The sequence below is a fragment of the Pleurodeles waltl genome, chromosome 5, assembly GCF_031143425.1.
Source record: "Pleurodeles waltl isolate 20211129_DDA chromosome 5, aPleWal1.hap1.20221129, whole genome shotgun sequence".
Classification (NCBI taxonomy): Eukaryota; Metazoa; Chordata; class Amphibia; order Caudata; family Salamandridae; genus Pleurodeles; species Pleurodeles waltl.
The window spans coordinates 714,243,796-714,387,974 of NC_090444.1; positions in this window are offsets into that span (position 1 = coordinate 714,243,796).

Consider the following 144,179-nt stretch of genomic DNA (forward strand, 5'->3'; position numbering starts at 1 on the left):
CCGTTTGTGCACAGTAAAACACTGGCAAGGGCACACCGACTACTTCAGGCCACTTCCCAACACCACATGGACCCTTTGAAAGTCTTCAAATGGACTTCATTGAGATGCCCCGGTGCTGCAGGCCCTGCCCGAAGAAGGAACACCACCAGAGCACGGACTAAAGCCGGGCAACTGGGTATGGGTCAAGGCCCACACTAGACGACATTGTCTTCAACCACAGTGGAAGGGACCCTACCAGGTCCTGTTGACAACAGCCACAGTGGTCAAGTGTGAGGGTCTCACATCCTGGACACACAGCTCACACACCAAGAGGGCCGTGGGACCTGAGGACATCCAGTCACCACCTGCAGTGCCCATGAAGATTTTACCTACACCGCAGATGTACAACCTTTGATCAACAAGGAACATCAGACAACACTGACATGACTGCTCGTGCTGCACCCCTACAGGAGTCAAGAGATGCAAGCGGATCCTGCAGTGAGAATACATGGGACTGCTCATGCTGCACTCCTACAGGAGTCAGGAGGTGTAAGCGGGTCCATTCTTCATAGACTGCTCGTGCTGCACACCTCAGAAGGAAGAAGGGTGCAAGCGGGTCTCATCTGGATATACTCATATATACCAAGTGGTTTCAAGTGCTAGTAACCTCTGACACCACTCTGTGAAGTACCAACAAGGGAACACAAGAGCATAAGGCCAACAGACAGAGGACAAAGGAACTATTTGGGACCCCGGGTATACCAGGAGTTTATCAATGCCTGGAAGAAAGCGAGAGGAGAAAAAGTGACCTGTGGTACTAACGGACATATGCACCCCGGTGCCAGCGATAATTAACACAACAATATTAATAAAATATTGAAAAGAAATACAAGTACCATTTCTAGACCAAGAACATTATATGAATGAGAGTGGACATGAAAAGGAGATTGTGAAAATTGAAGAAGTAGAGAGCACCAGCCTGGTGGGACGGGGGGGGAATAAGACAGAGTGGATAAAATACACAAAATGGGAGGAGGATGGGGAAAATTATAAGGTTAATGCATTTGTGCAGATGGTGACATTTTATAAAGAGCTAGTAAATTTATCAGACTGCTATATTTGTACACATCTACCCACCACTACCCAGGGGAGAACAAATTATACCCAAATTCCCCTTCCAGAGTACATTGCATGTAACCTGTTAGACAGCATGTTTAGAAAGGAGATGAAAGGGACAATAAAGAGAAGACCACCAAAGAGGAAGAGAAAGGCAAAGAAAAGAACATTGAAAAAGAGGAAAGGAAGGGGAAGAAGGTAAATTGGAAGGGAGGAAACAGAGGATGGTAGGATAAACACATGTGGTAACCTAATACCGAAAAAAGGGGAAAAAGAGCTGCTGGAAGTATTAAACATAGAAAGGGATAAGGGTTATACTCAGGGTGGGACTCACCTAGATATTCCAACGGCAACCCTTTCCCTTCATAAGGCAGAAAAAGCACTGTGGTGCTTTCAATACTACAAAGGCAGCATTCCAACACCCAACGCATTTTATAATAACACATGTGTAATAGTAACACTGAGAAAATGCCCCAGCCTAAACGTCCCTGACGGTAGCAGCATAAAGGTAGGACTTAGCGCTTGTTTTAAATACTCCAGCCTGGATAATATACGGAATGGTTCAAAGGGTCTGTCCATAGGTCTCACAGCCCCAAGAGGGGTATTTTTCAAATGCGGAACATCAGCATGGTTCAAATTGCCAGCAGGATGGCAGGGAACCTGTTATCTAGCATTAATACTACCTCGAATAGTACATGTGACGGATTTGGCCAAAGCAACAAAAGGGGCACCCAGAAGGGCACGAAGAAAAAGGACACCTACCTGGCTAGATAGGTTTATAGCAGTGGAAGGGGTATTCGTGATGCCATTAGGGATAGCACATTCAGAATATCAAATACACGAATTGTCAGAGTTGGTGGAGAAATTAGCAAGTTCTACACTGGCAGCCCTAGGCAACATTACTGAGGAACCTACAGACATGCGAGCTGTGGTAATACAGAATAGACTTGCGTTAGACATCATCCTAGCTAAGGATGGTAGTGTGTGTCACGTGATCCACTAGGAATGCTGCGTATATATCCCGGACAATAGTGAGAATATAAGGAAGGCGATAGAGGAAGTGAAGAAGGTAGAAGAGGGTGCAAAGAAAGTGTCCAATTTGACGGACGTAGGAGGAGTACTAAGTACCATAGCGGCATGGTTCCGCGGTTGGGGAGCATGGCAGCTAGAAGTACTGGTTGTGGGAATAGTGGGATTAATAACACTGTGTGTGCTGGTGAGGGTCTGTCCTTCCTGTGTGACTATGTTGATAAAGAATATCTGTCACAAGGGCACTACGCATACCAGCAAAGGACGGTGTGAGGAGGAGGACAGGGAGGGTACCTCCGTTGAAATGACACCCATCCATCATGATACTTAGGTTGTCATTGGGTATCAGAGGGCGGAATGTGGAATCACATTTATCCTCGGTGCCAACTTAGGCCTAGGGGGCCCTGTGATACACAATGACAATTGGGCCTGTTTCTGTTGAACACCATGTAATGCTAGATTAGTTAAGCCTTTGAGATGTGTTTATCTCTCCTGGAACGCATCATACTGCAAGGCTTGCTAACGTTACAGTCATCACGAGACACCACTGCATGCTATCTTGAGAAATCGTCACTTTCAAAAGTACTAACATATGTACTTATTGTTCCGATTTCTCTTAATATAGATGTATCACGTGCTATTAGATTCATAGGATGCATTGTGTAAGTTCCTGGTTTATGATTCCAACCCTTACATGGGGCTTTATAAAGGATAAATGATAAATCACGTGTGGTGTATTGCATAATTGATCATACGTCAATATCAAGAACCAATTAAATGTATTGATGTGTTTGCTGTTTAATTGTATAAAAGATCATGTATTACTTCTCTTGGCAGACTGCCCATTCTTGGCTTAGGCTGTTCAGCCTCCGTGTACACGTATCATTAAAATCCTATGTTATCTAAAAGAGCAGGCTGGTTTGTGGTATTGCATCCTGGTTCCCCGTGGTCAGAACTGAGCTTCTACACCATTCCCTTTTTTCCCTTCTTTCCTCCAAAGCTCTATCTTTCTAATGTCTTCTTTCTCCCTTTCACACTTCTTTCCTGCCCCCTTGCTCTGTTTCTCTCTCCCTGTCTTCTATTTCTCATTCTTCTTTGGCTTCTTTTCCTTTCTCTCCGGACCGCATAATTTCTGAACCCTTACTTCCAATTACTCCATTCTCCTTCTCTCTGATCCTTTACTACTTCTGATTAAGCTTACCTCATTTGTCTTTCTCTCTGATCATTAACTCCTTCCTCAGTCCTGATATGTTTTCCTCTCCTCCTCTTCTTTCTATCTTCCCCCTTCTATTTTCTTTCATACTTTTTCTCTCCTCCATTTCTCGCTTATTTTCTACTCTCATAACATTACTTACCATCCAGAGTGTAATACTATGGAACTACATCTCGTTTGAAATCCACGCCATCCTGCTTGGAATCCAAGCTATTACACAGTTCTTGAAGTTTAGAGAAGCGCTCTCAATTTGGCTGTTTAAACAATAGCACTGTCTTATTGGGCTCCTCTAGAAGGAGGCCAGCATGAAAAGTCTCCTCTGGTGTGGTAGTTGCCCTGTATAAATCTTCTACAGTAAAAGAAAAAGTAAATACAAAGTCAGGTCTCAGCCAGGCTTTCTGAAAAATTATGAAAGGGAGCCTCTACAACAGCTGTAGCAGGTGCAGGGCAGACTGGACCCCCTCTGAATTGTGAGCACCAGTGACACTGCACCACTGAGCCAATGTATTTGACCCCCATTGTCTCACATGCTCTGCCTGCCTACCATCTAATCAGTAGCACAGCATAAGGAGGACAGAAAAAGAGTAGCATCTAAACAAAGCTACTGGTGTGTGTGTAAGGGAATGTGTGTTTATGCCTGCAAGCATGCTCTCCTCCTAATGCACCTGTCATAATCCTCCCTGTTAGTTGATAACTTTACATATTATATTTATAAATATATATATGTGTATTCACTGCCAAAACCTAAGGTTAAAGGGGCCTTATAGCTAGGTTAAAATGTCATTAAAACATATGTTTTAAACCAACAAAACCACTGAAATTCACAAGTTATGGTTATCAAGTAATCAATTGTGTCCTAATGTAACTATAACTTGCACCTCCACCACTCACAGTGTTTTCATCAATGATGTCATTTCTGGTGTTGCAAGGATGTTATCAAAGATGTCATAGAACGTCATGAGTGATGTAATTTGTGAGGTAATTAGCAGTCCTTCACATGCAGTTGGTTGTAAGGACAAGCCTGCAGCCAGCCAATTCACCCAAACCCTCACTGGCACTCAAACCTTCACCATGCACAACCTTCGGCCAGGCGGGTTTCTGCACCCGACCTCGGCAGATGTGCACGACTGACTATGTTATGCTACAATGTAAACGGTGTTATTTTAAAAAAAGCAGGCTCACTGACTTTGTAAAAGGGCCAGAAAATATTTTTAAAATGGCTATATTGAAATTATCAAGGGATCAGCATTTCAACATATATAGACAGACCTATAGTCTTTGTCAAAAATCAGCATCAAATATAATAAAATGTATATTTCATTAAATCACTTATTGCAATGTTTAGTAAAAGTGATTGTTAGATATTTTTTAATAAAGTCTTATTAAAAATAAAATCATCAAAATGTCTTTGAGTTCTTCTTTTAACATTTTTCAGACCACAAAATGCAGCCATGGAAACAACCACACATTATCTTCGCACTCCAGCTGAAAAGCAAAGAACTCCTGCTCAGAGGGTTTTAAAAAAATATGGTAAGCTCCCCAACATTAGAAAAATGTTTGAATGTACCCTGCCTCTTCTGGGGCAACGCCAATGTAAATAAAAGGGGCACCACAAATGTAAATAAAAGATTGTGCATTATGGAATAACCCATGTCAGAGCTTGAAAAATAAATGACTGGCTTCCACCACTCAGTTATTATTCTTTTGTTTTTTTAATTTAATTTTTTAGGTATCCTGGTGTCCACTAGAGGTGTACACATTTCTATGCTTTGATGGTGGGTACATGGGGGAGCCTAGGGAGGGACCCATGGCCTTTCCAGTTCTCTGTAAGCAGCCCCCTGTACTGCGCATGAGCCAGCCACATATTTTTCTTTATATAAGCTAGGGGCCCCTGATGCCCACCAGGAGCACACTACATCATTTATTATGTTTATTATGTTGGTGCTGCAGGGCTCCTGTGGCCTGAGCGGCTCTGTGTAAGCACAGGAGTCAGCATTTTTTTTTTTTTTCTAAATAGCCCACCAGGGCACTCCAGAGCACTGCTAATGTTGGAAGCAGTGGGGGAGCCCCAAGGCACCCACAGCCCTTCCAGCCCCCTGCCAGCAGCCATCCCGGGTGTGATGAGAGCCGGCATTCCTCCCACCCAGCTGTAGCAGCTTCTCTTTTTCTCCTGTCAGTGGGAGCAATTCTGTATTTCCGTGCTCTTAACCGTCAGGAGCAGCTTTCTGATTCCACTGGGTGGGATTATATTAGACCTCCCTGACCCAGCTCAAGTGGGCAGGGAAACCACAGTGTCCCATGAAGTGGGGTTTTCAGGACACCATCCTAAAGCTCGCCTCCAAATTTCAGCTGGTCTAGAACATAGCTCAGGGAGGGAAAGGTGCATACTTCCCCCTTTTTTTAGTCAATCAGCGCTGGAGGATGGGGTCACCGGGCCCAAAAAAGGGCCGGGGGCGGGAAGCTGCCCATTTCCTACTTTTTTTTTAGTAAGTCAGCCCCTGGGGATCCCATCCTCGGGCCGGAAAATGGCCAGGGGAGGAGGGCTGCACACTCCTCTCCCCTTTTTTTTATTAAATGTGCTTCAGTGCCTATTTGAGACCAAGGGAGGTGGGCCTCAAGCCCTCCTACCCTTTTTATGAAAATGGTCCCAGGTGATGGGGTCCACAAGGCTGAAATCAGTTCCAGGAGAGAGCCTCATAGATGCCTCTCTTCCCATTAATAAAGAAAGAATGAAGTTTGACCCTAAGGTCCTAGCCAACCCAATTCACAGGAAAAATGAACCGGAGAGCATTTGATTTTTTTTACTGTAATTTCACTGGAGAACAGTGGGATTGTAGCAAAAAACATCATTTCTTCCCACCTTTCAGCACTGGGGGGTTTCCTTCTTCGATCCCCCAACAAGAGCTTATGCTCTTTTTTGAACTTTTTCAGACCAGGTACTCAGTTACCTAATCATGTAGTGCCACTGCAACATATTTTTTCATGCTGCGACCAACCAACCTGAGTGTTCTTTGTGAACAAATGAACTCAGCCAATCAGAAATCCTATTATTTTTTTAATCTTGCCCTACAGTCCAGATATGGAAAGTTTCTGAATCTTAATTTCCCAAAAACTACTGAACAAATTTACAACAAATCAAAAAAGCACACTTTTTTTATAAGCCATGATCTAGTTTGCTGTCAAACTTGGTGTAATTGTTTTGTTCAATGTCCTATGGAAAAATGAATGGGGAAATCACATTTTGTGCCCCCTCTTTTTTGTGGCCTCCACTTGAGCGATCACCCTGAAACCTTCCAAGAAAGAGCTGAGGTGGATTCATTTTTTTGGGAAAGTTTCATGAAGATTTGTCTAACGGCACCAAATTATTATCAAACTAAAAAACATTCTCTCTATGTTAACTACATCTTAACTATAACTATAACATGGCGACTGCTTTTCTGTAAATATATAAAAATATGTACATACAATACATGAACTATAACTCACCACTCTACCATGCCCTGTACTTATAAATAACGATATTTGTGATGTCATAAGTGTTTTTTCATGCTATGATTTCACATGGAATAAGTGATGCAATATGCAAGGGTATAACCAATGCATGGGGAAGGTGCAAGTAGTAACAAATGTAGTATGGCGAGTGAGATCACAACACTGTATGGCAGTGAATGACATATTAATTTGAAGGTGTTGCGTAAATTATAAATATACGTTTAAGTTTAGAATGTCTAAAACTTATGTGGTTTCAGTTTTGTTTGTATAGAAAGAATAGATAAAGTTACAGTAATTCAAAGGTAGTAAATAAATTATAAATGCAAGATATAACTAGGGGCCGGATGTATCATGCATTTTTGCGATCTCAAAAATGCATTTTGGTATATATGAATCCCAATTTGCAATTTGGTAACTTATTACGAATCGCAAATTGGAATTGCGACTACATACTGATTCGGTATTAGGAAGGCGCGTGTCAAGGGCGTCCCTTCCTAATACCGAATCGCAGCAGTATGTAGGAATGTTTTGTGACACAAATGCAGTCGCAAAAAATTCACATTTTACCACCTACTTAAAGTAGGTGGTAACCCATTCGCAAATGGGAATGGGTCCCCAAGAGACCCCTTTCTCTTTGTTAATGCATGCAAAAACATTCTTTAAGAACAGGCATATATATATTTATACATATCAACACAGTTCATTATTGTTTTGGGGTAAAAGGTTTGCAGCTGCTGCTGCTGGTGGGGGGAGATGCTTTTAAGCCCTAATGGAGGAGCCGCCCCTAGTTACAGGGACGTTATAGTTAGGCTAACATTTTAATCTACCATGGCATGGCAAGGGGGCAAGTTATAGTTACCTGACGGTACAAGTTATACTTACTTTAGATAACTCTAACTAAAAAAGGTGAATTTATATTTTTTGGTACATTCAAAATGTGAGCCTAACTATTACATCCCTTTAACCTTTGGTTTTTAAAGTGAATTTCTATGTTTTTTTATTAATTCTAATTCCTAACTATGACATCCCTGTACCCTTTGGTGTTTTCAGTGAATTTCTGTTTTTTTTAAGATAAAGTAATTTTGATTACTATACATTAATCCAAACAACACCACGCACGGCCTTCAACAGTGCGCTGCGGCGGTTGGACACAAGTCATGGTCTGGGGTTAAACCCTGAAGTCAATCCCATTCTAACCACCGGACCCTATGCTGTGTGTGGCCCTTTGGCTGTGAGTGGCGGGAGTTGGCTGCAGACTGTCTCTCTGGGTGTGAGAACAGGTATGAGATGGGTTATCTGGGGGTGAGAGTAGGTGCATTAGTGTCTTAGTTGGTGTGTCAGTCTATGAGTGCGTGTGTGAAGGTTTCAGTGAGTCTGTGAGTGGGTGTGTGAGTCTGAGTGGGTCTGTGGATGGTTCTGTGAGTGGGTGTGTTAGGGTTTGAGCGGGTTGTGAGTAGATGCAGGAGGTTCTGAGTGGGTTTGTGAGTGGGTGCATAAGGGTCTGAGTGGGTGTGTGAGTAGATGAAAGAGATTGAAAAAGAAAAATTGAGAAAGAGAGAAAGAGTGAGAGGGAGAGCGATAGATAATTTTTTAGGCTTTGGTGGATGATATACTTAGAATGAGATAGTTTTGGACAAATTGAAAACATTGCCCTGTAGAATGTGTGCCCTGGGGAAGTGGAGGTCCCCTCCCTGGGGCAGCAGGGCCTGCCGCATGCCCCCCAACATTGAAATAGAATTTGTGTCCCTGGAAGGTGGCAGTCCCCGGGGCTGCTTGGGGGGCTGAGCGGCCACCTATTTTTGTTTTGAATGTGTGCCCTGGGAGGTGGTAGTCCCCAGGTCCCCCGCATTCAAAATATAAATGACATTGGGAACTGGCCCACCCAGGGCTGCAGTTAAGGCAAGTTTAGCAGATACGCCACAACTCCGGCCAAATGTTGTTTTTTTAATGTTATTTTGCTCAGGGGGAGGGGTTCCTCTGGGACCCCAAACCCAGAGCTAAGCAGTCAGGATGACTCTACCCAGGCCCTTTTTCATATTTTATCACTTTTTGGGGGGACTCTTCAGAAGCCAAGTCCCAACATGGCTGTCAGCATTTCCTTATTGAAGTCTTGGCAGCCAATCAGATCTCAGCACAAGATAGGGAGGGTTCACAGAGCATTCACATCCCTATAAATATATAAAAATGTGGATTTTTTTTATTTCTCAAAAACTACTGAAGGGATTTACAGCAAATTACAGAAAGGGCTCTTCTAGACCAATAGCTACCTTTATGCCAACTTCGGTGTAATTCTGTCCAGTAGTTTGGGCGTTATAGCTGCTCAAAACCCCAATGGAAAAATGAATGGGGAAAATGCGTTTTGGGACCTCCATTTTAATTAGGCCTCGCTTGATGGATGACCCTGAAATTTTCCAGACAGCAGCCGAAGTGAGGATCATATTTTCTTGAAAACGTTGTTGAAGATTCCTCAAACTGCACTAAAGTTATTCACAAAACACAAAACACTTTTTCTATAGGTCCTAACAATAATTACCTAGTGGTGACGCCACTAGGTTTCTCATATATATATATATATATATATATATTTAGATATATATATATATATATACACACACACACACACACACACACATATATATATATATATATATATATACATACACACACAAACACACGCACATATATATAACAATGGAGATGTGTACTCAGGACTTGATTAAAAGAGTGTTTTAAAATTCTGACACCAGTGTGTGCTAAGCGTTTCGGCCTTCCTGGCTTTGGTCACGCATAACAGTTTGTGCAAATTAACATGATATAAGTAGAGTACATCTATGGAAATGGAAATAGGACTGTAGAAATATACCATTTAAGTTGTTAGAAGTGTGGTTGCCATTTTTTGTTATGACTGACATATCAAAATTTCAATCACCAGATGAAATGCATGCGTATTTCACCACACATATATGCAAACTGACAATTCAACTTCCAAAAAAATATCCTAATGGTGCATACCAGCAATTGTATCCAGTTATATGCGTCAGTGAAAACAAGCTGAAGCCTACAAAATGGGATTAAGCAAATTTACCGAAAAGTGACTATAGAAAATATAGTAAGTGAAGAGCAGGGACTGGTGTGGAGACCATCGGAGGGCCCCAGTAAGCCCTTTTGCAGCACACACACACAGAGCAGAGTTTAGTGACTTCGACATCTGCAGCACAGTGTGGTGGAGCCCGCAGTGAGATCTACTGGAGGGACCAAGTCAGAGGGTCTGAGACTCATGGGCGGCTACATCTGGGTAAACCCTCCAGCAGCTATCTGTTTTTATTTCTTGTGACTTTATTGGTGTACTGTGGAGACTCTCCTACTAAGAATAATAGTTGTATAAGGTGGGGGAACCTATCATATGACAGTTGGACTGTGCATTCCCTTACACTCTACTCTTGGGTTAGGGCCTACAAATACTTCAAAGGCACACCATCATCCAAGTGAAGATGGCATTGGAACATGATGCCCAGAGGGCTTTATCTACCAAACCACTGTTTTTGGCAGCGAGTAACACCAGCAATTTGACACTTCTGATACAAACTCTAGTCCCACACTGCATGCTCAATTAGATAATTTGGAGAAACTATATAAAACTGAACTTAGCAAATGGTGGGAGGTGACATCTCTGAAAAACTCCCTTGATACTGAGATGGTCCCTCGAGGTTTGAGAATATTCATTATTCCCACGTATGCCAACCCTGACCCAGTCAAGGTAGACAAATAGATATAAAACCTCATAGTCACCTCCAAGGTGATGCTTGACATCCTGATCAGATATGCTTGGTCTGATAGGTATAAGGCACTGAATGAGATTGCACAAATTAATGTGTGGATGGTGGCACAAACGGAGCAGGGGAAAATTGCCAAATACAAATCTGACTTGGAAGCCAGACTGGAGAAACTTGAGACAGGTATTAAAATGTGCAAACGGAGGAAGTACTTGAGAGATTTGCAGGACTATGCCACTAACCATATTTTGACATTTCATAAAATGTATAACAGCACCTTTGACAAACACCTTAAAAAGTATCTGATCAGGCACAACATCCAAGCAATACCATGGGCTACAGCAGCAAAGTACTCAAAGAAACAGATACATCTGGAACTGGTGAACCTAGTACATCGGAAAGTGAAAATACCAACACTAGTAGTTCTTTACAGCACTTTTCCCTTCTGAGAAGGGGGTGAGTAATAAGTCAGCAATCCTAAAGGGGCAGAGGAAGAGGAAAAAAAAGGTTAAGCTGGAGGCATAAGAGAAAAAAGAAGATCCGCAAGAGGAAGAGGAGACAGTGCAGAAAACATCCCCATAGAAATCTTCAGGAGGGGTCCACCGACAGGACAATGAGCATGTCAACAAAAATGTCATCAACTTTTCTCAAAGACCTCTGACACCCACAGATTCCAGTGTAGTATGTTTGGGCCTTTCCTTCTGCCCTACTGAAATATTTGACTTTGTAAGAACTGGGATTGAAGTGTTTAAACAGATCACGCTTTTGAAGCAGAAAAAAGTTTTTAAACTGGGTATGAAACCCAAAGAAATGGAAACAGTGAACTTGAGCAACTGTAACAGAAATGGTGATGTAAGGGTAGGATATGTGGACTTTCTTACTAGTCTATATGAACTACAACAGAATGAGAGTATTGAGCCCAAAAATGTTGAGCATATTCTGAGGGAACTTGATATTGTCTATGATCTGAATGTGGAAAGAAATTTTAAACCGAGGTATAAATTTACTCCAGCCCTACCCTTTGACGTGATAGATGCTTTTTATGAGCGTGTAATTGCAGACCTTAGAAAAATAAGAAGCAGGAATAACAAAGTAAGGATAAATGTTACTTGGAATCAAAGGAAAGCTATTGAAGGAACAGCCAATTACCGAGGGTGGCCATCAGATCTTCCGACAAAGAGGGGAAATATTGTGTTTCTCCCTGTTGACATTGTAGTGGATCTTATTTGGTTTTACTGGGAATCAGAAGATAGCTTAGCCTTCTGGCTTGCAGGCCTGTGCCCCCATCACCTAGTGACTTTTAAAATAATTAGCTTGCTCTGTTTTAGCACATTTATTTAACTATTTCTTTTCAAATGACTGCTATGTTTATAGTTAGGAAGATGTTTTGATTTCACGTTATCAGTGCCACTCTGTGAAGGCTTCATTATCTGCGTCAAAGACACGTGATACACGTAGGCATTCACATCATGTACTTTCCCTCTTATGTGTGACAGTAACATAATGTACTTTTCAGGGAATTGTTCATATAATTGTCATCCCAAGCATACCTTCTTATCTATTGTTTGAGAACATACCTGCGTCAGGGGTCCCACAATATTTGTATAAACACATCTCACGCAGAAAAGGTTATCAGAGGGATTCCTACCAGATGCCATCAACACTATCTATGCTACACATCACCTTGATGCAGACCCAGCCTTTGTGTCCCCACGGAGTCTGATCTAGAGACCTCATTCCAAGGTAAAGAGGGTTGGGGGGCTCTTCTCATGAACGTGGTACTGGCAGATTAAGTATAACACACCTAGCTCTCATTAGGTCAGAGATTAGGTTCCGCATGTTAGGGTATTAGGTTCTATTTGCAAGATGGTGGAAGTCTTTATATTCATTCTGTTTCTTGCATTGTTCATTATTCTAACCTATTGAAAGCTTTACTGCATCTCCTTCATTGCTTGTGTGTGACTGAGATTTCTTGTTCATGTGAGAAAAGAGTAATCTCAGTTTAACCATGACTCCCCTGAGATGTCACTCTCTTGAGTCCATGCGTAAAGACTGCCACAATTCACCTTTTACTATTTGGATTTTTGGTGAGGTACTACTTGTGAGCTGGGAGGGTTGGGCCGACAGTTGCGACTTGTTGTAGGATTGTCATCCCTAAACCAACAGTCTTGCCTGGAGCAAGAGTTTAACTATAACATCATGCATATCACAGAGCCCTGGGGACACTTGGGGGACACCAAATGCTATGAGGTAATCAACCAGGCCAATTACAGAAATGTTATAGTTAAATTCTGGGAATTGGTTTCTACATGGCAAGGCAAGGGGCTCCTTGAAACGGGGTATTCCTTAAGAATACCCATCCCAGACTTCCAGTCCTGAACTTATTTCCAAAGCTACATAAATCTACTGAAAATCCACCTGGGAGACCGATTGTATCTTAGAGGAATACTCCCCTTGAAAACATCTCACAATACATTGTTTTCTTCCTCAGATCAATTGTCAGAACTTTCCCCTCCCACATAGAAGACACCAAAGATTACTTGAAATTAATTGAAAGTGTTCATTGGGAAAAGACTTTAGCCTTTTGATACTAGAGGTCAATGCATTGTATACTAGCATACAACACAGAGATGGGAATGGAGCATGCAAGCACTTTTTGAGAGGAAAGCCTATCAGCCTCCATGCCCATCCCACCATGATTCTTGACTTGACAGACTACTGCCTTAAAAACAATATTTTCCTATTCAATGGGGCACTGTAAGGAGAGAAACAGGGAACTGCAATGGTCATCTGCTTTGCCCCCAGTTACGCCAACTTGTTGATGGGCTGGTGGAGGAGCAGGTATCCTCCAATCTTGCTTTTGAGGAAGACATGGATATGGGTGTCATGTGGATGTGATTCACAGATAACTTTTTCTTCATATGGCAAGGCAGCGAGACAAGCCAACCAGTTTGTAAATCATTTGAATACTAACAACTACAATTTAAAGTTCACCAGTACTATGAGCAGAACAAGTGTAGCCTTCCTAGACATTGATGTTTTGGTCTCGGTGATTCACTGGAATCCAAGTTGCACAGAAAGCCCATGGTGGGCAAATGTTCATTGCATGCCTTAAATAGCCATCGTAATCAGTTGAAGTGGAGTATCCCTTAAAGGAAGCTCATTAGAGCTAAATGCAAAAACAGCTGTGAGGAGGATTTTTCAAGCTGAGCAGAAGATCGTGCTTGAGAGATTTAAACAATGTGGCTACCCTAAATGGGCTTTCAACAGACCAAAGCTTAATGTTAGATCTAAATCTCACAATGAAATACTGTTGAGAATCTAGTAAAAAAATCTTCCAGTGTGGAGGAGACGCCTACCAGAAGGATTACTACATTTAACTGTGAATCTCACAGTGTTGGCAGGATACACACCAGAAACAAGAAACTACTTAAATATGACCTAACGACTGGGGACTTAGTGGGTGAGAGTCTTGCTATCGCATATAGGAGTTGTAGGTCTTTGAGAGATGCCCTATTTGACAGTGATATCAACACTAAGGATAACAGCAACCTTAACTTGGACGTAAAACAGTTCGACATTTGTGGTAACTGCTAAGCCTGCTCTAACTCCACCCATCAATATGACTGTGAGGTATCCCACAATAGGACACACAGAAACACAGCACAGCTTATAGGTTGCAGCACCAGTTATGTAGTGTATGTGTTGGAGTGCTCCTGTGGTTTAAGATATGTGGGGAGCATCGTCCACCTGGTACGGAAGAGAATACTGAAACATAGACGGGCTATCTCGAAACATGATAAACATTACCCTGTGGCTAGACTTTTTGAGCAGTACCACTGTAGTGATCAGAAACTACTGAGATTCTATGGCATTGACAAAGTGGAAGTAGACACACAAGGTGGAGATAGAATTCTGATACTCAGGAAACATCAATGTTGTTACATAATTGATCTCAACACCAAGAGACCCCATGATTTTAATTTTGAAGAAGAAAGATATATTAATTTAGAGTGATCTTCATTCTCCAGATGGTGATTGAACTGCTATCCCTGCTATTTGCAGAAATACATGTTGTTCAATTCAGAGATGTGTGATAGTCACAGGAGGAGAGGAAGGGACTCTCGAAACTGGGCTTTGTTTTGGTGATGAGAGGTTGTCCAGGCATGAGCACCCTACCCTGCTCTTCCAAAGAAGAACTAGTGATACACTTCACAAGGGTTTGAGTTTATGTTTTCATTGGTGTGTTACATTTTCCTTTTTTTCATTCTACAATTGAGTTGTTGGACTGCAATTATTGACAGGTTATACACCTTACTATGTGAAGACTAAATTATAACTCACTTGGGCAATACTCAAAGATTACTGGAACTCTATGGGGTTGTGACTCATTAAATCATAAGCATTGTGCCCATTTGAGAGGATTATATACTCTGATTCAAGCAGCATGATATTTCTGTGGCACTAGAGAACTGTATTTTTTCAGTATCCCTTTATATTTTTTTGCTTGTTACACTATAGATTACGCAAGGTTTTTATCTATTTAGCATGTGGATTTATGCTTTGGTTTCATTTCTTAGTCACAGATCTTTTCATCCTCTATAACCCACTGGGTCAGTAATTAGTTTGGCATTGGTGTATATATAATATGTCGGACATAGGACTCATGCATGCATGAACCCCAAAACAGGAAGGTGAGTACCATGATATCACCCATGTTGGCATTACAGTCACTTACAATGTTATAGTACTTACTTTTCCAGATGAGGCTATTCTTTTATATATGTTGCCTTGTGCATTCGCACTCTATGAGCTAAATGGTTTTGAGCACTGACATATTATACCTCAGAACTTTAATGTTGACTCTGTATTTTTCAAGGATTATGTGGCACCACTGTGATTTATTTTAGAATTTGGACAATCAATTTGTATATAGGTGTGGCAAAATATGCATGCATTATATATGTTAATGTTGATTGAAATTTTAATATATCGGACATCACTACAGGATGGAAACCGCACTTGTAACAACTTTGATTGTATATTTCTACAGTCCTATTTCAAGTAACTATAACTTGTGCCCTAATATGACTATAACTTGTGCCTTTGCCATGCACAGCTAATGACTCCTGTCTCCACATATTATATCATTGATGACATCTTCTATGGCATCTTTGATACTACCACTGCAACATTTGCAATAAAGTTATTGATAAGAAAACTGTGCATGGCAAGGGCGTGAGTTATAGTTACCTGAGGTCACAAGTTAAAGTTACTTGAAATAACGTTAACTATAACTGCTGAATTTCTATGGTTTTGTACGAGTAAATTCAGAACTTAACTATAACATCCCTGATTTTTCAGTATATATATATATATATATATATATATATATATATATATCCACAACCCCACACTGTCGTCAATACAGCCAGGTAAGAGCTGGCATGCCACAACAATACTTGTCACCAAGTTTTAATTCGGCTGACGCGTTTCGACCACACCGGTCTTAATCATAGCCAAACTTACTGACTTCGTGCCCTATTTCCCACAGAAAATAAAAGCCTTTGTTTGAACCGTATAGAAAAAAGACTTGATGGGTCAGGGTTATCACAAATCACCATGAATAATGTTCTATGCGTGTAAACATAGGCAAATGTCAGTTGGTTGTCCACTAAATCTGTTAAATTTTTTATGATAAATGATTCATAATACAAGAATAATATTTCAAATAAATAAACAACCTATTAAAGCAATATATTGTTCAGACAAGTTTTTTTAACTTAACAAGTGTGTGGGTATTTATATATATATATATATATATATATATATGTATATATATGTATGTATATGTATGAGTGGTAGCCTGTAGTTAGTTACAATTAGGACCTAGTTTCCATAGAAAAAGTATTTTTTGTTTTGCCAATACCTTTGGAGCGGTTTGATGAATCTTCATGAGATTTTCGAAACTTGCATGCTATAAACTTCAGCTGCTGTGATGAAAGTTTTGGGGTGATATGTCAAGCAGGGGCTGACAGATCACCAATAGAATGCTTTTTCATCATGCAATCTCCATAAGGGTTTTTTGAAACGACTACAGCCTGAACCGCTGAACAGAATTACACCAAATCTGGCAGACAACAAGCTCTTGGTCCAGAAAGTGTTCTTTTTTGTGATTTGGTGTACATCTGCTCAGTAGTTTTCGAGATATTAAAGGAAAAGGAAATATAGAGATTTAGGAGATGCAGAGCTTCTGAGGCTCTGACAGTCCCTGTGCTGACATCTGATTGGCTGCCAACACTTCAACCAGGAAGTGCTGGCAGCCGTTTTGGGACTGGGAACCTTACAAATTAGGAAAAGAAGGTAGAAATACACTGATCCCCTAGACCAGGTGCTGCGGCCCCGCTGGGACCCTGATGGGGGCCAAAAATGTATTTTTTCCAAATTTGCCTTGACCTTGCAGAGAATCCATGAATCTGTGTTACAAAATTGAAAAAAGAGCAAGCACGATCTCCTGGGCTTGCTTTTTTTGCTGAGGGCATGCATTTTTGTAAAATTTTGAGAGGGGTTGTGTGCTCCCCCCTTGCTTATTAGAGTGCTCCGGGGACCACCACCTCCCCAGGACTTTAATTATAAATAGGCAGGGGCTGTACGGTTTCCCTCTTTAGGCTTGGAAGAGCCCTGGGGACCACCACCTCCCCAGGGTATTAACAATAAATAGGAAGAGGCTGCACAGTCCTCTTCCCCTGACTCTGAAGAGCCCAGGAGACCACCACTTCCCCATGGGTTTAACAGCAAATTGGTTGGGGCCCTGGTGCCACAAATACAAAAGAAATGGGGAGGGGGCCACGGGCTCCCTTCCTGGGTTGTTTTCAGCCCTGGAGACCACCGGTCTCTGGGGCTGGCCCTGAAGAAGAATGGAGGTGGACCGATTGGCATAGGCATAGGTCCTGGGTGTAATATAAGGCCAACACCTCAATCTTATCTTTTAGTCTAAAAGGGTTTTCTCATTACTATTGGTTTCTTAACACTGGTGGTGTGTGAAAGAAGTGAGAGGTGTTATTCCCTTTGACCACTGGGCATGACACAGATAGTACTTATGACCCCTGGATATGATATAGGTGTAATCTGGATGTTAGGGAAAGATATGGACCTTGGAGATTAGGTGTAGCTTGTGCTTGGCTGAGATGGGTCTGTAGTTGTCGAACTGTCACTTCTTCCCCGTTTAAATTGTTACTATCTTTGTGCCAGAGCTGATATTGACAAACTATCAGCTACTACTCAGTCCTCTTTACCAGGCAGAGCCTTCCCCTCGACATTGGGCAGCATGTGCTATGAGTAGGCCAAAGCTCTTGGGACTAAGCTGTCTCTCATTCTCTCTCTTTTTTTCTATTTCCATTGTGGTTTTCAATTGATGCATTGTTGATGTTGTGGTGCTGATAACCTATTGGAACTATATTTCATGTTGAAATCCTATGTCTCGTTAAATGTTTAATGTGCCCATAAAGAAGTTGTTAATTTTCTCTCATGAATCATTATTTATATCTGCTATTCCGCTGCTAAAAACAGGTTGTAATGTTTTGAACTAACCACTGCACTTTCTTTCAGGCTGTGACCCTTCATATGCATTATTTTATGTATTGTGAAAAGTCTGTTTGATGCATCTCTGTCTGAAGTTGAGTTCATAGCCAATAGTTATTGCATAATCCCATGTACATATTTCCCCATCGTCAGAGTGGAATTAAGAATTATTCAAAGCTCAAGAAAGTTAGAATTATACCAGTCTCTTAAAAAAGGTTTCTAACCCATCATGGAGTCGCTGTTTATGCCACATGCAAACCAGATTCCCCACGCAGGCTGAAAAGCTAGATAAATTTGGCCAGGCATGGCATGCACATACTGAGACACATGCATTTCCCTGGCTAAAGGGGGGAGGCTTCATAAAACACACAAGGACACATCTTCAGACCAAATTTGTTGGGTGAAAGAAGGCTAAAAGAGAGGTACTGTTCGAACTATGGGCCATATTTGAGGTGGCCCTGAACTGTAACTACCCAAAACCCACAAACAAGGCTTCCACACCTCCCCCACCATGCGTAGGTATGGAGGTGCTCTCTGTGATGCCTGCCATCCCAGCCATTCCTGCACTAGGTTACACCAACCTGCAGGTTGTGACCTGGAGCCCCCTTGCCAGGCAGTGAGCCACTGAGTTCAGGGCTGGGGGGGCACCCGACTGGCAGGCCCAGATGGTTCCAGCCCCATCCCAGGTCGGTGCTAGGGTTTCGCCAAGTTCAACGCCCCCATCTGTTGCATCAAGATGTTCGAACCTCAGCAGCATGGGGATCATATACTCCAACCCATCTGATAGAGCACTCTCATGTGACTGGGAGGTTCATAGCTGTCCTAGACAGTGACACCGCTATTGGGGGGGTGTTCCTACAAGCCTTCCATTGTCCGACATAGAGTGGGGAGCGACAGGATGCACTTCCCCAAGGGGTGCCCAGACAAGGGAAAAGATGACAGAAAGTAAGCTTGAGGGCATGCTCCCACCAAGGAGAACTGCGTACAGTGCAGAGTGAAAGAGACATCCCTGGTGGGAGTTAGAGGAAAGGTGCAGGTTGAGGAGAGAGAAGCACAAAGGGAGAACAGAACAGCACACCCTCCCCCAGAGGTGAGTAGATCTAGGCCCTGGGCTCCACGCAAAGAGGAATCCGAGGTAGAACCAGAAGGAAGACCCTGAACCCCATCAGCGTAGGAGAGTGGCTGACCAAGAAATGAGAGATCAGAATAGGCTAGTCCAAGCCCAATTAAGGCATAGGAGAAGCATAATGGCGCCTTTATGCATGCACAAGGAGAGCAGCAAGGATATCTGCCACTCCCCCTCGAATGCGCCGGTCAGACAAACTGTCCCCCGAAAGATAGTATCTAGAAAAGACAGTGAGGACTTTGCACAACCATTTTGCCACCTGCTGGCCCACTGGACAGAAAGGGAGGGTCAGTATGATAGACCCAGGCCAGAGAAGGGAATCCTTTGAACCAGAGGACATGACCGTCACAGAAGACTGCATCCACCACGGAGGGGGAGATCCCAAAAGGAACTTCCCCTACATGCAGGAATGCCTGAGAAGATATGAGTGCTACATCGAGGAAAGACCAGTGGAGCTGCTCTGAGCCAAAAATTTCCCGTTGTGACAGAAGGGCAATTCAGGGGCCAACTATGTGCCATGGGTACAGATGGACAAAGAAGGTTCATTACCAAACTACCCCCATTTATGGAATGGTGCAGGAAAGTGGATCTTCAGTTTTGAGAAAAACACAGAGGGAATAACTGGCAACAGATGATGTCAGGAGTCTCCTCAGCAGCCTCATCGGAGAGAAGACTGCACAGTGGTTTCCTGAGCCCACATCCCAGCAGTCACGCTAACACTGAGCATGGTGGGCCACATTAAATTCATTCAGACACCAGATGCTGAAGGTCCTGAGGGAAATGTTCCTGACTACACTGACATAGGAGGATTACTGGGTTAGAGCATGAAGCCTAGGGAAACAATGACTGACTTTCTAGACAGAATCAATTGGAACAAGTGACAGGATAGCCATGGGCCGACACAGGCCCCCAGGTTGCATTCTTTTTCAACATCATCAAAAAGGGGCTGCCCATCAAAATATAGAGTGGGCTGGAAAGTGTAGTAGGATTAGACACCAAACCTTGGCAAGAAAATACAGGTCCACAATTACACTAAGGCCCGTATTTATACTCCGTTTGCGCCGAATTTGCGTCGTTTTTTTCGACGCAAATTCGGCGCAAAACTAACGCCATATTTATACTTTGGCGTTAGACGCGTCTAGCGCCAAAGTATGAAGAAAGAGCGTCATTTTTTTGCGTGAACGCCTTCGTTGCGTTAATGAGATGCAAGGAAGGCGTTCCCGTCTAAAAAAATGACGGCGACGCAAATGCGTCGTATTTATACTCCCGGGCAAAAATCACGCCCGGGAGGTGGCGGGTCAAAAAAACCTGCATTTGCGCCTGAATTTAACGCCTGGGTCAGGGTAGGCGTTAAGGGATCTGTGGGCTCAGAATGAGCCCACAGGTGCCCTCCCCTGCCCCCAGGGACATCCCCTGCCACCCCTGCCCACCCCAGGAGGACACCCAAGGATGGAGGGACCCATCCCAGTGAAGTACAGGTAAGTTCAGGTAAGTATAATTTTTTTTATTTTTTTATTTTTTTTGTGGCATAGGGGGGCCTTATTTGTGCCCCCCTACATGCCACTATGCCCAATGACCATGCCCAGGGGACACAAGTCCCCTGGGCATGGCCATTGGGCAAGGGGGCATGACTCCTGTCTTTACTAAGACAGGAGTCATGAAATGGCGTCTGGGCGTCGAAAAAATGGCGCAAATCGGGTTAAGACGATTTTTTAGCGTCAACCTGACTTGCGCCATTTTAAGACGCCCTAACGTCATTTTTTCCCAACGCCGGCGCTGCCTGGTCTACGTGGTTTTTTTCCACGCACACCAGGCAGCGCCGGTCTGATTGCGCCGTCTAACGCCATTCCATAAATACGGCGCCCGCATGGCGCTTCAGAATGGCGTTAGACGGCACAAATTTTTTTGACGCTAAACTGCGTTAGCGCAGTTTAGCGTCAAAAAGTATAAATATGGGCCTAAGGCCCGTATTTATACTCCGTTTGCGCCGAATTAGCGTCGTTTTTTTCGACGCAAATTCGGCGCAAAACTAACGCCATATTTATACTTTGGCGTTAGACGCGTCTAGCGCCAAAGTATGGGCAAAGAGCGTCATTTTTTAGCGTGAACGCCTTCCTTGCGTTAATGAGATGCAAGGAAGGCGTTCCCGTCTAAAAAAAAGACGACGACGCAAATGCGTCGTATTTATACTCCCGGGCAAAAATCACGCCCGGGAGGTGGCGGGTCAAAAAACCCCGCATTTGCGCCACTTTTTAACGCCTGGGTCAGGGTAGGCGTTAAGGGGCCTGAGGCTCAAAATGAGCCCACAGGTGCCCTCCCCTGCCCCCAGGGACCCCCCCTGCCACCCCTGCCCACCCCAGGAGGACACCCAAGGATGGAGGGACCCACCCCAGGGACATTCAGGTAAGTTCACGTAAGTATAATTTTTTATATTTTTCAATTTTTTTTGGGTGGCATAGGGGGGCCTTATTTGTGCCCCCCTACATGCCACTATGCCCAATGACCATGCCCAGGGGACATAAGTCCCCTGGGCATGGCCATTGGGCAAGGGGGCATGACTCCTGTCTTTACTAAGACAGGAGTCATTTAAATGGCGTCTGGGCGTCGAAAAAATGGCGCAAATCGGGTTAAGACGATTTTTTAGCGTCAACCCGACTTGCGCCATTTTAAGACGCCCTAGCGCCATTTTCCCCCTACGCCGGCGCTGCCTGGTGTACGTGGTTTTTTTCCACGCACACCAGGCAGCGCCGGTCTGCTTGCGCCGGATAACGCCATTCCATAAATACGGCGCCCGCATGGCGCTTCGGAATGGCGTTAGACGGCGCTAAATTTTTTGACGCTAAACTGCGTTAGCGCAGTTTAGCGTCAAAAAGTATAAATATGGGCCTAACTACATAAAGAAACAGGTAAAAGACAGAGAAGAAACAGAGCAACAACAGAGAGACACAGCTAAGCTGGTCCAATATAAGTTAAAAAAGACCGTCCTCAAGGGAGCGGCATTGGCCACAAGCATCCAATTGGCACCAGTCTTTCTTGAAGGGAGCCCCATCTCAAAACCCCAGGGGGTTTCCACCCAGTCCTAATGGAAGAGACCAGAGAGGCTGGCAGCAGCCAGACCTCAGAGAATGCTACTATTGCCACAGAATGGGCCACATGGGCTACGAATGCCACCTAATGAGAAAAGAGTGAAAAGCCTTGGACTTTCCCAGCAAAATCCCCATCCATAGAACCAAGTCCAGGGCTACCCAAATGCATCCTACATTCAGACACAGGAAAATCAGGCAGCCACGACACCACTCCAGCAGGGACCAAGTGATTGTCCAAAGAAATGGCAACAGCAACAGCAGACGGGAAACCCAGCCCAGCAAGGACTGGGGCCACAGCCACAGCAGGGAGGAGTAACTGTCTGGGAAGGCAGTGCTTTCACAAATTTGCAAAATCCATGTACGCAGTTGGTCCGAAATCCCCAATAAGTTTAGATTCACATCATACCTACCTCAAAACTCATCTCAAAATATAAAGACTAGTGACGACATTAGGAGAAAACGTATGCCTTTAATTGCATTCGAGAAAAGCTTAGGGCTGCTGTACATTTTGTCAATCGGGAATCCACAATAGAGTCTGCCATTCGGGTGCCTGCAAGGGCCTAGGCCCCGCTCTGCTACTGGTCCCCCATGGTGGGGCTGGCCGGCCATATCCGGGGGGGGGGCAGGTAGACAATGGGGCAGGACCCCCCCCCACCAACCATTCATAAAGCGAGGCACCTAGGTCCCCGCATCCAGGTCCGAATTGGGATTAGTTCCAATAATCAGATCAAACAGTCCTCATTTAAGGGCACCCAGCCCAGGCCCGAAGTTCCCACATGGCGTGTAGTCCCAACTGCAGCACCTCTAAAATTAACAGGCCTCCATATAATGGTGGCACCCTTCCACTTCCAAAACAAAGTCATGTTCCAGTGCTAGGAGACAGATTCTCTGCTCACTTGGGATAATGATACCCCAATAAAACTGTGAAATACATGCAAATCCAAACAGGTTGCAAAGCAATAACATGGTACCAAGTCAGTAGGGAATTTCACCAGAGCAATCAGCTGCCCCACTTCATTATCTGTATCAGGCAAATCGCGAAGACTCCTGCACCTGACTCCCACCATAAGCAAATGATCTGCCTCCTCCTCTCCCCAAAAGGCTTCCAAATGTCCAAAGGCTGCTAGCCGAACCTTGCCCTTCCAAACCAGCAAGAGTAGCATGTCATCGAGTAGAAGTCCCTGGTCCCAGCCGGGCGGCAGACCAAAAACAATCTGGATCCAAGGGAGAGGGAGTGTCGGGAGGGAAAGGGATTCTGTAAATACCCACTACAACCCCATGCGAGGTGCACGGACATGCTCATCGCAGCTTTCCAAAGGCCGAACAGATCACATAAGGCCTCACACACAGTCTGAGGAAGCAATAGGACCTGTCCCAGTCATTGTCACATCGAAGGTTACATGGTAGCCACAGTGCAGCTCTCCTACCGTCTCCAGCATACCACAATAAAAACAGCATTGCATGAAGATCTAGGAAGGCACACAATGACCCACAAAAAGGAGCCCAAAATGAAGCTTTCAGAGAAGGGGGTGGCCATGACACCTGACTCCGCTATGGAGAGCCTCGTTATATGCCATGTGCAGGAACTAGAGAGGCATACACTTGTCCTCAGAACACGTTAGACCACCAGCAACACCCAAATTGTGACACACTCTTTCCTTTTACATTGCACTGCACACATGTAGGTAAAAAGTTCACAACCACATCAGTTAAGCACACACACGTTAGGAAAAATAGTTAGGAAAAAAGGAATACTCCCACAAAATCACCCCAACAAAAAACTCTCCTCTGTCATGGTGAGAGGGGAGTGCCAAATGGCCATGAAAAAAACTCAGGCGATCCACAGTTAAAACACTCACCGCTCCCTAAAATAGTTTCCCATACTAGAGTCACCTCTAAAGTAAATGCATAAGACATGCTTAAAAAGAAAGGCAGAGGAATGTCCCTAAACTAAATAATGATGTATGTTTTCTAAAAGCTAATCTACAAACCACAGGTCTATGACTGAGCCACAAGTGCACCACCTTTGCAGCGGCCCACCACCTTTTCAGCAGAAAATTCCAGAGCTCCAACAAAGCCCAAGTGTACAAAACAAAAACCACAAACTGTTTGACTATTTTTATGGACATTCTGCTACCAACTCTTTTTCCAAAAGCAAAGACATCCCCGGTACTGCAGCATTTGCCAGAGCACAAACACCCACAATCGCCAGAATACTGCAGATGTTTCCCCAGGAAGCTATCCTGAGACCTGCAAAATTCCAAAAGTTATGTATTATTGTACCTTGTACACTCTCCGTTTGAGGTGAATATGGCCACATCTATCCAAAGCCAAAAATGTGCCTAGTCACATGGAGTCCACCTCAACACTTCTACAGTGTTTAGGTAGGGGGCTCTTCTACTGTGTTTAGGTAGGGGGCTTTCCTATATCACTAATAATTACACTGAACCTAATGTAAGAATTGCACACCCACTGCATAGCACACTCTTCTACAACAGATAGTATCAGCACCTGACCGCTGTGGGCACCCAGACAACAGCCAGTATGGGCTACGTCTGTCCACAGAAACCACACACTGTATGCACAGATAGTCATTTTTTATCCATGTAGCCAGCCCCCTAGAAAGCAAAATGCCTCACCTAGTGGTACCTATGTAGGATCATGGCTAAGTTACAACCTATTAGAGTGGGACCCCATAAAGTGGTAGTAGACATCACTCCATATGAGACCCATCCCACCGCACTGTACATTTACACAGAGCCTAGCAATATTCAAACCTAGCTAGACAGGGTGCGTAGGCAAGGCACTGTAGGGGAGGACACAGTTTGGCCCAAAAACTTTCCAATAAAGAGGTTCTTGGAGGTAGCAAAACCACTGCACCAGAAACACATCCACTCCAACCTCAATCTGCAGCCCCAGGGTGGTCCTTAGCATGTCTGCAGCAGTCTCCTTTAATAACAAATGAACCCCAGACATGAAGTTTCCGTGTAGGGTCACCCACCTTAGTGATACAAGGAGAAACAAGTCTCATAGGGAAGGATTGAGTACCAGCATAAGTACCTCATGTCGGGAAATCTGGGATGCTGAGTTAGATAGCTGCATGTGGTTGGACAGGAAGGGGCAACCTCTAATTGTTCTGAAACTTACACTGTATTCCTTGTGTTTCAGAGGAAAAGGGATGATCCCGTTCAGCACAAATTGAGTTGGATGTACCAGAAAAGCACTGGGCCACCTCCGCGCTGGTGAACTTAAACTGGCAGTGCAGAGAATTTGCTTACATTCAGTCCCTGGATGGTGGGCAGAGGTAAGCCTATATCAGGATTTCAAAAACTGGATCTGGAACAAATTTTCATTACACTAGTGAAATTTGTAAAATGCCCATGCTTACTTGACATTTCATATTATACAATTTGATGTAATTTTTTGCACATAAGAGACTCATCTGCATAGAACATATCTTGCCAGTAGCCGTTTTTGCACAAACTAGTCTCCTGCAGTTATAGACATTTTTAACTGATGCTCGAGTAAAAACAATCATGCAAAATGTCAGCAAACCATATCTCTGTTTTAAGACCATAATTTCCTGAAATTTTGTATGCCATTTTTTAAAACTTCATTGGATAAAATATTGTGATTTTGCTCAACCTTATATGTGCCTCCAATTGTGTTTGCTAAGTTAAATTATTGGACATTCTGGACCCTTTTGCTCAGATTTCAGAATTTACAGGGGAGGAAGTGGTTGCTGGTTAACCATTAACTGTCCCTGTTCTTAGAGGTTGGAGCCAGACAGCTATCTTCTTGATGGATATCCTCAAAACAGATTTTCATTGGAATGTCACAGGGCACTGCTAATGCGAATTGATGAGGTTGGTGGCAGGTAAATAACAGATGAAATGCCAAAAAACATTTCTTTGTAGAAAACCTATTAAGCAAATTTCCAATTACATCAAAGCTTGCATGTCCTTGGGTAATGACCTCAGCTGTAGGATATCTAGTATATTGAGAAGATTGCACTGAGCACACTCTGTAGTCAAATTGGAACAACTTGCCATGACTTGCATTTTTCCTGTCCCCACAATCTGGGAGTGGACTTATAGTTTGCTCTTGCTTGGTGAGAGCTGTCATAGCTCCTGCAAGTGTCAGCAAACTGCTATCTCCTAAGGGTAGGCACCTCAGGAGATAGGGAGTTAGCCCTGGGGGTTGGTGGTCCCTAAGGCCAATAGTGGTAACAGAAGGGGGGCACATGGCCCCCTTCTTTGACCTTTAGGGCCAGCCCAAGGGAGGTGGTGGTACCCAGGGCTGAAAGCAGCCTGGGATGGGGACACAAGGCCCCCTCCCACTTTTAATTTGCCCATGCCCTGGAAGATGGTGGTCCCTGGGCCGAATAAGGCCAAAGAGTGGGGCAGTGTGGCCCCCCTCTCCTTTTCTGGCGAGGTGGTGGTCTCCAGGCCAATTTTATACACAGGAGGAGGGTCCGCGCAGCACTCCTATTATCTCACACACAAGCCCCAAGGTGGTGGTTGTCCGTGGAGCATTTTTAGACCTACAGAGTTGGACTGTGCGACCCCCCCCTCCTTTTATTACACAGGGAAGTGCTAGTTGCCGGGGCTCAAACTGGCCTTGGAGAGAGGGACCACATGCTTCCTTTCCCTTTGTTTATATTTAAAAGGCTGAAGGCTGAACGAAAAACAAGCGTAAGAAACTGCACTTGGGGCCAGATGTATAAAACGTTTTTGCATTCACAAACGGTGCGATTCGCAGAAATCAGCCGTTTGTGAATGCAAAAACGTGTTTTGCGATGTGTGAAAGGCATTCGCAGGCCAAAAACAAGGAATCGCAAAAAAATATATTTTTTGCGAAACAACATGGTTTTGTGTGTCGCCTGAATATCGACTCACAAATACAGATTCTGTATTTCGTGTCGCAAATTGCGATACCCAGTTTGCGACACACTTAACCATGTCACAATTCGATGCATCAAAAAATCGCAAATTGCAAATTTTCGCAGAATGGCCTTTTGCACATGCAATTTACCACAGATTGAAACCAGGTGGTAACCAGGTGCACCCTATATAAAGAGGCCAAGAATGCCTCAGCCTCTTTTCCGCAATGGCTGCACTCTACGTCATGGCGAGGAAAATTAGGATCTTGGCAGGTTTGAGGAGAGGGAGGAGGAGACAGGAGTGAATTTTCAGAGTGCGCATTACCCTTTTTGACCAGACTGAGGAGGACATTTTTGAGAAGTACAGGTTGAGCTCAGCCATGATACTTGACCTGATAGCTGAGCTACAACCCATACTGCAGCGCACAACACACAGGACCAATAGCATACCCAACCATGTGCAGGTATTATGCTACCTGCACCTACTTGCCTCAGGGAGCTATCAAGGGGTCATAGCAGCAGCTGGAGGGGTATCACAGAGTGCCCTCTCTAGATTTTTCAATGCATTTCTAAATGCCATGCTGAGCAGGATACACCAGTACATCAGGTTCCCCCACAGGAAATACAGCAGACAAAAGTAGATTTCTACCAGATAGCACAGTTCCCCCACGTCCTAGGTGCCATAGATGGGAAACATGTTGCAATCTGTCCATCATCGACCACAGGGTATGTGTACCGCAACCGTAAATACCAACATTCAATGAACATACAGGTGATATGCAATGCCTCCTACATCAAAACTGATCTCGTGGCCAGGTACCTAGGGAGCACACATGATTCGTACATCTTTCGCCACAGCGGGATTCAGACAAGACTGCTAGCTGGGGAAATTGGTGAAGGATATCTACTGGGTCATTTCCAACTTTACAATGTTGCATTGATGGCAGTGTGACGTCAGATGGCACAGCTACTCATTATACCCTCTGGTTCTTCCAGGAGACAGTGCCTACGCAGTGCGCACATTCATTATGACGCACTACCTAAATCCTGCAACACCAGCAGAGCGGAGATACAATTCAGCACACAGGGCAACCCGCAATGTTGTGGAGCGCACCTTTGGCCTGCTGAAGAGTCGCTTCCGGTGCATCCACAAAAGTGGAGGGGCACTACAGTACAGCCTGGACACGACCTGTAGAATAGTGACCACATGTGCGATTTTGCACAATATAGCTACCACCAAGGGCATACCTGTGGAAATATCGGAGCCAGACTCAGATGAGGATGATGATTCCATACCACTCCTACAGCCAGCAGACAGGACCAGTGCTGCAGAGGGCAGGCAAAGGCGTGCTGACATCACGCACAACCATTTCAGATGTAAGTAATGACAACACCACCTCACTGACATGTATTCCGGTAGTTCGCACCTTTATTACCTTGACTTCAGGTAACATACGTGCCACTAGGACAAAGCAATACACATGAGTCAGACATGAGCCATTAACAGTGTCACACTATTATCATCATAGTTTACTGTATTGCTACATGTGAAGGTAGTCCCCTGTAGCCCTCAATGTCACTTCTTACGACCACGCATTCCACTTGAGTGCGCAGTGGCCTCGCCGGCACCTCTTGTATCAGGCTCACAGGCAGTACTGTGCCTGGCACTGTGACGCCTAGGATCCATCACGGGCACTGCAAGACTGCTGAGGCTAGATGACTCCTCAGTATCCCCAACTCCCAGTTCGCTGGGTGTAACACTGTTTGCTGTCAGCATAGCATCCAGAACGTTGGTTATTTGCACCAATCCCTGGGCAACATCCCGACTGCTATGTGCTGCCTCCACCTGTGCGGCCACAGCACACTGTGATATCAGGGCAGTTGATGTAGCAAGACGATTTACAGATCTGCAAAAGCCATTGAACATTCCCATGAATTGCCGTTTGTGCCTGCGGTTGCTAACACGCTCATGCCTGATCTCAGTACAGAGTTCCTTAATGGCATTTGTCAGTTCCTTGGTGTTATCCGCAGCTGTTTGCTGTCCCTCATGCAGCTTGCAGATGTTTGCATTCAGACACTCCAACTGCTTGTGCAGCCCCCCATGTTGGCATTGTGTGACTGCAACTGCCTGTGCATTGCCCTCATGTTTTTGCATTGCAGGCACTGCACCTTGAGCATGGACGCTTCAAGGCCACCAAAAAATGATGGGCCCTCACCTTCATCTGTGTGCCTGCATCGTTAGGCCTCCTGCGGGGAGTTTAGTGACACTGGGGCAGAAACTGCTGCCTTCCCGTGGATCTGACTTCTGGGGGTGGTGTGTGGCCTTCATCCGGCATGTCATCGGAGTCCTGGTTCAAATCGTGGAGCGGTAACACCCTTGCCCTGCGTATGATTGGTGCTATACACAATGACTCGCTGGTGTTAGAGTCGGACAGAGGCTGTGTTTCTGCATCCCCCACATTGGCACATTCTGATGCTGCTGGGCCTGAGCCATCTGCAACGACAATGTGCAGCATGTCATTTATGCATGTATCACCAAATGTGGCACAATGGTAATAAATGTACACTTAAATTGTATCTCTATGAACTGTGTGTTTTGTTCTTCTGTGTGTCAGTATACTTAATTGCTATCTACGTGCTATTTTCAGCTCTGGGTTGTGGACTGCCACTCCCATAAGGCATTATTGTGCCGCATGTAAGATGTGGAATGGACTACTTATCACAATGCTTTGCACTACTTGCTATTTCCTAAGGGCCATTTGTACATGCAGGTATGGGGTTACATATCATTATTGGACTTACCTTTACTGGTGCTGGGTGTGCCGGAAGTGTCAATGTCAGTGACCCCACTGACAGCTTCTGGAAGCAGTGTGGACTCCACCAGGTCTTCCATGGTAGTGGAGGGTGTCTGGGTGGATGGTCCGGCTCCTGTGCTCCTTGCCTCCTTTAGCCTGCTGGCTACCCTCTCCTTGGCAAGGGAACGCAGGTTGTACCACCTCTTGCGTATCTCTTCCACCGAGCGCTGCGCAACCCCCACTGCGCAGATTTTGGGCTGGATGTCAGCACAAAGTTTCCGCTTCTCACTCTTTGGTAGCTCTTCCCAAAGAGCCGGTCATGGCTCCTGACCACCTCCTCAGTGAGCACCTCCAATTCTTGCTCACTGAATTTCAGCTTCCTCTTCCTCTCTCCCTTCTCCTTCCCATTACCAGCATTGACCATGTTGGTGTTAGGTCCTAGCTTGCTCACAAACTTGCTCCCTGGGGCAGGTCTGTGACTGTCTGACTGCTCCTGTGGGTGTGGTACCTGGAAACAGCATGGGCTGACTCACTTCCTGCTTGTGATGTCATCAGGCTGTGCCATGTGACCGTTTTTGCAATTTGCGATTTTGAAATACCGAATTGCAATTTTTTTTGCGATTCGGTATTTGGACATCCCAAATTGCATTAGCGAATTTTAAGAAATAGCTATTTCCGACTCGCAATTTTGTTACATCACATTTTGCGTGCCGGAAATAGCGATTTCTTAAAATTCGCTATAAGGGACTTGCAAACTAAATTCTTCATACATCTGGCCCTTGGTCTTTTTTCCACTTTTTCTCAGGTTCTGCAGATCCACTGTGATTTTGTGTAAAATGTAAAAACAAAATGTTTTTGGGCCTCGTGGGGTCTCTAGGGGACCTCAGCACCAGGCTGGGGGGTCAGGGTATTCATAACCTGCCCCCTTTTCTTAATTTTTATGTTTATTTTTAGGACTCGACTAACATTGAGTCCCAAAATGGTTGCTAACATTTCCTGGTTGAAGTGTTGGCAGCCATTCAGATATCAGTATGGGGATTGTGAGATCCATGGAAGTTCGGCACCTCTAGATATAGAATTTTGTTTTTTCTTATCACAAAAATCATGCTTTCTAGACCACAAGCTAGCATCTGCCAAATTTGGTGTAATTCGTTTCAGCGGCTCAGGCTGTAGTCTGTACTCATTTCTAAAAATCCCTACAGAAATTGCATGGGGAAAAAGAGTTTTGGGACCACCCCTTTTTCATTGCCCACAGTTAACAGATCAGCCTGAAACTTTTAAGACAGCAGCTGCAGTTAGTGGCATGCTAGTTTTGGAATTTTCATGAAGATTTGTCAAATGGCACAAAGTTATCACCAAAAAAGAAATGTTACATATATATATATATATATATATATATATATATATATATATATATATATATATATATATATATGCTTTAAAATGATAATAATAAAATAATGAAAGGACAACTGACCGACCTTACTGGATTGTGCCTTTCCTGCTGTTTCTCGCCAGGATATTGAGATTGATCATATTGGGTGATGAGATGGAATAAGGAGACCTTGGAGATTTACATTGAGTACTTCCTGCATTTAGGTGGACAGCAGCTCCAGTAAGAAGCACCCTGCAACACCAGTGACACTCTAGATTTGCTCGACTGTATTCCACTCTAATCCTGAAAGCATTTAGTTGCTTTGTTTTAACTTATGCTGAGTGCCTTCAGATGTCACTTAAGTCCAGTCTGTAGTGTCAAGAGATGATGGTTACATCCCCATATGAGTACTGTATTTATGGTGATTGATAGTCAGCCTGTAGCTAGTCTCTATGTGTGATTGCATACAGTTGTAGAGACCAGGTCAGGGGTAAAAAGTATCCGAAGATGGAGGCTGTGATACAGCCTCTCCAGCCAGAGATAGTGTATTTCTGGTGTACAGGAGCAGAGTGGTGTAGCTTCAGACACTGAAACGCGGGAATGTGGAGTCATTGCTACTTTAGAAATGTAACAGTGACTTCTGTTAGAAATCTTCAGATCATCCTTTCCTGAACACTGCTATTTAGCTGATGATGGGGTGTGGATGAGAAGGGGGCTCTCTTTTATTGTGTAGAGGGAATCTCTCAGGCTGGGCCTGCCCCTTTGTTTGCCCAACTGTGTTACTCTAGATGGCAAATAATAGCCAGGTGCTGAGTCTTCACACTTCATTGTGCTTATGCTTTTGTTGTTCCAAATTGCAGCATCCTTACTATCTGTTGTGAGAACAATTACCTTCATCAAAGGCTGTGTGTGCTCCCTGAGAGGTAAAGATACTTTTGAAATTGAATTATTTTTAAAATCCCATCTGTATAAGAACTGTAAGTGTGGGACTCAAACTATTCCACTTGGCTCTTCTTTCTTGTTTCTGTTTTTCAATGACCAAGTAAGGGAGTGTTCCACAGACTACTTGAAGACTTCTCAAAGAATTACTTTGATCCAGGATTGGTCTCCATGACAGAACAGTCAATCTCCCAGACATGACTGTATATCACCTGAAGTCTCGGCCATCTTGCTATAAGATCTGTAGGTATGCTTGGACCCAGATTTACTATCATTCTGTATAAGGGTTGCATTACGTTTGTGGCACAGCTCCAACCTAAAATCATTTTTAGCATTTACTAAGCTATGCAAAACCAGTTTGTGTGGCTTTGCATGATCTAGTAATGCAAAGTAGTGCAAGACAAGGCATAGCCCTTCCCTGCACTACTTTGCATTGGGCACGGATTACATGTGTGGAGAAAGGGTGTTCTCCCTGTGTATTTTGATGCAATCCCAGATTTACAAAGACTTTCAAACCTATGTTTGCACCCAATTTTTGTACCTACCCAACAAAGGTATAACAAAGAGAAATATCTTTATTTCTCCTTGTTACTTCCTGTAGTACATATAGAAAGAGAAATACACCTCTAAGGATTGTTTTTGTGCAGGAAGGTATCCTTCCTGTACAAATACAATCCTGCCTATAATACAGTCACCTTTGCACTATGGGGTAATGGTGCCTGCATGGGTGCTAGGCAGCACACAGTGTACCAGCGCAAGGAGAGAGCTGAAATGCTCCATATCTTTTAAATTTGGAACATTTCTGCTCTCTCCCTTTCAACCAATGCACCATAACAAGTTATCTTGCTGTACCGCGTTGCATGAAATGAAAGTAAATGTGCCCCTATGTGTGGGAGTACCTGCATCCATAGGGAGATGACTGCTCAAGGAGAAGAAACTCAGCTGCCGTGATTGGAGCATTGGACAGGACTGAAGAGCAGGCTGAATCAAGGGAATGTAACTGACGCCAAACAGAATCCTGGATGGGATCTTCTAGCCTACCTATACGTTTCCTGACCAGGTTTCATATTCCTGCACAGCAGACAGTCTGAAATAATGACCATCAATGGAACTCTAAGGTTGCAAGCTCCAGAGGAGTGAATTAACTTCTTCAGACACTGCCCAGATTTGATACTGTGGTTGGAGGACTTGTGACCACCAGTGGGGGCGACCATTAGTGCCTGTGCTGCTGCTTTGCTGGAACTGATGTATTCCTCAACCAAAAGGAAGGTGTGGTTTGTTGCCTGAACTACTGCTTTGAACCATGAAGGAGAAGTGCTGTTGTCTGTGAGCCTTGTACTCAAGATTCCTAATTGCCTGATACTTCAAATTAACCAACCTAGCGAACCTGAACGTTGCCACTAGAGTGAAACTGAATGTGGATTTTCCTACTTTGAGCATAGAAGCCTTGACTGAAAATACTAGCAGGGGAACACGATTGAACTGACCATAAGGGTGTTTGACCCAGCAAGGTTGCTCACTCATGCCACAGCGAGCTTGTAGCTGTATAAAAACCTTATCTCTTTGTTGGAAAGTAGCTTCTTTCTAGCATGGTTACCCCCACGTTTGGCCTGTTTGTGAGTGTGTGTCAGTGTGTTTTTACTGTGTCACTGGGATCCTGCTAGCTAGGACCCCAGTGCTCATAGATAAAAACCTATATGTCAGTGTGTTTTGCCTGTCTCACTGGGATCCTGCTAGCCAGGACCCAGAACTCATAGTTTATGGCCTAATGTATGTATTGTCAGTAGTGCTTAACTGTGTCACTGAGGCTCTGCTAATCAGAACCTCAGTGCTTATGCTCTGTCTGCTTTTAAATTTGTCACTGTAGGCCAGTGACTTCATTTACCAATTTCAATTGGCATACTGCCCACCCCCTTATAAGTCCCTAGTTTATGGTACCTTGGTACCTAGTGTATTGGGGTTCCAGGAGATCCATATGGGCTGCAGCATTTATTTTGCCACCCATAGGGAGCTCAGACAAAACCTTACACAGGACTGCCATTGCAGCCTGCGTGAAATAGTGCACACACTATTTCACAGCCATTTTCACTGCACCTGAGTAACTTATAAATCACCTATATGTCTAACCTTAACTTGCTAAAGGTTATGTGCAAATTGACTAAGTGCAAGGGCACCCTTGCACTAGAAAAGGTGCCCCCACATAGTTCAGGGCCATTTCCCCGGACTTTGTGAGAGCGGAGACGCCATTACACACGAGCACTACATATAGGTCAATACCTCTCTGTAGCTTCACAATGGTAATTCCGAATATGGCCATGTAACATGTCTAAGATCATGGAATTGTCCCCCCATTCTAAATCTGGTATTGGGGAGCCAATTCCATGCATCCTGGGGGCTCCACCATGGACCCCCAGTACTGCCAAACCAGCTCTCTGAGGCTTGCACTGCAGCCACAGCTGCTGCCACCTCACATACAGGGTTCTGCCCTCATGGGGTCTGGGCAGCCCAGTCCTAGGAAGGCAGAACAAAGCATTTCTTCTGAGAGCAGGGTGTTACACCCTCTCCCTTTGGAAATAGGTGTTACAGGCTGGGGAGGGGTAACCTCCCTCAGCCTCTGGGAATGCTTTGAAGGGCACAGATGGTGCCCTCCTTGCATAAACCAGTCTACACCAGTTCAGGGACCCCTTCTCCCCTGCTCTGGCAGGAAACTGGACAAAGGAAAGGGGGGTGACCACTCCCCTGTCCCTCACCACCCAAGGGGTGGTGCCCAGAGCTCTTCCGGTGTGTCCCAGACTTCAGCCATCTTGCTTTGCAAGTTGTGGGGGCACTCTGGAGGGCTCTGAGTGGCCAATGACAGCAGGTGACGTGAGAGACCCCTCCTGATAGGTCCATACCTGATAAGGTAGTCAATTCCCCTCTCAGGGCTGTTTAGGGTCTCTCTTGTGGGTTCTCTACAGATCCTGCTTGCAAGTTTCCTTCAGGAATCCTTAGTAACAACTTCAGACTCTTCTGACCTCGGATCAACCGCAGCCTGCTCCAAAAAACGCTGTAACTGCAACAAAGTGTCTATAAAGACCCTTTTCTTCAGCAACCTCAGCTCCAAGTCAGCAACTGCAACAGTTTCCATGGTGTGCACGCTTTGGGGACTCTCTACCTTCATCCTGCACCAGAAGGACCGAAGAAATATCCAGTGGAGTGACGGAGTCACTCCCCTGCTCCAAGCAGGCACCTTTTCAGGACGACCACAGGTACCCTGGGACTCCTCTCACAGCAACGAGCGTGCTCCTAATGACACAGAGGGTGGACATCATTGACATAGACTGGCCTGAGGTCCTGCTGAAAACAATTTGGAGGAGGTGAGACCTTGTCTTCCCCGAGAGGGACAGTACCACTATGTACCTCATCTTCTTCACCTCCTGAGGCCTCTGTGCACTCTTTGCAAAATTCCTTTGTGCACAGCCTGGCCCAGGTCCCCAGCACTCCATCCTGTAACGCACATCTCGCTGAGTTGTTCTCCGGCGGCGTGGGACCTTCTTTTGTTGTGCTGCATCAACTGTGTTTTTTACCTCCTTTGAACCCGGATCCTGCAACTTATGGGGGTGGCGGCTGGTATCCAGAGGGCTCTCTAAAGTGCTGAGAGCCCCCTCTTCCTCCTCACACAGAGTTGAGGCCCCCGGGTCCCTCCTGGGTCCATCCAGCGCCATTTTGATGCAAAATGCACTTTTGTCGTAGCCAAGGCTTGTTGGTGCCTTCGAACATGACATCTTGTGTGCAACGGTCTTCATGCCATGGGACATCTTTTGCATCATGCAGGATCCTGCTGGCATCTTCCTAGGGTGCATTTTTGCAGTCTTCGACGAACTGGGGACTCTTCTTTTGCACCCTCTTCTGGGTTGGCAGGGGCTCCAGTCCTTCCTGGAACTTCTTTTGAGTTCTGGACTTGGTCCCCTTCCTTTGCAGGTCTTCAGGTCCAATAATCCAGCAGTTGTTCTTTGCAGACTTGGTTGGCTGCTGCAAAATCCCCAAAACGAGGTGTAGTGTGTCCTAAGGAAACTTGCAGTACTTTACTCCTGCTTTTCTGGGGTGGGGTACTTTACTTACCTTTGCTGTATTCTTACTCTTCCAGTGATTCTGCACACACTACACTTGTCTGGGGGTGAATTCGTGATTCACATTCCACTTTCTTAGTATATGGTTTGTGTTGCCCCTAGATCTATTTTCTCCCATCCCATTCTATAGCATTTCCTATTGTTTGCATTGTTCTATGACTATTTACTTGTCTAATTTTGGTGTCTAGTGTATGTATTGTGTATAATACGTACCTCCAGAAGAAGTATTGTCTCTAAGATATTTTTGGTACTGTGTTACCCAAACAAATACCTTTATTTTTGGTAACAGTGAGTATTGTCTTTACTTGTGTATAAGTACTGCGTAACTATAAGTGGTATTGCAGGAGCTGTGCATGTCTCCTAGTTCAGCCTAAGCTGCTCTGCTATAGCTACCTCTAACAGCCTAAGCTGCTATAACACTACTACATTTCACTAATAAGGGATAACTGCACCTGGTATAAGGTGTAAGTACTCAAGTTACCCACTACAAACCAGGCCAGCCTCCTACAATATTCGTATCCTATGTGATTATAATTCTGCAGCACCCATATCAGATCCTTGTGCCTGACTGACATTATTTTGAGTAATTTCATGTTTTGCTGTTTTATAAAGGTTCTTCTCTCTTATCTATAAAGGCATGTACTGGTTGGGTGTCTCTGTTGCATTACTGTTGAGGTCTGAGTCTCTACCCCTGCAGTACCGTACAGAGAAGTCTTTGACTGCTCACCTTCATTACTCTGAGAGTGCAGAAAAGACATCCTTCGCACCCAGTTTGCAGTGGCAGGTCAGGCATCAGGACAAAAGCTCCAGCTGCTGGGTTAAGGCCCGGTAATTCAAACTGGTTCTGATGAGGCCTAGAAAAATGTTAGGAGTAACGTAAACTTTAGGGAATTTTCGAAAGCTGGAAGTGGTTGAGCTCACTCCTAAAATCCATTTTTTTCTCTATTCATTATGCGTTTGCACTTATCCTCATTAGGCAGCAAAGTATCACAGGCCTTGTTCTACCATCAAAGTGGAATGTCACTACAATTCAGAAACAAGAGAGGGTAGGGACATACTCATCCAAACGGAAATGAGCCATTGTCTTCTAGAAATATAGGGGGTTATTCTAACTTTGGAGGAGTGTTAATCCGTCCCAAAAGTGACGGTAAAGTGACGGATATACCACCAGCCGTATTACGAGTTCCATAGGATATAATGGACTCGTAATACGCCTGGTGGTAAATCCGTCACTTTTCCGTCACTTTGGGACGGATTAACACCTCCTCCAAAGTTAGAATAACCCCCATAATCTCGTTCAGTTTTCATGTATTTCTGAAATATTGATGATATCAATCCCATCTGTACTTCCAGTTGTGCAGGTTTACAAGGTACAGCTTACTGCTAAATGATTAAGTTAGTTCCTACTAGAACTCTGGTGCTCCCAGGGCAGCAGCTAGATTAGGTTCCCTTAAGTTGAGAGTTATCTGTGGACTCTCCCAAATGTATTCTGTTGCTTCTTTATTTTCTCTGGAACACAAACAAGGTCTTCCTGACGTGGTAGTTCCGGGACATGTCATTCAGTTGGTGGCTGGGACGATTTTCGGGGTTCTTGTCACCTTCCAGGCCTTTCACATGTACTACTGCTAGTTGTCAAGAATGTTTGGGCTTCATCAAATGCAGCAAAATACAGATATGCCTGATTAATATTATCCCTAGACCAACAAGCTGAACACCTACATTTCCCCTTGGTAATTGTGGGAAATTGTCTTCTTTGTTTACTGAGGGTAAAACCTAATGAACATCAAACATTTATAAGTAGGCTATATCAGGCAACCAGGTTTTGATGAACGGAGACCTGATAGGTACATATATTGCTATTAAAATTGATTTTCATTTCAATCAATTAAATGTTCATTCTTGTCAAGGTTATCAGTACTTGCGGAATGCCGGGTTGGTTCTACACCTTCTGATTCACTGGCTGGACAATAGGTTGTTTTCTCTATAAACTGCTGCCAGACAATTGACAATGCTTCTATTGTTAATTTCATGTAAGAGTGCCCTTGAGTGTACGCAGCAGAGCTTTTTCCACTGACAAATGTTTTGCTTTAAGTTAGTAGGCACAGTAATAACTTCTTCAACTTTTCCTCACAATACTAAACTAGTGTAAGTAAGCGCCTCAAATGTTATAAAGCACAAACCTACACTTTGTTTCCTGTTCTGTCTAGATGTACCGCATGATGGAAGAAAGGCTTGATATTTCTGTCCTTGGAGCTTAGTCAGTAAGAAGAGCAGTAGCATCTAGGCATTTTATGGCTTTTGGAAGTATGGCAGCATAATGAGAGTAGTGCATTGTACTTATGTGCCCACGTTTAAGACATTTTATTACAAACTGGTTCTTTAGGTACCTAAAAATATGAATTATGTGCTTGGAGCATGTCATATTAGTGTTCAGTCAAGCAAAAAAATCATCACCTTCCGAGCAACTCTACAGTAGGCAGGGCCTGATTTTGATATCGGTGGACGGGTGTCACATGGTGACAGATATCCCATCCACCAAAATAAAAATCCCATTATTTCCTATGGGATTTATATTTCGGCAGACGGGACATGTGTCACCGTTGTGACAGAATAACCCATCCACCAAAATCTAAATCAGGCTCTTAGATTCTATTAAAGACAGGGAAAATATTATATCTCTCAGATCTCTCTCAATGTACTTTTCGCTTAGCTCGATTTCAAATGTATAGGCTCAGATTGCCACAGAAGTAGTCTTGTGGCTGGTGTCTTGGAGGCTACCGTTTTGATACTCTGATAGATATTGCAATTTACATCGTTCTGGAAGTGTGGGCACAAAGAGGAAGACTTGGAATATCAGGCCTGAGGTTATCAAGCTTTATCTGCACAGTTAATGGTCAATGATCTGATCACACTTTAAAACAAAGGGGAATGGGGGACATTTCCTCTTACCTGTTTCTCCCGGAAATGGAATGTTTTCCTGTGCTGTCATAAGTCCAATTAAAGAAACAATGATCCTAATTATTGCCTCGATATAGAATCTAAGACTCATACTCATTAGTGAGATTCTGCATTACAGTGAGTGTCAGATCTTCTCCTGCGTGCAGACAGCTTATCTGTTTGCTTTCTTTGTTAACTAGAGGGCAGGGGGTATCAGCTTGATGGTTCTGGGTCTGTCTTGAGTGTGGGTTTTAAGGTTGGTAGCACAGCGTGCTTTCAACATATGGGAGTGGGTGAAATTATTAACAGAGAGAGGTCAAGTACTGAGAAGTGGCGCTGTGTGGTGTGCTTGCGATGACTGAGGCAAGTGGCTGTTGTATGGTTAATTATGAAAGGGATGGCATTGTGATCTGTCAGTTGAGTGCTATTTTGGTGTAATATTACAGGATGGATTAGCTCCACAATTTGGCCTTTATTTTGTTCATAGTCATTGATGTTTGTTGGGCAAGTTTAATTAGCTATAAGGAGTTAAGAATGACCTCCTGTCTTGGCTGTGTTAGAGGCTGCACTGGTAGGTAAGCTTCCTACAGAAAGACATTTTTTACAAGGGGAAGGAGGGAAAACTAGTTGGTGACCAAAGATTTGTATTTAGCAAAATGTCAGTAGAGGAGGTAGAAGTTAATGGTCTGCGTGGGTTTACTTTGTAGGTGATATGCCAGTATTTTGAAGGAATTAACTGCAAGAAACAACAGGTTGGTGCATTATCAGATGATTTTGTGGCTTTTGCCTGGCGTGTGGATTGAGTATTGGAGGCTGTATCTTTCAGTGTTGAGTCCACCAAGGCTCAATGTAGGTAGGTGTTAGCTATATACATGTGATCCAGGTTGTAAAAGAGAATGGTGTTTCCCTTGTTTGGTGTATCCCACACGTGCTGTATTGAGTGGATATTGATAAGGATTCATGGGTGTCATGTACCCCTCCTTTATGGTTTAAATCTGTTTATTGTTGAAACAAGAGGATGCAACATACGTCCACCTGCAACTAATGGCTGGTGGGGTAATACACATATGAAACAAAGGGAAGGGGAGTCGGTAAAAAGGAATGGTTAATGGAGATCAGGGGAGCAGGGAAGGGAACAATAAACAACCACACTAGTTCTCATAGCTATTGTGCGGGTACCCTTAAGGGTAAATGTTAGCTGTAGGGTGTACCACCACCAATAGTCAGGATATAGTGTGGGGTGTGCAAGTTAGACCCAGAATATGTAAATGGGCAGGGCATGTGAATTTTCTGAACTCATCAGATAGAAAGCGTATGCAGTCTCCCCAGGTTTTCTCAAACCATAGCAATGTATGTGATATCCTAGCCGTCAACTTCTCTTTACCCAGGAGGTCCCAGATGAGTTAGTATTTGACCTGTTACTCAGTGTGCCCATATTACTTGTTTCGCATCCCAATGACAGTATGTGAGTGGGTTCGGGAGACCTAGAAGAGCGTAGCTGGGGATTTTGGGTAGGTCAATATTCAAAATGTCATTAATTTTGAGCAACACCTCTTCCCAAAAAGACTGAACCCTGGGGCCCGTTGTCCGCAGTGTCTCCAACATTGCCCATCACTGTCCTTTTTCCATGTTGCTACCCTAGCTGGTGTGTAATACCAATAGTGGATTATTTAAAGCATAATTTCTTTACCCTTAATGCTGCAGGCATATGGGTGTTCTCTGTGCCAAATGTCCTTTCATTCCTTGATGGTGAATAGGCATTCGCATTTGAGTTCCCAGAGTTTCTGCACCGAGGACTCACAGGGTTCTTTGGCGGCAATAAGGAATTTTTAAATATCTGAGAGTATGCACTTGTCAGCTGAGTGGGTAATCAGCCATTTTTCAAATCAGGTCAAATGGCGGCTCGCGTGACGGTGTATGTGAAGCTGTTGTAGCCAGTTCCTCGGGGCCATATATTGCCAGTGAACATTGGAGAAGAGGCCATTATGGGTTTGAAGTTGCAGGGAATCCATGATGCCCTTCATATCAAAGACATCTCCCAGCATCTTACATCCTGCCAATGGCCAAGTGACAAAGAAGGGGTCCTGAGCTGCTGGGGGAAACTCCAGGTTGCCTCTGAAGGGAGTCAGGGGCAAAATGTGGGAAGATAGTTTAGGACACGTCTGGATCGTGTACCAGACACCAATGGTGGCTCGTAGGACTGTCGAAATATAGATGCCAGGTGGCCAACGAGGCGTAGGTAGCCAAGGTACTTTCCAAATGTGGATGCCCGCCAATGCCTGGCCGATGAAGCACCAATGCTTTTCCGTGCAGGGTCTGGCCAATTTCATCATATACAGCCATTGAGTGGCCTGGTAGAACTTCTTCAAGTAAGGAATGCCCAGCCTACTCAACTTCGGAGCCAGGTAGGTATGCTTTATGCACCCCTACTTTAGAAGGTTGAGGGGTGAGTTGGTTGCTTGTAACATAATATATACATATGTTAGTTTATGGGTTCTGTTACTTTGATCAAAGATGATAATCTCCAAAGAGAATCTTTGACATATGCCTGCTAGTGGATATTGTAATGGAGCTGCATGTTAAGGGGACAAGTGAAACCGGAGAGTGTAAAAACGGAGGGAGTTAGGAAAGCAGGGTGGGAGGGACAGAGAAGAGAACAGGGATATGGATGGATGAATGGAATATGAATCGATGGAGAGGAGAGATGAAAGTATGGTGAGTAAATATAGAGAATGGTGGACCAATGGAAGGAAGGAAAAATGGATGGAAGGAGGTGTGGATTATAGTGAAAAGGAGGAATGGTGGGATGGATGGATGACTGGAGAGAAACAAAGGAGAGAGAAATACAGAGTGAAAATAGATGGAGTGATGGATTGAATCAAATCAATTCAATCTTTATTTTGTTCAAACAAGGAACCATAAAAATAACATATTACATAAAAAAACACGTCAATAAAAGAAACAGTCATCATAATTCAAGGTCACATATCTCTTTCAAAATTAATCACTAAATCATAGATTTACAAATTGATGGTCGGCGTCAGCTTAACAGCCCCAGATACAAAAGTAGCGATTGCAGTGGATGTCTAAAGATCAGGAAGCATATTCAAATAGAGGCAGGTATAAACTGTCTAAAATTCAACCTCTGTAGGTAATGGGATGAGAAAAGGTGTCTGTAGTTATGTTAAAAAAGTGCAAAACATAATGTTCATACTGTCTTGAGGTTAAACAAGAACATGACAACAAGGGCTAGGAGTGAAAACAAGTGACACCCTTAGGTACGCAAAATAGAGAGTGAATAATATGCAATCTAAATTAGTAAGAGCAAGATAAGTTTGTAAAACCTATCTTCTTCAGTTTGAAAGGAGAAACAACTAGCATAACTCCAAATGTTTAATCTGTAAAAAGATACTGCTACACATTTGGCATGGTACATCTTGATGTAAAGGTCATCCTATAGAGTAACAGCCCATCGTCGCCAAAAAGGCTGGAATTCGGCAGTAATCTACAGTTAGCACATCAGGTTCATGCAATATCAAAACGTTTTTCTACATCATTTATATATAGGTTAAAAGGAAAAGAGCCATGATGCACTTTTGTCAGGCTTCCTGTTCCAATTTAAATGATTTGTTAAATTCCCTAATAAAAGCATAATGGACCAATGTTTGCTACAATTTACTAGCTCGAATACCAAACTAAGGTTATGAAGGCCATGTATATTGACCCCTGCTTGGCCAGTGTGTCCTTAGGAAGTATAAGGTGAAGATGCAGGAAGTTATCAAGAGTGCCCTGGCCTACTCTGAGACCATGTTGTAGGTCAGAAATTATACTATTTTCAATACACAAAGCAGGCAGCCTATCCAGCAAAATGGGACCATCTACCTTGCCACCGAAAATGGTTAAGGAATTGGGTCTATAACAATATGGATCACCCTTTATCCCTTTTTTAAAGACTGGGGCCTTATTTACAAACAGTTGGCGTAGGGCAGCGCTGCAATCCATTTAGCTGCTCTGCCCTAGGCCAAATGGAAAGGGCAGGAATTAATTGTATCTACAAGATATGGGGCCAGATGTAGCAACCCTTTTGCGAGTCGCAAACGGCGAAAATCGCCGTTTGCGACTCGCAAACGTGGGTTTGCAATGCACAAATGCATATTGCGAGTCGTTACCGACTCGCAATATGCATTTGTGACTCGCAAATAGGAAGGGGTGTTCCCTTCCTGTTTGCGAGTCGGAGTGGTATGCAACTCCATTTGCGACCGCGTACGCGGTCGCAAATGGAGTCGCAGTTACCATCCACTTGAAGTGGATGGTAACCCACTCGCAAACGGGAAGGGGTCCCCATGGGACCCCTTCCCCTTTGTGAATGGACCCCAAATAATTTTTTCAGGGCAGGGAGTGGTCCAAGGGACCACTCCCTGCCCTGAAAAAACCGAAACAAAAGGTTTCGGATGTTTTTGAAATGCAGCTCGTTTTCCTGTGAGGAAAACGGGCTGCACTTAAAAAAAAAAAAAAACCTTTATTTAAAAGGCAGGTCGCTAACATGGAGGCCTGCTGACGTCAGCAGGCCTCCATGTTAGCGAGTGCCTATACTCGCAATGGGGTCGCAAACTGCGACCCACCTCATAAATATTTATGAGGTGGGTCTTTGCGACCCCATTGCGAGTTGCAGAAGGTGTCTGAGACACCTTTCTGCATGTCAAATTGCGACTTGCAATTTGCGAGTCGCACAGACTCGCAAATTGCAAGTCGCAATTTGATTTTTTCCTACATCTGGCCCATGGTGCATTCCTGTCATTTCAACCAGTACAGAAATTGCAGCTGAGCACCAACACAGGCACCCTTGCACTGTGGTGCAAGGGTGGCTGTGTTGTTTGCACAATCTTTTTGTGCAGGAAGGGGAACCATCCTGCACACAAACAATCACAAGAGGCATTTTCCTCATTCCGTGTGAGCTGCATAAAGAAGCACATGTGGAAAGAAATTTGTTTAGGAGAAATGTAAACATTTCTCCTGGTTACGCCTGCTCTGGGAGGCTTAATTTTTTGGCACTGCGCCAGATTTACACTATGTTGTAAATCTGGGGCAGTATAAAAAAAACATGGGTGTTGAGTGGAACACTCACAGCAACATCCATGGCACGCCTCCCCGATGCAGTGTGAGGCAATGCATCAACTTGCGCTGTGTTGCCTTAAACCATATCTACAAGACCATGTAAAGCCATGCAGGGTGGCTTTTCATTACCTTGTAGATATGGGTCAGCAGTGTGCGCCACCTGAGCATAAAAAAAAGTGACGCTGTGGTAGTGCAGGAAGCTTGTAAATAAGCCCCTGGGACTATCAAGGAATGTGACCAGGACAGCATTTTCCTGGAGGTTGTAAATAGCGGCACCCAAAGAGAAGAATTGGATTTGTATGGGTCAATTGGAACTCCACTGAGCTAGGAGCCTTCCCTTAGAACTCTGCAGTATAGCGCCCCAGACTTTCTCAAGAACAAAGAAGAATACAGAGTTATATGCTAATTTCAAAGATTCAGGATACATTTATTTGTTGTAATCTTCTACTTCAAATTATTATGAGTTAACTAATCATCATTATATTGCTTGCTCCTTTCTCCCAGCGTGGACTGTACCACTGAATTCTGCATTCTATTCTCTCCTCCACTACCCTGCCGCCCCTTGCCTCATTATCTGTTTGAAACATTCTGAGTTGTCAACTGTCATCAGCTGACAGGAATTGGTGATGTGCAATAAACTCACTTTGCTTTACTCATTGAGACATCATACTTCTTTGCAACATTTTTCTAAGAGATGATTGGCAAAGGCCTTAACAAAATTGCGAACCCCATAATCCGGTAAATTGGGGAACTCAGAGAAGGAAAATCAGTACAGGTTATTTACCAACCACCAAAACATGACACTATGTTCAAGGATACAGGCTAACTTCACATGATCCCTGGCCTCTCTGCAAAGGATGTTTCCCTTTCCTTATTGACCTGTTTGTTCCTAGCTCTACAACTAAATACCCCGGTACTACCTTTTGATAATTTTGTTATAGCTGGCATATGTTTGCAATAGGCTAGTGAACAAGAGTGATCAAACCATCTGAAACACTTTAACTTAAATTTACCAGGCATTTGTTTTACCAACTGGCAAACGGAATAAACAATAATACAGCATCAAGCATCAAGCATCAAGCGAAATAGTGACGGCATATTCAGAAAGCTGCAGAAATCAGAAAGGCGGCTTTAGATTACGGTTTTATAAAGATCCTCAGGAATAAGGCTGGCTACGACCATGAATAGTCTTAAGACTTCACGGACGGTGGTACGCAAGCTCGTTGGAGGAGAGGCTCTTTTAGGCATAAAGAATTTGAATTATGGTCACTAAAATCACTGGGACTAACTTTAAAGAAAAATACCAAAAAACAAGGAGGAACAAAAATAAAATATAATCAGTATTCAATAGTTGCCCCAACCAGAAAATGTGGGGGGCACAACCTGCATCACCATCATCATCTCCAAGATCCATAGTAAAAGATAAATTGAGACTATGCATCAAGTGGTAACCCTCTGGGTTGAGGGGTTAAAGTGTAGTGTGCACTCGGTTGCATAGTCCACAGATCTGTCAAAAAAATAAACTGTTATTCTTACAAAGGTGAAAGGCAAAATCCTTAAAAAGTATAACAAAGAAATGATTCTTACAGAGTAGCAAATATGACCACAAAAAAGATTTCAGGGGAACAATTAGATTAGGATCATAGTAGTTATAATTAGAATTATAAAAATTATAAAAACGAAATATTAACAATCTAAAACAATGTGAAAAACTATAAAACTACAGAAAATATGCTCAAACAGATATCAACGACTGTGACATTGCATTTCGGGGACAAAGAAACCAGGTGAAACCATCCAAAAATAACTCTATATTGACCTGGTTTCATGTAAACAAATGTTTAACATAAGTAACCAACCCTTGTTTCCTTTAGGAGCGTAGTCCTGCTTTGCTCCAGCTTCAGATGTTTAATGTGTCCAAAGCACTAAAATCTGTTGCTGGAATGATTGTGACGAAAGACTCTCCTTGATCATCTATCGTAATGGTATACCTGCAAAGCCAGTTAATATTCCCTAGGGCAGAAAGAACTTCAGATGTATCGGAAACTGGAACCACAAAGTTAGAAGCAATTGCCATGGTATGAATCACATGGGATACAGGAAATGGCCTGGAATGTAACACAGAACCAGGTTTGTAGAAATACCATGAAGACAAGGCCTGTATCCTGGCTGAAAGCAAAAAAGAATGAGACAAGCGATAAAAAATATACCCGGCTAAATAAGGTTGACTGAAATTAATCTCTATATAATCACCACACAAAATGTAGTCTTAAAGGCAATCCTGACACCATATTAATGTGTCAGTCTCATTAACGTGTCAATCTCAAGGCCAATCCTGACACCATATTAGCGTGTCAAAATAAAATGTCACCATTACCAACCTGGCGATGAAGAAGAGAAGTAGAAACAGTAGGCAAACTTTATTCATTGGGGGACATATTTATCCTCTGTTTGCACCGAATTAGCGTCTTTTTTTTAATCTAATTCAGTGCAAAACTAACTACATATTTATACTTTGGTGCTAGACCCGTCTAGCACCAAGGCCCTGATTTATACTTTTTTTGCGCTGCATTAACGTCATTTTTTGATGCAAAAGTGGTGAAAACTTACAAAATATTGGCCCTTATTTATACATTTTAGTGCAAAACTGCACTAATTCAGTTTTGCACCAAAACGTTTTGCACCAGCTTGCACCATTTCTGTTTACCAGCCGGGCACCATATTTATGGAATGGTGCAAGCCGGTGCAAAGGGGAGGCTGGAGCAAAAAGAAATTACTTTAGTCGGGTGGGGCTGGCAGTATAGAAGAAGGGGGTTTAGCACCAAAAAATGAGTTTAGGCAGGTTAGAGTAAAAAAAATGACTCTAACCAGATTAGCATCATTTTATGGTGCTAAACCTACCATGCCACATGACTCCTGCCTTAAAAGGCAGGAGTCATGCCCACCACCCCAATGGCCAGCACAGAGGACAAGGTTCCCCTGGGCATGGCCAATGCACCCTGTTGCATGAATGGGGGCCCATTTCAGGGCCCCCATGGCACTTTCAAAAATAAAATGTAATCTTACCTGCACTTACCTGGGATGGGGTCCCCCATCCTCCACAGTCCCTCTGGTGTGGGTGGGGGTGCCCCTGTGGCCTGGGAGGGCACCTGTGAGATTATTCTGTGGTGTTCCACCATGGAAATAGGCCCACAGGTCCCCTAACACCTGCCCTGACCCAGGCTTTAAAAAATGGTGTAAAGCAAGCTTTGCACCATTTTTTGACCCCTCCTCCCTCCCTTGCACCATTTTTGCATGGGAGTATAAATGTGGCGTTAAGGCCATAGAGTCATTTTTTGCACGGGAACGCCTACCTTGTATCTCATTAAGGCAAGGTAGGTTTCCACTTCCAAAAAATGACTTTAACTCCATAAATTTGGCGCTAGACGGGTCTAGCACCAAAGTATAAATATGGAGTTAGTTTTGCACCGAATTAGAGTAAACAAAAATGACGCTAATTCAGCGCAGAGTATAAATATGCCCCTTAGAGTCAAAAAATTAAGCTAATCTGGTTAGAGTCATTTATTTTGACTCTAACCTGCCTAACGTCATTTTTGTTTTTTACGCTAGCCTACCCTTTGCACCGGCTTGCACCATTCCATAAATATGGTGCCCAGCTGGTGCTAAAAAATGGTGCAAGCCACTGCAAAACTTTTTGGTGCAAAACTGCGTTAGTGCAGTTTTGCAACAAAAAGTATAAATAAGGCCCTAGGTATATTATTAGGTGGAGCTAAGCATAAAGCACTTGCAAAAGCAACAGAAGAAGAAGATGAGGGAGAGAAATGAGAGGTAACAGTGGGCAGGAGAACTGAGTGTCTCAAACTAGAACTGCTTATTGGCTTCTTCCTAGAAGGTTTATAATATGTCTGACAAGCCTGAAAAGGGGGGTGGAAGAAACTGGTTTATTGATGGCCGGTGGCAGAAGCCACACTCAGGCAATAACCACAGGGTGAACCACAAAAGACACTAAATTAACATGTGCTGAACCTCCTGGAATCTTGGCCCAAAGCAGTCAGGCTTAACTTAGAGGCAAAGTGTAAAGTATTGAGGCAGCACACAAACAGTTATAAATTGAAAACACAGCAAAAGAAAAATCCTAAACTAATTTAGAAAAAATAAAGTGAATTTTATTAAATAAAATTATACAAGTATGAATAAAATCCAATCAGTAGAACTAGAGATATGCAATTTCAACCTTAAGGCAAACATAGTGCCTAAAAGCACTTTCTTGTGGTCATCTGGTCGTGCTAGACCAGTAGAAAGTCACAAGTTCTGACTGACCATAATGAAGTGTGTGCCGGATACAGGAAACAGGTTAGTCCTGCTGAAGAAAATTACCTCCTTTAAGTCCGGCGTGAAGAGACCTGTTAGCAGTGAAAGAATCCATGAGGAGCAGGGAAGGTATCACAGATGGTCCTCCCTGTAGCATGAAAAGCACAAAGAGCAGGCCTGGCTTAGTGGATGGCCATCGCTGATGCGCGAAGATCTGATCGGGTGTCGTGTATGGTCATTGCTGGAGATTTACATTGGTAATCACCATAAGCTGTTGTTGCTGCAGCACTAAGTGCAAATTGCGCATTGTATGTAATCGATAGCTGATAATAGTCGGGTTCATCTGAATTATGCACTGGGGGTGGGGACAGCCATCATGGGTGGAAGACTCTTAGCATAAACAGACCGGTTTATGGTTACTAAGATCCCAAAATTTCAGGAATTATCCTTTTCTCAAAGTGGAGTGTACTCCGATGCAGCTAAGGGTCCAGAGGTTTGGGAGGAACCCTTTTGTGGATCAGTCACTCACTCTAGCAGAGGGCAGCAGGGCTCAGGCAGGCCCACTTGCAGGTTCAGGCAGGTCCACTGCATCAAGTCATCTGAGCAGTTGCAGAAAGGCCTCTGGAACTTGTTGTGTCCCTGTGGTTCAGAACAGGAGGTCAGCCAACTGACCATTAGATTCACTCAGGTAGCCTAGGATGAAGCAGTGGCAGGCCTGAGACATGTTTTAAAAGGCTACTTTAGTTGGTGGTACAATAAGTGCTGTAGGACCACTAGCAAAATTGTATTTACAGACCCTGGGTACATATAGTACCATTTAAATTCAACATGCTTTTTAGGTATAAGCCAATTTTACCATGTTTTAGGGAGAGCACAAGAGTTTTAGCAACGGTAAAGTGTGCAGAGCCCTAAAGTCAACAAAAATGAATTAGGCAAAATGGAGGTATGAAGCCAAAATGTTTGGGAGACTTTCACATAAAGGATGTCAGCTCTAACAGGTGTCCCTACCAGCTGAAACCCCAGAATACTACCCACTCTCATTGGAGCTCTTACTCTTACTCGCAGCATTGGTGTGGTCAGTTCCACCATAAAGTCCATTCTGTGTAGGGAGATGGACCACCTCAACAGTTAGTGATTCTCACTCCTTATCTACATTAGCCATCAGAGGGTTTGATGGTCTGTCTCAACCCGGAAGTGAGCCCCAAACAAGTATGATCTCAACTTCTTCAGTGCCCAGACCACTACAAAGTATTTCCTTTCATTTGCACTCCACCTCTCTCCCCTGTAAAGTAGTGTATCATCCTGTTAAACCCTGAATAATTATGTCATTATTCAGCCCTATGTGTCGTGTGTTTTCCCGTTCCCTCTGTTCATCAGCGTGTGTCTGTGTGAGTGGCATACGTTGTGCGTGGTCTTTGGAATGTTAGGGTGTGAAACGGTCAACAGGGGCCATTGCGGCGTCATTCTGTGGAGAAGGAAGACAATAAAGCAGAAGTTTCCTCTTCCACCGTCTCCTCGTCATTACACAGAATAAAATTGGCAACGAAGGATGAGATGATATCGATACATCCAGTTGACGAGGAGCAGGGCTGTGTTCATAGCTCTGGACTGGCTTACCTAAGTGCATTTTTCGAGGGTAAGGTGATGTGAGGAAGTCCGAGGTGTGCCTGCTCAATACCAGCACCTACTGTTACGCACCCACTCGGGCATCTGAGTTCCTGCTGGCAAGTTATGACCTCTTGACATTGATTTCACCGGCTTCTGAGAGGACTTCATGAGCTGAATTGCGAGTCATTAACCATTTACATGCCCTGAGTTAGCAAGAGTGCTATACTTTACATTGACACAGGAGGGAGCATGATCCTAAAAAGCTATATTAAAAGCTAAAGAAAGGCATTGTACAATAGAAAACTGTGAAGTTAACCAATTTGATAGATTATTACATATAAATTATAAGTGGCATCCCAGCAAATTAACAATATCATGGCTGGCATAATGAATGCAGTGGCAATGCTAAGCACTTTTTTAGAACTTTTCAGGACCACCTGCAGAAAGCTGGTGACAATGGATCAAATCTTTTGAAAATCGCTCAGAGGCTATTGATGGAACCAAGTGTGATCCAGCCAGAAAACATTTATTGATGTATAACATTCTAGGGGTAGACAGGTTACAGGTTGGTCTAGGCCCTCTTGATTTAACCATGAAAGCAAAACCACTATGCCATGTTCTGAGGTGTCTATTTGAACAGTGAACGTCTGGGAGAAGTAGTGGCCTTAAGCACTGGTCTGATACACATGGCCTCCTTCAAAGTGTCAAAAGTGGTCTAGCACACCTCTGTTCAGGACACCTTTCTTGACAGATTCTTGGAAGCCAGTTCGGTCAAGGGGGAAACAATGGTGCCAAATCCCTTGACAAATCTGTATTATTCATTGAGAGCAAGGAAGGCTGAACCTCAGTCTGGGTCTTAGGGGTTCCCAATCAAGGATGATTTACATTTTGTGCTGGAGGGGATAGACCTTGCCCCCCAACAACTTGGTGTACCAAGTAGACCATAAACCCTGCGCTTTTTGGCATTTACTGGCCTTGATAGTTAGACCTGCCTCTTGCAAGGCCTGAAGCACTTATTGGAGGTAGAACAGGTGGTCCTCCCAGCTAGATCTGAAAACCACAATGTCCTCCAGGCAGGCAGAATTCACATCTCCATCTTAGCCAGGACTCTGTTAACCAACCTCTGTTAGGTGACGGGGAATTCTTTAACACAAAAGGCATTGCTCTAAACTGAAAGTGTCTCTCCTTTGTGGACAACGCATATCTCTCCTTAGCTCACTAAATTAAGGCAATTCAGCAGTCCCTGGATGTCACATTAAATGTACTCAGTAACTTGGCAGCCCCAAACCAATCTATGAGCTTATCATCTCAGGGGGCAGTGTCAGCATCAGTCTTAGTGACTGAGATGATTTCTCTGTAGTCAACACAGAACAGAAGTTCTGGTGATATCAGGTGGGGTTAGCTGGAGTACGAGAACCACTGGTCTGGACCAAGTGCTGTTGAAGTTCTCAATCACCCCTGGTTCTAACATCTTGGATACCTTATCCTTGATGTTGGCTCTCACTTTACCTGAAAGCCTGAAGATCTTATTCTTTTTAGAGGCATGCTGTCCCCTGTATCAGTAATGTGTGTACACAGATGGGTGAGCACAAGTGTCAGTTACAACAGGGAGACAAACTGTCCCTGAAAGTGTCAACAGTCCCGCTGTTACTCTGGGGTCAGAGAACACAAGAGGTTGACACCTTCCAGTGACCCGTCCCGCTCCTTAGAAGATAGGATGTTAGAGAGAGGTTCACTCTCCTCCTCAAATCCATCATCTGTTTCCAGGAGCATCTTGACTTTTAACTTCTCATATTGGGGATTTAGGCGATTGACATAGGACTCTCAAGGAGTTCTTGACGGTCTCTTGGGAAAAAAACAGGTAGGTGACCTCCCCCTTGTGCTACTTCACCTATAGGGCCCGAATCACTGTCTTACAAGGCCTGGGGCTCCATTGGCTACATCACACCACACTTTTTGACCAAACTGAAACTCAGTCAAAGTGGTCGTCTGATCATACTAGAGTTTCATAACCTACTGCCTGAATTCAGGTTCCCAGACGTCTTCTTCCTGAAGCGCTTCATCTAAGTCCTGAGCGCTAACATGTAGCTGACTAAATACTGGGGTGAGGGCTTCCAAGGAGCTTGCCCCTCCATCACAAGGCTAAGAGGCCCTCTGACAGGGTGGCCATAGAGGAACTCAATGAGACTGAATCCAACTCCCTTCTGTGGCACCTCCCAGTATGCAAACAGAAGGCATGTCAAGCGAATGTCACACTTCCACCTAATGGGCTCTGAAAAGCCTATAAACAAGACTTTGATGGTCTTGTTGAATCTCTAAGCTATCCCATTGGTCTTAGGATGGTAGGTTGTGGAGAGCTAGCAAGTTTATCCACACTTGTGCCAGATATGCTTCATGTATGCTGATATGAAGTTGGTACCCCGGTCAGATAATACCTCCCTCAGGAAACTCATTGGGGTAAATATCCCCATTGGTGTCCTGGCCATTGCAGGTGCAGTCACTGTCTTCAGGGGTGAAGCCTTTGGGTACAGGGTGGCATGGTCCAACAAGACCCGGATGAACCTGTTACCTATGGTAGACGTGGGTCCAACAAGATAGCCCAAAAATGTTCTTATCTCCCCTTTCAAAGGAGGTGCCAATGACAGGAGGGGGAACCAGGGAAGACTTCTGCTTTCTCCCCCTGAATTCCCACTGGCATGGCAGATTGGAAAGAGCTGCAGACTGCATCTGAGGTCATTCTCATCTGGGGCCAATAGAAAGGGTGAGAAGCCTGGCAAAAGAATTCACTTGCTCCCAGGTATCCTGTCAGGTGTACATCCTGAGCCAGACCCAATAGGAAGGCCCTGTAGCACTGGGGTACCCCCAACACATGTGTTGCACAAGGCTGAGGATCCTCAGGCTCACTATACAGGAAGTCATTTTCCTGGTCCAGCAGGTGATCACCAGAGGTGTTTCTAGCTGCCTAGGTCTTGGCCTGCCATCATAGGCCCTCAACCGTAGGGCACTCTTTCTGGACTTGACATAATTCATACATTGAAGGTCCCCCTTCCACTTGCCAGCCGGCCAGCCCTAGAGCAGCAATGTTCTCCTGCATAGGCTCGGGGCAGCTCCCTCAGGCTCAACCTCTTCCAGGACTGTGGAAGTTTCAGGAGTGGGTTTCCCACACCCCTGCCTTTACTCTTTTTTGTAGGTGCCTGAGCCATTCTTCCAGGCTCCTGGTCCTCTTGACTCCCCTTTCTGGGTGCTACAGACGTGTGGTCAGGTGCACCCACTCAGACAATCCTGACGTGTCTAGGTGAGACCAGAGCTCCACCTCCTTCCAGATGGTATGCTCCATGTCATTACCAAGCAGACAATCCACAGGCAGGGTTGGACTCACAGTTTACTTTGATGAACCTAAGTCCTCCCCATTCAAGGGAAACCACAGCCATGGGATAGTGACTCTCATGATTGTGCTACCACAACCTTGTGGAAGATTTTGGGGTTTACCTCCTCTGAGGACACCAGATGACACCTAACAGTGGTCATACTTGCTTCTGTGTCTCTCACAACCGCCACCTGCAGCCCAGTGATGGTGACCTGCTGCATTTACTTTGAAGTTATTATCCATGTGGGCATTTAGCTCCATCTTTTTTCACCCAGGGACACTAGGGTAACCTCTGTGGTACGCCCTGTGTTAATTCAAACAATCTCCTCCCCAAGAGCTACACTCGCCAACCTCGGTGTCCACCCACTAGTGATAGGCTGCACCCTCATAGCACATTGGGTACCCCCCTTGACATGCTAGTAACTGTGGTGCTCATAGCATTTGGAGAGAACTGCCCTGAAAATTTCTTCTCAAGGAAACCACACTTTTTCTAATCAGGGAATTATTCCCTTGAGAACTCTCTTGGGAGTCTTTGGAGATCTCTTTATGTATATTTTTGTTTCCCCTATCCTTCTTCTGGTGGGGAACCTGTCCACCCTTTAAGTGATCCCCTCTATGCCTTCTTGGGAAATGGGTGCTGTGCCAGAGGTTTTAATCTTTAGGCAGTGCACTACAGACGGTGAGCTCCGAATCAACAAGGTGTTGGCACAGCTCTGCAAAACAATGACTGAACAGGCGCTCTCTGAGAGAAATATTGAACCGCTCATTGCAATTACCAACATTGCTGCCCTTCACCCAACCCTCCAATGCCTAATTGGAGTAATCCATGAAATCCGCTCAGGACTGGCCAGACAGCTTCTGACTGTCCCTAACCTTCATTCTATACTTTTAAAGGTGTAAAACCATGCTTCTTGACAAGGGCTTCCTTTATGAGGGGATTCTTCATCCTGTCCTCCGTACCAAAAGACCAGTAGTGATTCCCTATCTTCATTGGAAATGTGCCTCTAGAGATTGGCTCCCCAATCCTCCTCAGGGATCCTTCAGATCTCTAATGTATTCACATAAGACACAAGACACCTGTCGATGTTATCCCCACAACAAATTTGAGCACCAGATCCTTGGGGATGTGGGCCCTTTTGTCTCCACTGGGCACTGTCTTTCTGCTGCCACTATTACTGTTGGTCTCTGTATGCTGTTTATGTGGGTCTGCTTGAGACCCATTTCATGAGCCAACAATAGTTTTCTTTCTGACAAGCCCTTTCAGCCTCGGCATTCCACTTGGCTAAATCAATCTCTGTTCAGCACTCTTCTCCCTCAAAGCCCTCTTGCACAGCTGTCTCCTCCTTGGTAGGCTTGCTTTTGTCAGTGGCCTCCTCTGCAATTTTTAGTTTGAATAGCTCTAGTTGAAACTCTCTCTCAGTACTCCTGTCCTCCAATTCCTCATGGGACAGGTCGTGGGAAGTGATGATGTTGCCTGCCCTGGATCTGGCACGGTACCTCAGTCTGGAGGGCCCTCCTTTCTACTATGGGACCATGGTCAGTAGATTTTCCTCCTCTTCCTCCTCCTCAATCTCGTCCACATCCTGCTGCTCCTCCATAGGAGTCAATGGGAGAGATAGGGCTTACAGTAGTGAAAAAACACTTTCAAAGTTTTTCACTACTAGGACAAGTAAAACTTAAACCCACTGTCCTACATTTTAACTGCAATGCCCCCTGCTCTATGAGCCTTTAGAGCTTACCTGACAACTGACATATGTAATGAAAAGGAAGGTTTAGGCACGGCAAAAAGTTAATTTTTGTTGTCAAACTTTATTTATTGATTTTCAGTTGTAACATAGTACTCAATAGCATTGGCATCATCTGACACCGTCAGTATACAATGTGATAGCTAAAGGTAAGCACAGTTTCTTTAACATGAAGGTGTCACTGAATATAGTCATACAGTAATGCAGTGCATTTCTGTTGGTCAGGGAACACATAATATATCAACATCGATCTCTATCATTACCCAACAAAAACTGCTATAAACAAACCAAGGTGTGTGAGGGTAGTAGAGATGTTTTGTTATAAGCGGAGAGATTGTGTAGATCTGGGAAAGGGACTGTCATGTAGTGGAGGAGGTAGTGGTTTGAGGAGGGGAGGCGTTGGTCAAGGAAGTTAAGACTGGATAAGGTGGAGGGTCGGGGTACATGAGATGCATGCGAGCAGTGGGAGTCCCCTTTATAGATATTCCACTAGTGGGCCCCAAGTTTATTTAAAGATTTTATACTTGTCCAATAAAAAAGTCAGTCATTCTTTCCAGGGCAATGGCTTGCCATAGCAAGGCATGCCATTGGGTAAATGATGGTGCTTCCTTTTTCTTCCATGCGGACGGTAGGGCAATCTTAGCAGCGCAAAGGCACAGCCACATTATTGACCTATCTCAAGGTGTTTTGCTCTTAAGTGAGTTTTCCCGTAGGCCCAAAAAAGCAAAGTCGTAGGAGACTGAAATCAGATATACCAGGACAAGTTTGGCAAGTATTTCCACCCAAAATGGGTGAATTGTCTGGCAGTCCCACTTAATATGGGAAAATCCCCTAGTAGTCCATACCCCCTCCAACAAAGGTCAGACATATCCGGGAATGTTTTTTTCAACTTGGTGGGGTAAAAGTACCAATCAAATAAAAGTTTGTAGTGCGCCGCTCACATGATTCTAGAAAGGATACATTTGGAAATGTTTCTCCATAATTTTCACCATTTCTCTGTTGGGATTGGGCTATCGACAGCCTGTTCCCAGAAATCATATGACTGGGTTGTGGGGTGATGACAATAGAGAAAAGGAGGGCATAAAGAAAGCAGATGCATCCCTTAAAGCCCCCTGCTCATTTAGCAAATTGTTCAATAAGGGTAAGGTCTCTAGTGGATGCTTCCCTGACATCTGGATGCAGTACCCAATGTTTAAGATGGGTATAGTGGAAGTATTCTGAGTCTGGGAGATTAAAATCTTGCTGGCAGTTCTCAAAAGTGAGATTGTCACATCTGTGAAAGAGATCAGAAATGGTGAGGTCCTCCCTCCATTGGTCAAAAGGACCTGGGTGAATAGCAGGAGGACAGACTGGATTATAATGGATTACTATAAAGGGAGGGAAAGATAGTCCATTGTGTGACCTGGATCACCTAATCCCAGACTTTGGGTCATTCTGGTGGGGGTACTAAAGTAGGCATTGGGCAGGCAGACACTCTTAGCATCCACAGTATGTCCCATATGTACCTGCCCACATTTGCTCTATCAATGGGAGGCAATGTTTATCTAATTCTCGTAAGGACCACTCGGAAATGACGTGCAATGGTTCTGCTTTGTAATATAAATGAAGGTCAGGCAGAGCTAGCCCTCCTGTGTCTTTTGGTAGTTCAACAGTTTGTAAGGCAGACAAGCTCTGCAGTTTTGCCATATAAGTAGTGAAAGTAGGGTTGGTAAAAAGGTGCAGCCCAACTCAATAGGGAGGCTCTGACAAATTTACAGTAATTTGGGGAAACAGCCGTTGAATTGCATGAATACGGCCAAGCCATAAGATGTGCATGCAGACCCATCGCTTGAGGTTTGCTTTTAGTTGTTGCAGGAGTAGAGGGTAATTAGCCTGGTAGAGATCTATTATTCTAGGAGTTAGTCTGATGCCTAAGTAGGTGATTTTATTTTAGCCCAGATAAAGGGGGAGGAGTGTACCAAAGTCTCCATATCGTGCTGGGCAGAGTCAGGCTGAGCAAAAAGGATTTAAGTAAATTGAAGTGAATGCCGGCTAACCTTTCATAGATCTGGAGTTTGGTTTCTAGGGCTGTCCACGAGGTCCAGGGAGTGCAAGTAGCAGCAGCACATCATCTGCAAATAGGGTGATTTTGTTCTCTGTCAACCCAAAGAGGAGTCCTTGGATGGTGGACGTCAGTCGTAGTTTGACTGCAAATGGTTTCATACTCAGAGCAAACAAGAGTGGGGAGAGGGGGCATCCCTGCCTTGTCTCTCTCCCCAAGTGGAAAATCTGAGCTCACCCCACTGACCAGGACACGTGGCCGTAGCATACCATAGTTGACCTTCACCATGGCTTAAAGTTGTCACAAAAGCCAAAGCGCTGCAAATTGTAAAAGAGGAAGGACCAATCCACCTGGTCGAAAGATTTCTTGGCATCATGATTAGTTAGTGTTGTGTGGCTTATTCATGCAGAAAAATTCCCTGATTGTTTTGCGAATTTTGTCTAAAAAAGTCTGTCTCTAGTCAACAGTGGTATTTGGGTGGAGGGGTGTCCCATTCCAGCATTAGTCCCACAGGGACATGGTCTGAGAGAGCAATAGGATAAAACTGGACATCAAATAATGTGAGTGTTGGGGAATGGCTGGCAAAGATATAATCTAGTCTGTAATAAGTATGGTGGGAATGGGAGCAGAACGTATAGTCTTGGGATGTTTGTGGAGGGACTCAATGCATCTGTGAGCCCTGGTCAGTGAAAGGACTGTTTTAATTGGGAGCATAAATGGAAGCAAAGGTGCACACTAGGCCCGCCAGGCATCCCTTCACTAATACTATCCTACCGTCCCTATCAGTTTTGCAACCCACGGGCTGAAATTTTAAGGAGGAAAGGAAAACAAGCACTACACCAATATGTTTAGTAGGGCAGATGATTTATAGATTACAGGCTAGGCCTTATGTCATAAGCTATGTTCCTCATCCCTCCTGGGGTGTGTCTCATGTAATGCTACCACATTATGCTGTTGTTCAAGCAAATATTTCCAAAGATTCTGGTGTTTGGCCAGAGAGTTAAGGTACATTCCATGTAAGTGTGGTTATTATTATTGCTAAGTATTAGTAGATATCTCAATTCTGAAACACCCCTATCTCCAAGCTCTGCTATATCAGGTCCGGCTACTTCCCTCAAGAGTTGACATTTCTGCCAAGACTCTCTGCTCCTTCCCCCTCCCGTCAGTTTTACATTTACCCCCGCCCCCAACACACCTGAAATAAGAACATGGTAAACCAAAAAACAATAATGAGTAGGATTGAGAGTCCCCAACTATGGAAGGACATCTTTGCACAAGGTATCTATATGGACATATACATCAAAAAACACTAGTGCATCATAGGAGAAACTTCAAGTAATCAAGGCATACCAACATCAAAACAGTGCTTAACTCTGGAGAAGAGGGATTGGCGGTTCACAGTCTAGAGAGTGTCTCTCAAGCAACACTTGGTGCCTAGAAAAGAAAGTGAAAATCAGACAGTTTTCAGCTCACTGGTTGAAAGTTAAAAGTCATTTGTCTGGGCTTCAGGATCAGGTGCAAATGAACCGTTCGGATGGAATAGTGGTAAATACAGCTCCAGGTGAATGTTTCCTCTGATTCCATGGGTTTTGTTGCAAGAGCCATTGTCCCCTCCATCTGCTGACAGTTAGGCTCTCTGTGGGGCCTTCTGGGCCCCCTCTCCAGGCGCTGCATTTCTGAGACTGATATTCCCAGCAAGGCCAATGCTTCAGGTAGTTCTGTACAGTGCTGAGTTTTGTTTTGAAAGTCAAACGTAAGGCCAAAGGGTTATGTCCATTGATACTTAATGTGCTCGAGACATAGTTTGTCTGTGAGAGGGCAGAACTGTAGCTGACTGAGCAGTGCTCCTAAGACCAAGTCTTAGAATAAAGAGCAGGTGGCTCATTGAAATTAAATTTCATCCACTGCTGTGCAACTGGCAAGATTGGTTCCATAACTTTGTAAGAGTAAAGCTCTGTTAGGATGTCTCAGGGGCATTCCACCCCCACCAGGGGTTTGCACACCCATTCTGTAAACTCTATTGAGCTCAATCTTTGTGTGATTATTGCCGAGCACCTCTGAAAACAGGCCTATCACAAATGCCTCCCGGTCGGGCATTCTACTCCCTCCTCTAAATTGCAAATGTGTATGTTATCCTTCTGGTCTTCACATTTCAGGACAGAGGCTTGGAGTTCTATTGAGGAGGTCATTTTGGGAATCCATCTAGTGGACTCACTGTTTCAGATCTTGGACATTAGTATAAAGATCTAGGGTTCTAGTACCCGCTGAGTCCACCACTTACCCGAGGGAGGAAAGTTTTGCATTGACTTCAGATTCGAAGGATTCAAGTGAGGGTGTTACATCATCCTTTAATTCCTCTGAGAGCTCTCTCTTAAAGTCTCTTAAGGAACACAGGAGGTCTTCTTTAGTGAGGGCCATTGTGTCGGTCTGGTTCACCGCCAGGGTGGCATTCCTTGCCTCTGCAGGCATACAGAAACTTGAGACTGTTGTAATGAGCTTTTTTTGGTGGCATTGAATCTGAGCAGAGAGTACTACGATTTGTGGGCAGCGCAGTGAATGTTGGTGAACCTGGCATTCACTTATGAGTCATGTTCGAAATGGGACAGTTAGATGTGCAGAACGAGGCTGATTAGGCAGTTTCTCTGGTTTGTGACTCCTCTATAGAGCTGGTATTAGTCAGGTAAGATTACTGTGCATATCTGTTAGCACTTTGCTGTATTTGGGTCACCACTGGGGTTAACTTCTTCACCCTAAGCATTAAGCACTTTATTATTGCAATGGGTCTGGCGAGGAGAGGAGCTTTCTTCCCGCCTGGAAAAGCCTCAAGCCCTCTGTTCAATCGATGATGGCAGGGCTTCCGCTTCCCCCCTTGCAGTTCATACAGTGCTCATGAAGTGCAGCTCATGGGAGGAACTGTTTGGCCATTGCCACCAATGGTGCCAGTGTCTGGTAGGGCATCAGGGGAAGCCAGTTGTGTTGCAGTGGGGGAGCCATAGGGAGCCAATATGCATCCTGTCTTGGAGAAATCTAGGCCTTGATAGCCACCAAGTGAATTTCTATGATCCACCATGGCTGGGCTTCCATTTTAAGGTCAGGCAGGTAGGCCGTTCAGGTTCTGTAAAGCAAGGACACAGGGCATGCACAGGCTGAGCCTGTTTCCCTCACAGTGTCACTCAGCTAAGTGGCTGGTCCAGAAGAGAGTCAGTTGGTCCAAAGCAATGCAGAATCTGTAACTGATGTGGTGCCTTCAGGGAGGTATCAGTGCTGTCATGTCGCAGTCCAGGCCCACCCTGCCCACGCAGACGTTCCTGCAGTCAATGGTGTTGATAAGCGCCCTGCATACCTCCTCACCTTTATCTTGTGGCCCCCCGCTCTTTGCCGCATATGGTGAGTCTATCGGGGAATGCTGGCCTCTACTGCCTCAGCCAGGGAGAACTCCAGCCTGTTGGAATGGATGTGGTGTCACCAGCACATGGCCCTCTTGGGTTTGGGACTACCTCGTTGCTCTTTTGTCGGCTTCACAAAGGACAAAGAGCCTCCCCGTGGGTCTCCTCACACTCCATCAGCTCTGCATCATGGGAGGAAGCAAGTTGACACTGATGAGAGTTGGTAACCTTAAGACACTTCTATTGCTGCAGTGGGCTCTCGTAGATCACGTCGACTCGGCCACCTTGATTTGCCATGCACCTACTGTTTATTTTGCCAAGGTGAAATGGCAGTTTAAAACTGCATGATGGTCTGCAGTGGTAGGCCTGAGACATGTTTTAAAAGGCTACTTTAGAGGGTGACACAATGAGTGATATAGGCCCTTATTAATTTTAATTTACTGGCCCTTGGTACATGTGGTACCATTTACTAGGGAATTACAAATAAATTAATTGTGCAATTAGGTGTAAGCCAATTTTACCATGTTTTAGGGAGAGCACAAGTACTTTAGCACTGGTTAGTAGTTTTAAAGTGTGCAGATAGAAATAGAAATCCAATAGAAATCAAATTAGCAAACAGGAGGATTGAAGGCAAAGAGGTTAGTGATCTACCATGCCAAAGATATCAGGTATAACAGGGGTCAATTGATGCATGAGGGTACTCTGTAAAGTCCACAAGAGTGGACGAGGAGGTACAGGAAGAAGTAGTTTGTGCCATTGCAGAATCAACCTGTATTAGAGTAGGCTATATTGGACAAGGCAGGCTGTAAATCAACAGTGGTCAACAACACTGCTATACTTGATACAAATGCAGACAATCTCTTACTCACTGGCTCAAAACATGTAAGTACAAGGGCCGCAATTTTTCTATACAATGAGACAGTTTGAGTGATACGTAATGATTCGGATAATAAGTCCGAACCTTTGGCTTTACTATGAAAGAGAAAGTAGTCAGTTTGGCAAGGCTGCTACATTCTTTACATTGTTAGTCATCTTAGCAGGGTGTAATAGATCCCAGTAGGTGTTGGTTGGTGGGGGGGATGTATGTCAACTTCAATCATTAGAGATTTGAAGGAGATACATGAATTAAGAGTAGTCCAATGGGCATTAACATGGAAGTATTATAATAGAAATATAAATATTGTGTCTCAAAAATATTATGTAAGACTCAAGTAATATTTTTTAATATATATATATATATATATATATATATAAATATATATATGTAGAGAGAGAGAGAGAGAAAGAGAGAGAGAGAGATAGAGATATGTATATATAGAGCTAGATATGTATGTATATTACACAATGGCAGTCACCACTGTGTAGTTGTAATTTGATCAGACTTTATAAAAGAAGAGTATATTTTGCTTGTTAATAACTTTTTGACTAATCTTCACAAACCATTCCAAATGAAAAGTTAATAAGTTTTGCCAAAATACATCGGGTTACATCCACTTGTAAAATAGGGACCAGATTTATCAACATTTGGCATAGCCCAATGCAGTTTGCTGTGTTGAGTCAAATGGAGAGAGCAATAAAGCATCATGTTAGACCTGTCAGCCTTAGGGTGGTCACCCCTAACTTTTTGCCTGCCTCCCTCCACTTTTTAGATACTGTAAGTAGCTCCTTAACCTTGTCTCAGGCCTGCCATTGCAAAGCCTGTGTGTGCAGTTTCACTGCCAAATTCGACTTGGCATTTAAAAGTACTTGCCAAGTCTAAAACTCCCCTTTTTCTACATATATGTCACCCCCTGAGGTATGCCCTAGGTAACCCATAGGGCAGGGTGCTGTGTAGGCAAAAAGCAGGACATGTACCTGTGTAGTTTACATGTCCTGGTAGTATAAAACTCCTAAATCAGTTTTTACACTGCTGTGAGGCCTGCTCCCTTCATAGGCTAACATTGAGGCTACCCTCATAATTGTTTGAGTGGTAGCTGTTGATCTGAAAGGAGTCGCAAGGTCATATTTAGTATGGCGAGAATGGTGATACAAAATCCTGCTGGCTGATGAAGTTGGATTTAATATTACTATTCAAGAATTGCCACTTTTAGAAAGTGAGCATTTCTCTGCACTTAAATCCTTTTGTGCCTTACAGTCCACGTCTGGCTGGGTTTAGTTAACAGCTCCCTTGTGCATTCACTCAGACACACCCCAAACACAGGATACTCAGCCTCACTTGCATACATCTGCATTTTGAAAGGGTCTTCCTGGGCTGGGAGGGTGGAGGGCCTGGCACTTGCATGTCAAAGGACAGTAGCCTGCCCTCACACAAAGGCCTGCCACACCCCCTACTGGCAGACAGGATTGAACTGAAAGGGGACCTGGTACACTTCTAAGCCACTCTTTGTAGTCTCCCCCGCTTTAAAGGCACATTTGAGTATTAAACAGGGCCTCTGCCCGTACCAACTCAGATAATTCTTGGGGTAGACACTCTACCTCACAGACACTTCCTGGAGAAGAGAACATGAACCAGAAACTGCATCCTGCCAAGAAGACCTGCCTGGCTGCCCAAAGGACTCACATGTCTGCTTTCTGTGAAGAACTGCTGCCTTGCTGATGCCCTGCTGCCTTGCTGCTCTCTGGCTGTGGTGAGAAGTGCTCTCCAAGGGCTTGGGTTGAGCTTACCTCCTGTTCCCTGAAGTCTCAGGACCAAAAAGACTTCATTTCTACAAGAGGGACTCCTTGTGCAGCGAAAATCGATGCACAGCCTGCCAGAAACAACGCATAGCCTGCACTGAAGTGAAAAATTCACCGCACGCCGATCCAGAATGACGCAGCCTGACTTCACAACGAGAAGATCGATGCAGTGCCAGCATAGAGACCGGAAATTCAACGCACAGCCAATGGATCGATGCACAGCCGAGTTGGAACAACGCAGCCCGACTTCCAGAGAGGAATCAACGCAGCGCCTGCCGTGCGGTACAAATTTCCACGCAACGCCCACCGGATCAACGCAGCCCCTGTGACTTCGTCCTGTCAGTGCCGGAAATCCACGCATCATCCCCGGGGCGTCCGAAACCTGCAACCCGAAGAGGATCCATGACTAAGGGCTGCAAATCTACGCACAGCCATTTCTGCGTGAAAAAACTAAACAACGCATCGCCATGTGCGGTCCTAGAAATCGACGCACACACCCTTTGTTTCCGTGCATCTCCTCCTCTGTGGTTCTTTGCCGAGATTTTGCACGCAAACCAGGTACTCTGTGCTTGAAAGAGACATTTATTGCTTTCAAAAGACTAAAGACACTTTCTATCACTTTTACAGTGATATCTCAACATATACTTATTGCATTTCAATCATTTTGACCTGCATTTATTCAGATAAATATTATATATTTTTCTAAACACTGTGTGGTGTATTTATGTGGTGCCATACTGTGTTATTGCATGATTTATTGCACAAATACTTTACACATTGCCTTCTAAGTTAAGCCTGACTGCTTAGTGCCAAGCTACCAGAGGGTGGGCACAGGATAATTTGGATTGTGTGACTTACCGTGACTAGAGTGAGAGCCCTTGCTTGGGCAGGGGGTAACCTGACTGCCAACCAAAGACCCCATTTCTAACATATCATATTTACTAACATATGGTGTAGTCCTGCTCCGTATCTGCACTGGTTCACTGTATACTGTTGAAAGCCAAAGCAGGCACCCTTGCACCATGGTGCACTGGAGCCTGCATTGCACTGAGGATTGCTTTTGTGCAGAAAGGGACACCTTCCTGCACGAAAACAATCCTTACAGGAAGTTTCCTTTTTTTAAGTGTGCTGCAGAATATAGCACACTTAGAAAGAATTAAAAATGAGGAAGAATAAAGGTATTTCTCCTTATAGAGCCTCTATTGGTAAGGCACACCATTTTGACACATTCCCAGGTTTACTTGTCTTGGTAACATATTCAAGTGGATGTGTGGGAACACCCACTCTCCATCCATGTAAAGCCTTCCCGGGGTCATTTACAGGCTTGCATTATTGCATATTTACCAAGCCATTCAAGACCATGCAAGGTGGCTATGCATGGCTTAGTAAATCTGACTTAAGTTTTGTGTTGCCCTGCACCACCTTGTGTGGGCAACAAAACCTTTGGTAAATCTAACCCTAAATATATACACACTCACACACAGATATATAGTAAACATAATACTACAAATATTAAACCAATGTTATGAATACAAAAATTAAAACATTTTTTCTAAAATCAAGGTACTGCAAATAATTAATAAAACATACAATACTAAATAACATTACAAAAAATACTATAAACGTGGTTTAACAAACATTACAAAAAGTATTTAACTTGCAAGAGGATAATTTACTATTCCCATTCCATCCTACGAAACAGTAAGGTCAAATGGATTAGAGTTACTATTTCCACTCCAGTCTATGGAACAGTACTGAAAGCGTCGAGCTCCAGAGGGGTCACATTAACTATTCCTACTCCTGTTTATGCAATCACAGGGAAAGTGCTGGACCCCAGAGGACTTAGATTTATTATTCCCACCCCAGTCTAAGAAACAGTAGGGAAAGTGTTGGACTCCAGGTGAGTTAGATTAACTATTCTCACTCCAGTCGACACAACAATAGGAAAAGTGTTGAATTTCGGAGGGGCTTAATTTAGTATTCCCACTTTAGTCCAATCAACAGTAGGGAAAGTGCTGGACTCTAGAAGGATTAGATTTACTATTACCACTCCAGGCTACACAACAGCAGGAAAGTGTTAGACTCCGAGAGGCAACATTTACTATTCCCTCTCCAGTCTACTCAACAGTAGGGAATGTATTGAACTCCAGAGGGTTTAGATTTACTATTCTGGTCTAAGCAATAGTATGGAAAATGTTGGACTTTAGAGGGACTACCAATATCTTTCCAACTCAAAATAATTTTTTACAAAACAAGTGAATACTAAAAATAAAAAATGTATAAAATTATATTATAAATAAATATATATATTGTAATAGTTTAAAAAAATGAACTGCATAATAATGGTATATTAAAAAAACATAAAAGTTATTTAAATCAAATGTACATCCCTACCTTCAAAAAACAGTAAACACCAACAAATTACTTACATAATAGATCAAACAAAAATGAATTTTAAATGATACTTAAAAGTTTTAAATGAAATAAACAAAAAATACATTGACAAAAATTTTGAAAATACTTAATAAATTAATCAATGAAACATATTGGCCCTCATTACAACCCTGGCGGTAGGTGAGAAAGTGGCGGTAATACCGGCAACAGGCAGGGCGGTAAAAATAATGGGATCATGACCACAGCAGAAACCGCCAACACAGACAGCCACTTTAACACACCGACCGCCACAGCGGTAGCAACAAACACTGCGGCGGTCACTGCCAACAGACAGGCGGAAGACAATGTACCGCCCACCCCATTACAACCCACCAATCCACCAGCTTTTCCGGGGTGGTATCAATGCCATCAAAAGCACAGCGGAAACAGTGTTTGGAAGGGAAACCACTCACCTCTCGACACTCACAGAAGAACCAGGATGCCATGGAGCCCGAGTTACAGGTCCTGCCCATGCCGGTCTACCTCCTCATACACCAGGAATATCAAAGGCGGCTGCGACGACCACGGCGAGTACTGCACCTACCACATGGGGGGGAGGAAAAAGAGAGTGACACAGTCACGCAAAACGCAACACCCCACCCTCACCCACAACACCATACACACAAACACATTCAGCAACAGTACATTTACACTGAGTAACCCCCTGGAAGAACGCAAAGACAAAAGGAATAGAGTCCAATCAGTGATATATTAGAAAAAGGCAGATATACGTAACAAATGGAAAACAATATTTACAAATATTTACAATATGTACAGATGGCCATACATTGTTCTTTGCAAATGTCCATGGGCCACTGGGCCAAAAATCATGGGCCAAGCCGACACTTGACACCTGCCTCAATACGGAGAGAACACTGCAGGGGCATCAGGTCGTAAACACACAGGCACCTCAGGGGGATGGGGAAGGGGGGAGCACCTCAGCTGGAAGATGGAATAACACCACTGCTCCTGGAGGGGGTTCCATGCCCACAGCGATGTCCTGGGGAGTGCAAGGCCACAGTCTCTCAAGCCTCTCAAGTGCGTGAGGTGCCCACTGCTTGGTCCTGGGGAGTGCAAAGCCACAGTCTCTCAAGTGGGTGGTTTGCCCACTGCTTGGTCCTGGGGAGTGCAAAGCCACAGTCTCTCAAGTCTCTCAAGTGGGTATTTTGCCCACTGCTTGGTCCTGGGGAGTGCAAAGTCACAGTCTCTCAAGTGGGTGGCTTCTCCACTGGTTCTGGAGGGGGCTTTGTGCTCAGTGTGCTTCATGCTGCCAAGGATAGGCTGAGTGGATGGCTTCTTCCACTGGTTCTGGAGTGGGCTTTGTGCCCAGTGTGGTTCATCCTGCCAAGGAAAGGGTGAGTGCATGGCTTCTTCCACTAGTTCTGGAGGGGGCTTTGTGCCCAGTGTGCTTCCTCCTGCCAAGGATAGGGTGAGTGGATGGATATCTCCTCTGGTTCTGGAGGGGGCTTTGTGTCCAATATGCTTCATCCTGCCAAGGATACGGTTAGTGGATGCATATCTCCACCAGGTCTGGAGGGGGCTTTGTGCCCAGTGTGCTTCATCCTGCCAAGGAGAGTGTAAGTGGATGGCGTCTTCTACTGGTTCTGGAGGGGGCTTTGTGCCCAGTGTGCTTCATCCTGCCAAGGAAAGGGTGAGTGGATGGCTTCTTCCACTGGTTCTGGAGGGGGCTTTGTACCCAGTGGGCTTCATCCTGCCAAGGAAAGGGTGAGTGGATGCATATCTCCACTGGTTCTTGAGGTGGCTCTGTGCCCAGTGTGCTTCATCCTGCCAAGGAAAGGGTGAGTGGATGGCTTCTTCCACTGGTTCTGGAGGGATCTTTGTGCCCAGTGTGCTTCATCCTGCCAAGGATAGGGTGAGTGGATGCATATCTCCACTGGTTCTGGGGGAGGCTTTGTGCCCAGTGTGCTTCATCCCGCCAAGGAAAGGGTGAGTGGATGGCTTCTTCCACTGGTTTTGCCCAGTGATGCAGCAGTTGGGGTGTGGCAGTTCACATTCCCTCACCTGGGTGTCTGAGGCACGAGATTTGTAGGGACCAGGTAGCATGATACTAAATGGAGGCAGGGCCAGACTCCATCCTGTGGTGACTAAGGCTGCAAACTGGTGGTAGTGCCGGTGCTGGTGGGGGTGCTGCCAGTGGTGGTGGGAGGCTCCAGCCCATCTCCTGCAGCCTCAGACGGACACACGATTTTGCACGGCGGTCATAGACGCCTACCACGACGGCGCACAACGCGAGCGCAAGTACCTCATTTTCACTTACCCCTCCTCACAGGTCAGACAGCCCCCATTTCAGGCGGGCACAAGGCATGGCACCTAACTGAGTCACAGCAGACATTGCTACATCAACTGACTCTCGAGTTCACATACTGTTTCTGTGAAGTAAACAAATCATCATTAGTGCAACAGATGTGTGAATATGACCCTCTGCTCACCGTTCTCTTCCATAGGCTTCAACCGCTGAGGCAGAATATGAGATGGCAACATCCTCTGGTGTACAGACCCCTGGTGGACCTTGCGACAATGGAAGACAGACACATTATCATTACCCACAGACTTGATTGTGCCACAATCCAAGAACTGTGTGCCCAGTTGGAGTCAGACCTGATGTCAGCTATCCGCCAGCCCACAGGAATCCCCCCTCTGGTGCAGGTCCTGTCAGTGCTCCATTTCCTTGCAAGTGGTTCCTTCCAAACAACAGTGGCCATGGCATCAGGGATGTCTCAGCCAATGTTCTCTAACGTGTTGACCAGAGCGTTGTCTGCCCTGCTGAAACACATGCGCAGCTACATCGTGTTCCCCTAGGTGGAGGATTTGGCCACAGTGAAGGCTGACTTTTATGCCCTGGGACATATCCCAAACATCATTGTTGCCAATTATGGTACACATGTGGCATTTGTCCTCCCCCCCAGAGAAATGAACAGATTTACAAGAATAGAAAAAGCTATCACTCTATGAATGTGCAGGTGGTGTGTTTGGCGGACCACTACATCTCCCATGTGAATGCCAAATATCCTGGCTCTGCGCATGACGCCTTTCTCTTGAGGAATAGCATCATCCCATATGTGAAGAGCCAACTCCAGAGGCTCCGGGTGTGGCTAATAGGTGAGCCAAAGAGCCCCACCCAGTATAAATTGGTGTATGGGTATGAGGTTGTCCCTAAGGGTGAGTGTGTGGCTAACAGGTATCCCTCAATATTTGCAGGTGACTCTGGTTACCCCAACCTCTCATGGCTACTGACCCCAGTGAGGAATGCCAGGACAAGGGCAGAGGAACGTTACAATGAGGCACATGGGCATGCAAGGAGGATTATAGAAAGGACTTTCGGCCTCCTGAAGGCCAGGTTCCGGTGCCTCCATCTGACAGGTGGATCCCTGTACTACTCACTCAAGAAGGTGTGCCAGATCATCGTTGCATGTTGCACACCTGGCCTTGAGACGCCAGGTGCCTTTTCTGAAGGATGATGTGCCTGGAGATGGTCTTTTGACAGTAGTGGAGCCTGTGGACAGTGAGGAAGAGGAGGCAGAGGAAGAAGATGTGGACAACAGAACCAATATAATTCTGCAGTACTTCCAGTGACACACAGGTAAGACACTGTAAGTTCACTTTACATTTCAGTTATCTGTTGGATATTGTACAGGTCGGACTCTTTCCCTATGTCTATGGCCACTGACTGTACCTTTTGGAGTCTCTATTTTCAGATCTGGGTGCCCCACACTTGCTCCTGCTATGTGTACTGCTGCCCACCAAAGGTCATCCTAAAGTATATTTCACTGTACATTTGAGTTGCAATGCTTTGATAATGTTGTACTACTACATTTGTGAATCATTTGACAGACTCCAGATTGGTATTTGTTCCAAGAGTGTTTATTTCTGCTCATAAGTAGAGGGGGATGTGCAAGGGGCTGGGCTGATGGTGGAGGAAAGTCCAGGGTAGAGTCCAGTCTCTTGATATCACAGGTGCATTGTCCAATGGGGCATGAGAAGGGGAGTAAAGGCAGTTCAAGGTGGACAGGGTGACAGAGTGGGACAGAAGGGTGACAATCAGGAGAGTCTTATTTCCTGACGGGGTCTTGGCAATGTTCTCTGGCTTCTGCCTGGATCGCAGGGACCATTTGTGGGGTGGTTCTCCTTCTGCAGGGGGTCGGGGGCTGGTGGCCTGTTGGTCCTGTGGCGGGGCCTCCTGTCCACTAGCGCCGCGGGGTGGAAGGCTGTTCCTCGGTTTGGCTAGTGTCATGCGCCCGTTGTGGTGCCACTGCCTCCCTCATGGTCTTGCCCATGTCAGCAAGCACCCCTGCAATGGAGACCAGGATGGTGTATATTTTTGTTAGGTCCTCCCTGATCCCCAGGTACTGTCCGTCCTGTATCCGCATGTTCTCCGGCAACTTGGCCAGTATCTGGCCCATCTTCCCATCTTCTCCTCGGAATGGTGGTATGCTCCCAGGATGTTGGAGAGTGCCTCGTGGAGGTCTCGCATTTAAATGGCAAATGCTGATCCATTTTTTTGCCAATTGTTGTTTGCATTGTTGCCACAAAGTTTCCATCTTGTAACAGTAAGAAAAAAACAAGTTGTTGTGGGCTCATAGTTAACTGTGCAAATGTTGCCCTTCATAAGATGAGAATATGTTTCAGAAGTTATTGAAAATGTCACGTAGAGAAAAAGAACACACTGGTTATGCACATTGACTAAATTGACCAAGACCTGAGGGCATGGATGCCCCTTTTTTTAAGCACATAGGATGGGATATGTTGAGTCTGTGCCCTAAAAGGCTTTGGGAAAGTCCCAAAGCGAGGAACGAGTCGGTCTGGGCTGTGAACTATAAACAAACAAGCATGTGAAATGCAATGGGCCTCACATTAGAGCTAGAAGCATTGTAAATTCCTAACTGGACTTTTCTTGCCACACAAACTGAAAATAAAAAATAAAACAGTTGACATAAGCAAACCAATTCAAAGTGCTGCTGTGAGCGCAAAGAGAGACAAAAGAAAAAATAAGTTTGCTTGCAGTCAGAGTTATCGACAAAAATGCAATTATCCATGTAACTGGGACGATGGCCAAGTCGGTGACAAAACTGCCCTAAGGAGGGACAAACATAAAGCAGTTGCCAATGAAAACAAAGGATTTTTGAAAGGCAAGCCCATGAACGAGTGATAGTGATGGGCATGAGGTGGGCGTGGTTAAAAGCTCACATCGATACCAACACATTGGAAAAGCAGTGATTGCGCGCTGCTGTGCTCGACCTAAAAAAGGAAGTAAAGATGACCCAGGGAACTACAGGCCTGTCAGTCTGATGGAAGTTTCCCAGAAGCTATTCTCCCCTCTTGTTTTGGGGAAATTGACGGAGTGGATCCAGTAGAACATCATTCTCTCAGATATGCAGGTGGGTTTCAGGGCTAAAGTTAGCAATATTGATCAAATTGGAAGATTTTGTTGTATTTATTGGAAGACTGTTATTTTGGAAAAAGGCCTCTTGTATATGGTCTTTGTCGATTTATGTTCAGCTTTTGACACCACCCCAGAATTAAGTTGTGGGAGGTACTAAAACAAATGGATGTCCCTGCAAACATTTTATCTGTACTCATCAATTTACAAGCGTCGAATACTGCCCATGTTAGGTATAGGAATAATGGTAAGCTCACTGATCCTTTTAAGATCTGGACTGGTGTCTGCCAGGAAGGTTTTTTGGCACTGACCTTATTAACCCTTTTTATCAACGATTTGGTTAAGGAGCTTGACTTTTCTGGTAATGACGTATCTAAACTGGGCTCCTATACATCTCCTCACTCCTTTTCGTGAATGATACTCTTTTAATCTCTACAAGCACGTGTGGCCCACAGGCAGTTGTTGACCACTTTAAACCTATGTAAAACAGGGAGGACAAATCTCTTGGTCAAGGGTGACTCAGGAAAGAGTGCAGAAGTTTGTGTATTTGGTAGTTTTCATTTCCCATGGATGGACTGGCATATATATTGGGAAAAGCTTGAGAAAATGTACAAGAAACAGGGGCACTGCTTAGGATGTGAAGAAAGACACAGGCCTTCTCTCTTAACCCTGCTATGGAGATTAATAATATAGAAGCTAAATCATGAATACTGTATGGTGCCGAAGTTTGTGGTTAAGCAAGGGTTGAAGACTTTGTGAAAGGGGAAAATAGGTTTGCCATAAATCTTCCCTAAATTAAGAACAATGGCATTTTTCCAGTTAATCTCAATGGAATGTCCAGACCCATACTGTACCGGCATAAACTCTGGTCCACAGCTGAATGTCAAAACTCTGCTTTATGAGATAGGCCCGCCCTCTCTCTGGTATTCCCCAGAACAAGCCACGTCAATCTCAGTACTGTGGTTAAATATCGCCTAAAATAATATCCTTTTCTTGGGTAAATTGAAGGGGCCAAAACAGGGAGCTTAACGGATGTGTTTCTAGATATAACGATTGTCCCAGAATATTAATCTTTGCTTGATATTATCCCAGGTTGCATCTCCTTGCAACTGTATTTAAAATGGAGATATGGGGTTTTATCTGTTTATAGCTAGTGCATATATTGGGGTGTGAAATACTATAGCACCAGCAAGTTCCTCTCGTGCACTACAGTTGATGAAACACTGCCTCACTTTGCTTTTTTTGCCCTTCCTATGCACATCCTCGGAAACAATGGCTTATACCAATATGTAAGCTCTTTGGATTCACTCACATTGCTCCTGTTCTACAAATATTACTGTCAAATACCAAAGATTGTTGTAGCATTGTCGAGATTTCTATATACGCTTCTTGGTTGATTTGTAATCGTATTATCCGCAGAAAGCAATGACTTGTACTTATTACAAGCCGATGAGTGGCACAGACAGTTAACCATTTTGGCCTTGATGCTGGCACTAGCACGATATGTAATTTTATGAAATTCTTGTTGCTCTTGAGCATTTTATTGTGATTTGTAGATATCAAAGAAATTAACTACATTTTATTTTTGCCACAAGTATGTCAATTGCTGCCTCAGTGTATTTTATCTAGCATGCTGATGTTCTATGAAGTTTCTAATGTGTTTTATGGACTAATCATCCGAGTAAACTATTAACAATAAATAAATACATTAATGCAACTAAACAAAATCACAAATAACAATATTAATGTTCAATTACCTAATTAATTTACAATGAAAATTAATTAGCATCAGTATAAAATTATTTGTAGCTGAAATAACTTCCCCCCTCTTCTACTACGAAACCAAAAAACAACTACTAAAATATAAATTGCTAATAAAAATATTTTTTTAATATACTCTTACTTTTTTAAAACATGACAACAATTAAAACATAAATCAATTTAGATAGTTAATAAAGATAAATGAGACTGAATTTATCAATTATTTAACAGTTAAAAAATAAATAAAAGTAATGTTAAATTACTTATAATTCCCACACAATTCCTCTACACAAACAACTGATATTAAAATATACATTTCAAAATATATAGACATTTCTATATACATTAAAATAATCAATTAAACTTTAATATCTAAAATATACTATTAAACAACCAAGCAATTTATGTAAATTATATGAAATTAAAAATAAACTGAATGAAATCAATTGTGATTTAATTTACTTCTCACCCCATTCCACTGCAAACCCAACAACCTGCTACTGCATTATAAATTGCCATGTTGATTACACAAAGACTTACATTAAACATTTTAGATTACAAACCATACTTAAAAAAATGATAACAATCATACTATCAATTCTAACACCTAAAATTAATTTATTTACAAATATATATTAAAGTATTCCAAAAACAATATTTTGGGGGGTGGGTGTACGAGATGGCGACCTGTTAACAGCTCCTTTTCAGAGCTCAGCCTTGTGTTGCAGGAGAAAGCACTGTTGGCGATGCCATGTGGATGTCCATGCTCCCAGAGAGGTGCTGTGGCATGGGTGATGCAAGCCCTTGTTGCAGACCGCCCATTAAGGCAGGAGGCAGCCCTCCGACTGCGCGGTGCCGGACATTGCAGTAACAAGATGGCAACAGCGGGCTAAATCCTGGGCTGTTTAGAGCATGAGATGGTCTACCGGGACAGAAGCAACGCCACCCGGGGGACTCTTGCTAGAGAGGGAAAAACATAATTGGCTCTTGTGACACGTGCGCCCTCGGTGTGACCAGGTGAGCGCTTCTAACTATCGGGAGGCAACACATTCATAGAGGGGTGCAAACTTCCGGCCTTAGACTGTGCAGGAGGCTCACCTGTTGTAGAGGCCCCGGAGGAAGCAGCAACTTCCTGATTCTTAGAAATGGTGGCTCTAGTCAGCAGAGGCATACACCCTTGTCCAAGTAGGGACCACAATCCTAGTCAGGGTAAGTCACACACAATCCAAATTATCCTGTGCCCACCCCCTGGTAGCTTAGCACTGAGCAGTCAGGCTTAACTTAGAAGGCAATGTGTAAAGTATTTGTGCAATAAATCCTGCAATAACACAGTAGAACACCACGAAAATACACCACACAGGTTTAGAAAAATAGATAATATTTATCTGAATAAAATAAGGTCAAAACAACAAAGATCCAATAAGCACAATTTGAAATATCACTTTTAAAAGGTTTAAAAGAGTCTTAGGGCCAGATGTAGCAAAGGGTTTTTCCCATTCTGTGTCAATGGGAAAATGTGTTTGTACATATGGCCCTTAATCCTTAAAAATAAACAGTTGTCTCTGTTACACACAGTACTTAGGTATGCCCCAAAAAGAACGACAAAACAAGACCACAGAGAAGGAGATGCGTTGAAAAATAGGGTGTGTGTCAAATTTTCTGACGTGGCATAGACGATGCGTCTGTTCTTTCCACACTGCAAGGGCTTGCGTTGTTTTCGGCGAGCAGTCTTGGTTCCTTACTGTGGTGCAGGGATAGTTTGACACCCGGGACAATGCGGGGAAAATTCTTGACTTACTGAAAGAAGGCACGGGTGCTGCGTTGATCTGGTAGGCAATGTGTCAACTTTTCCATCCCAAGGCAGGCGCTGAGCTGAATTTCCAGTCGGGAAGTCAGGGGCTGCGTTGTTCCAGTCAGCTTTGCACCAATTTCTCAGTCGCAAGGCAGACTTTGCGTCGATTTTGGCAGGCATGGCGTTGTTTTTCGATGCAAAGGGAATTTCCTGAAGAGATTAAATCTTTTTGGGCCCTGAGACTTCATAAAACAGGAGGCAAGCTCAATCCAAGCCCTTGGAGAGCACTTTTGGGGAAGACAAAGTCCTTCTCAGCAAAGTCAGAGGCCACAGGCAACAGGCCAAAAGCAGGGCAGGAGTTCTTCTCAGAAAAGCATTCCAGATGAGTACTTTGGGAAGCCAGGAAGCTCATCTTGACAGGGTACAGGTGTATGTCCAGAAGTTTCTGAGTTAGTGGGTCAGAGACCCAGTTTATATACCCAAAAATGCTTTTGAAGTGGGAGAGACTTCAAAGAGTGGTTTTGAAGTGCACAAGTTCCCTTTTCAGTTCAGTTCTATCTGCCAGGGTCCCAGTAGGGGATTTGGCAGTTCATTGTGTGAGGGCAGGCTACTAGTCTTTGAAATGTAAGTATCAGGCCCTTCACTCTTCCAGCCCAGGAAGGCCCATTCAATATGCAGAAGAATACAGGTGTGACTGAGTGTCCTGTGTTTGTGGGTGTCTGAGTGAAATGCACAAGGGAGCTGTCAATCAGCCCAGCCCACACGTTGATTGGAGACAGGCTGTAAGGCACAGGTGGTTTTTAAGTGCAGAGAAATGCTCATTTTCTAAAAGTGGCATTTCTAAAATAGTATTATATAATCCAACCTCACCAAAAAGCAGGATTTTCCATTATCATTCTGGCCATACTAAATATGACCTGGTTACCCCTCTCAGATCAGAATCTGCCACTCAAAAATTATTATGAGGGCAGACCTAATGCTAGTCTATGAAAGGAGCAGGCCACACAGTCTTGGAAAACTAATTTAGGAATTCTTCACTAACAGGACATATACAACACATATGTACATATCCTGCATTTTGCCCACATAGCAGTCTGCCCTATGTGTTACCTAGGGCCAACCTTAGGGATGACTTATATGTAGGAAAAGGGGAGTTTTAGGCTTGGCAAATACTTTTAAATGCCACAGTGGCAGTGAAACTACATACACAGGCCTTGCAATGGCAGCCTGAGACATGGTTAGGGGGCTAGTTATGTGGGTGGTACAATCTGTGCTGCAGGCCCACTAATAGCATTTAAATTACATGCCCTGGGCACATGTAGTGACCTTTACTAGGGACTTATAAGTAAATCAAATATGCCAACTGGCGATGAACCAATGTTACCATGTTTCAGGGAAAGAGTATTTGCACTTTAGCACTGGTTAGCAGTGGTAAAGTGCACAGAATCCTAAAACCAGCAAAAACAGTGTCAGAAAAATAGAGGGAGGAAGGCAAAAAGTTGTGGGGTGACCACCCTAAGGCTGTCAGGTCTAAAACTGTTGCTATGCCTCCTTGGGAAGCGTGCCCACCCTGAACTCTCTCCCTGATCGAGGAGACCTTTATCAGTGCCTGGAGGCCTGTCTGAGGTGCCCAACAGAGTGGAGGAGCATATGCATGCCAGTCCCTGTTCTGCTTTCATGGCAGACTCCCCACTCCTTGTCTTGACACCTGCATGCCTTGACTTCTGGTCCTGCATGAGGAGATATATCATAGTGCCCAGTAACCTACCTGCAGAGTCTAAAGCGTAGGGGGGTGTGATTCAAGCTGAGCCATGCGCAGACCACTGTTAGACTTTCTACTTGCCCCAGCAACAGCAGGGCAGAGTTCAATAACCTCGTCGCAGACATGCGGCCCCACGCCCATCGGCGACCCCCGTGCCCAGCCCCCTACAGAACATACGGTAGGCGTGGGCCACACAGAATCTGCCACCCTGCCCCGGTTTGGAATCTTCACTTTGCACCACAGTCATACTAGCCCTAAGGCACCCAACACATGGGCCATGCATCTCGCAGGTTAACTACTGAGAGCACCAGGGAACTCCCAGTCTACAATATACCATTGCATAAAGTAGCCACTGCCACCTAGCTGGGACACCCTGATACACGCCATGGCTTCACACTGCTCCAAAAAAGATACCTCCATCAAGGACTTACTGAGTAAGCCATCCACTAAGAAATCCGACCACGCCCTGACACACCACCTACCACCTCCTCACAAGTGGAGCTCTCTGAGTCAGGAGATATCCGGGCAGAGGAGCATATAACCAGCACATTCCTGGAGCAGCTCTTTGGAGTGCTAAGAGAAGATATTGCACCACTCAAGAAGGAAGTGGCAATGGAAGTAGGGGAACTCAAGAAGGACATGGGGGAAATGGGCCAGTAATTGGATGAACTAGAGAGAACAGGAGATCATTGGGAGAAGGAATTAAATGTGCATCAACTGAAACTTTTAGAGCTGTGCAACAAAAACAAGGACCTCTACTACCGCCAGGAAGATCTTGAGAACAGGTCACGCCACTCAAACATTCAAATCAGAGGTGTTCCTATGAAGGCGGACTCGGTGAAGCTGGGGGACTATGTTGTTTAATGGTTCCGACACCTGGTCCCAGAGCTGGCGGAAATGGATATTGTTACACCCGGCATGCTCCAAGATATTTTAACGTGTTCATTCGTCCAGATGGAAAGAACGCATCATGGTTGTAGTTCAACACACCTTTCATGGTGCCAAAATTGGGATCTTACCGGATCTCTCCCCTCTGACATTGCAATGTCATAGGCTTCTACGACCAGCCATGGCATTCCTGTGTGAACATGGGGTTCGCTACCACTGGGGGCACGCCTTCCAACTCGTGTTTGTTTGCAACAAAGAGACGCTTGCTATCCGCACCTAGGAAGAAGCCTGCACCATCCTACGCCTTGACTCGGTATCGGATGACGAGACTCAACAATCCAAGCCACAACCATCAGCCCGTATTGTCAAACCCAACCCCCATACACATGCGACCAATAAATCAACAGCAAAACCCTTGGCAGCTGAAAGCCACATGGAACAAGCAGCTGTCTTGTGCCTGCTACAGTGGTGCAGGAATATATCTGACCCTAACAATGACTGAATGCATGAGTAGACCCTCTGGCCTCACCGATCACACACACCTCTTGCTACCACAACAGAGCCCTTCCAAACGCAACCCCATCGGCGAAGCAGAAGCATCACTTCATAGATATACGGCAGAGCCCCCCCTTTCCTCGGGAGTGGCTGCAGAGATGCCGGATTGCTGTGGATACGTTTTCCTATTGTTTGACACTGTTGATTCCCAGGAGTTGGAAGATTACTGGTTTGTTCATTTTATACCCCTTTCCTTCCCCCACCAATACCCGCCTTCATTGCACCTCTTTCAAGCTCTCAGGCAGGTTTGGACCACCAGTTGGGTCTTCTGCACCACATGCACCACTGGACTCGCCCATCCCTTCTGGTAACCTGTGGCTTTTCGTGCATATTATTACATGATTAGAGTTCTTAGCCTCAATGTTTGATGCCCAACTCCCCATTGTAGGAGACTGGCATGGCTTATAGTGGGTACCTTGTGGTACTTACACCTTGTGCCAAGTCCAGTTATCCCTTATTAGTAGATTAGAGGTGTTCTAGCAGCTTAGGCTGATAGAGGTAGCTATAGCAGAGCAGCTTAGGGTGAACTAGGAGACATGCAAAGCTCCTACTATACCATTTATTTCATATAGCACTATACCATAAGAAAACACAATACTCAGAGTTACTAAAAATAAAGGTACTTTATTTTAGTGACAATATGCCAAGAGTGTCTCAGAGGATCTACTCCCTTAGGAGGTAAGTAATATACACAAATTATATGCACACAAACCAAAATCAGGTAAGTAACATTTAGAAAGTAGTGCAAACAATGTAGAATCACAATAGAATGCAATAGGGAGAAATAGGCCTAGGGGCAACACAAACCAAATACTCCAAAAGTGGAATGCGAACCACGAATGGACCCAAGGCCTAGTGAAGTGTGTAGAGGGTCGCTGGGAGTGTAAGAAAACACTAAGGGTGTCCAAGATACCCCACCCCAAGACCCTGAAAAGTAGGAGTAAAGTTACTCTACTACCCCAGAAAGACAGTAAAGTCGAGTTAGGTGATTCTGCAAGGACAACAACTGACTGCAAAACACTGAAGACGGATTCCTGGACCTGAGGACCTTTAAAGGAAGGGAACCAAGTCCAAGAGTCACGCAAGTGTCCAGGGGGGGCAGGTACCCACTAAACCCCGGATGAAGGTGCAAAATGGCTGCCTCTGGGTGAAAGAAACCAAAGATTCTGCAACAACAGAAGGTGCCAGGAACTTCTCCTTTGGTCAGAAGATGTCCCACGGCGTGCTGGAGGATGCAAAGTTGTTTTCACACAGAAAGACTGCAAACAAGCCTTGCTAGCTGCAAGAGTCGCAGTTGAGGATTTTGGGTGCTGCCAGGGACCAGGAAGGACCAGGAGTTCGCCCCTTGGAGGAGGGGAAAGAGGAGGTGCTCAGCAATACAGAGAGCCCATGCAGAAGCAGGCAGCACCCGCAGAAGCACCTGAACAATCACTTAGAAGATCTGAGGACAGTGGTCAACTCAGAGTCACAAAGGAGGGTCCCACGACGTCGGAGTCCAACTCAGCGAGTTGGGCAATGCAGGATGGAGTGCTGGGGACCTGGGCTAGGCTGTGCATGAGGGAAGTCTTGCAAAAGTGCACAGAAGCCCGAGCAGCTGCAGTTCACGCAGTACACAGGATTACTGTCTGACGTGGGGAGGCAAGGACTTACCTCCACCAAATTTGGACAGAAGGGCCACTGGACTGTCGAAGACACTTAGACCCAGCTCCGGTGTTCCAGGGACCAAGATCATCAGCATGAGAGGGGGCCCAGAGGACCTGTGATACAGAAGTTTGGTGCCTGCGTTGGCAGGGGGAAGATTCCGTCGACCCACAGGAGATTTCTTCTTGGCTTCCAGTCCAGGGTGAAGGCAGACAGCCCTCAGAGCATGCACCACCAGGAAACAGTCGAGAAAGCAGGCAGGATGAGGTGCTACAATGTTGCTGGTAGTCTTCTTGCTACTTTGTTGCGGTTATGCAGGCGTCCTGGAGCAGTCAGAGGTCGATCCTTGGCAGAAGTCGAAGAGGGAAGTGCAGAGGAACTCTGGTGAGCTCTTACATTCGTTATTTGGTGAGATGACCACAGTAGAAATAGGCAAAAACAAACATACATATAGTAAAAGTGGGGGTACCATGCCAGGCAAGATGGTACTTTTCTACACTCATTAAAGTGCAAAGCACTACTCTTTATGCATAAGGAGTCCAAATGGCATGTCTGACTCCTGCAGGGAACACACCTCCTTAGGGGTGACTGGCATCGCTTACGATCCACCTGGTTTGATTGCCAGTTTTTGTTATCAGGTACCCAGAAGAAAGCCAGAGGGGCAATCCTTTTGGCCTCACATTTTCCAGGCCTTGTCATACAAACTCAGGCAGAGCTGACTGGAAGACTACTCTCCCTCTGCATCTCCATCCACACATACATGTTCACAGTGGCCACACTGCACACCCCTAACGATCATCAGGAGTCCTTCCTCCTGGATGCTTTGAGAAGGGTCATGACATCCCCAGACACTGATGACTGATGGGTGATGACTTTAATTTAGTTCCAAACACTCTTCTGGACAAATCAGTTCAAAGGATAGGACAAACAGGGGCCATGACAGCAGCCGGTCTCCAGTGGAGGCTGAATATGGGGTTTATAGATGCCTGAGGCGTTAGACATCCCACAGATGGGGGTATACCTTCTTCACTGCCACTCACCAAAGCTACTCCCACATAGAACTCTACCTTGTAACACAGCGTCTAATGGCAGTTGTCACAGAGGTGGAATTGGGAGTTGCTGCCCTCTCTGACCACTCAACCATCATTATTACACTATGCACCCCTCACACTTCTCATCAAGTCAAAAGTTGGAGACTTAACACCGAGATATTGCAATATAACACAATCACTACAGAAATTGCCTCCCCATTATGCACATACCTCGACCTCAGTGTCACTCCGGACACCACCATTGGCACAACACAACAAACATAGGAAGGACAAGAGGCAACAACTGAAGGGCCGGGTGCTGGACCTTGAGGAGGAACACAAACAGACGGGCATGCATTGGCCGCGTCACCAGCTGGTAGTGGCCCATAAGGGGCTTCAGGCCCTTGATATAGACAGAACACAATATGCACTACTATGCATGAAACAGAAATTGTATTCAGGGGTAATAAAGCAAGGATACTGTTGCTGCATAGGCTGCGAGCTCAAGCCCTCAAACACAGGATACCAGAGACAGTGCGAAATATGGAGACCTGGTGCACCAGGACTTCCAAATAGCCCAAGAATTTAAACACTTTTATGCTGCTCTGTTGATGGCGGAACCACTAGTTTAAGCTGAAGCACACAAATATCTTGAATCTCTTACCCTGGCACACATCCCAGATCCTGAAGCCTTGCACCTGGATAGAGATATCCACACTGCAGAGATTCTAGTGCCATAGCCCTGCTTCTGTCCATGAAGGCGCCAGGTGAGGACAGTTACCCATCTGATTTTTACAAGGCCTTCTGTGACAACTCTGGCCCCCCTTTTGGCACACTCGTACAACTCCTTTAGCACCTCAGGAATTCTTGCTGATACAAAGAGGAATGCCACCATCACAGTTCTCCCCAAACCAGGTAAAAATAGCGCGCACTATGCTTCCTACCGCCACATCTCATTGTTGAATGTGGATGCCAAAGTTTCTACCAGTATCCTTGCAGCTCATCTAGCCCCTATATGCAAGGCCTAATTGACCCCGATCAGAGCGGGTGTGTCCCAGAGATAGGCTGTTGTGACAATGCTAAGCTCCTCTGTAACCTCATAGATAAGACACACCATGAAAAATTACCAGCTATCTTGCTGTCGGTCGGCGCTGAAAAAGCATTTGATCATGTCCACTGGCCATACCTGCGGGGGGTACTAGCCAAAGTTGGCCTTGTCCCCTGATTCCAGAAAAGGATTTGGAGTAACTACGCAACACCAAGGGCACAGCTTGTGATGAATGGTGCACTGTCAGACCCTCTCACTATTGAATGAGGCCCCCGGCAAGGCTTCCCCTTGTCCCTTCTCCTCTTCGCCTTGTATACACAGCCCTTGGCAGAGAGGATACAGGGTAATCCATTGGTTACAGGCATTCTCGTTGGTAGCAGGGAACAAAAATTGGCTATGTATGCAGATGACGTCATGTTATACCTTACTAATCCTTACACATCCCTTCCACCCCTAATAACGAGATGGAATCTTTCGACTGCATATCCAGATTCAATGTCAACGTCCAGAAAACACAAGTGCTGGGACTTCCAATCTCCCACACAGACCACCTACAACTCACTCAACTTTTCCCTTTCTCCTGGGCCACACACGGGGTACCATACCTGGGATTACAAAGTCACTCCACACTGGAGAAAATGGCAGAATGAAACTATAGGACTCTCCTCTCCATGGCTCGATCAGACCTGGGTTCTTGGCTGGGAAGCTTCCTTTCATTGATGGGAAGATTGGCAGTAGTCAAAATGACTCTCTTGCACAAATTACTCTACATAATGCAAACACTGCCGCTCAAACCCCTTGCCCTCATGTCCTAGGGAAAATACAGTAATTAATTGAGAACTGACTATGGGGAGGGAAAAACGCCTCTTTTGCAAAACAACAGGTGTACTGGCCCCTGAGGGAGGTAGCAAGTGGGCATTCCTAATCTAAAATGATATTACCAAGCAGCGCAGCTATGATATATGGTGGAGTAGATTAAACCCTAGACGGAGAAACACTGGCGCTTTATTGGCCAGGTGGTCACAGGAATCCACTTCTGGAAAGTGCTGTGGCTTCCCAAACAACACAGGCCACCAGGGGTGTACATCAGGCCTGTGTTGTGTGCCATGATGGGCACCTGGGAAAAGGTCCAACCTAGGATGAACCTCACTTCTTGCATTTTACCATTGATGCCAATCCTTGGGATCCCATATTTCCCCCTAGCCCTCCATGATGTGTCAATCACGCAATGGCACGTGGCCGACTGTAGGGCAGAGGGTGACTTCTTTGACCAGGAAGGCCTCTTGGATTTCAATCATCTCCAGGAGGCCTATACCCTGCCCTCCAACGACTATTGGCAATATTTAGTTCTTAGGCACTTGGTCACACAACCTCATATTAGGCCTTATGCCAACCATCCTCTGACACCTTTTGAACAGTGGCTTTTGACTCGTGAAACAAACAAGAAGACACAGTCAGACATGTACAGCTTTATAAACACACCAACACAAAAACCACCCTCCTCAGCACAGCGAGGGTGGGAGACGCAGTGCGCCAACCCTCTACTCCTAAGGAATAGTCAGACATCTTGGGCTGGCGCATTCCTCCGCCATTAGCGCCAGCTGCACTGAAACACTCGTAAAAAGTGTACACTATTGGTATTATATGAATACACCGGCAACAAGACAGTGTTATCACGCGCTGTCCATGCGCTCTCCGCACTGATGGACGCATTACTTAACGTACAGTGACTGGAAGAAATAAGGTTGGGCCCAGAGGGACCCCGTGTCCATCATTATATGTAACTACGGATATACCATTTGACCAATACTCACGAGTACGGCAAGCCACATAGTGCTAAAGACAGGTATACCAGCCACAAAATATGGCAAGACTGATTATTAACATTGGAACCAATGCTATATTTTAGGGGCTACAGCAGCCCTAGTGAAACTAGTCTTCATCCAAGTCTGAATCTATGAGCCTTGAAAAAGTCCGCTAGGACGAAACACGTGTTGGCTGTTGTCTGTTCTTGGATTAAACACTTCTTGCAACTCTACTCATCTTGGACTATATATTTATTATAGAGACTCAGAGTGCCCTGGTCCCTGTTTCTTTCACTATTGGTATTATACGCCTGCACATCTGGCGAAATGGAAACAAGGAGGGTGTGATGAATGTTGATGACATAGTGGCTTAACAGGGACGCTAACACATATCCTCTGGCAGTGCCCTAAAATCCAAACCTTCTGGTCTGAAGTATTAGCAGATATCAACAAAATGTATGACTGATATTCTGAATTTTCCCAGCTATATTCTGCTAGGCCTTGCCAATGTCTTGACTTACCCATTATCATCAGAGAGGGGTAAAGCAATTACGCTCGCTCTCTGTGCAACAAAGCAAACCATCCTGTCCAAGTGAGGGTCCGATCTGTTCCAACGAAGCAAGACTATCTCTACAAGCTCTAGGGGATTCTGGGAATGGAACGGCTCACAGCAGCAACCAACCATACACTGCCTCATTTCGACAGGACATGGGGGCCCTGTGTACATTTTCTATCCCTAGAATTCTGGAAACTCACAAGTCCCCGCTACTTCCAACTGCTTAATGTGACCCAGGGGAGGCAGGAACACCCTTTACCCATTGGGATACTCCAAGCCCACGGAGCACCATTTCTCCTAACTTACCTGACCTGACCTGACTTGTATACAGTGGAGTACTGGCATCACGCTGCCTTCGTTTTGCACAGGGCCTTCCCCTAGCTCCTCCATTCCCCTCCTCTTTCCCTTCCTTGTTCCCCCCTGAACCCCTCCTTACTGGTTTTGTTATTTCTATTTTACTCCCCGGCCTGTGGATATAGGTGATGCTGTATGGTTGTTTTTTTTATTTTTCATTCTTAAAACACAATAAGAACACGATTTAAACCAAAAACAATATTTTGATATTTTTGAATATTTTAGTAAACATTTTAAAATATAGCAATATCTCATTTAAAGCTATATTATAAACCAAGAACACAATGTTATTGGCCACGATATCCAATGACATAAAATATGTTTGTACCACTAATTATATTCATGATACAATAATTTGGTATCACTATATTAAAAAGTCATTTTTATTTGTGCAATTACTTTAAGGGCCCCTACCTCTGTGGTTAAACAATTATTAATTGCAGAGCTGGAAGTCCACCATTAGGGGCATATTTACTTAATTGATGGCCCAGGGCAGTGCAGCAAGTGACCTTGCTGGGCTGTCTTGAGCCGCAGGGAAAGGGCAGAAATGCACTGTATTTATGAAATATGGTTCATTTCTGTCCTTTCACCCCTGCACTGATGCCCTTTTGGCTCCCTAGCAAAAAATCCAGGCACCCTTACACCATGGTGCAAGGTTGCCTGCATTGCATGTAGAATCGTTTTTGTGCAGGAAGGGACACCTTCCTGCACAAAAACAATCAATGGAGGTGTATTCTCCAGCACCCATAGGAAGAGGAAAAAACAAGGAGAAATCGAGATAATTCTCCTCATTACATCTCCTGTGGGGAGGGAAAAACAAGGAGAAATAGAGATAATTCTCCTCATTACATCTCCCGTGGGGAGGTGTATGATTTTGACGCATTCCCAGGATTACAGTATTTAAGGTATGTGTTCTATTGTGTGCACTATTCCTTTGGCCTTTTGACCTTACAACTCAGCAGAGAAATGTGGTTTCAGCAACAGGGGTACATATTAAAGTCAGATGCTTTACTGAAATAACGTTACTGACAAAGCTCCTTGCTGCGACACCCTGCTGAACGCCAAACTCCTGCTGTTCCCCCCAGCCATTCCCTAGTGAGTGTTAGCACAGTGGCAAAAAGCAGAGTCGCCTGCATGAGAATACCTGGGCACTTGAACAGCCAAAATTACAAACATTTCTCTCTCTGCTCCCACTTGAATTAGCACTCACTATTTGTGTCTATGGTGAACTCCTGAGTGTGTTTAACATAGCACTAAAGCCATGACTTGGGCACTTAAATCCTTTGTTCTCCACTGAATCACTAGTAGTGTGCTGGAACACAGCTGCTTGTTGCTCACTTACTAGGGGAACAAAGAGGCATATGTTTTAATTTTTTGTGCAGCATCAAAGGGAAAGGCATGAATGTGCTGTAGTTAATGGATATTGTGCATTCCCCATCCTTTTCCCTTACATTGGTGCTCTTTTCAAAGCCTGGTGCCAAAGCAGACACCCTTGCACAACAGTGCAAGGGTGTCTACGCGGGATGCAAATTCTTCCTATGCAGGAAGAGATATGTTTGTGCACAAAAATAATCCTGCAAGATATTTTCCTCTTTTTATGTGTGCTGCAGAATAGAGCACACATAGAAAGGAAAAAACAATGAGAAATAATTATGTTTCTCCTTGTTGAGCCTTTTATGCAGAGCAGGAAGGTTTTGGCCCATCCCCAGGTTTACACGGTCTTGTAAATCTAGGGATTTTGTCATAATCCATGTTTGTTGAATGGGAACACCCACCTTAATGCCCATGGAATGTTATGCTTCTCCAGAGCTATGAGGCCAGTCAAAGTCAAGCACAGTGGCTTTGCGTGGTTTCAGAAATCTGACTTAGAGCCTTGTGACACTCATGTACCACTTTTCGTGGTGCAACGTGATGCAACACTCTCCTAAATATGCCAGAAAGACTTCACTGGGCAGACAGTAGCATGGCACAACGCTACAGGGGAGAGACCACTCATTAAGGTGCTGAGTGGTGAAAGTGCTTTGTTAAAGGGAGGGTTCAAGAAAGGAAAGGACAGAAAGCATAAATGGGTGGAAGAATACAAGACAAAAAGAAAGACTGTCTGACTTGAACAGTGGAAACTCCAGTGGAAAGTCCAGTAAAAAGGAATGGAGAGATAGGAGGATGAGTGGCTGGGTGGATGAATGAAAAGACAGAAATAACAATGGAAAGATTGAAGGAAAAAATAAGGACAGAAAACAAGGAAAGAATGGAGGGAAAGAAGCAAGTAAAGATAGACAAAAGACAAAAAGACAGGAATATGGCTGAGAGAAGGAAAGAAACATATGAGAAAGATGGAATAAAAAGAAGAAAAGAACAGCAAGAAAGACCAAAAAACTGCAGAAATATAGGCAGGGAATAAAAAAGAAATTGTACAAATAAGGAAATGAAATGAAATAACAATAGCTAGAAGAAAGGATGGAGAAAATTAAGAATGGGTGGATGGGGAGAGGAGACATGAAAAGAAAACAATGGATGGACGGACGGATGGGTGGAGAAATGGTGAATCAAGAAAGGAATGAAAGATAAATTACAGAGAGAAGACTAAAAAGGGGGAAGAATGAAGGAACAAAGGCTGAAAGGAGAATGGAAAGAAATAAGGAAAGAAAGACGGAAAAGATCAGAAAAAAGAATGGGTAGGAATAAAGAAAAATAAAAGAAATGAGAGAAAGATGCAAGTATCAGCAGACAAAAGATAGAGATAACAAAAGCATAAAGCAGAAGAGAAAAAAAATAAAGGATGTAAAGAATAAAAATAAGGGAGAACCAGATGGAAATATTTGAAAGAGTGAGAATACGAAATAATGAAACAAATATTGAAAGAAAAACAGATGGAAAATAGAAGTACAGAAAAAAGAAAAAGATGGAAAGGAAGTAGGAAGTAAAGAAGAAAAAACATGACCAGAATTAAATATGGAAGGAAAGACTGAAAGGAAAGAATAACTATGGTAAGTAAAGAAATAAAAAGAAAGGAGGAAATAAGAAAGGAAACAAAATGTTAAGGATAACAGAATGAAAGGAAAAATGAGAGAAATAAAAGGCGTTGAAAGAAATGTGAGAAAAAAATAGCAAGGAGGAACTGCAATGCGTTCCCCTGTTCCTCGGTATTCCTGGTCCTGTCATGAATAAGCCGTGCCTTGCACGACAGCCCTTTACGATGCCTTCAAAAACTACAGCTAGTCAATCTGTTTAAAAGTTATTCGATAAAACGCAGTTACATCCTATTGTTTCGGACTTTTCTTTGGAAGGAGTGACTATTTCAACGCCTCTGAGAAGATAGGTCGGGGTAGCCAGCCATTGATGAAAATGATTATTTCATGAATGGCCATACAGAACTTCCGGAAAGCCTCTTTGACTAATTTCGTTGAGAGTTTGAGTAAAATGCTCCATTTGGACACGTTGCATTCAGAGTTTCATCTATGGGAGCAACCCCACCTATAAATGCCATGCTGCCCTGGCTCATTCGCTCACACAGTGCCGTTTGGAATATGGCTAATAGTGGGAGAGGTTTTATTTTTCTGGACACACCCTGGTAAGTATGAAATACAGAGTTCCGTTGCGGGCATGCATCAAGGTGAGTGGGCGTGGCTGGGGCTGCTTTGATTGGGGATACATACATAATGTACAAAAGAGAGCGAACGTTTTCTATCCGTATTTGTGTAAAGAAGTGAAGGCGTGTACATTGCGTATTAAGCACACGGTTAAGATCTCATCTTGGTCATGTCTTGCAGGACTATGTCTCCCTGTCAATTTGTTTATAAATGTAACTTGCTGCAAACGTGGTTATCTAGCTCCAGTCCCATTTCGAATTGCTTTTGAAGGGAACAGGCTAGTTTCCATTAATGTAGTTAGCTAAATGTGCTTTAACATGCACCCTTTGCTGCAGATTTCCCGCAGGATACTAGAGGGTGGGCCCTCAAATTGTCAACATTTATTTAAACCCTGTTTGGTTAAAGTTACTAAAAATGGACCATTTTCACTAACGTCTGAAAAACTTGTTTTCAGATGAAACTCACCCTTTTCTCTCCACCTGTAAATGCATCTGTCGATTTCACTCAATGTTGACTAGTGTTAATTTCTCTCACAAATCACCATGTTCCACACACTTCCCTGAAAGTTCCGTTGTAGAGTAATAAATTACTGGGTCTTTTTTTTCTGTTAGCTGAATTCAGTTTTGATCGTTATTCCATACCTAATGTGCAAGAATATGAACAATCTGCCACACAGTTGCTTCAAAATCTTCGTTGGGGGGCACCAATCTCTCAATAAAAATGTGTTAAAAACCAAAATCACTTTCCATCCAGTTTTACTGGTTCCTTGGTGGATTTCCGGCGTCCTCCCACTAACCCATTTTGACTAAGGTACCTGACCAAAGTTCTTCTTCGTTCACACATTCACCACCAATTATTTAAAAAAACAATAACTTATTTGCTCTAAACCACTTTGCCAGCTTTACCGGAAGGTGTGGCCCATTGGCTAGAGATGCCGGCTTTGGATCCTGGTGACCCACGTTCACAACTCAGCCGTGATGCTGGACTCAACATTGTGTTATTCAGACAAATCACGTACTCTCCTTGTGTGAGGAATGTATTTGTGTAATCCCCACCTCATGTACATGATCTCTTCTCCACCCCTCGTGTGATGTACAGCGCTCCTTTGCTTCACAGCTAGATTCATGCTGTGTGAATTGCAACACATTTATTGTTGCTTAGAAGGGTGACAAGATCCTCAATGAACTTTCAACATATCTTGCACCAGGCCGCAATAACTTTGCTGTGACCTAACTGGTCGTGTAGTAACAATTAAATCAGCAAAGGTGGCAGGATCCGGCACAGATTTAAGGCAAGATGGTAAAAGTAAATTGAGAGACAAGACTGGGGAAAAGAAGTCATCATTCTCCAACCCTGGGCAAGGATAAAGTAGGGAGGGAAATGCAAAGTTCTATTGGAGAACGATTAGTGAGAGTCATTAATAGCAAGGGGGAATATATCAAAGATAAATTGCAATTACTATTACAAATAAAGAGTTAGGATGCATACTTGGGACTAAAATCACAGGACAGCTAAAATACAGTGATTTTGACTTGTTACAGTCTTATCTCGAGTAAATGTAGTCGGCCAGCGCTCCTAAAGCTGTCCAGCCACAAGATATCCATATAATTCATAGTGGGCTATTAAACTGAGCAGAACACGTTGTAATTAGATTAGCTTCTGCACAGCATGGGGAAAGAATATTTCATCGACGCGCGGTTTTAGAGACGGTTTCACGTGAGATCTACCATATTACTTCATCCATCAGTCCATCACACACAAGTTGTTGAAAAATGTCAAAAATTAGAATTCTAAGAATACATAAATTTGTGACAAAATATTCCTGCGCCTGTTGTGCATCTGTTCTCCTAATAGCTGAATGAGTCAAAGACAAATGAGTTACTAGATGTATCTCCATCGGTCGCCTTCAACAAGGCCGATATGCGCAGATCCTGCAGGTAAATCCTTATTACTGTTAGGGTTCGTCTTGTCGGTGCCTATATTATTCGTTGCATGCACAAAACAAAGCCAAACGTTTTATCGTAAACTAATTATCACAAAGGCGGCATCTTTGTGTCCTCTGTGGGGGTTGCTTTAAAATCTCTTTTTGACCGCTTCTGGTGCACGGAGGGTGATAAGTCAGGACAAATGACTAGTGGCAGTTGCGAAAACAGGGGAATCGATGACAGCACCCGCTCTTGACAGAGCAGAGAAGCGGGCTTGAAACAGCCAGCCAGGAGACAGGCATCCTACTCTTCCCAAGGGCCACTCGTCAAAGCGAGTGCATATTTTCTGCTGACAAATAACCCCCATCTAAGAGGTCGTGCTTGGTATAGGCAGAGAGGACCCTCGCGCAGACGTGCCTGTGGGTGGAGCAAGTAAGTCAGGAGGAAGGTGGAGGACTGGGAAAGCAACGAGAATGTCCTAGTTCTGCAGGCGCAGGCGTTAGCTGATAAAGAGTTGACCTTTATTTGCTGTAGCGAGCTATTAACATTCATGGCGTACACTGCCGGTTGCTAGGCAACTGATTAAATCTATAAAATGTTCATCCCACAGCTTGCGCTTGCAATTAATTAACCACGAATTTCTTTTTACCACTCTGCCTCTTTTCCTACACGCAGATCCTCACTAAAGAAGATTGAGTGGCTGCCATGGTTCACTGGTGTGATGCAAGGATGGATATATATTTATTTATATATATATATATATATATATATATATATATATATATATATATGTGATATACACACACAAACACACACCCCAACACACGCACGCGCGACACTACATTTTGTGACTGCTGGAATACGGTTTTGCACGCGCCCTTGAATTGCTTTCTCACTGCAGCAGTAAATGGTGGACTCTTGGAACATACTGCCAGCTGCAGGGAATATTTTTTAGCTCCCTAACTCACTAAGCCCCAGGAGCTCCTAAATGAATACAGCGTCATACTAGTGTTTGCATGCATTTGGCTCTGGTTGATAAATGCTAAAAGCCATATCGATTGCTTCGAACTGTTCATCTTTTCTCCTAGGTTAAAAAAAAAATTGCTAAGAAAAAATAATGAGATAACACAGTCACCTCACAAACAGACCACTTCAGACACACGTGAATTAAGCAAGTCGTAGTTATTTTAAGTTCAATGAAGTATGCCTATTGTGATCAGGTCAACAGTGGGAGTTTAAACCACTGCATGTGCCCACAGGTTTGTCGAGGCCCTGTTCCAGGAATTTATATCTGGATGGGCCAAGGGTGCGTTTGGGTGGGCCAATGTGTTCCCAATTGTAAACAACTCTGAAGACAGCCTACATCCTGGGCTCTGGTGCCACTGCACCTGCTGCATCATTGGCAGGTAAACCCCCCATCTCATCTTCTCCAACACAAACCTTCCCTCAGCAGCTTGCCACAGGCATGCGCTAAGGTCGTCACCGGGCTGTTTTCTTTTCAAAGGCATGCCCAGAGTTTTGACTCAGACAGTAGAAAAATGGGGAAAATCATCTAAAAGTGGTATTTTCTCCCTTTCAGTATACAAGTAAAACAGCTATTATTAAAACAATGCACTATAAAATGTATTTTTGAGATTTCTCACTGACCCCTGACTGATAATTAAACAAAAGTGATTTTTTTTTACATTTGCCGACATGGAGGAAGCACTTAATAGTTGCTTTCTTTGTCGCCTCTTTTGCTGTTACTGAGAGGGCCAAGGGTCATGTTTGGTGGGCCTGGCCCACCTGGCCCACCGGCTAGAAACCGGCCTGGGTTTGTTGTAGGATTCAAATTAGATATGAATATATTTAGTTTACCTATTATCATGGCCACTAGAATTATGCGGTAAGATAGGACCAAATTATGCAGCAAGAAAGGGCTTAATTATACAGCAAGAAAATGCAAACTATGTGGCATGATGTAGCACCTTTTCGTGATAGTATTAGTTCATCCTGTTGTCACTTTTACAAGTAAACGCAGTCTGGAAGAAGGTCTCACTTTATTAGTTCTATTTTAATACCCAATTACAACAAATTCAATCAGAAAGGGGAACAGTTAACCTTTGTGGACGGTTTTCCACTGCACAATACTGGTTGCTGTATTTTTAAAAACTTTTGATCTGTTTGAGCTAGAAACAATTTTTTTTTGTAAAACCTGCAAATTATAAAGCAGATGATAGATTAGGTGACAAATGCAGCAAATCCATAATTATGTGAAAAATGCCACAGCCACAGAATCACATAAACAGAGTGGTCCTGCCTATTACTGATATAAAATTAGACAGGTCTGATGCTTTTTTTGTTAATTATTTTCTCAAATCGATCTTAAGTAGATGCGTTGACTAGATCTGTAAGTCATTGACCCCAGACAATTCATCAATGCTGGCCTCAATGTTCATTAAGAATGAATGCTTGATTTTGTTTGAATATGATCAGCTATATTCAATGACTATTTTCTCTGCCTGTCTTGCAACGGCTGAGGGAGGCTGGCCTGGTTTGTAGTGGGTACTTTGGGTACTTACACCTTACATGAGGTCCACTTATCCCTTATTAGTGAAATGTATTAGTGTTCTAGCAGCTTAGGCTGATAGAGGTAGCTATAGCAGAGCAGCTTAGGCTGAACTAGGAGACATGCAAAGATCCTGTAATACCACTTATAGTTACACAGTAATTATACACAAGTAAAGACAATACTCAAGTTACCAAAAATAACATTAGTTTATTTAGGTGACACAAGGCCAAAAATATCTTAGAGGCAATACACCTTCCGTAGGTAAGTATTATACACAATATATACACTAGACACCAAAATAAGGTAAGTAATTAGACATAGGATAGTGCAAACAATAGGAAATGCTATAGAATGCAATGGGAGAAAAGGGGCAACACAAACCATATACAAAGAAAGTGGAATGCAAATCACAAATTCCCCCCTAGACAAGTGTAGTGTGTAGAGAATCGCTGGGAGAGTAAGAATACCACAAAGGTGAGTAAAATACCGCTCCCAGAGCCCAGGAAAGTAGGAGTAACGTACTGCATGTTTCCTTAGGGAACACTACAAGTCGTGATTAGAGTTATTGCAAGAACCAAGCAAGACAGAAAACAACAAATGGTGGATTCCTGGACCTGAAGATCTGCAAAGAGAGGAGATCAAGTCCAGAAGTCGAAAGAAGTTCCAGGAAGGACAGGAGCCCCTGCCAACGTAGAAAAGGATGCAAAAGAAGAGTCCCCCAGTCGGACAAAGACTGCAGAAATGCACCAAAGGAAGATGGCTGTGGGTTACTGCATGGTGCAATGGATGTCCCATGAAAAGATGTTGGATGCAGGTGAATTTCGGTGCTGGATTCATCCAAAAAGCTGTGGTTCAAGCAAAGTTGCGTTTTGCGTCAAAGTGACGCTGCCTGGACCCAGGAGGGATCTGGGGACCTCAACTTGGACTGAGGAGAAAGAGGAGGCTCCCAACACTGGAGGGAACCCAAAGATGACCAGTCAGCACCCACGGAGGTCCCAGGACATGAGGATAAAGAAAGTGCAAATTGCGGTTGGTGAAGCACTAGAAAAGAACATCCCACCCCACTGGAGGTCAACTCAGCGAGTTGAGCATCACAGGATAGAGTGCTGGGGACCTGGGTGAGGCTGTGCACAAAGGATTCTTGTAAATAGTGCACAAAGGCCCCAGGAGGTGAAGATGATGCAGTGCACAAGGGTACTGTTGCTAACAGGGAAGGCAGGCTCTTACCTCCTCCAAATTTGGAAAGCAGGACCTTAGGACAGTCTGTGTCGAAGGGGTCCACAACCTGTGTTCCAAGGAGCACGCTCGTCGCCAGGAGAGGAGTCCAAGAGAACCGGTCATCGACTGAGAAGGTGCCTGCAAGAGCAGGGAAGTGACTCCGTCACTCCACGGGAGATTTCTTCAGTCCTTCTGATGCAAGATGAAGACAGGGAGTTCCCAGAGCATGCACACTGGGGAAACTGTTGCAGTTGTTGGCTGGAGCTGAAGTTGTAGAGGAAAAGTAGCCCTTCTGGATACTTTGTTGCTTTCACAGCGGTTCCTGGAGCAGGCTGCGGTCGATCCGAGGTCAGAGGATGAAGAAGTAGTTGCAGAGGATTCCTGCTGGAAACTTGCAGGTAGAATCTGAAGAGGATCCCACAGAAGAGACCCTAAATAGCCCTAAGAGGGGGATTGGCTACCTTATCAGGTATGGACCTATCAGGAGGGGTTTTTGACGTCACCTACTGGCACTGGCCACTCAGAGGCCTCCAGAGTGTCCCCACACCTTGGAAAACAAGATGGCTGAAGTCTGGGACACACTGGAGGAGCTCTGGGCACCACCCCTGGGGTGGTGATGGACAGGGGAGTGGTCACTCCCCTTTCCTTTGTCCAGTCTCTCGCAAGAGCAGTGACTGGGGGTCCCTGAACTGGCATAGACTGGCTTATGCAAGGACGGCACCATCTGTGCCCTTCAAAGCATTTCCAGAGGCTGGGGGAGGCTACCCCTCCCCAGCCTGTTACACCTATTTCCAAAGGGAGAGGGTGTAACACCCTCCTCCCAAAGGAACTGCTATGTTCCGCCTTCCTAGGACTGAGCTGCTCGACCCCAGGAGGGCAGAACCCTGGTTTTGAGGTGGCAGCAGCTGTATCTGCACTGCAAGCCTCAGAGAGCTGGTTTGGCAGTACTGAGGGTCCATGGTAGAGCCCCCAGGATGCATGGAATTGGCTCCCTGATACCAGATTTGGAATGGGGGAACAATTCCATGATCTTAGACACCTTACATGGCCATTTTCGGGGTTACCATTGTGAAGCTACATATAGGTATTGACCTATATGTAGTGCACGCATGTAATGGCGTCCCCACATTCACAAAGTCCGGGGAATTGGCCTGGACTGCGTGGGGGCACCTTTGCTAGTGCAAATGTGCCCTCACACTTAGTAACTTTGCACCTAGCCTTCAGTAAATGAAGGTTGGACAAATAGGTGATTTATAAGTTACTTAAGTGCAGTGAAAATGGCTGTGAAATAGTGTGTGCCCTATTTCACGCAGGCTGCAATGGCAGTCTAGTGAAAGGGTTTGTCTGAGCTCCTTGGGGGGGGGGCAAAAGAAATGCTGCAGCACATAAGGATCTCCTGGAACTCCAGTGCCCTGTGTACCTAGGTACCGTATACCAGGGACTTATAAGGGGGGATCCAGTGTGCTAATTGAAATTAGTAAATTAAGTCACTAGCCTATAGTGATACATTTAGAAGTAGAGAGTGCATAAGCACTGAGGTTCTGGTTAGCAGAGTCTCCGTGACACAGTTTAGCACTACTGACAACATACACATTAGGCCACAACCTACGAGTATTGGGGTCCTGGATATCAGGATCCCAGTGAGACAGGCAAAACACACTGACATATAGGGTTTTTGCTATGAGCACTGGGCTCCTGGCTAGCAGGATCCCAGTGAGTCAGTAAAAACACACTGACACACACTCACAAACAGACCAAAAGTGGGGGCAACCATGCTAGAAAGAGGCTACTTTCTCACACCGGTCTTTTCCAAATGCAGGTCAGGAAAACAACTTATTTAAAAATACAACATATGTGAACAGCATAAGTCAACAATGTGTCTGTATGAAGTGAATACATCTTCAGTTAGACGTCAGTGAGGATAGCATGAATTATTGACAAAAATGCATTAAGCACAGTACATTCAGTTAATTTGGTATTGGCTATGCATGTGCACCTGTAGTGTGCATGGCCGGCATAATCAATGACTAATGCTGTGTACTCAGCAGTAATATGTGTCTTGGATCGCTGTGTGGGCGTTTTTGAGCTGCGAGTGTATGTGCCTCGACACAATTATTAAGTAGCTATTATGTCATCTTATCTCACTGATTTATGCAGAACAATATTCACCAAGTGTTTTTTTTTTCTGGTAGCTGTTGTTTACTACTAACAATTGAAAGAGAAAGAAATTACATTTTGAGAGCATCAATTTTTCAACAGATTTTCAGAAAGTCTGATGGTCAACTCCAGGCTGGAGGTCCGTAGGCAGCTCTTCCATGTGGTTGGTGCAACAACCATGAATGGGCTCCTGCTTTACTTTACATTCTGAAATAAGGAATTCCTAAGGGAGACAGGGAGCGTCAGTGAAGATCTTGCATAAGTTCGTATTAATGAAGTTTGTTGTTCAAAAATAGAAGTTCTAGTCTGCAGACCACTAAATGAACAATTGGTAAGGTTTTAAATTGGACTATGGCTGAGCTAGGCAACCTCTGCATTGAGATCTCTACCGATGCTTTGCAGCATCGAAGTTTTAATTTCCCTAAATCTTAATGGCAGTTGTGTTTTTTACTTTATGACGGTAGGACCATACTTGCTTGGGACATCAAAAAATAATGGATTAATAAGGTACACATCAAGCAAACTATGGGCTTCAACTTCAAAAATCTTGCAACCTAGGGGTAAAATAATGTTCAGGACTGTACTGGATATATAAGACAGGGAAAACCACAGTGGGTTCAAGACAAAGGAGCTGCCTGTAGGTGTGAATGAATGGAGTGATCATTGACTGTCAATCCTGGCAAACATCAGTGAGGGAAAACAAACAAATTTCTTGTGGGCATGAGTTTAATTTGCCCTCCCAAATGGTCCTGGAGACATTCAAACCCACTCACTAAACTAACTCGGAATAATAGGGGCCTAGACGGAACACATTCTCCAGCGTTGCTTTTAAATCAACGTCCATCACTGATAGTGCAGGATACCGAAATAGGCAAATGAAAGCAGATAATAGAGGTGGCTGTAACTTGCGGCAATAGTCAAACAAGGACCACACACAGACATCATCCCATCCCCTTTATCTCTATATAAAGGCCAAAAGTTTCTTGTTGCTGCCAACTGTAATCAACACAGTGGTGAGTAATTTCAGTTTGAGTCAGTGGTCGCTAATCCAGTTTTACACAGTTAGAAGTTAGATGAAGTAAGGGAAAGATACTCCTCCCATTTCAAAGTGATGTACATCATAAGTACATTTGCTGAAATGGAAGATGTGGGATCATATTAATATAAATTCACACAATATGGATTACAATAATATCACCTAAATAATTACATTATCATTAATAAAAGAATAAATACAATTTTTCACATTAAACAGTGATTTAAAAGAAACATTAAACAGTATGGGGGTTATTCTAACTTTGGAGGAGTGTTAATCCGTCCCAAAAATGACGGTAAAGTGACAGATATACCACCAGCCGTATTACGAGTTCCATAGGATATAATGGACTCGTAATACGGCTGGTGGTAAATCCGTCACTTTTCCGTCACTTTTGGGACGGATTAACACCTCCTCCAAAGTTAGAATAACCCCCTATATTTGCATTTGAACAAACAAAAGTATATTACATGACCAAAATATTTATAACTTACCCCAATACAAATGTATAATGAAACTGGTAACAATATAAGCACAAACAATATTTGCATTAACTAAAATATATATATGTATAATAATATTGAAAACTATTGAACTACATATCAAACATTATAAATAAAACCTAAATGAGACTTTACAATGAAAGGGCATATCTGTTGTGGGCAGTACAGGGGCCCCCCTGCCCAGCACCCTCGGAATGCGCACTGTTTTCTGCGCATTCCGAGGGTGCTGGTGTGCTATGGCATTGTGAGACCAATACCATAACACTGTTCCCACTGGACAGCCTGGTGGGAATGTCGTAATACAACATTCCCGCCGGTAACTTTGTAATACGATGGGGGGGTGCTGCCAGCATGATGGCAGCGTCCTCCCTGCGGCATTTGCAGTCCTGCGGTGGGACCACCAATGTCCTAATGAGGCCCTAAGTGTAGAGTATGCTACAGACAGGGAATCTGCATTTGAAAAAAAAATGATAGCATTAGGCTATGTCCATGTCACAGAAGTGGCTAACTACTGCAATTTACTCATATAAAGCCCTCTTTATGTCAACATTAAGACAAACTAAGGCCCTCATAATGACGTTGGTGGTAAGTTCCGAATTCCACCTTGGTGACTGCCACCAATATACCGCCGCGGAGGCGAATATCCGTCCGCCAGATTATGACACATACACACAAAATCGACAGGAAACAGCCACAACCACAAATCTGTCAAACCCACTGAACGTGATAAACTGACGGAACCACCACCCATAGCGTTACGCCACCAAAACAACACCCTCCAAATAATGAACCACGAATCACCACGGCGGACATTCAACAATGGTAAACCATTGGCTGTGAACACCTCCGCGGCGGATATGGCCACCCAAAACCAAACAAGACAACATTGGCCAGAACAAAAAACCCACACCTGACACAAATACATACACCCCACACACCCACCAACAGCATCATAAAACACCCCCCCACATCACCCACAAACCTCTGCAAACACAACAAGATGGCTACAATTTGCGAGGATAATCCAAAAGAGAACTGCACACATATCACAACTACCAATTCAGTCGACACGTACCACACACCCCACCACATCACATATCACCCCTGAACAACCTACACACACCACACAACACCCATGTCCCAACAAAGGCCCCCCTGTTTCACTGATGAGCAATTGCAGGTCATGGTTGAGGAAATAGTCAGGCTAGAGCCACAGCTGTTTGGAGCTCAGGTGCAGCAGATATCCATTGCCAGGAAGATGGAGCTATGGCAGAGGATGGTGGACAAGGTGAACTATATCCAGGCACAATGGATGACATAACGAAGAGGTGGAATGACCTACGGGGGGAAGGTGCGATCCATTGCAGCAAGGCACCAGCTCGCTATCCAAAGCACTGGTGGTGGACCTCCACCTCCTCCCCTAAAGCTGACTGCATGGGAGGAACAAGTCTTGGAAATCCTGCATCCTGAGGGACTCACTGGAGTTGCAAGAGGACTGGACACTGGTGAGTCAACATTTACTACCTGTCACCCCCCCCATATCTGCATACCATCTCAACCCCCACCATGACTCCGATCACCCCACTTCACCCCACACAGTGCACCACCACAATCAACAAACATAAAGGCCAAGCCCTGCATGCCATACCAACTGCATGTACATCCCTTCCAGCCCTGCGTGTACACCCACCAACAATGCACGAACAGCACGGAGAACTAACAATCACATAATCAAGCACCATACACAAAGGTGGCAGGGAGGGCAACGGCAATAATATAGGAGAAGCTAGGGCTGCAGAATATGTCACAGATGTGTAGCATAATACACCACATACATCCCCAAAGGTGCCCCAGTCAATCTTAGCGGTGAGGAGGTGCCACGGCTACCCAGTCCCCCACCAGAAGATGCCCCAGTGATGACAGCAAGTCTCGAGTTCTGGATCTGGATGAATTCCCTAGCCCATCAGGGACCACTGGTCAGTCAGTTACCCCAGCCCACACCCCATCCACCACAGAGCTTCCCCCCTCAGTATCCAACACCACAGCAGCCACCCAACGTCCCCAGACCTCTGTCCCTAGATCACGTCAATCAGCAGTGTCTTCACCTTTATAGGGATCCCAGACCACACCTCACAGGCAAGACGATGAGGGTCCAGAGGTCAGTAGCAGTGGGCACACCGTTCAGGGGACACAGGCACAGGAGTCCAGGGATGGTCAGAGGAGAGCTGTGCACCAGGGGTAGGACAGGCCCAGGGAACCGACTGCCCAGGAGGCACTCACTAACGTCCTGGGGGCATATCAACAATCCCAGGACAAGATGGGTCAGGTGATAAACATCATGCAGGAAAACCAGCAGTACAGGGGGAACACCACCAGGAAATCAAGCAAGAATTGGAGGCCCTGAACACCACCATGGTCTCCACTAGCCAGTGTACTGACCAGCCCTCCTCATCTGCTGCAGCTAGTAGACAGGAGACAGGAGGCCCTGCCACAGGACCCATAAGCTACCAGCACTCCTCCCCCTGCAAAAGGTGAACCACGCAAACAGTCCTTGCGACCCAGACAGACACCAGTGACACTTGCCAAGACAAAGACCACTGCCAGGAAATGAGGTCCTCCCGAATGTCCCCCTTGTGTTCCACTGTGTCATCTTGTCCACTTTGAACTGCTATTGCTCCCCTTCCTATGGCCCCTTGGACACTGGACCTGTGCTACAAACAGACTGGCCCACTACAGTGGACTATTCCCAACCATCACCCCACTCTTTTGCACTACCCATTGTATACCAATTTTCAATAAACAGCCTTGGACACAACTTGAGTAATAGTGCTTTATCTACAGTTAACATACAATGTAAAGAACTGTAACGAACTGCATGATCCCATGTAAATGTCCAGTAACATGTTGACCCATCCTACAAATGTGTCTCAGCAGTCCATACACATCACAGCACTACACTGTTGGAACAACTGCAACATCTGCAGTACGGGAAAGCATAGGTGACAGGTGGGATAGAAAGGTAATAACTTGCATTATGCTACAGTCACACAGCACAACACTAAAATGACAAAATGTTTAGTTCAACAGTCTTACCTGAGTGTCATTGGAAGTACTGCAGGGTCATATATGAGATGTTGTCCACATCTTCCTCCTCTTCCTCCTCCTCACTGCCCTCAGTGTCCACTGCTGCCACAGCTGCATCGTCACACCCCTTCTCCTGCAGATAGGGCACATGCCGTCAGAGGGCCAAACTGTGCAACATGCAGCACACAACAATACATCTGCAGACATTCTCAGGGGAGTAGCATAGGGTTGCACCTGTCAGATGGAGGCACCTGAACCTAGCCTTCAGGAGCCCGAAGGTCCCTTCAACAATCCTCCTGGTACGCCCATGAGCATCATTGTACCTATTTTTAGTCCCTGCTCTTGGATTTCTAACAGGGGTCAGGAGCCACAACAGGTTGGGGTAGTCGGAATCACCTGCAAGAAGTAAGGAACACACATTAGCCCTGCACAATGGCATAGGCTGTGACTCCTGAAGGCATACACTGACATACATTGGGTGGGAACTCAGGCTCACTTATTAGCCACACTCTGGCCCTCATTACAACTTTGACGGGCGGCGGAGGCCGCCCGCCAAAGTTGCGCCGCAGGAATACCGCACCGCGGTCTGAAGACCGCAGCCGGCATTCTGAGTTTCCCGCTGGGCGGGCGGGCGGCCGCCTTAAGGCCGCCCGCCAGCCCAGCGGGAAACAACCTTCCTACGAGGACGCCGGCTCGGAATCGAGCCGGCGGAGTGGGAAGGTGCGACGGGTGCTACTGCACCCGTCGCGTATTTCACTGTCTGCTATGCAGACAGTGAAATACAAGCGGGGCCCTCTTACGGGGGCCCCTGCAGTGCCCATGCCATTGGCATGGGCACTGCAGGGGCCCCCAGGGGCCCCGCGACACCCCCTACCGCCATCTGCCCGCCAGGAACAGGATGGCGGTAGGGGGTGTCAGAATCCCCAAGGCGGCGCAGCAAGCTGCGCCGCCTTGGAGGATTCCAACGGGCAGCGGAAAACCGGCGGGAGACCACCGGTTTTCCTGCACTGACCGCGGCCAAAGCGCCGCGGTCAGAATGCCCTGCGGGGCACCGCCGGGCTGTCGGCGGTGCTCCCGCCAACCGCGAGCCTGGCGGTCACAGACCGCCAGGCTCGTAATGAGGGCCTCTGTGCCTCTGTAGTTGTGCCATCAACTGTGGGACACTGCTATTCCTCAGGACAAAGGCATCGTGCACCAACCCTGGATACTTGGCAGTGACGTCGGAGATGTACTGGTCAGCAAGGTACGCCATCTGGACAATGAGTGAGTGGAAACTCTTCCGATTCCTGTACACTTGTTCATTGGCCCTGGAGGGGACTAAGGCAATATGAGTCTTGTCAATGGCCCCAATTACACTTGGTATATGTCCCATTGCATAGAATCCAGCCTTCACAGCCGGCAAATCATTTACTTGGGGAATGAGATGTAGCTGCACATGTGTTTGAGCAAGGCTGCCAAAACCCTTGCAGGTACAATAGAGAACATTGGCTGTGACATTCCTGCAGCTAAGCCCACTGTCACCTCGAAAGAGCCAGTTGCCAGGAATTAGAGCACTGAGAGTACCTGCACAAGTGGGGGTATTACTGTGGTGCAACGGACAGCTGGTAGCATTTCAGACTCCAATTGTGCGCACAGCTCTGTGATTGTGGCCCTGCCCAGGCAATGGGTGAGTATGATGTGCCTGTCCTCCAGTGTAGCCAAGTCCAAAAGGGGTTTGTGCAAGGGTGCTTGCCTCCTCCTTCTATTCCTCCGCAGTGGTTGGTACCTAAGGGACCCAAAAGTAAGAAGGGAGTGACTACAGGAACCATGAACACACTACAGCAGTGTACACAGAGCATGCTTGTATGTTGGACACTGGAATTGTATAGGTGAGAACATTCAACTACAATGGCACACTTATCAATCTTTACATGTGTACCAGCATTAGGAAATGACACCCACCTGTCCTGTATTCAGGGACAGGTGGAAGTGACCTAACTTCACTGGCGTTCGTGTTATGGCGGGAGGAGGTCTGCACCGCCGTGCAATTCCTTATTGGCTAACATAACCCTCTATGGAATATGGGAACCAATGATGATCAACGCTGCTGTGACGGTATTCAACGGCGCGGACGTGACCGCCATTTTATTTCTACCACTTCACTTGATTCCTGACTTTCCACAGGATGACATCTCCACTGCGTGTGCTGCTGTGACCTGTGTCTGGAACCTGCCATGGCTCGTGCAACAGGGGAAAGGGCCCCAGCCTTCACATCAGAGGAGTTGGAGAGGGTCGTGGATGGGGTCCTTCCCTTTATGGGCAGTTGTATGGGCCTCCAGACCAACAGGTGAGTATACCATGGGTACGTTGCATGCGACATGGCTGCATGGATATGTGTGTGTGTGCTGGCAGTGTGTCATATGGGAAGTATGGGTGGTGACAGCACTAAAGCAGGGATGTTGGTCATGTGTGTGCCTGATGAGGGGATAATGCATTTTGTAGGCCATATGTGTGACAGGCTGGATTGTCTGGGTAATGTTGTCCCACTATTTGTGTTTCCTCTGCAGGTCAGCGCCCATCAAAAGAAGGGGTCATGGTGTGCCATCGCCAAGGACGTGCGGACCCTGGGGGTCTATAGCAGGTGGAGCACCAACTGCAGGAAACGGTGGGAGGACCTGAGATGCTGGGCCGAAAGACCATGGAGGCCCAGCTGGGCACGGCCTCCCAATGAGGGAGGGGTGCCCATCGGAACCTGACCCACCTGATGGCCCGCATACTGGCAATAGTCTACCCAGAGCTGGATGGGCGCTTGAGGGCATCAAAGCAGCCACAAAGGAATGCGTACAGTGTGTTTGATAACTGTCTCTGTTGCCTGGCATAGGATTTGGGTGCAGGGTACTTGTCAGTGGATGCCCAAATATGCCAGTTTAGACAATGTTGCATGGTCCAGCTTAGGTTGATAGAGTGAAATGCATGTTTTTGATAGATAGGTAGCTGGCTTCCCATGTCAGACAGGGCTTAGCTGGTCCCACTTGGTGTGTAACTGGCAGTGTTTAGCTCCTACCTGCTGTTGTACTTAGCAATTGGTATGCCAGTGTGGTTCATACTGCACATTCTCAGTCTCAATGTGTGGCAGTGATGTGTATTCCATTTGTGTTCTTGGTGCTGTGATTGAGCCTGTGTTCACTTTCTTCCCCCCCTCTCTCCTTTTGTCATCATGTCCATGTTTGCATTAGCATCATCTGGTGAAGGAGCGAGGGCACTGGTAAGTGAGGAAGCTGCAGCCCAGGAGGCAGAATCCACCAAAGCCGAGGGGACCAGTGAGATGGAGGGCAAGGGGAACACCACAGTGGGGACAGGAGCTGATACCACTGACTCTGATTCCTCCTCTGATGGAAGCTCCCTGGTGGTGGCGGACCCCTCTGGGACCACCCCAGCTACTTGTTCCACCAAACTCCTGTACCAGCAGCACCCTAGTAGCCCCCCATCGAATTGCCCGTGCCCGCTCACCCAGGAGGGTGGGCATCTCCTTCGCCCCAGGCACCTCAGGCCCTGACCCAGTCATCACTGCTGCCCTCAGTGTGGATGTTATTGACCTCCTGAGATCCATCTCTGTAGGGCAGTCAACAATAGTGAATGCCATCCAGGGGCTGGCAACCCAGATGCAGCAATGCAATGCCTTCCTGGAGGGCAAACATGGTGGATTAGCGGCCCTACAGTGATCGTTTCAGGTTCTGGCCTCTTCACTGATAGCAGCCAGTTTCCCTGTTTCATCCGCCCCCCCTCCAACTACGACTTTCCAGTCCCAGTCTCCTCTCCCCCAACCCATCCCACGCACAGATTCTGACAAGCATGCACCCAAAACAACACACAAGTCTTGCAGAGAGAAACAGAGGCAGCACACTCCAGTCCACAGGCACTCACACAGGCAACACCCAGATGCACACACAACATCATCCATGGACTCTAATGTCTCCCACTCCTTCTCTTCCCTCACAGTCACATCCTCACTCACACCTGCATGCACTGCATCAACAGTCCACAAACCTGCCACCTACACAGCCTTACCCACAGTCACCACAACAGCAGACCCACAGACATGCACCCCACACACCACATGCGCAGCCACCACCACCACCATCACCACCTCATGCAGCACACTCACCTCACTTGCTGACATCACCACAACATCCAACCACAAGTCATGTTTGTCCTCCCCCACCCTGTCTGTCCCCCCTCAACAGACACACAAAAGCTCACACTCAGACCCCCAAAACTATCCACCTCACAAACGCACACTGTCCAATTACCTGTACCCAAGTCCAGCACACCTCCTCCTCCTACAATCACTCCCTCTACCTCCACTTCCATCCCTCCTCCCACATCCTGCCCCATTCATTCTAAGAAGCTTTTCCTTGCCTGCCTTGATCTCTTACCTCCCCCTCCCCATAAGAGGAAGGTCCCACCCCCCCTCAGCCCAGTACCTCAAGCACCCAGTCTGACATTGCTCCACCTTCAAATTCCCTGGCTGCCACTGAGGGGCACATGAGGGCAATGCAAGCCCCCTGCACCAAGGACAGTCCTCCCCCCCAAAACGGAAGGCTAAAGTGCCCTCCCCGAACAGACTACCAAGACCATAGAGCCACCTCCACCACCAAGGAGGGCACACCCAAATTCAAGGCCAAGGAGGTCCCACCGAAATCCAAGGCCAAGGAGGCTCTACCCAAATCCAAGCCCCAGGAGGCCCCACACAAATCCAATGCCAAGGAGGCCCCACCCAAAACTGAGCCCAAGGAGGCCCCACCCAAAACCAAGGAAATGGAGGCCCTCACAAAACTGTTCCCAAGGAGCACCATCCCGAACCAGAGGCCAAGGAGCCCCCTCCAGAACCAGTGGGCAAGCAGCCCCCTCCAGAACCAGTGGGCAAGCCGCCCCCTCCAGAACCAGTGGGCAAGGAGCCCCCTCCAGAACCAGAAGGCAAGGTGCCCCCTCCAGAACCAGTGGACAGGGAGCCCTCTCCAGAACCAGTAGGCAAGGAGCCCCCTCCAGAACCAGTGGGCAGGAAGCCTCCTCCAGAACCAGTGGGCAGCAAGCCCTCTCCAGAACCAGTACGCAAGGAGCCCCCTCCAGAGCCAGTGGGCAGGGATCCCCCTCCAGAAGCAGTGGGCAAGGAGCCCCCTCCAGAATCAGTGGGAAAGGAGCCCCCACCCAATGATATGCCCCCCAGCCCCCTCCCACCTGAGGTGCCTGCCTATTTCCAACATGATGTCCCTGAACAGTGGAGTCCCGATGTTGTCAGGAGTCAAGTTGGGGCTTGGACTTTGCCCTGTGGGCCTTCGTGACTTTGGACTGGCCTTGGGGCTTGCATGTATGTATATATGGAGTTGTGTGTGTGTTTGCATTTTGAATATTCATTCAACAGGAATACAGTGGTAGGAATAGTGTATGTGTCCTGGCTTTCTTTGCTCCGGGGTTCTGTTATTATTGTTTTACTCTGCAGTTGGTTCTGGGTGTGTGGTGTGTTGGTATGGTGTGTGTTGTCCATGTGTGTGTCACTCTCCCCTCCTTGCCTCCCTTGTGTGCTAGGCGGGTGTACTCATGGTCATCGTCTTCGCTGGCATTGGTGCTCCAGGATGGCCATGGCGTGATACAGCATTGGGAAGACTTGCAGGTCGGGTTCCGTGGCGGCCGTTGACTCCTGTGTGTCCCTGGATGTAAGTGTCTCCTTTTATATGATGTGTTTCCGCCAGGCTTTTGGTGTTGTTGCTAACGCCCCAGAAATCCTGGCAGTGTGATATGTCATATGGTGGGCGGATCCTTGTCTTCCGCCTGCCTGTAGGTGGCTGCTTCCGTGTTCAGTGTTCATACATTGGCTGTCAATGGGAGGGTTCACCGCCATGGTCATTATTTGGCGGTCATTACCGTCAGCCTGTCAACGGTGATACCACCACATTAACCCTGGCGGGCAAAAGACCGCCAGGGTCATAATGACCACCTAAGTCCTTAGTGGATTATTTCGAAGACCCTTGGATTGGCAGACTGCATTGCTACAGACACCAACCCAAATTCCAATTTCTGTGCTGGAATGACTGTGACAGCACATTTACACAGGAAGCCAAAACAAACAACACAGTGTCACAATGGCCCTCATCATGACATTGGCGGTAAATCTTGCTTACCGCCACAGTGAAGGCTGCCAACTTACCGCCACAGTGGCGAATATCCGTTCGCCATATTATGACACACACACACCAATCCGGCAGAATACTGACACATACACAAATCCACAAGCCCAAAGTTCAGTGTTAAACTGTCGATAACAACACCCATACCGTTATGCCAACATAACAACACCTACTACATCATGACCAACGAATCACCACGGCGGAGATTCATTGGTGGTAAACCATTGGCGGTACAGACCCGCGTTCTCAGAATGGACACCCAAATATTAAACCACACAACATTGGCCAATACCAAAAACACACACCTGACACTCATGCACACACCACACACACCCACCCACAGCACTATAAAACACCCACCCACATCACCCATAAACCTTTATGAATACAAATGACTGCCACCAGACTGACATCAAGACCATTGCGACAACTAGACACACACAACCATACATCCCTCACACACCCCACTACGCACACCCAAACACAGTACTCAACAGCCACACACTTACACACACCACACAGCACCCATGTCCCCACAAAGGCACCCCCATTTCACAGATGAGGAGTTGCGGGTCATGGTGAAGGAAATAGTCAGGGTAGAGCCACAGCTGTTTGGAGCACAGGTGCAGCAGATACCCATTGCCAGGAAGATGGAGCGATGGCAGAGGATGGTGGACACGGTGAGCACCGTGGGACTTTATCCAGGCAAAGGGATGACATAACGAAGAGGTGGAATGGCCTACGGGGGAAGGTGCGATCCATTGCAGCAAGGCACCGGCTTGCTATCCAGAGCACTGGTGGTGGACCCCCACCTCCTCCCCTACAGCTGACTACATGGGAGGAGCAAGTCTTGGCAATCCTGCATACTGAGGGACTCACTGGAGTTGCAAGTGGACTGGACACTGGTGAGTCAACATTTACTACTTATCAACCCCCATACCTGCATGCCATCTCACACCCTCACTCCCATCATTCCACTCCATCCCACACACTGCACCTACACATATGACTAACCCCAATGCCAAGCCCTGCATGATATACCAATGCATGGACAGCCCTCCCAGCCTTGCATGGACACCCATCACCAAAGCATGCTCACCATAGGGGAACTAATAATCCCACAATACATCACCATACACAACCAAAGGTGGCAGGGAAACAGCAACGATAGAGGGGAAGGTAGGGACGTACAATATGTCACAGGCATGAAGCATAATACATCACTTACATCCCCGCAGGTGCCCCAGCCAATGTCAGCAGAGAGGAGGTGCTACGACTATCCAGTCCCCCAACAGAAGATGCCCCCAATGATGATAGTAACTCTGGACTTCAGGACCTGGATCAACAACCTGGCCCATCAGGGACCACTGGACAGTCGGTCGCCTCAGCCCACTCCAAGTCCACCACAGAGCCTCCCCCATCAGTATCCAACACCACAACACCCACCCAGCATCCCCACTCCTCTGTCCCCAAGACACATCAATCAGCAGTGTGCCTACCTGTAAAGGGACCCCAGTCCACACCTTACACCCAAGACAATCAGGGACCTGGGGTCAGTGGCAGTGGGCATACCGTTCAGGGAACAGGGGTACAGGGGAGCAGGGGTACTGGGAGGACCGCTGTGAGCCATGGGGAGGACAGGCCCAGGGAACCGACTCTCCAGGACGCACTCACCAAGATCCTGGAGGCCTATCAACAATCCCAAGACACGATGGGCCAGATCCTTGACAACATGCAGGAGAACAAGCAGCTGCAGGAGGAACGCCATCAGGTGATCAGGGATGACATGCAGGCCCTCAACACCACCTTGATCTCCATAGCGGGTGGGCTGGCAGACATAGCCAACATCATGAGGGAATTAGCAGCACAGCAGCAGGCCCCTACCACTAGCCAGTCTATTGACCAGCCCTGCACTTCTGCTGTGGCTAGTGGACCGGATGCCCCGCCACAGGACCCACAGGCCACCAGCACCCCTTACCCTGCAGAAGCTGAACCACCCCGTAAACATTCCCTGTGATCCAGACAGAAGCCAGAGACACTTGTCAAGACCACCACCACCGACAGGAAATGAGACGCTCCTGATTGGCCCCCTTGTGTCCCATCCTGTCACCTTGTCCACTTTGAACTGCCTTTGCTCCCCTTCCTATGGCCACTTGGACACTGGATCTGTGCTACAAACAGACTGAAACAATACCCTGGACTTTTCTCTACCATCACCCCATTCCATTGCACTTTTCACTCAATTTTATAGCACTACAATAAACACCCTTGAACACAACTTGACTGATAGTATTTTATGTGTTGAGAATGTGCATTTAGGGGAACAGTCACATCTAGTGCAAATGATCTGAACACTGTGATAGCATACAATTAATGACCTGTAACTGTCTGTAGTAATCACATCAGGACACTGTTGTCATATCACCAACATCTATAAAATGACAAGCCATAGGTGACAGTAAGTTGAGATGCAAAGGAAGTGAATGCCATCATGCTACAGTCACACAGATGAAATCAATAGTAAGAGCAATGATCTGTTCCACTGTCTCACCTGTGTGTGTTGAAAGACTCCAATGATTATACATTAATTCAGAGACTCTAATAAAGAAAATAGGTGGAAAATACTTAACAAGGAAGTTCTATTAGTTTGAATTCAATTTGATGTTGCAAGTACTGTATATTGATGTAGTATGCAAAGGTTGTGTAAGGACCTGAAATTGTTGTCTTTGTTGTCCTATGTGTCTTGTCTTGGGTCTCTATGTGATGTCCTTGTTATGTGTTTTTTTTTCATGTCTTAGGTTGAGCTTTTAATAGTTTTTCTATTATTATTAATAAAAACAACAATATTGAATAAAATGTGTTTCGCTTGAAAGAAATTGTTTGTTTTCAATTGTGTAAAGTTGGTTTGTATATGATAACAATAAGAGAGGCGTTCTTTAGCAAGAATATAGGGTACTAACAATACCACCACCACCACCAGTGGTCACGGAGCCCTCACCTCCAGCTGATACCTCTAGCAGAGGGCATGTAGGACACCCTCCAGGGACTGCTGTACAAGGAGCCCCCTCCTGAACCAGTGGGCAAGTATCCCACCGGAGAGACTGTGACCTTGCACTCCCCAGCAAAGGATAACAGGCATGGAGCCCCTTCCAGAACCAGTGGGCAAATACCCCACCTGAGAGACTGTGACCTTGACCTCCCCAGCAATGAGTAATGGGCATGGAGCCCCCTCCAGAGCCAGTGGGCAAGTTCATGACTTCAGATGTGGTTCCCCCACCCCACTTCCCTCTGAGGTGCCTGCCCACTTTCAAAATGATGCCCCTGCACAGTTCTGTGCGGATGTTGTCAGGAAACAAGTTGGGCCTTGGACTTTGCCCTGTGGCCATGTGGGACCTTTGTACTTTGGACTGGGCATTGGCCCTTTCTGGACAATTGTACATGTCTCCTTTGTTAGAAATGGGGTCTTTGGTTGGCAGTCAGGTTACCACCTGTCCAAGCAAGGGTACGTCACACACAATCCAAATTATTTTGTGCCTACCCTCAGGTAGCTTGACACTGAGCAGTCAGGCTTAACTTAAAAGGCAATGTATAAAGTATTTGTGCAAACATAATGCAATAACAAAGTATATCACTACAAAAATTCACCACACAGTGTTTATAAAAATATAGATTATTTATCTGGTTAAATGTGGGTCAAAACGATCAAGATTTGATAAGTACACATTGAGATATCACTTTAGAAAATGATAAAAAGAGTTGTTAAGTCTTAAAAAGCAACACGTGTCTATTGTAAGCACGAAGTACCTTGCTTGTTTCTAAATTATCCGCAAGGGGCCGCAGAGGAGGAGATGCATGGAAAACGGGCGCACACAGTCGGTGCATCGATATTTTTCCACGCAGTCAGGGCCTTGCGTCGATTTCCCGAGCAAAGACTTGGATCCTCTTCGGGTTGCAGGGTATTTGGACGCCCCGGGGCCGATGCAGAAAAATCCTGGGCGTTCAGGACAAATTCACAGGAGCTGCGTTGATCATGTGGGTGATGCAGGGAAATATTTGTCTCACGGCAGGCAATGTGTCGTTTCTTCTTACAGGAAGTTGGGCTGCATCGTTCTGGTTTGGCGTGCAGTGATTTTTGCACTGCGATACAGGCTGTGCATCGAATTTATGCCGCACAAGGAGTTCTTTGCAGGATGAAGTCTTTTTGGCCCTGAGAATTCAAGGAACAGCCAGTGAGCTCTATCCAAGCCCTTGGAGAGCACTTCTCAGCAGAGCCAGAGCCAGAGGGCAGCAAGGCAGCAGGACAACAGCAGGGCAGTAGTCCTTCGCAGAAAAGCAGGTGAGTCCTTTGGGCAGCCAGGCAGTTCCTCTTGGCAGGCTGCAGGTTCTGGTTCAGGGTTTCTTCACCACTGGTATCTTGTCCTGAAGTGTCTGAGTTGGTAGGACCAGAGGCCCTGTTTAAATACCCAAATGTGCCTTTGAAGTGGGGGGGACTTCAAAGAGTGGCTTAGAAGTGCACCAGGTCTCCTTTCAGTTCCATCCTGTTTGCCAGGGTCCCAGTAGGGTGTTTGGCAGTCCATTGTGTGAGGGCAGGCCACTGTCCTTTCAAATGTAAGTGTCAGCCCAGGAAGACCCATTCAGTATGCAGATGTGTGCAGGTGTGGCTGAGCATCCTGTGTTTGGGGATGTCTGAGTGAAATGCACAGGGGAACAGTCAACTAACCTAGCCAGACGGGGATTGTAAGGCACAGAAGGATTTAAGTGCAGAGAAATGCTCACTTTATAAAAGTGCCATTTCTAAAATAGTAATATTAAATCCAACTTCACCAGTCAGCAGGATTTTGTATCACCATTCTGGCCATACTAAATATGACCTTGTTACTCCTTTCAGATCAGAATCTGCCACTCAAACAGTATATGAGGGTAGCCCTAATGTTAGCCTATGAAAGGAGCAGGCCTCACAGCAGTGTAAAACAAATTTAGGAGTTTTACACTACCAGGACATGCAAACTACACAGGTATATGTCCTGCCTTTTATCTACGGGTTACCTAGGGCCTACCTTAAGGGTGACTTATATGTAGAAAAAGGGGAGTCTAAGGCTTGGCAAGTATTTTTAAATGGCAAGTGAAATTGGCAATGAAACTGCACACAGAAGCCTTGTAATGGCAGTCCTGAGGCATGGTTAAGCGGCTACTTATGTGGGTGGCACAATCAGTGCTGCAGGCCCACTAGTAGCATTTAATCTACAGCACCTGGGCAAATGTAGTGCACTTTAATGGGGACTTACAAGTAGATTAAAGAAGCCAATTGGGTAGGAACCAATGTCACCATGTTTTCAGGGAGAGAGCATATGTACTTTAGCACTGGTTAGCAGTGCTAAAGTGTGCAGAGTCCTAAAACCATCCAAAACAGTGTCCAAAAAGTGGAGGGAGGCAGGCAAAAATGTAGGGGTGACCACCCTAAGGCTGTCAGGTCTAACATCTTTGTTATCCAATTGGTTAATTTGGTAGCTGTTCCCATTCTACACATTCTCAGTACTCCCTTACTGTAGTCCTTGCATTATTATGACGTGTGTCCTGTGCCATTGTATTTCATCTGTAGGTAGTTGTGTGTATGGTGTATTTGTGTCTGGTATGTGTTCTCGGTATGTGTGTCACTCTCCTTTTCCTCCCTCCCTCCCTTATGTGCTAGGCGGCTGTATTCAGCGTTGTCATCTTTGTCGGCGTTGGTGTTCCAGGTGGAGCATGGAGTAGAAGAGCATCGGGAAGACTTGCAGTTCCGGTTCCATGGTGGCGTTGATCTTCTCTATGTCTCTGATGGTCTTCCGTGCAGTGTTTCTGCCAGGCTTTTGATGGCATTGGTACCTCCCAGGAAATCGTGGTGGATTGCAGAGTCATGATATAGTGGGCGGTACCTTGTCTTTCACCTGGCTGTTTGTGGCTACCGCTGTGGTGCGTGGTGTTAATGCCCTGGCTGATGGTGTGGCACGTTGGCTGTCTATAAGAGTTCTCACCGCCATGGTCTTAATTTGGCGGTAATCACTGCCAGCCTGTTGGCGGTATTACCGACACTTTGACCGTCAAAGCCAATGTCATAATGACCACCAATGACTTCTGATCCACCCTTTGCAGAACTCAACCTAACTCTAAAAATTTAGAGAAGCATTACAAAAAGAACAAAGCTACCAACAATTACCAATGGAGCAATCTGTAGCCCAAATTGCATCTAAAGTTAGCAAACAAAGCAAAAGAATGTACACCATGCCCCAATGTAAAGTAAAAGTCTTCATAAATAACAGAGGAGAAGATTTTTCTGAAATATTAGCAAAAGTATAATTAAAAAAAATGAAAGTAAGCCACAAATGTCCCAAAAAAAGACAACAAAATCATAACCAACATGACAAATAATTTATGGTATAATTATTAAATATAATATTTAATCACATCAGTTGAAACATTAAATATAACTCTTTAATAAGGCTGATATGATAAAATAATACAGAAATTATTTACATAAGAAGTTTAAACCTCACCAACAAAAAAACTCAAAGAACAAACTATGGGCCTCATTAAGAGTTTGGTGGTCGGACCGCCAGACCACCATGTTGGCGGTCCCAAAAAGACTTACAGTCCCCCCTATTACGAGTTACACAGGCAGGACCGTGGACCTCCAACCCAGAAAAGGCAGATCGGCAGTGGTGCAGAGGCCCGGAAATAGGCGTTTCGAACTCCAACCTCGACAGCCCCGCGAGTAACCACTGACCATATTACAAGTCCACAGACGCAGCGGTTGGCACTCTTGGTGGCCAGCCAAAGGCAGTCTGAACCAAAATGGTCCGCAGTCACCAAAGTAATACACAACTGCACATTGAATGGATTTGAAAACAACCCAGCTGACACACATTGTCACCCTGGACACACCTGCAAAGGACACTAAAAACACCCCCCTTCACAGACCACAATCCTCTGCATTTTTCCAGCAAGAGCCAGCAAGACAGAGCGCTTAAAAATTAAATTCCATAGAAAAGGCACCCCTTCAAATTACTTTAAACATCCCATACCACACCCTGCACACACTTTTGTCTAGTCATGCCCTTTTGCACTTTCCCTTTTTAGCAAGTCACTTTCACCTGTAATATAGTTTACTTTTTTTCCAACCATGGTACGTATTAATCCACGATTCACTGATGAAGAGTTCAGAGTTATGGTGAATGAAATCAGAGTAGAGCCAAAATTGTTCGGAGCCCAAATCCAACACACAACTCTCAGTAGGAAAATGGAAATGTGGGATAGGATAGTGAATGCTGTAGGCCTTACCTTGCAGGAGGATATCAGGAAGAGGTGGAACAACCTCAGGGGAAAGGTCCGTTCCTATTCTCCAGGCACCAGCTGCAGGTCAAAAAGACTGGCAGTGGCACTCCCATTCCTCCCTTATAACTCAATCCAGGGGAGGAGAAGGTCTTGGCCCTCCTGCATCCTAAGTGCTTGATATGAATACCTGTGGGAGTGGAGTCTGGTAAGTCATAAAACACAAATATATCACATGAAAGTTATGTCATACTTGCTCACTGCTCAACTTTTGCCATCTTCACAGTCACTCCACTTACCAGCCCAGTGTCCACCTGTCAAAAGCCCCCTGTATGGCATTTCACAATAGAAGTAAACTCACCTCAGGGAACAACATCTGTGTAAAGTGTGTGAAATACAAGGACTGACATGACTACAACACCTAGCAGGCACTGTTACTGTAACTACAAAAACCATACCTGTGGCCACTGCTCCAAATAACCTTGTTTGCAAACTCCCAATTGAAGTAGTGCCCGGGGGAGCCGGCATGATGTAGGATGGCGGCGGGCAGGTCGTGCATAAATGGCAGCTGGGCGCCTATGACAGGGGCGCTCGGCTGATGGCTGTGCTGGATCCTCAGAGAGCCCCGGCGGAGAAGTGAAGTGAGCGGCCCCTCCGCTTGCTGCCAGGATAGTACTGAGGCTGCCCGGCAGGAAAGGCAGATCTGGCAGCAGCAAGCAGCAAGCAGAAGGCGAGGAGGCAGTGCAGGTGGGAAGCGGTGACGGGCCGGCCCTGGACAGGGGTACCCAGGCCGCACTTCGGGATCCCAGGGCGAAGCGGGCAGGCCAGGTGCCCGTGTGAGCACAGGGAGGAAAGCCGCTGTGGATCCTGGGTCTGGACCCCCAGCCCTTTCTGGAGTGCTCCTGGGACGCTCGGCCACTGGCAGTGCTGAGGCCTCAGAGGGCTTTGGTGGAGGGGTAAAAGCGAACAGCACCTCTGCTTGCTATCAGGACAGTGCTGAGGCCACCCGACAAGAAAGGAGGACTGGGCAGCGGCAGCTGGAAGGTGAGGAGGCTGCGCAGATGGAGAGTGGTGGTGGGCCAGCCCAGGATTGAGGCATCGGAGCATGCTGAGGGACCGGGATTGACACAGCCAGGCCGGGTGCGCGTGTGAGCCACAGGGTGAGGGCCGCTGCTGGTCCTGGATCTGGGCCCTGGCCCCTTCTGAAGTACCCCTGGGGTCCGGCTGCACCAAAGGGTGGAGAGTGGACCGCGAGGCAGTGCGACTGATGAGATGGAGTGGCCGCGCTGCAGCAAGATGGCCATAAGCAGTTGAAGCGGCCGCTCCAGGAGAAGGCTACTAACCTGGAGACTGACTCGAGTGGGAAGGTCAATTGAGGCAACGTGGACCGCACCTGGGAGAAATGTGGTCGCCCGGCCATGAGAGACAGAAATGCAGCAGATCAGAGAGTTATGGAACCAGGTGGAAGCAGCAGTGACTATAGGCGCCCTGCTCCTAACCTAGACGCTGCTTCCTTGTGGCTAGACAGTGTATGGAGGTGAGCTTTCATTGATGGTGGGCTGTGGAGAGGGACTTTGATTATACACTGGGGCCTCACAAGGCTTGGAGTCCCATTGCAGAGAACCCAGCTGATCTTGCTGAAGGGAGTGCGGTCCTGGCTGTGTCTTGGTCGTATCCGCTGCTGAGGTAATTGTGTACTAAGAGAGCTACAATGTGCGAAGACAAGCCGGCGCAGACTGCCTCGGCGCAAATGCGTATGGAACAGTTTACCACAGGCCCAAGCTCAAGTCATGACGGAGACCTGGCATTGTGCAGCCCTGGCGGGAAATCGCTACCCACCGGAGACCTGGCAACCATTCTTCAAGCCATCCAGATGGCCAAGACAGCAGTGGAGGCCAAAATTGGGGAAGTCAGGGTCGACATGGTGCTAGTGCTCCAGGATCTCTGCAATGCCACTGCTCGGATCACAGAAGCGGAATCGAGAATATCCTTTGTGGAAGATAAATTGACCGCCCTGAAATCACAAGTGTCCACGCTATCAGTCCCTACATCAGAACTGCATCACAGGGCGGAAGACGCTAAAAACAGATCCAAGTGCAATAATCTCCGTATCGTAGGCCTTCCAGAGAACACAGCGGCCTCCTCTCTAGCCTCTTTCTTGGAGAAATGGTTCAGATCCTGGATGCCTGGAGACCACCTCACACTGTGGTTCACCATAGAGCGAGCCCGCAGGGCTCTGCAGGCTAAGCGACCTTTAGGCTCTCCTCCGAGACTGGTGATACTTCAGTTCTTCAACTTTAAGGTCAGGGATGTGGTACTCCATGAGACACGCTCCAAAGGTGATCTGTGCTGTGACGGAGCAAAGGTCCTTACATTTCTAAATTATATGAGAGAGGTTCAATTGCAAAGCGGATCCTACACGGAAGTCAAGCAGAAACTTTGCAAACAGAAAGTGGTGCGTGACATTTTTTTGAGAACCCTATGGCGGCACGGATAAACAAAGCTGTCCCTCTGGGCCCCCTTGATGGTGGTCCTTGACAGACCCAGGAGATGCTACCAATGGACAGTCAGCGGAGGTGGCCATTGGGCCCGTGGCAGCGCACACGATCCAGGAGGCACAGGGCACTGCGGGACTCGCCCTCTGGCTCCCCGTGGGGCCCCTTTTGGAGGGTACCACTCCAAAGACAATACCAGAACATCCAGCAAGCAAAGGCCCTGAGAGAGCGGAGGGGGAGCTGCAAGCAAAGGGGCCGATGCCTGAGCGCTTGGACGCAGTTAGTGACTCCGACCTGTCCCAAAGCCCAGTGCTGTAAGTTCAATAATGGGAAAAGAGGGAAGGGGAGGGTGAGTAAAACCCAAACCAAGTACATGTTACACTATAACTGCCTAATATCCAATGCTCTTTAATCCGACATTATGGAGGGGTTCACTACTGCCTGTTAGATTGGGGTTTAGAACTTGCTGTGTTAGAGAGTAATATTTTTTGTAAGGGTGACAGATGCTTCTTGGGGAAGTATGGGGTGGGGTGGGAGTTGGGGGTATGGGAGTTTGGGCCATGTAACAAGGCATTCATTATTAGTTTAGGTTCATCGTTTGTTTGCTATTGCTTACAAATGCACAGGGATGTCGGCATACGCTGCTGTATAGCAAAGAGTACGACACATAACAAGGCATTATGCTTACTCTTCTGATGGAGGACCTAGAGGATACCTAGGAGGACCCATGGGTAGAAATTTAGTTGCCATACTCCCACAGATAGAATGGGGCCGGTGCACATTATCTCATGGAACGTTAATGGTCTTCTAGATAAGATCAAGCGCACTCACATACGTTCACCGCCACCAACCTGACCCGTAAAGGCTTTCACAGGCTATACCATGCCAGGTTTGTGCGCAGCGCGAGGTGAGTAGCAATACTGCTCCACCGCTCATTTCCTATGGTGGTCACCCAGGTGTGGAGGGACCCACAGGGGCGATTTGTGGACCTGACTGGGAAAGTTGAGGGCCTCATGATCAATGCCATTAGTGTATACGCCCTACCTGCAGCCATGTGCAGGACTCTAAACGATCTTACTAGCCTGTTCCTAGATCTACCCCGTGGGGACCACCATGTTAGGGGGAGAGTTCAATGCAGTTCCCGACCCCACGTTGGACGTGACTTGGTCCCCTCGACCCATAGGCAGGCCGCGGCCATGGGACTGTCAGGATGGCTGGGGTCCACGGAGTTGTGTGATGTGTGGAGGGTTTGGCACCCACGGCACCGTCATTTCACGCATACCACAGCAGCATGTCATACATAATCTAGAATTGACCTAGCTTTATTGCCGGCCACAGATTGCCGCCACGTCACACACATTGAAATTTTACCATGAGGGATATCTGACCATGTGCCACTCTGATTTGTAATGGGGCCCACTCAAACGGTGGGCCGTGCTATGTGGCGAATGAATGCACGGTACTTGCAATAAAAACATCATGTCCAACAATTGAAACAAACATTCCAGGAATATTTTGCCCTCAACAGGGGTTCAGTTCCCTCACGTGGAGTTCTTTGGGCCACAGGCAAGGCGGTGATGAGGGGTGAGACCAAGAGCCTTGTCCACACCCGAGAGCGGTCCCAGTACTCAGCTGGAGGCCCGGGCCAGTCAACTCCTACCGATTCGAGAGGAGATCCGTGACCACTCTCTGGAGGTGGCTAAACACCTTTGGCAAGCAGACAATGCCAGGGTGTATGGATGGGGAGACAAAAATGGGAAGCTGCTTTACTGGTTTGCCTCCCACAATCAATCATCTAGAATTATCCCCAAAATTGTTAACACACGCGGAGAACCTGTCTCCAAGCTCCAAGAAGTGGCGGACACATTGCCTCTTATTATGAGGTGCGATATCGGGCCTCGGTGGTAATTGACTCAAATCATGCCTTCCAATTCTTAACAGACATTCCACTCCTTGAATTGCCGCCTGCGGAGGCATTAATACTAGATGAATCTCTAACAAGTGAAGAAATAGGTAATGCCATTTTCTCACTGGGGGCGAGTAAGACTCCTGGACCTGATGGGTTCCCATTGGAATATTACAAAGTGTTCCGGGATGACCTGATACCACACCTTAAAGCCTTGTATGAGGAAGTGGACCGACAGGGCGCCTTTCCGGAGGGACTAGATGTAGCTACTATTATGGTACTTCCCAAAACCCAACCACCGTCATGGCTGTGTGCCGAATACAGAAAAATATCCCTTATTAACAGCAAAGTGAAGATTTACGCCGCAATTCTTCCATCATGACTGCTGATTCACCTGGAAAAATGTGGATTCATGGTCAACCGAAGCACGCAAAATTGTATATGTCATTTACATATGGCCCTAGCTCGGCGCCACCAGTTGCCCCAGAACCTAGCCCTTCTATTTATTGATTTCCAAAAGCCCTCCGACACTGTTGTCTGGGGGTTTCTCTTCCTAATATTACAGCGTGCAGGTTTGGGGCCTAAATTCTGCTGACTAGTCCGTGCCTTATATGCCAACCCCATGGCTTGAGTGCATGTTAACGGCACCTTGGCCCTCATTATGACATTGATGGTAAGTCCCACTTACAGCCATGCTGACTGCAGCCAACATACCGCCGCCGCTGCTGTTTACCGCTACCCATATTATGACACACACATAGCAATCTGTCACTATAAAGACACACACATAAGTCCTCCAGCCCAAATGTCAGTGATAAAATGGTGGTAGCAAAACCCACACCGTTACACCAACAGAGCTACTCCCACAGCATTATTACCCACGAATCACCATGCCGGACATTCAACTACGGTAAACCATTGGCGGTACATACTGCCTCGCTCAAAATACACACACACATACAAAACAACACCACATTGGACAATTCAAACTACACACACCTGACACACATACACACACCACACCCACACACCCACACCACTATGAAACAAAAACCCACAATACCCACATCCCTTTACGACTAACAAAAATTGCCACTAGAGATAGATACAGCAAGAGTACCCACACAACCAGAGCAACAGAACACCATCACCCATATACCATCTATGCACCTCACAGCACACACCCCAAATCATCACACAACACACCCTCACACACACCACTCATACTACACCCATGGCACCACAAAGACATCCCAGGTTCTCGGAGGAGGAGTTAAGGGTCATGGTGAAGGAAATCATCCGGATAGAGCCACAGCTATTCAGATCACAGGTGCAGCAGACATCCATCGCTAGGAAGATGGAGCTATGGCGGAGAATCGTGGACAGGGTCAATGCCGTGGGACAGTACCCCAGAACAAGGGACAACTTCAGGAAGAGGTAGAACGACATACGGGGGAAGGTGCATTCCGTGATCTCCAGACACCAGATTGCTGTACAGAGGACTGGCGGTGGACCCCCACCTCCTCCCCCACAACTAACAACATGGGAGGAGCAAGTCTTGGCAATACTGCATCCTGAGGGCTTGGCAGGAGTAGCAGGAGGACTGAACTCTAGTAAGTCAAATCTCTATTAGTATCAACCCCCTACCTGCATGCCATCACATACTCCACCCTCACCCTCACTCCCATCACTCCACCACCTCACACACACCCCACCATTACAACCCACCCCTCCCACTACCAAGCCCTGCAAGCAACACCTATGCATGGACACCCATCACAGACCTGCATGGACACCCAACACCAAAGCATGCACACTTGAGACAATCGCCTAGCCAACAAAATCACCACACACACAAGCCTAAGCTGCCAGAGCAATCACAACCTAACAGGGCAACACACCCATGCACAATATGTAACACGCAGAAACTATAACAGTGCATTTAAATCCCCACAGGTCCCCCACACAACGTCACCGGAGAGGAGGTGCCAGCAACATCCAGTCCCCCCACAGAAGAGGCCCACAGTGATGACAGCACCTCGGGTCACCTGGATCTGGATGACCAACCTGGCCCATCAGGGACCTCCGGACAGTTGGTTACCCAGCCACAGTCCCATATGACCACAGAGGTTCCCCCCTTAGGAAACACCACCACAGCACCCACCCAGCAAGCCTATACCTCTGTCCCCAGGATACGTCAATCACCAGTGTGTCCACCACTACAGGGACTCCAGGACACACCACAAACACAGGACGATCAGGGACCTGGGGTCAGTGGCACATGGTTTAGGGTACAGAGGCACAGGACAACAGGGAAGCTGGGAGGACTGCTGTGCAACAGGGGGAGGACAGGCCCAGGGCACCAACTCTCCACGAGGCACTCACCAACATCCTCGGAGCATACCACCATTCCCAGGAGATGATGGGCCAGATACTGGCCAAGTTGCAGGAGACCTAGCGGCTGCAGGAGGGCAAGTAATTGGGGATCAGGGAGGACCTGAGGGACATCCACACCACCCTGGTCATCATTGCAGGGGTGCTGGCAGACATGGCCAACACCAGGAGGGAGGCAGTGGCACACCAATGTGCCCCTGACACTACGGACACCAATGAACAGCCCTCCACCTCCGCTGCTGTTAGTGGACAGGAGGCCCAGCCACAGGGACAACAGGCCACCAACACCCCACCCCCTGCAGAAGGAGAACCACCCCGCAAACGGTCACTGCGATCTAGGCAGATGCCAGAGAACATTGCCAAGACCCCTGCCAGGAAATAAGACTCTCCTGATTGTCACCCATCTGTCCCACTCTGTCACCCTGTCCACCTTGAACTGCCATTGCTCCACTTCCTATGCCTCCTTGTACAATGCACCTGTGATACAAATAGACTGGATCTCTTACCTGGACTCTCCTCCACCACCCACAGCCTATAGCAATACTCCATCCACTTATTAGCACATAAATAAACTTCCTTGTAAAAAATACAAGTATTGAGTCTGTCAAGTGATTGAACTATGTCTTTGTTTAACTATCTGTAGACATTGCAATTCAACTGTACAGTAATGTATACATAGGTATGACCTGTAGTTTGCTGCAGTCAATACACCAGGAGCCAGAATGGGGCGCAGATATCTGTAAATAGACACGTCAAATGGTACAGTCAGTGGCCATAGTAGTGGGAATGGCAGCCTGCCAGTTAAAATTTACAATACAAAACTGCAATGGAAGGTGAAGTTACAGTGTCTTACCTGTGTGTCCTGTACTGTACTGTATTGTAGAATGATTGCTGTACTATTGTCCACATCCTCATCCTCTGCCTCATCTTCGTCACTGTCCACAGGCTCCACTGCTGCCACACGCCCATCTCCAGCCTCATCCTCCTGCAGAAAAGGCACCTGGCGACTTAAGGCAAGGTTGTGGAACATGCAACATGCCACGATGATCTGGCACACCTTCTTGGGTGAGTAGCACAGGGAACCACCTGTTAGATGGAGGCACTAAAACCTGGCCTTCAGGAGGCCGAAGGTTCACTCTATAATTTTCCTTGTTCACCCATGTGCCTCATTGTAACGTTCCTCTGCACTTGTCCTGGGATTCCTCACAGGGGTCAGTAGCCATGAGAGGTTCGGGTAACCAGAGTCACTTGCAAATACCGAGGGATACCAGTTAGCCAGACACTAACCCTTATGGCCAACCCCATACCCATACAACAACAGATACTAGGTGGGGACCATGGGCTCACCTATTAGCCACACCCTGTGCCTCTGGAGTTGAGCCATCACATATGGGATTCTGCTATTCCTCAGGATAAAGGCATCATGCACAGACCCAGGATACTTTGCATTGACATGGGAGATGTACTGGTCCGCCAGGAATACAATCTGCACATTCATTGAATGAAAGCTCTTTCGATTTCTGAACACCTGTTCATTTCTCCAGAGGGATACAAATGCAAAATGTGTACCATCAATTGCCCCAATGATGTTGGGGATATGTCCCATGGCATAGTAGTCAGCTATCACTGTGGCCAAATCCTGCACCTGGGGGAAAATAATGTAGCTGCGCATGTGTTTCATCAGGGCAGACAACACTCTGGTCAGCACTATTGAGAACATTGGCTGAGACATTCCTGCTGCCAAGCCCACTGTCACTTGGAAGGAGCCAGTTGCCAAGAAATGGAGCACTGACAGGACTTGCATAAGAGGGGGGATCCCAGAGGGGTGACGGATAGCAGAGATCACGTCTGGCTCCAATTGGGCACACAGCTCTTGGATTGTGGCCCTGTCAAATCTGTAGGTGAGGATAATGTGCCTGTCCTCCATTGTTGCTAAGTCCACCAGGGGCCTGTACATGGGGGGATGTCTCCATCTCCTATTCATCTGCAGCGGTTGTAATCTAGGGGGCAAAACAATGAGCATCTGGTCAGTATTCAATATTTCCAAAATGTACAGTGCATTTCAAGTTATGACAGAAACAGTGTGTTGTTGAATAGGGCAAAATGGTGCCTATGTGTGATGTGATGCAGTTAGGTGCCATGGCCTACCCCCCCCCCCGAAATGGTGCCTGTCTGTCCTGTATGGAGGGACATGTGGAAATGAGGTAAGCCGCTGATGTTGTGCGCCGTTGTGGGAGGCGATTGAGTACCGCCGTGCAACTCCTCATTGGATGTCATTGGGCCCTATGGGTTACAGTAGCCAATGGTGATGTACCCCGGTGGTGACGGTACGCACCGCTGTGGACTTGACTGCCTTTTCTATCTGTTCTATCACTTGCTACCTGACTTTCAACACGAGAGGACCTACACTGCAAGTGCTGCTGTGACCTGTGTCTGGAACCGACCATGGCTTGAGTCACTGGGGAAAGGGCCCCTGCCTTCACCGCTGCGGAGTTGGAGATACTGGTGGATGGGGTCATACCCCAGTACCGAATGCTGTATGGGCCTCTGAACCAACAGGTGAGTACACTGTGGGCACGATGCATGGGGCATGAATGCCTGGAGTGCTGTATGTGAGGGCCTTGTGTAAGGGGGGTGGTTGAGGGGTCCTCAGCAGCGTGCTACATGTATGGTGGGCAATGTATGTGCGTAAGGGGATGGGAGGGATATGGTGGGCCATTAGTGTAACAGGCAGGTCGGTATGACTGATACCCTTTTTCTATGTGTGTTTCCTCTGCAGGTCAGCGCCCATGAGAAAAAGGCCATATGGTGTGCCATCGCTAAGGATGTGCAGCCCCTGGGGGTCTACGGCAGGCGGAGCACCCACTGTTGCAAATGGTGGGAGAACCTGAGAGGCTGGGCATGGAAGATGGCAGAGGCCCAGCTGGGGATAGCATCCCAACGAGGAAGGGGTGCCTGTCGAATCCTGACCCCCCTGATGTTCCGCATACTGGTGGTGCCCTATCTGGAGCTGGATGGGCACTTTGAAGGCATCACAGCAACCACAACGGGGTGAGTACAGTTTCCCAATATACTACTTGTGCGTAGTGGGGTGGTATCCGGGTGGGGGATGTGGGCCTGTTGGTGACCCGAGGTCAGGCCGGACATTGCAGGGTAGGTTCCATGTTGGGCAGGGGCTGATGAACTCCACCTCCAACCAAGCTATTGGTCATCCACTAGTGGGCAGGTCTATGTTGGTCTTAGGTATGCTGCAATTGGGGTTAGATATTCCTTTCCATGGGCTGGTGATTAGCATTGTGACTGGTAGTGCTTTGCATAGTGCGTGGGGCTGTTCCCTGTGTGTGAGCATGTTGTGTACGCCAACGGTGGTGTTGTTGCTGCCATTGACCAAGTGTATCCCCTGTCTCTTCCCCCCCTTTTTGTTTTGTCATCCTGTCCTTATGTGCATTAGCATCATCTGGGGGAGGAGCAGCGGTACTGCCGACGGAGGGAGCTGCATCCCACAGGGGCCATGAGGCCGAATCCACCGACGGTGAGGGCACCAGTGGGACGGAGGGCAAGAGGAGCACCACGGCGGAGCAGGAGGAGACAGTTCTGAAAGTGATACCTCCTCCGATGAAGCTCCCTAGTGGTGGCGGACAGCTCTGTGCCCACCCCAACTACAGGTACTGCCGCCACCCCCGTACCAGCACCGCCCTCCCAGCAGCCCCTCAGTGAGTTTCCTGTGCCCGCTCACCCAGGAGGGTGGGCATCTCCTTCACCCCAGGCACCTCAAGCCCTGCCCCAGTTAGCCCTGCTGCCCTCTGTGAGGAGGCTATTGACCTCCTGCGATCCATCTCTGTTGGGCAGTCAACCATAGTGAATGCCATCCAGGGGCTGGCAGGGCATTTGCAACAAACAAATGCATTCCTGGAGGGCATTCACTCTGGCATTGCTGCCCAACAGAGGGCATTCCAGGCTCTTGTGGCAGTCATTGTTCCTGTCTCTAGCCTGCCCTCTCCAACTTCCTCTGCCCAGTCCCATTCCCCTGAACCCAAACCTAGCCCAAGCACACATTCAGACCAGCATGCACCCAAGACAACACACAGGAGTGTCTCAGGGAAACACAAGAACCACACAACATCCCACAGGCACTCACACAAACACCATCCAGATGCAGACACACCAACATCCACTGCCTCCACTGTGTCCCCCTCCTCCTCGTCATCCACCTCCCTCCCAGTAGTGTCTCCACTCACACCTGCATGCACTACATCCACACTCACTGCCTCCATCACAATCACGACTATCACTACATGCCCCTCACTGGCAGTCACCACCCCCACATCCTTGTACACATCCCTGGTGTCCTCTCCCACTGTGTCTGTGCCCCCTCCTCCCAAAGTACCCAAACGCAAGCACTCAGACACCCAACAGCCACCCACCTCACAAAATCATCCAGCCCATGAACCAGCATCCAAACACAGCATACAGACACCTCCAACCACTCCCTCTTCTTCCACTCTCAAACCTTCACCCTCTTCCCACCCCAGTGTCCCTAAAAAGCTTTTCCTCCCCACCGTTGCCTCTTCCCTACCCTTCCCCACCATCCTTCATGTTGTGCCAGGGTAGGCAGAACACAGGCTAACACCTCAGCCACCCAGTCCATGGCCACAGTTGTTTCGGCAGCTACTGCAGGTGTGAGAGGCTCCAAGGAAACACCCATTAGCACTGCCAGTGTGCCTGCACCAGCTGCCAAGGGGAAGGGCAAGGATGTACCACCAGCTGCCAAGGGGAAGGAGGCATCACCAAATGGTAAGGAGGCACCACCACATGGCAAGGCAGCACCATCACATGGCAAGGAGGCACCCCCACATGGCAAAGGCAAGGAGGCACCACCACATGGCAAGGGCAAGGAGGCACCACCACATGGCATGGGCAAGGAGGCATCACCACATGGCAAGGGTAAAGGGCCTGCCCCTGCAGGCAGGAGGGACAAGAGGCCCGGTGCTGGGACTGAATCTGAGCCCCCAACACCAACCATGGCGCTTCAGCCTTCCGAGGCTGCAGGGGAAGGGCTACAGCCTCCCCCCACTACTGGCAGCCCCAACACCAGCACCGGCACTGCCACCACTGAGCAGCCGTCACCACCTGCGGGCAGTATGCAGTCCTGCCTCCATGGACTGTAATGCAGCCTAACCACTGCAAATCGTGTGGGTGTAACACCCAGGTGAGTGAGTGTGACCTTGCACTCCCTAAGAACTGCATCACGGGGCACACAGCCCCCTCTAGAACCACTGGAAGAAGGCATCCATTCACCCCCTCCTTGCCAGGATGAAGCACACTGGGCATAAAGCCCCCTCCAGAACCATTGGAAGAAGACATCCACTCACCCACTCCTTGCCAGGATGAAGCACACTGGGCACAAAGCCCCTCCAGAACCAGTGGAGGAAGGCATCCACTAGAGAGACTGTGGCTTTGCACTCCCCAGGACCAACCAGTGGGCAAACCACCTGGTAGAGAGACTGTGGCCTTGCACTCCCCAGTAGCAAGCAGTGGGCAAACCACACACTAGAGAGACTGTGGCTTTGCACTCCCCAGGATCAAGCAGTGGGCAAACCACCCACTAGAGAGACTGTGGCTTTGCACTCCCCAGGACCAAGCAGTGGGCAAACCATCCACTAGAGAGACAGTGGCTTTGCACTCCCCAGGAACAAGCAGTGGACAAACCACCCACTAGAGAGACTGTGGCTTTGCACTCCCCAGGAACAAGCAGTGGACAAACCATCCACAAGAGAGACTGTGGCTTTGCACTCCCCAGTACCAAGCAGTGGGCAAACCACACACTAGAGAGACTGTGGCTTTGCACTCCCCAGGTCCAAGCACAGGGCATGGAGCCCCCTCCAGAACAAGTGGTGTTGATATCATCTTCCGGCTGAGGTGCCCCCCTTCCCCATCCCTCTGAGGTGCCTGTGTATTTTCGACCTGATGCCCAGCAGTGTTCTCTCTGTGTTGATGCAGGAGTAAGGTGGGACCTTGTCCTATGTGATGTGGCTCTGTGGCCCACGGACATTATGAACTGGGTAGTGTCCCTCCATTTGTATATATGTAAATACTGTTTTAATTTTTGAGGACGTATTTCTAGTTTTTTATCTTCTTACACTCACTTCAATTACTTCCTTTTGTCCTTGCAGTGTTCCTGAGGGGTACGGTGTAGATGTGTTGCATGTTGCGTTTATGTGTGTCACTCTCTTTTTCCTCCCCCCACCCCTGTGAGTTAGGATGCAGTACTCACCATGGTCATTGTCGTTGGTATTCCTGGTGTAGGAGGAGGTAGACCAGCATGGGGAACACCTGCAGTTCGGTTCCATGGTCACGTGGTTGTTCCCTGAGTCTCCAGAGGTGAGTCCTTTGCATTCTGTGTACTGTTTCCGCTGTGCTTTTGATGTAGTTGGTACCGCCCCGGAAAAGGTGGCGGATGGGCCTCTTGTAATAGAGTCGGCGGTACATTGTCTTCCGCCTGGCTGTTGGTGGTTACTGCCGCTTTCTTGTCACTACCGCCTTGGCGGTCGATGTGTTAAAATGTCTGTCTGTGTGGACGGTTTCCGCCGTGGCCATAATTCCATTTTTTTTAACTGCCGGCCTGTTGGCGGTATTACCGCCGCTTCATCACCGACCGCCAGAGTTGTAATGAGGGCCCTTCTCTTTTAAAGCTTCTATCCACCGGGGAACACGCCAAGACTGTCCCCTATCTTCTCTCCTTTTTGCCCTCAGCATTGAGCCTTTGTCACAACTGATCAGAATACACCCACCATATTGCAGCTGGAACTGGGGAACAGCCTCTGAAGACCAAGTGGACCTGTATGCTGACATGTTCTGCTCTATATGGCGGAACCCAGTGAAAATGGCCGGAAGAGATTCCACCTCCTTCGCTGCTACGAACCCCGCCAAAGTAGACCTTATTGTCCAAGAGCTTCTTTAACCCTGGGTCTCCCTGCCTCTGCTTGTCAGAGGGGGAGTGGGATTTACTCCCCTCCCTCTTAGGGTTGTGGGGTACAGAGGGAGTCTCTGTGTTAGGCGTACCACCTCCCTCCTTAGGTTTGTGGGGACCTGCCTCCCCCTTCTTTGAGTCTTCCCCCGGGACAAGATAACCACCCTTGTTCTCAACCACTCATCAGCTGCCTCCCCATCTCGCTGGGGTTAGTCAGCTTAGAGTCCACTAGATGCTGGCATAGCCTTTCCTGGATATAATTGGTCAAGATGTGCTCTCTCATGATCAAATTGTATGACCCCTCATAAGTATTTACTTTGCTATGATGTATCCAGCCCTCTAGTACCTTAGGTGAGGTGTCTACAAAGTCAACTCAGGTCTGGGTTTTGACCTTCTGGGTGTCGCTGAATTTCATTCTGTACTGCTCTGGGGTCAGACCAAACTTCTTGGTTAAGCACCTCTTCTTGCTGGGATAGGAATCTGCTTCTTTCTCCCCTAGGGTCAGGAGCCTATCCCAGATATTGGGACCAACTCCCATAGGAGTGATCATTAATATTAGGGCTTAACCTTTCTCATTTGGAGAGCCCTCTCAAAGGCCTCCAACCACTTGTCTATGGCATCCTCCTCTACATAAGCATGAACAACCGACTTCGGTAAGCTGGGGCAGAACCAACCACCCATACACACCTCAACTTCTCTGTTGCTGCCACCATCTCTCTGTTCAGTCTTTGCCCACTTCTTCTCTAGGGCCAACTTCTCTGCCTCCAAAGCTATGAGGACTACCTGGGCCTCAGGTTCCCTCTCCCTGAGGTCCAGTTCAGCTTCTTCCTGGTCTGATGCCACAGACTCTCCCCTCCCACTAGCTCTGGATGGGGCCCTAGGTGCTGAAATCACTGTTAGGTAATCATACTTCTCCTCCTGGAAATTGGAGAGGACATCTTTCCTCTCCCGTCCTACCTCTGAAGCTTTCTCTGACTCTATCTGCACCACCGAGACAGGGACTTGATCATCACAGCCTTCCTAAGGTTGTTAGCAGTAGGTAACCCTATCTTTCTGCACAACACCCTAAGCTCAGCTGCAGTGAATGTGAGTAGGCGAGCCAGATCAAGCTCCATTGTCTCTTTTACGTTATGTGTCACCTAAAAAAGCTTTGCTACCATTAGATCAGCAAAATTTAGAAAAATCAAAAATGAAGTAATTAAAAAAATAGTCCAACTCTGAAAAATCAAAAATACTTTTGCTCTAGGTCAATTTAGAGGATTTTTAACTTATTCCAATTAAAACTGTTGTGTGATATTAAACACAAGTACTGGATCACACCCCTGCACACCAAAAATGTTGGAAAGGGGATTATTGGTAAGGGTAGGTAAGTACCTACACCTAGCAATAGGCCACTAACCCCCGCTTAGGTCCAGTTAGGTCTCAGTAAATTTAACCCATCTCAACCCTTGGTAGCTTGGCAAAGAGCGACAAGGCTTAATGTAGAAGACAAGTGTGTAAAGCATTTAAAAATCACAAAACAGTAGATAAGTAAAACACAAAACACAATAAAAAATACAACACCAATTTAATAAAATAAATTATATTTTTATCTTTAAAAATGGCACTAAAATGACAAAAATCTAATGCAGGGATCTAGACTTATGATTTTTTAAAGATAAAAAGTAATTATACAGCTTAGAAGCAAATAGCGCTCAAATGGTTAAAAAAGGTCATACTGGACAGTACAAAGTCCAGAGTTTAGGCCACCCACAATGTAACACTGTTGCACTTACTTTCAGAAATGTTTCTTGATACAGGAAAGTGGTCCACAGCACCAGCCAAGGGTTCAGAGGCTCTGGTTTGCCTCTTGGGGCCTGGGACTACAACTCTCACAATGCACCTCTTTAACCTATGGAGTTGCTGCAAACGTCTCCAAACTTCTGGATCTTCTTCCAGAGGTACTTTTTGGGTCCTTGAAGTGTCCACAACTTGATCCAAGGTTCCAGAAGCACTGAGTTGCTCCTTGGAGTTGGGACTACAATTCCCAGAATGCACCTGGTCTTAATTGTCAAATGGCCACTAGACGCTGGTCAGATGGGCTTTTCTTGCAGGACTTGATGCAGGGGGCTCTAGGCAGCTACTTGGTTCCTGTAGCAAACAGGGAGTCCCTTCTTGAAGCAGTAGAAGATAGGCAAAGTTCTTGTAGTGATGAAGCCCAACTGTGCAGCTGGTGCAGTCCTTCAGAGTGCAGGAGTGTTCAGGTGCAGATCAGGGGTCTAGCAGGGCAGTCCTTCTTCTTCTTTGTCTTGTTTCATGTAGGGATCTGAGGTGTGGATGCAGCTCTGATTTATCTATCCATGCTCCTGGGGTGAAAAGCAGGGAGGAAAGACTGTCCATTCACAGGCAAGCCACTTCCCCCTTGGATGACCACTTCCTGGGAAGTGTGGCAAAAATCAATCCCAGGGAGCAACATTCTCAAAAATCCAACATGGCTAAAACTGATTTTTGGAGGTTAGATCTGGCTGAGCCCACTCACTGGTGTGACTAAAAGTTCTAAACATACCTCTCTCCTGCCCTCTCCTAATTTAATCAAGAGGGCACCTAATTGTCTGAAGTTGCAGGAAATGGGGGAGGTCCTGAGCTTCTCCAAACCTTTCCTGTCTTTGAAGACCAGATTGGCTGCTCTCCCCCATCCTGTTTCACCATCTGCTGAGGCAGATCTCTTCTCCCTGACACATCCTTTGTGTTCAGCCCACGCCACTTCACACCTCATCAAGGCAGCCTGGCCAGGCTGCCAGAGGCTGGCCAATCAGAGAAGGGCAATACAGAGCTGAAGTTGGCAACTTTCAGGTAGAGTTTTAAAACTCTTTACCTGAACTAGTTATATTAAATCCAACAATGGCAAGTTGTGGGATTTCTTATAACAATTAATTTGATTCCAAACTCAAGATATCTGTCTCTTATGGGGACTTTGCTCATTAAAATAAGTCCTCCAGAGTTTAGCCTATGGAGACCATTTTACCTCACTAGGGCTTAGAAAGCAATTTTATAAGGTCCCTGCTTATAGTTAGATGGCACCCAACCCTAAGGGTTCTTAGGGCACACTTTAGGGTGACTTATATGTAAAAATAAGGTAGTTTACACTTTGGAAGTACTTTTAATTCCAAAGTTGAATTTGCAGATAACTTTAGTTTAAAAGTAGCCAGCAAGGCAGGACTGCCTTTAAAATGACACTGGGCACCTTAGCTGTGCACCCATATGTTCACTACTTATACTAGGGTCCCTAAACCTACATGCTCTACCATATATTCTGGACTTATAGGTAGGTTGCACCATCAGAGTCAGGGAAACAGCAGCAAAAAGTGAAAAATGGGGGCAGAAAGTTAGAGGACCTCTACAATCAGCCCATTTTTCTCACACCTCTAATCCAAAGACCCCTGTTTGTCAATTCCCAATTGAAGTGTATTCACCTAAGAGCATAACATTTGTATAGTGGGTGTAGTATAGGGACTGACATGACTTCTAAGGCCAGGAGGCGCAGTTGGGAAGCCCAGTGTCCTTTGCTCCAAAGACCCCTGTTGGTGAACTACCAAATGAAGTGTACTCACCCGGGAGCATAACGTGTGTAGTGGATGTAGTATAGGGTCTGACTTGACTGCTAAGGCCAGGCAGCACTGTTGCCGTTACTCCACTCAGCCAGCCCAGTGCCCTCTGCTCCAAAGACCCTTGTTTGTCAATTACCAATTGAAGTGTACTCACCTTGGAGCATAAAATTTGTACAGTGGGTGTAGTACAGGGACTGACTTGACTACAACTCCCAGAAGGCACTCTTTCTGTAATTTCAAGCACCACACCAGTAGTCGCTTGCTCAGAAACAACTGTTAGTGAACTCTAAATTGACATGTGCTCACCAGGGAGAGAATATTGGTCAGGTTTGTGTAATAGAGCGAGTGACATGACTCCAACTCACAGCAAGGCTCTGTATCTGTAACTCCAAACACCAGAACAGAGCTCTATTCTCCAAAGACCACTGTTTGGCAATTACAAAATGAAGTTAACTCACCTGGGGAGCAGTGAGTGTGACAAGACTGCAACTCCCAGGAGGCACTGTTCCTCCAACTCCAAACGCCAGACCGATGTTCTTTCCTCAAAAGACTCCTGTGTCTTAATTCTCTATTGAAGTGTACTCACCTGGGAAGAAGCCATTTGTAAAGTGTGTATAGTACAGGGGATGATCTCACTGCTAATGCCAGGAGGTCCTGTTTCTGGAAAACAAAACACCAATAGTTCTCTTGTCCAAGGACCCCTGTGTCTTAACCCTAAATCAAAATGTACTGACCTGTGAGAATACCATGTGTACAGTGTGAGTAGTACAGGGAGTTACATGAATGTAACTCACAGTTGAATCTCTGTTGGAAATGGCCTCTCTGCAGGGTCACCCCCAAACTTTTTGCCTTCCTCCTCTTCTTTTTCTGACCTCATTTGTGCTGGCTTTAGGACTCTGGACACTTTACCACTGCTAACCAGTGCTAAAGTGCATGTGGTCTCTCCCTAAAACATGGTAACATGGCTCATACCCAATTGGCATATTTGATTTACTTGTAAGACCCTAGTAAACTGCACTACGTGTGCCCAGGTCCTTTAAATTGAATGCTATTAGTGGGCATGTAACACTGGTTGTGTCACCCACATACGTAGCCCCTTAACCGTGTCTCAGACTCTGCCATTGCAAGGCATGTGTGTGCAGTTTCACTGGAACTTCGACTTGGCATTTAAAAGTACTTGCCAATCCCTAAACTCCCCTTTTTCTATAAATACAGCACCCCAAAGGTAGGCCCTAGATAACCGTTAGGGCAGGGTGTTATGTAGGTAAAAGGCAGGGCATGTACATGTGAGTTTTATATGTCCTGGTAGTGGAAAACTCCTAAATTCATTTTCCACTACTCTGAGGCCTGTTCCTTTCATAGGATCGCATTATGGCTACCCTCATATTCTGCTTGAGTTGTAGATTCTGATCAGAAAGTGGTAACCAGGTCATATTTAGTATGGCCAGAATGGTAATAGAAAATCCTGCTTATTGGTGAGGTTCAAATTTATATTACTATTTTAGAAATGCCACTTTTAGAAAGTGAGCATTTCTCTGCACTTAAAATTCCATCTGTGGCTTACAGCCTGTCTCCAGTCAACATTTGGGCTGGGCAGGTTGACAGCTTCCTTGTGCATTTTACCCAGACAACCACAAACACAGGACACACTTTCTCACCTGCACTCATCTGCATACTGAATGGGTCTTCCTGGTCTGGAAGGGTGGAGGGCCTGACACCTACATTTCAAAGGCTAATGGCTTGCCCTGACACAACGGAGTGCCAAACCCCTACTGGGACCCTGGCAGACAGACCTGTACTGAAAGCGGACCGTGTGCGCTTCAAAACCACTCTTTGAAGTCTTCCCCACGTCATAGGCATTTTTGGGTATATAAACTCAGTCCCTGACCCCATCATTTCAGACGCTTCTGGACCTGAACCTGAAACTTGTCAAGAGGAACTGCCTGGCTGCCCAAAGGACTCATCTGGACTGCTTTGCTGAGCAGGACTGCTGCCCTGCTGTTGCCCTGCTGCCTTGCTGCCCTCTGACTTTGCTGAGAACGGTGCTCCAAGGGCTTAGGTTGAGCTTGCCTCCTGTTTTCTGAAGTCTCAGGGTCAAAAAGACTTGATCTCTTCCGGAAACTCCTTGTGTGCCGAAAATTGAATCACACACTGCTGGAAACGACGCACAGCCGTTTTGTGACCGAGAAATTGCTGTACAGCTGAGTCGAAACGATCCAGCCTGACTTCCTGAGTGAAGATTCGATGTAGCGCATGCCCTACCACCTGAAATTCGACATTCAGCCCTACTGGATTGATGCACAGCCGAACTTGAACGACACAGCTCCACTTCCTGAATGAAGAAATGACGTAAGGCCTGCTGTGTGACAGAAAATTTGACGCATCGCCTACCGGATCGATGCAACCCCTGTGACTTCTTCCCACATGCCCAGGATTTTCCCTGCATTGTCCTTGGGCGTCAAAAAGATCCACGCATCGCAGTGAGGAACCACAACTGTGCACCAGAAATTGACACAAAGCCCCTTGCAGCATGAAAGAAACAACACATTGTCTGTGCCTCGTCCGAAAATCAGACCTACACCCTATTCTTCTACACATCTCCTCTGCGGTCTCCGTGAGTGTTATTTTTGACACAAACCAGCTACTTTGTGCAAACAAGAGACAGCTGTTGATTTCTAAGATTTAAGACTCTTTTTAATCTTGCAAAAGTGATATCTCAACTTGTGCTTATTGAATCTTTATTGTTTTGACCTTAATTTAACCAGATAAGTATCATATATTTTTCTGAAACTGTGTCGTGTATTTTTGTTGTGTTTTCACTGTGGTACTGTATGATTTATTGCACAAATACTTTATACATTGCCTTTTAAGTTAAGCCTCACTGCTCAGTGCCAAGCTACCAGAGGGGGGGAACAGGATAATTTGGATTGTGTGTGGCTTACCCTGTGGTCGCTATTTGGACAAGGGTGTATATCTCTGCCAACTTGAGACCCCATTTCCAAGTCTCTTACTGTCACCACCAGTACAGTGCCTTTTTTTCCAAATGCTCCTGTTTTGGAAATCATATAAGAAGTGTACTCTCTGGGAGTGGGGGGTGACTTTTCTCAAGTGTATGAAGTAGAGGGAGTGAAATGACGGCTAAGGCCAGGAGGCTATGCCTCTCTAATTCTAAACACAAGTCCAGTGCACACTTGTCCAATTACCCTTTTTTATTAACTCACCAAGGAAGTTTACTCACCTGGGAGGATAATATTTGGCTAGTGTTGGGAACTAGTGGTAGTGACCAGAAAGTAAACCCCATGGGCCCTGTTTTGCTAACTCCAATCTCCAGCCCAGTGTCCACTTGCCCCAATGCATCTGTTAGTGCACTCACAAAGGAAGTTTGCTCACCTGGGAGGATAATATTTGGTTGGGAACTAGGGAAGTGACCAGAATGTAAAGCCCAATGGGCCCTGTTTTATTAACTCCAGTCAACTGCACAGTGTCCACTTTCCCCAATGCATGTAAATGAACTCACAAAGGAAGTTTACTAACCCGGAAGGATAACATTTGGCTAGAGTTGGGAACTAATGGAGTGACCTGAATGCAACTCCCAGGAGACACTGTTCAAGTGACTCCAAATAGCATAACAGTGGTCATGTCTAAAAAACCTTGCCTGATTACTCTCAAATGATGTTTACTCATGTGGAGGGACCAAGATGCAGATTATGCTCAACTCAGAGATGTGGCTGGTCACCTAGCTCAATCTTGAACTGCTAAGCCAAGATGAAACTATTGAGGACAGGAAGAACAGCTCAGCAGTGCACAACATAAATGAACAACAAGGCCTCAAGTTGAGTCACCAGAATGGTATTGGCTGCAGGCTCATTCAATATGCACTGACCACATGATGACTCCAATCACATATACAACAAACTTCTGGGTCAGCATGTATAATAATCACCTATGCCTCAAAATGGTCCAAGCCACATCCTGCCCAGCTACTGTTTTCCCTGCACTGGGTGCAAGATGTATTCCTCTGCCCATCCTCCCAAGTACTAATGAACTGCTAAATTCAGCAGCTGCTTGACTCAAACGGAATTGGCATTCTTCACAAATGTCAGGTCAGTGTAACCAATAGCATGGCTACCTGCCACAACAGGATAACCTGCAAATCATCTATTTACAAGGGCTTTGCAAAATGTTGCTGTAAACGTTTTGAGGTAGATGTCACAATATAACCAGTAACATTGTATCTTTAACATCAACAGGCCACACAGAGCCCACAGAAGAGATGCCACTGCCCCCATGGATGACACCCTCATTGATGATGACACTCTGGGATGTCTGGATGTGGAGGTCACTTCTGGCTCATCTGGACTACTGGGTCAGACCCCTACAGTGAGTCGCACTGTAGCCACATCAAGACCTCCCAGCCCAGTTGCCTAAACCTCATAGGTAGCCATTTGCCCCCCAACCGGTGTCCCTAGGACAATGGCAACCATCTTGTGCATCCCAGTCCAGGATCATGAGTCGCAGCACAACACCTCAGGCAGTGATGTCCTGGAACCAGTAGTAGGGGGCTCCCTGTGGTAAGGATACAGGCCAGTGGGGGTAGAGTGCATGGTTGGGATGTTGTGGGCCACCGGCATGAGGCCACGGGGGATGTTACTGGCCAGGACACCATCAGCCAAGTCTTGATATCAGGAGTTCCAAGGTGTGATGGGCCAGATACTTTCCAAACTCCAAGAGATGAAGCAGCTGCAGAGGAACATCCCTAGGTATATGCTTCAACAGTGGGAGGCCCCCAATACCAACCTGGCCATCCTAACGGGGGTGTTGAGGGACATTAGCAGTACCCTGATCAGGGATTGTCAGCAACACTCTATCCCTTCCTTTAGCACAGCAACACCAGGCCCTTCTTCATCGGTGCCAGCACTGGAAGGGAGGCTCTATCAGGGGAAGAACCTGCACCAAATACCCTTGCCTCTGTAGCAGCAGCTCCCCCCTATGCAAGTTGGGACGTCCAGCTAAGAAACAAGGAGGTGCAGAGGGCTAGACACCGAACACTGCCAGTAAGTGATCATTTCCTGAAGGAACTCCTTTGTATTCCACATATTCACTCTGTTGACTGTTATGCAACAAATTTCCATTTCCTATGGGAATGGTATACTGGACGTTGGACTTCCAATGCTGTGGCATCTACTACAATGATTTCATCCACCATAACTGAACCCTTTCCCTTATCTGTCCCGTTATGTCCTTTATGTCAAGTCTATGCAACAATTTGCAATATATACCTAATTTCACAAAGTTTGTGTCTGCTTGCTATTGTTTCGATTGTTGCTATGTAGAGATGAAAGACCCTGATGAAGGCACATGATACTAGTTCAAGGAGAGATGTGTTACAGGTACAGTGTCCTGCTAAAGATGACAACAAACACACTCAAAAACCAACACATTGTTACAAGTATCTGGTCACACCAAACATTTTATTTCACTACACAGCACGTAGGCTGTCAACATGTCTCTACTGTCTGAGCCAAGAATGGCTGACTCATAATATGTCAAGGTAGATATATAGAGGAACTGTCCCCCAGACCACAGAAGGAAGGGCCTTGTCAGACATTGTCCTGTAGAATAGGCAAACAGAGAAGTTAATTGTGCCACTAGCTTGAGCCTTATCACGTACCAAAACCAAGTTATCCATCATCATATAAACCAAGATACAGACAGAGGGCAGTACAACAGTCCCTGAGCACAGGTCCATCATAATCCAATGACCATGCATCCAGTGGTATGACATATGTCAGTGTTGTGGCACAGGCACATTGGCCTGCAATGATGATACATATCTACAGCTACATTCAAGTCATACAAGAATAGCAGTTAGCCTGTGTGAAGGGTGACTGCATGGCTTGCACTTGATGACTACATATTTCATGCCCACATAATCATACATGTGATCCGATCATCCAAAAACAGCACAAAAACAAGTATATAGTGCACTTCAGACCTCTATCCAAATAATGTTCAAGCTGCCTTGGCACACATCTCATATACCAGAAATCTGTGACCTACATTACCTGGGACACTCCATGTCCACTTTCTGTCGGAACAGCATCAGATACCTTCCAATGTCACAACTCTGAAATGCCCACATGAGGATGTCATGGTGAAGGAACCTGTACAAAGAAAAAACAAGGAGTATAGATTTGAAAACATACCTATTACACAAATCACATGGCAAACATCTGGAAATCTGTTCACAGTGCAATGAGACTGACTAAACAAAGTAGCTACATCAAAGTGGGGATCGGTCAAAAGCTAACTATTCTAGCACCCTTTGGCTTAGTATTGCAGAGCATTAGCTCCCCAGTGTTTTGCCAAAACACTCAATTCTACACATTCTGACAACTATAGTTCTTCATACAGTAACAGTCATTACATCACATGACATACAATCAAGAAAAGTAGTTGTTGGTTAGATCTTCCTACAAGTCAGCTCCTTCCTCTTCACCACTGTCATCCTCACATAGCATTTCAGGAGGCTCAGCTGGTGGAACTGCAGGCTCCCCCTCCTGTGGGACCTATGGGGTGTTCCTCCTCAGGGCAATGTTGTAAAGCTTGCAGCAGGCCACAATGATCTGACACACTTTACCAGGTGAGTGGAGGAGGGTTCCACGAGTGTGGTCCAGACAGCTAAATCTGGCCTTCAGGTGCCCAAAAGCCAGCTCCACTACTTACCTTGTTCTTACATGGGACTCATTGAAGTGGACTTCACCTGGCTTAGTTGGATTCCTGATTGGAGTCAACAACCAAGGACAGTTTTAATATGCAGAGTCTCCTGTTACAGAATGGGACATGTGTGCAACTATGAGTTCCTCTTGTCAGAATTGTCGCAACAGACATTGCACACACAGGACAGTTATTACTTACCAACCGTCCTGGCCCTCTTTGGGTACAGTTGTCACTTCAGCTGGAGGATAGTATTGTTCTGCCTAATGAAGGCAACATGGACTGAACCCGGATAACGGGCACAGACCTGTGAAATGTATAAGTCTGCCGAACATTCAACTTGGACGTTGATGGAATAAAGGTTCTTCTCATAATGTTGAACTTGTACATTGGCATGTTGTGGGACCAAGCCAACACATGTGCCATCAATTGCCCCTACCACATGTGGGATGAGTGCAAAACCATAAGAGTCAGCTTTCAAATGGGCTAAATTCTCACGTCGGGGAAACTGGAAATAGCTGTTCAGGATTTTCAACATTGCTGAGAGGAGATCTTTCAACACAAGACTGAACATACATTGGGACATACCACCAGTTTAGGCCACTGTATGTTGTACGGGCCCTGTGGCTAGGACGTGCAACACTGACATGACTTGTACAATGAGTGGTATGCTGGTTGGATAACTAATAGCTGCCATTAGATCTGGATCCAACTGACAACATAAGTCCACTACTGTTTGCCATTTCAGATTATAGAGGAGTAGGACGTGGCATTCTTCCATGGGTCTGGCAGTGGATGGTAGACAGGTGGTTGTCACATCCTCCCTTCTCCCTGGATACCTGTGTATGACACAAAATTAGTTCTGACATTAGTCATTGTGTCCAAAGTAACATACATGATGCTTGTCAAGGATAACATGTGACAAGACAATTTTGAATGGATGGACATGGCAAACAGTACACATAACAGCTGCTAATGACACAAGGGTCACATGTCACCCCCTTAGGTTGCCACACATGTGTGCTCATCATGTATCTGGACTTAAATCAAAATTGTGCATCACAAATTCCACTCGGAATGTGACTGGATGTCCTGAGCGCAAAAACAACCTTCGACCTGAGTGGACTGTGCCCCGCTATAAAGTTCCATCTGTGCCCTGCAACATGTTACAATGGGGTTTGAGTAGTAAGACCAACATGACAAAACAGGTTAAGCAGGTTTTTGTGCCCAAAACAATATTTTCTGAGGTGTGACACAGTTTTTAAAGCCTAATGACGCATTTCAGGCCACTAAAATGGACACTGCTTGACCTACTCCACTGGATATTAGGAACTGCCTGCAAATGCCAGGGGAAGTTGTCATGGCGGTAGGCAGTTGCAGTCGTGGTGGACACAGCGATTGGCTAACTTTGTTGCCAGTGGTGGCCACGGGTCAATGGCTGTGTCCGCCGGTGGTGATCACTGCGTACGTGGAAGACGTTATAGGAGGTTGGCTCTCAATATAGTGTACAAAAACAATGTGCACTGTGCAGACAGTCCAAGCAACCCCATGTTGGTTCACAACAGTAAAGACTAGACCACCTAATGCTCTAATTTCTGTGATAGCTTGGTCGAGCAGTTTTGGAGAAGTCCTAGGTGCTAAGCATTTGTTGTACTTACAGTATCAACAAATGTGAACACACACTCAAAAGAATATCTCAAGACCAATTTGAAAAAATATTTCATATTTTGATAACATTTTTAAGACCAAGATCATCAAAACTGGGTAAGTACATTTTAAGTTAAACATTTTCAAATATTAGCAAAATTAGTATGTGACGGAGTGCGCGGGTGGTACGAAGGACTCTGAGACTTATTTTAGGTGACGGTGATATTTATTTAAGAGTTTGTGCCAAACAAGAAAAAATGTTGTTTCAATTCTGCATGCTCTTTTCTTCTTTAATGTCTCTCTCTTCGTGTTCTTTATAGGCTCCCCTCTTGACTGGCGCTGACTGGATGTGGACTCCCAGGTGTACCGGAAAACAAAGGAACGGAATGGAAGGTAAGTCGGGTGCAGAGATATCTCTAACACACAAGTAAGAGTTTAAGAGATAATGGGGAAGAGAGAGAGCGAGAGAGAGACCCGGTTGTGTGGGAGGGCAGGAACATCTGTGTTGCACACAAACACCCTTAGTGCTCCCCTGTAGGTCCTTGCTAGCACTCAGGTCGGTCTTCCCTGTGCCTATAAGTACCAGTAGTGGTTTCCCCTTCAATCCCCCCCCTCTGCCACCCTCCCCTCCTGTCTCGCTCCCCTCTCCCCTGTGGTCTGGGTTTTTGTGAGGTTATTGTGTCCTTGGAACAAGGACCGTACCTTGTTTAGCCACGTCCCTCCTGGGGCGTGGTGGAAAGTGCTCGTCTCCTGCTGGCTGGCTTTTTCTTCGAATCTTGCCCACGTTTTGGGAAGCTCCGGCTTCCCAGTCTCGCCTTCCCCTGTTGCTGCTGCCGTCGCGTTCTCCAGCTCTCGGTGTTCTCCCCTCGCGTCCATCGCCGTGGGAAACTCCTCCTTCTCCTTCCCGAGTCCGTCCTTCTTTTCTGTGCCCGGGACCCGGAAATTCGAGTCCCAGACGTCTTTTGCCGCCCCCATGTTGCCATGGGAACGGTAAACTCCGTCCTCCGGCGCGCGCGAACGGCCCTAGTCGGAGGAGTCTGTAGGCACGGTGGAGGACACCCGTCTACACACCCCATCCCATGATCGGGACTGATAGAGTACCGTAGGATCGGGAAACCGGGACAGGAAGTCGGCTGGTCCTTGTTGAGCACCCGGGATATGCCGTATCTGAAAGGCAAAAGGTTGTAGTTCCAGAAACCAACGTCGCACCCGAGCATTCGAGTCCTTATGCGAGGCCAACCAGGTTAATGGAGCATGGTCGGTGAATAGGACAAAAGGTCTGCCTAACAGGTAATATTGCAGATTTTTAATAGCCCACTTGATAGCTAAACATTCCTTTTCGATAACCGGATAATTGCATTCCCGGGGAAGTAACTTCCTACTAATATATACAATAGGATGGTCCCGGCCCTCATCGTCAGGTTGAGTAAGGACAGCCGCTAACCCCACCTTGGAAGCATCGGTATAGAAATGGAACGTCCTGGAGAAATTGGGACATCTCAGAACGGGTTCCGTAGTAATGGGACTGCTTCAGATGGTGAAAGCTGGACAGTTGGGTGTCTGAGAACATGGGCAATTTCGAAGGGTAGTGCTTTTTAAGGAGATCAGTGAAAGGAGCAGCTATCGTGGAGTATTGGGGAATAAATCGGCGATAGTACCCTACAAGACACAAGAAAGAGCGGAGTTCTCTTTTGGTTGTGGGAACAGATACCTGTAAAATAGCCTCTACTTTGTTTTTTTGGGGTTGCAGAAACCCGTTTCCTATAAAGTATCTGAGATACGCGATGTGGTTGTTTCCTAAGTTACATTTCTTTGGGTTGGCCGTGAGGCCGGCCTCATACAAGGTGTAGAATATTTCATGCAGGTGTTGCAAATGTTCTTCCCATGTATCACAGAAGATTACAATATCATCTAAATATGCCACGGCAAACGCTTGGAACGGTTTAAAAGATGATCCATTAAGCGTTGGAACGTGGCTGGAGCCCCATGGAGACCAAAGGGAAGAACAGTAAAATGATAGAGCCCTGACTGTGTGGAAAAGGCTGTTTTTTCTTTGTCTGCATGAGCGAGTGGGATTTGCCAGTAACCCTTTGTTAGGTCCAAGGTTGACATATACCGGGCATTCCCTAATTTCTCAAGTAAATCGTCAACCCGTGGAATAGGGTATGTGTCAAAGAGGGAGATTTCGTTTAGTTTGCGGAAGTCAATGCAAAACCGGACGGAACCGTCCGGTTTTGGTACTATGACCACAGAAGAACACCATGGGCTTGTAGATGGTTCAATAACATTGAGGGCTAGCATTTTTTTACTTCTTCTTCAATGAGGTGTCTCCTCGCCTCCGGGATCTGGTAGGGTCGTAACCGGACGGTTTTTCCCTCAGGGGTTCTAATATGGTGTTGAATTAACTTGGTTCTTCCCGGTGTCCCTGAAAAAAACTGTGAATGTACGTTTAAGAGGGCTTTGAGTTGGGCTCCTTCATTCTCTGTAAGAGAGCTATTAACACGTGGGGCTTCCCATATTTCTTCTTTGTTTGTAGGGAATAGGTCCATCCCTAAAGCTGTGGTTGGGGTTACCAAAAATCCGGTAGCGGTGGGGGTTGTAGTTTCTTCTGGTTCTTCCCATTTCTTTAGCAAGTTGACATGATATATTTGTGTCCTTTTCAGGTGTTGAGATAATTTGATCAGATATGTGACTGGGGAGACCGACTTTATGATCTTATAGGGTCCCTGCCACCTGGCTAAGAGTTTGTTTTCGGATGAGGGTCGTAATACTAGGACTCGGTCATTCGGTTGGAAGGAACGAATTCTGGTACCTTGATCATAATAAGTCTTTTGGTTTCTCTGAGCTTTCTCTAGATGTTTCCGGACATCATCCCACACGACCTGTAGTTGGGTTTTAATTTACTGACATATTCTAACAGGGGCCTTTCTTCTTCCCACAGTTCGACGGCCATGTCGAGTAAGTTTCGTGGCTGTCTCCCAAACACTAGTTCAAAAGGACTATGTCCCGTGGATGCTTGCTAATGGGTCCGGATGGCATAGAGGACTAAAGGTAGTTTCTGGTCCCAGTCCCTCCCTGAATCCTCAACTGTTTTCCTCAGCATAGTCTTTATGGTACGGTTGTAGCGTTCCACTAAACCGTCAGTTTGGGGATGATATACCAAGGTTTTTAACTGTCTGATTCCCAGGACTTTACAGATCTGTTTCATGAGGGCAGACATAAAAGGCGTTCCCTGATCCATTAGTATCTCCTGTGGGAACCCTACTCTAGAAAAGAAGGTGATCATGGCTTGGGCCACTGCCTTCGTGGTCATGCTAGAGAGTGGAATTGCTTCCGGGTACCTAGTAGCGTAGTCTACTAAGACTAATATATAGGAGTGCCCCTTTGTGGACGGTAAGAGGGGTCCGATCAAATCCATACCGATGCGAGAAAATGGAATATCGATAATGGGGAGTGGCAGTAAAGGGGCCTTCCTCAGAGCTCCTGGGTCTATCAGTTGACAGCGGGGACACTGGGCGCAATATTTTCTAAGTTGGGCATAAACCCCCGGCCAACAGAATCGTCTTAGTAGATATTCCTCTGTCTTCTCCCTACGTAATGCCCGCCCCCAGGTTGGTTATGTGCCAGGAATAGGACTTGGTTACGATAGGGCTCGGGTACTACCAGCTGTTTCTTTTCCCCTTTTATGGAGTTGATGATCCTATAAAGAAGGTTCTTTTGGATTAAAAAATAGGGACCCACCTCATTTGCGGATTCGGTTTTGGCACTTCTCCATGCGTTACATAGTGTGGGATCCTCTCGCTGACTAGCTCGAAAGGAGAGAGAGGGATTAGTTGTACTGGCTACCGTTTTCTCGGGGTTCTGTCCGGATCTTGAGAGTTGAGAGTTTTGTTTCCCTTGTCTTTTTTCCCGTCTAGTCATTTTTACACGGGTTGGGGTTTCCTCAATATGACTGCTATGAAAAGGTGCTTCAGCCCACAAGTCTGGGGAAATTATGGGGGACCTTGCCTTGCCTAATAGTTTGGAGGACCTTATGTAGTCTGTACCTATTACACAGTCCTCTACTAACCGATCCATGACTCCTACCGAAAGAAAATCCTGATGCTCTTCCCACTCTAATTTTACCAGAGCCAACGGGTAATTGGTTTTGTCCCCGTGGATGCAGCAGATGGTAACCCATTGGTTGGAAGTTTGGTCCATACGGCTTAACAGGTCTCCTCGTATC